Source organism: Centrocercus urophasianus, unplaced genomic scaffold (genome assembly GCF_019232065.1).
Source record: "Centrocercus urophasianus isolate 14NV4802_14NV808 unplaced genomic scaffold, USGS_Curo_1.0 seq_39, whole genome shotgun sequence".
Classification (NCBI taxonomy): domain Eukaryota; kingdom Metazoa; phylum Chordata; class Aves; order Galliformes; family Phasianidae; genus Centrocercus; species Centrocercus urophasianus.
The window spans coordinates 1,116,040-1,235,412 of record NW_024884966.1 but is presented as its reverse complement, the minus strand read 5'-3'; the positions used below and the strand labels follow the sequence as shown (position 1 = coordinate 1,235,412).

The 119,373-nt window shown below is 45.1% G+C and overlaps 1 protein-coding gene across 2 annotated transcripts; it reads right to left on the bottom strand.

Annotated features, from left to right (window-relative positions):
• Positions 1 to 46,595: 46,595 nt before the first annotated feature.
• CLIC5 (chloride intracellular channel 5) lies at positions 46,596 to 116,897 on the bottom strand. Of its 2 annotated transcripts, none has more exons than XM_042832593.1 (6): positions 116,300 to 116,897; positions 78,703 to 78,812; positions 78,237 to 78,362; positions 76,801 to 76,907; positions 57,554 to 57,735; positions 46,596 to 55,001 (listed from the first exon to the last, which is right to left on the bottom strand). In XM_042832593.1, the coding sequence occupies exons 1-6, from the start codon at positions 116,774 to 116,776 to the stop codon at positions 54,834 to 54,836; spliced, it is 1,170 nt and encodes a 389-aa protein (XP_042688527.1). In that variant the 5' UTR covers positions 116,777 to 116,897; the 3' UTR covers positions 46,596 to 54,833. The 2 variants fall into 2 exon arrangements, with proteins under 2 accessions (XP_042688527.1, XP_042688528.1); XM_042832594.1 differs by lacking the exon at positions 116,300 to 116,897 and adding an exon at positions 102,814 to 102,895 and having other exon boundaries at positions 46,831 to 55,001.
• Positions 116,898 to 119,373: the final 2,476 nt, after the last annotated feature.

Here is a 119,373-nt window from a genome sequence, read left to right as displayed (position 1 = left end):
ATGGAATGGAATGGAATGGAATGGAATGGAATGGAATGGAATGGAATAGGGTTGGCAGGTTGGAGGAAAAACTGAAAGGACAGATTTTAAAAGTTAATGAACTTGCAACAAATTCTGGAGTTATCTTCCATACATTTCTATATATTTTCTGCATATTTCTATTTGCACACAATGCCCAAGAGACTTGTTCTCCTTCTTACTTTTCAAAATATGCATGAATACAACTTCCTCTGAGCCTTCTCAGGGATGGTTCCCAGGTACCCATGAACGGTATCACTGGGACTCTCTGAATTTGGGATCAGCCTTATCTCAGGCCTTCAGACAGCTCCCAGCCTGTCAGCTAGCAGCCAGGAGCTCTCTGCAGCCAACTGCCTCACAGCTCCTGGATGAGGTGTTGGCTGTTCTCTGGGTGCTGTGTACAAAATAAATGGGGTTTAGGCATCAACATGCAGATGATTCTCCACTCCGTGGAGCAGTGTCTCCCCAGCTAAATTACCAGAACTGAACCTTGCCTGTAACTAAGATCGCAGCAAGGCTACTAGCTGTGAATGCAGACTCTCTGTCTATTCCGTTCCAAGAAACTGCAACTGCTCATCTTCAGGGCCATTAATTTAATGATAACAAAGCACACACTTTCCTAAAGAGGGCTGTGTAGACAGCAGAGCTGAAATTGCATCTGTGTGAGCACACAATGCTTGCACACCCAGGCTCTGCCTCGGGTGTAACATTTGAAGAAGATCAGCCATTGAGGCTAATTGGCTATGACTAGTATCCCCCTCATCCCCCGCTCCTCCCCCCCCCCCCCCCAAAAGAAAAAAAAAAAAAAGAAAAAAAAAAAAAAAAAAATTTTTTTAATTAAAAAAAAAAAAAAAAGAAAAAAAAAAAAGACTTCTGATGCTTCAGTCGCATCTCAGACAAAGCACAAAAATTATGAGCCATAAAGTTATTCCATCGAGGCATTCATTGGAAACACACACACACAAACACAGAGTAATACATACTTCGTGTGGATAAGACAAGCAAAAAAAGTTTATATTCTGACAATATTCGTTTGTGTAAATATTTCATTAACCAAGGAATTTTTGTTTTCTTCCATTATGGCTTTTTTTTTTTTTTTTTTTTTTTTAGTTATCCAAAATATTTTACCAAGAATTAAAAAAAAATTAATGAAATCACTGGAGATCTCTTCTTCAGTGCCATAAACTTCAAGCAAATCTAAGAATTTTCAAGGAAAATGCATGCCTTCATCTGCCCTCAGTACTCCTAGCTGCATTCACTGCACAAATAACTGCTTAAAGAGGTGACAGTCCAAATACACATGTGAACATACACTCCAAACTGAGTAAATTTTGGGTACTGCCATTTAAAAACTTATCTATGAACAACCAGTGATTTTGATATTTGAGAAGTAATTGTGAATTTGGAATAAATTCAAGGAAAATATGAAAGATCCAAATGAGGTGGTAGAATTTTCTGGTTACATTTTTAAATGAATTATTAAGCAGCAATCTGTAAGTAGCACAAGTTATGTAAATGATTTCTCCTAGAAAAGAAGTCTCAGAACATAAACTGCAATGAATCTTCTACCTTCTCAAACTTACATCTCCATGAGAACAATTCAATGACCTGGTTGGTTTCTGATTGTTGTTTTCTTGTATTTTTTTGTAAGTTGTATGGACAATCAGTTACAGTCGATTATTATTGAAGGGAAGATCTGTGAGACTTTGGGTGCCGTGTAGGTCTGCTCATCTAATAAACAGGCTATTAACATTCCTAACCCCACGATCACTAGGCAGTATCTCCAATGGCAAACTTCTATTTGAGGTGAAGGAACAATTGATCAAACCTCCAATTTGTTCTGATCACGATCAGCCCACATAATGAAGCCAAACCGCAACATGCTTTAAAAAAAAAACAACTGTTGAATGAATCATTGACAAAGAAAGAGAAAAAAAAGAATGAAGAGGAAATTTGGAGAGTGTGATGCCTGCCCTGAACTACTGTCTTGTCACAAATGTTTCAAAAATAGCTGTCAAGCCACCTTTGGGTAGATGTTTGTGCACACATGTATGCATGCATACATACACCTTTACATACACATACACACATCTTCATGCAGATCACAGAATCACAGAATTGTAGGGGTTGGAAGGGACCTCCAGAGATCATCGAGTCCAACCCCCTGCCAAAGCAGTTCCCTATAGCAGGTCGCACAGGTCGGCATCCAGGCAGGTCTTGAACATCTCCAGAGAAGGAGACTCCACCACCTCCCTGGGCAGCCTGTTCCAGTGATACATAAATAGATAAATACTGTTATGGTGGATGTCTTTAAACGTCTCACATTTCCACAGAATATCCAAGTCTTTTTCTTGCTGTGCAAGCAGATTTCCGTGCCAGTAAAGACCCACTGTCACACTGCTAGGAGTTTTTATTTGCTGGCTATTCGTTGACTGAAGATCATGAAATCTCAGGCACCAAGGGAACCCTGAGCCTGCCAGGAAAAATGAAGACTTTAAGGCACATTCAGGAGTTCTTAATAACTCCTTGAACCTGAACTTTAGTTGGTCTGGACTTCAGACTTCAGATTTTCTCTGGATTTGTGATTGGAGCCGCGTTCTGTGTTGAGACATCTTGGGAACAAATGACAAACACGATTGGAGGGATTGCTCTGCCCATTCTTGTAACCCCCTCTTTACAGGAGAGGTTCCAACATCTGAACAGAACAAGTTGTTATTTCTATGTAACCAGGTTTCTGATTTTTCACACTGCCTTAGTTAAAACGTGCATATATGCAATCTGCAGTGAACCACATGAGAAGAACATGGAGGAGGAAGGATTGCAATATCTGCCTGCTTTCTCAGAAAGCTTGCAGCTCAGCAAAAGGAATAGAAAGTGTTCAGATTAGAACACCACAGCTCTTTCTGATTCATTGCCTTGGAGAGGTAAGAGCAGCTTTGGCATGTGCTCCTGTTACAGTGTGCCAGCTATGGGAGAAGCCACACTAAGAAGCCTAGGGCAAAAATAAAATAAAGAATCCACCACAGTAATTGCTTCTCATTAGAGCAACTCAAATCCACAGACTGCGAAAGGTTAAGTTGCTGGTACAAAACCTTAACAGGATTTGTCACGTTGGTCCCATGTATGCACAGTGCTCTACAGTGGGGTTTGTTTGATCTCCCCTTGCCAGTGCCTGGCCCTCTGCAGATGGTGGAGCATGGTGGAAGTGCTTTGGTGCCAACTGATTGCAGAAGCAGCCATCAATTTGGCTTTGGATATTTTCTGTTGTTGTTCTGATTTTGGGGTTGGTTTTGTCTTTGGTGGGGTGTTTCTGTAGATTTTTGCCTCTCCAACAGAATTTTGCTTGCTCACAAAACGTGGCCGCCTTCCAAGGAAAAGGTCAGCTGTTCAGGACACGACAGCCACCAGGTCTGCCTACAACAGTGACACACTCATTTCCAGAGCATACCCCAAAGAGTCCAGCACTGCCCGAGCCTTGTCAAAGAAAGCCAATTTTTCAAGTGCTGCTGATGCTTTTGGAAACACCTTTATGTGTCATTAACTTGGGGAGCTCTGCATCACAAGGTAGAATTGAAACCAAGGTTATAGCAATATCCAAAATACAGCTGCTGAAGCACATCGCTGAAATTACCTTAGCCAGCATAAAAATAACTCTTTGAAAGGGTAGATAATGGCAATACAAGGGGAAATGATCTTAAGTTGAAGGAGTGAAGATTTAGGTTGGCTATCAGGTGGAAGTTCTGTGCTATGAGAGTGGTGAGGTGCTGGAACAGCTGCCCAGAGAGGCTGTGATGCCCCGTCCATCCCTGGAGGTGTTCAAGGCCAGGTTGGATGGGGCCCTGGGCAGCCTGGGCTGCTGTGAAGTGTGGAGGTTGTTGGCTCTGCATGGCACAGGGGGGTTGGAGCTTTGTGATTCTTGAGGTCTCTTCCAACCCAAACCATTCTGTGATTCTATGATTTTAAGTGCATGGGGACAACAGCACTGAATTTGCATGCATAAAGGACAAATATCTGCTATCTACACTCATTAACAGACTTCCTTAAAAGGCAGTGAAATGGTTAACCCAGGCTACAGCTCCCTCTGAAACTGTGCATAACAGTGTAAAAATGTTGTTTTCTTTCTCTGTATCAGCTTGTGTCCTGATGAACTGCTATAAATTGTCCTGCAGTACTGATTCCAAGCAGTACAGTTAAGCTCATCCCAGATAAGAAGGCTCGTTGTTTGCAAAGATGTCATGGTTATAGCCACAGCAGTAATGTATACCAAGATGTGGGGATCTGAGCCTGCTCGTGTGAATCCTCGTGACTGCCACAGTGGGAAAACATCAGAGTGAAAGACGGGTCAGAAGACGTTCAGTTTGGAGTTAGGGATCTGAGTCTCCTCAGCTGACCTCCTGAAACCATCGCACCAAACTCCGAGGTGAAACAAAAGCTCATCTCCAGCCATTTGGGCACAACCTGCACTGTGCTTCTCACGTTTTGTAGTAATGGCTGCAAATATATGGGGCATTTCTTTAAAAGGCTTTAAGTGGATTCCATTTCCCATTGACAATTGGCTTTTCATTTCAGGGGACACAAAAACAAACCGGGAGCGAGGGCGATCTTTGAAAGCAATTGCTCTGCTAATGATGAAGACAAGAATTTCACAGATCTTTTTAATTAGAAGTATAAAAAGCTGAATACAACTAATAATGGCAATTGTGCTCCCACAAAATGGTATAAAGTGAGTTCCTCTTCTTTAAAGGAAGCCGTTTAAAGAAATTTGTTCACTTGTTCTGTTCTCTTGCATGAAGCTGTTAAATTTTCAGTTACACCGATTTAAGACTGTAATCCAATTTTACATGAAAGAAAGGAAAGAAGAAAATCAGTTAGATGGTTTGCTCTGACTTTGGAGCCTGGGTCATCACTGCTTCCTAGATCCTGATTCTAGAACAAATCACAAACAATTACATTAAAAATCCTTTCATGAACCTCAGAGATAACTCGAGTCTCATTTATAGTGCTTTTTACAAAGGTGCATCTCCCAGACAAACAGACTCCGTTTCATTAGCCAAGCCAATACTCTCTCTAGCATCTCTGGCTGGTCTCTGGTTGTGGGTTGTGCCCACACTTCCCCCTCCTGACCTCACCTCTTGTCCCTTCCCTGTGTCAGGTTCCCACGTGTGGGGTGACCCCTAGCTGCTTCTGGCTGATTTCCCTCTTACCCAGAGCAACCTTTACACAGCCAGGGATATTTTTGTTCCTCCTCTACCTTTGATTACCTACCCCACACAATGTGTTCCTTCATTCCTCTGATCATTTTTTTCACTGTATTTTCACTCTTACAGTGGTTTTCTCTTTCATACTACACCTTATAGCATTGTTCTCCCATTGCACCACCAAATTCACCAGCCAAATGAAGGGTGATGGCACACTTTGGCTGCTGGTTGTTCTGCTGAGCAGAGCTGCCTCTTTCTCTTGCCACCATGACCTGCAGCCTTTGCCTCACACCTACTGCTTTGGTACAAGATCATCACATGGAGAGCCACCAGGACCCACCGAGTCACCGGGGTGGCCCATGTGGAAGATGATAGCCCTTGGCAGACATAGGGTAAGCCAGCATAAGTTGTAGCTTTATTAACGCAAGGACTGTATTTATACGTTTCCTTGTTGACCCTAGAGTTCAGGTCTCCCAGGGCTAAGATACTATGACTAATAATAACACTAATCCCACGAATATCAGCAAGGGAATGTTTTTGATTACAATGCAGATGCTGGTGCTCACACACAGGGCTTTAAAATCTGCTTGCATTGTAATTTAAAAGAAATCGTTGTGCTGTGGAAGGCCCTTTGACCCATCTGCAGTTGCCCCCAAAGTGATGTGAAATCCATCCCCTGCAGAAGAGCAGTGCAATGAGCCAATTAAACCCCCCAAGACCTACAAAGGGTGAGTTATGCCCAAAGAGCGCCTGCATGTTATAAAAGCACATTGCTGCACAAAAGTACCTAACTGTGTAACAGTCTCTTTGAACACAATATAAATGCTACTGTGGACCACAGGGGTTAATCCATTACAACAAGGCAATTAGATTTAGTGACTGTTTGGAAGATAAAAGCAGCAAGTCATAATCAATCCTGAGAACCCAGACATGATAAATTTCTATAATTTCCTCTTACTTCATAGATCTGAGTATGACAAAGCGAGTTAGGGTGGAGTGGTTACAGTCCCATGTCAGAAATGCAAGAGGAATTTTATTTTTATTAAACAAGTTACTTGCGAAAAAGGAGTCTTTCTCTCGCTGTCTTTCTGGAAATCCTATTCCAGATGGTGATACATTTAGCCCTCAAACATTTTGTAGATGCCTCTTGTCAAGCTTTCACAGTCAGGTTCCAGGGAGATGGGAAACAATTTTTTTCCCAATTTTTCTACAGTCTCTGCAGCAGTGTGACAAACCATTTGATAGGGCTGGAGGAGAATCATGGCTCTCTGATGACATCCTCCAGCAACCTGTGTGTTGGCACAAGTGGGACACTTGAGGACGGATGCCTGCTTGTCGTGACTCCACTGATCTCACTGTGTGGTGCTACGCCTACAGAGTAAAGATCTTGTTCTCAAAGGATACGTATGTCATAGGATGAGAGGGAATGGCTTTCAGTTGTGCCAGGGGAGGTTCAGGATGGATATTAGGAGAAATTTCTTCTCAGAAGGAATGGTGATGCACAGCTGCACAGGAAGGTGGTGGGGTCACCATCCCTGGAGGTGTCCCAGAGCAGAGGGGATGTAGCACTGAAGGATGTGATCAGTGGGCATGATAGGACGGGTTGGGGAAGGACTTGGTGATATGAGAGGTCTTTTCCAACCTAAATGACTCTAGGATTTGATAATCCTATGACTACAATCAAGGCAATGCCTTCAACATGCTGATCTCTGTGCGGTCACTCCTCAAATTTGGCCTGGAGACTCAGCTAAGAGAAATGTCAACCCCAGCTGCAAGGCAATGCCCGTCTCCCAGTTGGAAGGAAAAGATCAGGGCAGGATTAAGGTCATGAATAGAGAGAGATCACCAAGGGCTAAAATATCCCTTCATAGGTTAAACAAGGGAATCACTCTTCAAGTGCTGCTAAACAAATAGAGAACAAAGAATTTGTTTAGAAAATATACTTAACATTTAGAAAGCTGAAGTTAGGTGAGGTGAATCATTAAATCTGGTGGAAGTAATACAAGTTCAAGTGCTAGGAATGCTGTGGTACCCCCATCATCTCACTGGTGTTGTGCTCCTCTGTTTTCACACAACCAGAAGAAAGCCTGGAAGCGAATAGGCTTGGGCAGCATCCAGGCAGCAGCCCTTCACACATGTGTAAGTTCTGAAACACCGCATAGGAGTTCTCAGGAATAAAGCTCAGATTTCACTGGCTGGTCAATTCTGTGTCTTCCTAGAAGAATCTGACAAGTTTCTTTTTCAGTGAGCGCCCAACTCTGCACTGCAGCAGAGCGCTAACCAAAGAGGTGACACAACTCGTAGAGTAAACTGACCCCCTCTGCTCCCTGCCTGCCCACCAGGTCCATTGAGGTGTGTCTGCTGGTAGCACTTGGGCCAGGAGAGCTGTGCTGGGACAACTCGTTGGCTGGGTGTTAATTCAGCACCTTGAGGGACACAGAACCCCCTGTGTGCCAGCTGGCCCGCGTATCTGCGGTGATGCGACCAGCTGACTTCAGTGCAGGCATTCCTCTTCTGCCTGCAATTTATCGAGGCTTTCAGCATTTTTTCTTGTTAGTATAAGAATATGCAAGGAGGAGGAACATGGTAGCAATTAAGTGCAGCCATGAATTTTATGAACAGTTTGCTGGAAACCACATTAATGACTTCATCAAGGCTATATGCACACATCAGCCCAGCAATATTTATTTTTTAAAATAAATTCAGTGTGCAGGAAGGATTCCCAGCTGACAGTCCCGAGAGCTGAAGCCCTCTCCTAACCACAGAAAAGATACAGTGAAAGCAGTGGTGGGACATACCTCACCACACTGCCATGCACGTATGGGCTTCAAGCCTATTTCGGAGGAGTCACCTCTAAACTGGCAGAAGAACTCGTAATAGTACATCCTTTGCTGCTTATCTGGATCTGGAAGAGGTTCCAGTTCACGCCAGTATTAATAGTATTCTTAGTGCTACAGTAACCAGAGACTGATTTGGCTCTGGGCAGCCCAGTTGGGTGGCTGGTGACCCTGCTCACAGCAGGGGGGGTTGATCCTTTTCAACCCCGGCCATTCTATGATTCTATGATGATTCTATGATTCTCTTCCAAACTGCAGAGGAAGAAATCGAATGACAGCTCCCCAAGACTCATCACCATTTTGATGACGTTTGGAAGAAATTTTCCATCAATATCTCTACATTTATTCTACTGTCACGTCTCTCCTTTGCCACGTTTTCTTTCCAAAGACGACCAAGCTGAAAAAGAAGTTCTTGAAAAAAATATCTCAATCTGAATCCAATTCCCTGTAGAGAAGCAATAGCTCAGTCTTTCACTCCATGGTATCTGTTGACTCTCTCTCACCCGTCTGGTGGCTCACGGTCAGCTCCAACCACCTGGATGATTTATGGCAGCCCTCAGCCACCAGACACCTCCTGCTGCACCGGGACACCTGAGAGGTGGGCAGTGCCAGACTGCTCTGATGAATAGTTGGCATTTGAGTGCAGAAAGGCTGCATGGCTCTGGCACAGACTTTTGGCTTTTTAATGGAAGAAGCCACTTTTAATGGAGTCTATGCAGAAAACACAGTAAGGTCCAGGTCTCCTGCAACAACAACAACAACAGTTTCAGACAACCCAACCACAAAATTCATATCCAATTCAGGATTTGAACAGCCATAAATTTTGCTCCTTGTTATGAAATTCAGGTCAGATTCTCATTGCAAATGATTTCTAGGGCCAGATTCATAACTGGACGCAGGCCATTCTCTGCTAGGAACTGAATCGCTGCACATAGAAAACTGGAAAATTCTCAAATGAAAAGAAAAATGCTGAAAAAAAGTTAATTGAGAAGCCTTGCAGCAAAAGGCCATTACCTGGGTGCTCTTGTTCATAGCACTTAAGGCTGCTGCAGTTTGTCACACTTTTATATACCAGTGGTGGTGAAATTAAGCATGTACTGCTTTTGTATGTCTGTTACTTCATGTGAAGCCATTATAGATAAAAGACAAAAACAAGTTTTCCTTTCTCCTTCCTCATGCCATCGACCACAGCGTTTCAAGGCTGACAAAGAAAATGGCAAGGAGGCTATTTCAAACCTGAAAGGAAAGAGCATGTTAACAGTCTGAATGCTGAGCCTGAAATTCACCACTTTTAGATAAGATTAACAAATGTACTTGAGAACCTGAACTAATTGATTTGTGAGCATTCATCACTGCATGGTGAAAAAGTTATTTCTGTTTAAGTAGACTTTGCTGTATTTCATTTTGCCTTCCTGCCTTTCCTTCTTTCACTGGGTTCCACTGAGATGAGCCTTGCTCCATCTTCTTTTCCCCTCCAGTCAGGCATTTCCACACACTGATAAGACCACCCTGTGCCTTCTTTCCACCAGACCAAACAACCCCAGGTCTCCACATTATGTCCATGTCCTGCACCGGCCCCAGATCTCCAGCTATGCCTCATCAGTGCTGCGCAGAGACGAAGGATCACGTTGACTGACCTCCTAGCAACACTTCTCCTAATGCAGCCAGGATTTCCACAAGAGAACACTGCTTGCTCATAGTCAGTTTCATGGCCACCACCCCTGGTCTCTCTTCTGCAAAGACATTTTTAAGACAGTTGGCCCCCTGCCTATATCAGTGCTTTGGGCTGTTCCAAGGGCCACACTTGGCATTTCCCTTTGCTGAACTCAGTGAGGTTCCTGCCATCCCATTTTTCCAGCCTTTTGAGGTTCCTCTAACTGGCAGCACATCCATCTGGTCCATCAACACCACGTGCTTTTGTATAATCTGCAAATTTTATAAGGGTCCACTCTGTCTCATCATCCATATCATTATCATAGAATCATTAGGGTTGGGATAGATCTCCAAGATCTCCAAGCCCAACCCACCATGCCCACTGCCCACGTCCCCCAGTGCTACATCTCCATGGTTCTGGGACACCTCCATTGGCGGGACCCACACCACACTTTGGGCAGCTGTGCCAGTGCCTGACCACTCTTTCTGACAAGAAATTGTTCCTAATTCCAATACTGGTGCAACGTAAGGCCATTACTTCTCATCCTTCATATTAACGTAGATATTAAATGCCACGGCTCCCAATGTAAACCTCCAAGCCACCACTGACTAGCATCCAAATGGATGTCGAGCCACTGATGACAGCATTTCAAGCCTAACATATTACACACATAGTATTCTTTTCTCACCTGGATTCTCTACTTTGTGCTCCTTTAAACATTTACACATATACGTAAGTGACTGGCATCAAAACTGTATATAGTTGCAATCATTTTGTGTGTGTGAACCTGTACAGGATCCGAACACTGAGGAGAACCTCCTTGGATCTAAACAAGAAATGTACATCTAACCTCAGAATGCTGAGCATCTCACAAACATAGCTGAGAATTATGGACTTCAGGAAACTTTATGGGGAGAAAGATCAGGAATGGAAACTATGAATATTTCAGTGTGTCCTTGTTGTTTCTTTAATGTAAATTTCACTGAGGCCAATCTCTTTGGTCCGTGCTTTTTTTAAACATTTCCATACCTCCCGAAGTATCCATGGTATGTTAATAGCCAGCTTTTATGCAGCGCAAGCAAAACTACGCCCATTAAAGTTATCGGAATTCCTGCTTTGCAAAAACTGTCACCTTACCAAGGTTTTGCACTTAGTTTTATTGAGAAACAAGGTTTCTTTCTGCATCTTTTCTGAATTAAGAAAGGAAGGGCAAAGGTGGGCAATGAAACGTGCTGTGAAACATAGTTATATATGAGGAACCATGCATGTAATGTGTATTTTCATAATGTTCTCAGCAGCAGCTGAACTTCCACTTCATAAGAGCTTTCACATTTCTTTTTTTTTCTATGGAAGGGAAGATTTCCAGCACTTCAGTGTTAAGTTTCCATATCATGCTTTTGCTGGAAATGTCCTCTTTCCATACAGTACCTCTGAGTCATGCCTCAATGGGAACGCTGACTATAATCTCCTCTTGACATTAAGATGTTGCTGAGCGACTGGAGGATATTTCAAGCACTGGAATTCATGTTCAGCCACATGTTTGGGCTGACAACCAGTCAAACCTTGCTAGAGCAATATTTTTCTATGTCGTTAGTTTTTATACCAAACAAGGTCTGTAGTAACTGGATGCCTCGATTGAGCAAAACTGTTTACAAGAAATAAATCATTCCTGGCATTAAGAAAACACAAGGCCTGTGATTCGCAAGCACAGCATCATTCAGATCTTTATTTCTCATAAACCTAACCCCTAAGCATGTGTATTCTCATACACTGTGACTTACGCTTGGAGTTGTGGTCAGTGCATTTCCACAACCCCTTATTATCCTTCTTACCTAATCTTGTAGCCATATTTAGCTGCAAATGCAAAAGCAATATATCACCTCTCTCTCTCTCTCTCTCTCTCAAAAAAAAAAAAGGGGGGGTGGGGGGGTAGGATTGGGAGGAAGGGAAAAAAATTTCAGCTGAAGACCTGGCTCAAGGTAGGCATTTTATTTGCTTAACACTAAACCTTAATTCTAATGCAAAACTCCCAGTGACACCTGAGGACCAAACTTTGGCTCTGAGAATTGCATTTGGCTTGTGCAAACCATGGGTGAGATGGAGTTTCAGGTCCTCTTTCTACTGACCTGCAGAGGATATGAGCTATTACAGCTTTAGCCTGGCTTTCCACTCTGCAGGTCCCAGAGTTGCACCATGACGTGTCAGGTAGGCAGAGGCACGTCCACCTCTGGGCTCGTCAACCCTTGCTGAGCAGAGGAGGTGTGCAGTCCCTCGTGGCTAGAAACTTGGGTTTTCAGACACATTTCAGAAAACATGGTGGTCTTTCCATTGCATTTATGGAGCAGCAGCCTGTTTTGCAAGCCCTAAAAGGCATCTGCCAAAGGCAGAGAGCCGTGAGCAAACCATTTGGAAACAGAAAAGGAAATGGGCCCCAGCACCTTGCCTGCTTCCCTCTCTGGTGCAGAAACATTTAAGTAGAGTGCCGGACCAGAACTGGCTGTCTGCTTCAAAGCCACAAGATGATGTCTCTGTTCTGTCCATTTTTGCATCAAATTGTCCAAACTACAGTGACTGCATACAGATGCAAGGCCATGCTCATCCCCCTGCCCTGCAAGGAAGGATCAGACCCTCCTGGAGAGGCTTCACAGATTGATACTCTTTGGAATAGATTATTTCTTTTCTAGATGTAAGTTTCTTATCTTATCTCAAATAAAACTGATATTCAGCTCCCTGTATGATGCATGTAGAAGTTAGTTCCTCTTTTGTAACATAAAGAAAACAGCACTTGCATTTTAATGCCTGTAATCTCATCTCTCCAGACAGCTATCTCATAGCACCAGAACCTACTTCTTCCTCTCTTTCTGTACAACATGTAGCTTCAGAAGACCTTGATTTTTGACTCAGACATCTCATTTCCTCACCATAGTAAAAAACAAAAGTTATTTTGAGAGCTTAAGTTCCCACGCTTCAGAATTTCACATTTTTTTTCTCATTTAGGTAGCAGCAAATGGTGTCAGAAGCAGAAAGTTACTGCTCAAATATGAAGTGTCTTACTTAAACTGTGTTTGTTATTCAGTCCACTGTCTTATGTGCTCTGCCTCTGTATTGATACAGGCCACCAAACATCTTAGAGGTCCTCAGTCCATTTTACTTACACCATAGATGCTTTTTGTAATCAACAGAGATTTTTTCCTATCTTTTGATTGAAATTATTATGAAAACCTTTCTGCAGACAAAAGAACATTTGTCAGTCAACTTCACAAACATACAGGGAGAAATTTTAATCACTGTAGGGACAGTGACCAACTAGATTTTAAACTGGGATACTTTTGGTTCTAAAAGCACTACTTATATCAGACACTAGAACTATATTCTACCATTTTTGGTTACATAGTAATTTTAATCCATTTGCTATTCTTGCTCTCCTGGCAATTGTTATTTAAAGATCTAAGTTACCAGAGATGTCAAGGGAACCCAGTCATAGAATCACAGGCAGGTTGGGTTAGAAGGGACCGTAGGGCACCCAGCCTTCACCTGCTGTGAGCTGGGTGCCCCCAGCTCAGGCTGCCCAGGGCCCATCCATGGCCTCAGGCACCTCCAGAAATGGGGCACCACAGCTCTGGGCAGCAGTGCCATGGTCTCATCACTTCTGAGTACAGAATTTATTCCCAGTGTCTGACCTAAATCTCCATTCATTTAGTCTAAAGCCATTCCATGCTGTCCTATCACTATCAGACTGTAAAACATCACTCCCCCTCCTGCTGATGAGCTCCTCATCACTGGAAGGCCGCAGTGAGGTCTCCCCACAGCCTTCCCTTCTCCAGGCTGAACACCCCCAGCTCCTCAGCCTTTCTCCAGAGAGAGCTGCTCTCAGCATCCTCCTGGCACCCCTCTGGCCCTGCTCCCACAGCCCCACATCCCTCCTGTGCTGGGAGCCCCAGGCCTGGATGCAGCACTGCAGCCTGACAAGGGGCAGAGCACAGGGGACAGCCCCCCCTGTTGTCCCCCCACCCACTGCCACCCCTCTGCCGATGCAGCCCAGGGTGCAGTTGTCCTTCTGAGCTGCAAGGTCACAATGCTGTCACATGTGCAAATTATCACCCACCAGAAGCCCCAGAACAGCAACATTTATAAAAAGCAATTAAATTGGGTGAGGCCCCTTTTGCTGGTCCTGGGCAAACGGCACAAATTATGTCTATATCTTCTTCCTCGTTCCCAAAGACCCTCAGAAGTCCTGCTTTGCTTATCAGGAACACCATGCAGTAGCTGGACACTCCAAACACTCCAGGTGAGGATCTGGGCATCCATGCCAACCACTTTGGTGAACACTTCTGACTGTACAGTCATAGACCAGGCAGTTAACAACTTCATTTTCTCATCTTTATTATTTAGGAGGAAGTTTTTCCCCCAGAGGGCGGTGAGGCACTGGCACAGGTTGCCCAAGGAGGCTGTGGATGCCCCATCCCTGCAGGCATTCAAGGCCAGGCTGGATGTGGCTCTGGGCAGCCTGGGCTGCTGGTTGGCGACCTGCACACAGCAGGGGTTGGAGCTGGAGGAGCGCTGTGGGCCTTTGCAACCCAGGCCATTCTGTGATTCCATGGTCTTCATGAATGCTCTTTATGGATGGAATCTCAAGAAAGAGGTCCATAATAGTTCCACAAAGCTGTGCTTATACATTTTCCAAAACGTTGTTTAAGAGAGTTGACCACATGATCTAATATCTGTGGCTTGATGCATCTGACAAGGCTGAGTTTGCATGCAAATATGTAGCAGCATTTAATTTTTAGCTTTGGGGAACTAGTTCTTAGCTATGCTATTAAATAAAATATAAGCTTTTTATATATTAAGAAAGCTAACCCTATGGAAAGTCATATTCTGTATACTTCATGTTGACTATCCCTTGTGCATTGCTTTGTACAGACCCAGAATAATTCACTTTCGAGACAGTGGTGAACAATGCTATCCCAAATCCTCTTCCACAAACCCAGGAGCTGCACTCCCTGTGTAGGATTGCTTTTCATCTTGGTGGGCAGACTTCAAGGCTTGGTGGCAAGTACAGAAGCTGCATCTCATGGGACTCATGACAGAAAACTCTAGGCCTGCCAAGCGCTTTAAGATGTCTTTGAAGTCTCAGCTGTGAATAATCATAATTTTTCCACAAAATTGACATAAATTCTATGGTGATTATACTACATTCACCTTAACTGTGGATCCAGAGGTACAAAGCTGTGGCAGTGAGTGGCAAGTGCTCATGAAATTGGATAACTCACAGCATAATTTGTAAAATTGGAGAACATGTTTGGTCATTGGATGAAATCAGAACAGTTTAACTTCGGGTCATCAGTCCTAATAATGTTAATAACATTTTCTCCTAGATGGCCATTTTTGCCAATGATCTTCAAAGTGTTTTACAAAGCTGACAAGTGTAATTAAATCTAGTATGTAGGATAATGATCTGGGGCACAGTGAAGTGAAATATCACAGAATCACTTGAGGTGGAAGGAACCCTTAAAGGCCACCAGTCCCACTCCCTGCAATGCACAGAATAGAATAGAATAGAATAGAATAGAATAGAATAGAATAGAATAGAATAGAATAGAATACCCACAGATCCATCAGTGCACAGAACTCCATCTCCTGATCTTGGGTGTCACCAGCAGTGGGGCACCCACCATCCCTTTTAGCAACCTGTGCCAGTGCCTCACTAATCTTATTATAAAAAATAAAAATACATATTTCTTATATCTAAATATCCCTCCTTTCATCTGAAACCATTTTCCCTTGTCCTGTCACAGCAGACCCTGCTAAAGAGTCTGTGTCCTTCCTTCTTCTACCCCCCCTTCAGATACTGAAGGCCACGATCAAGTCTTCCCTGAGCCTTCTTCAGGCTGAAGAATCCCAACTCTCTCAGCTTCTCCACATAGAAGCATTCCATTCCTCAGATCATTTTTGCAGCTCTCCCCTGGACACACTGCAGCAGGTCCATGTCTCTCCTGTACTGAGGACCCCACATCTGGATGCAGTGCTCCAGGTGAGGCCTCACCAGTGCAGAGCAGAGAGGCAGGGTCACCTCCCTCACACTGCTGGCCACGTTGCTTTGGATGCAGTCCAGGATATGTTTGGCTTCCTGGTCTGCAAGGGCACAGTGCTGGCTCCCATCTGGTTTCCCATCCATCACTATTCACAGGTCTTTTTCAGCAGAGCTCCTTTCATCCCCCAGCTTGTATTGGTAGTGGATGTTGGCTTGACCCAGGTGCAGATCTTGCACTTGGATTTGTTGAACCTCATGAGGTTCACCTGGGCCCACTGCTCAGCCTGTCTAGGTCTCTCTCAATGGCATGCCATCTCTCAGGCATGTCAACTGCACCATACAGCCTGGTGTCATCTGCAGACTGCTGAGGGTGAACTCAAGCCCACATTGTTGATGTCACTAATGAAGATGTTGAAAAGCACACGTTCTAGTACTGACCCTTGAGGGACACCCCTTAATCTCCATTCAGTCATCGAGCTGTTGACCACCATTCTCTAGATATGACATTGTAACCTGTGCTCATCTGTTGAATGGTCCACACAAACTATATCTTACACATTTAGAAAGAAGAATGTTATGGCCGTCTGTTTCAAAGGCCTTGCTGAAGTCTAGATAACATCACTGCTCTTTTCTTTCCAGTGACATAGTCACATCATCATATAAAGGCACTAGTTTGGTCAGGCAGGACCTGCCCTTGGTGAGCCATGCTGGTTGTCTTCTATCACCTCTGTCTTCCACGCGCCTTAGCACAGCTTCCAGGAAGATCTATACCATGAACTTTGCCAGCACAGAAGTGAGGCTAACATCGCTTCCCATTCCTACCTTGTAGACCATCTGCTCAAGGGCTGCGTGAAGACTGAGGCAAAAAAAGTAATTGAGTACAACAGCCTTCTCCTCATCTGTTGTTACCAGACTGCCCGTATTGCTCACTGGAAGGAAAGTACTCTCAGACTTTGTTTTTCTGGTTTACTTACCTGAAGAATCTGTTCTGTTCTTCCTTGCACCCTTTGCAGAGTCCAGTTTCAGCTGTGCCTTGGCCTTGCTGGCTCTGTTCCTACACAGCCCAGCAGCATGCCTATACTTTTCTGCCTGCAATATCGCATGTCAGGACTCACAATCACAGTTCTGCACATCACCATGTACACCAGACTGCTTTCTCTGTCGTGCAATTCCTGATTACATTAAATTCACATTCTGGAGCAACAAATTCTGAATTCTTACCTTGTTTTTGTTTTGATTTTTACCCCAAGTCCCTTTTAATATTGTATGTACAATAACTATTCATTAAATACATGCTGTTACTGCAAAAATAATTTGCCACTATTGAATTATTATTATTATTTTTTTACTTCTAAAATCTTTTGAGAAAGTCATTTTCGGGTGATTCAGATGAAGACGAAGCAGGATGTAGCAATATCATTTGTGATGTCAATTTGTCTTTACTGAACTTTCAATCGTCTAACGAACTGCTGCTCTTTATAGATAATCAAATAAGAGAACCCAACACATTTGCAAAAAAAAAAAAAAATCAAAAAAAGGAAAAAAAACCCTTCGATAAACAAATTAGCAAAAGCAATTAGCAGGTACTAATCATTCAACCAACTCTACTGTTTCCCCCAAGTTCAAGAGTTGCTTTCACCCCCTCACGTCGCTGCAAGTAGGAACAGAGCCAGATACACTGCATTTAAACACACAAAGTTTCTCTCCTCCCTTTCCCAACAAGGAGACACACAGAACAGTTCCAAAGCAAATTATAATAGAACCAACCACAGGAACGTCCTGCCATTTCACAGTGGCTTATACCCAGCCAGTCTCATTGTTTTCCCAATGGAGCACAGCAGAAGAGTCCCAACACATTGCACTCCAACCTCAACCCTGTCAGCCCTTTCTAGCCTCAGGAATCTCAGGGTAATTTATGGCCAGCTGCCTCCGCCTCTGTGGCCATCTAGGTAATTAGCAGTGTACTGGAGGGGTCTTGCTGAAGGGTGACAGCTGTGAACTTTGGATTACCCTTGATTGCTGACACACAAATCTCTTGGCATGCTTGCTACCCAATTTCTGAGTGGGAACGTCCTCCATCTTAGAAACACATTTCTGGAAATCCAGGTGGAGTACGCTGGCATCTGTTCTTCCTTTTTGATGGCCTGGTTTTCTCTAGAGCTTTTAAGACCATTCTCTTGGTATTATTAAAAGTGGTTTCCATCTCAAAATGTCCCATCTTTAACAATATCCTTCATTCAGCTCACCTGCACTGCACACCTGTTGGGGATTAGTAGAGATCAGAAGGGAAAGGCAAGAGCCAAGGAAGATCTTGGGTACTGAAACTGTCCTCACTACCCCTCTAGGACCCTGTGAAATCCAAATCTGTGCTTTGCCTACTGCCTAACGTTACAGATGGCTTCAAAGCTATTTTCCCTAAATTTGCCCAAACTCTTAGCTCCTGCCACTGTTGAGAAGCAAAGAGTCTAACCCATGCATCACCCTTTTAATCTCCTTTTAAGTGTATTCAGGCTAGGTATATAGTATGTACCTGTAAGTATATGCCTCTACCCAGAATATGCTTATCAGAGAAGATTAAGGAAACTGTAGCCCTCCTTCTACACCACACATATGCTCTCTGTCAGCACTGTGAAGCTGGCAGGAGCATAAACCCTCACCTGGAGAGGAACTCTGTGAGCCCATAGATCTGTACTGTTATTTACAGGGCATTCTCCAATAGCCTATTCATGGTTTTCATACACTTGCCTGCAGTAAAGGAAGCCGGTACTTCCTCCCACTATGACACTCTTTTTATATCTCTTCATAACTTGTCAATTTAACCAAATTTTATAAACATTGTTCACTTGTTCCCAAAACAGAGCCCAAGTAAAAAAATCCATTGTTGTACAGTAAAAAACACAACAAAACCTGAATAGGTGTTTCATTAAAAGTTTCTACTATCCCCCTTCTCTGGAGCAGAGATTTGGAATTCAGTAAGGGGCTTACCCTAATGTCAGAGACATGCCTTTTCCTGAGAAAAACCTTCCCTGGTGAAATTACCCAGTGAAATTATCCTATGAAATGAGCTTTTGGGAACTCTGAGGTCACACACACTCCACAGAGACTTTTTTTTTTTTTTTTTTTTTTTTCAAGTTTAACAGCTTTGGAGTTTCCTCCAGCCCTGAGCCAAAAAAAGAGTTTCCAGCTAATTTGCTGCTCTTGGCTGTCGAAGGTGAGCTGGTAGTGCTGGGAGATGGGAGACACGCTTCTGGTGTGCTCCCATTGCTCCTCCTGCTGGAGCTGGGCTGTATGAGGGAGGCTGGGCAGGTGGGAGTGGGTGAGAGCCAAGGCAAAGCAAAAGCTCACTGCAGCATTCCAGTACCTAAAGGGAGCCTACAAACAGGAGGGGAATCAACTCTTTGAAAGGGTTGATAGCTGCAGGACAAGGGGAAATGGTTTGAAGTTGAAGGAGGGCAGATTGAGGTTGGATGTCAGGGGAAGTTGTGTGCTATGAGAGTGGTGAGGTGCTGGAACAGCTGCCCAGAGAGGCTGTGATGCCCCATCCATCCCTGGAGGTGTTCAAGGCCAGGTTGGATGGGGCCCTGGGCAGCCTGGGCTGCTGTGAAATGGGGAGGTTGGTGGCCCTGCATGGCACAGGGGGGTTGGAGCTTCGTGATCCTTGGAGTCCCTTCCAACCCTGGCCGTTCTGTGATTCTGTGAAAATCCAGCCCCTGGAGCATGTGTCAGACGGGGTCATTACCACGGGGTCACATATTAATGGTTTCCTCACTGTTACAGGAGTTGTCAAATGAAATAGTTTTTAAACAAGAAATGAACATTCTGTGCTGGCTTTGCAGCTGAAAGAGAAGAAATAATCGGAAGATCAGGGATATAAGCACAGGTATCAAAAGTGGGAATCACAGCCAGAAAGCAAATGCAGCCTGTTACACCTCTGCTGCCTCCTCCTCCTCCCCTCGTCCCGGCACGCGGACCCCGATGAGAGTCTGCCCTTCTCTCATACAGCCCTGCAGGCACCGCAGGCCGCTCTCAGCTCTCCCCGCTCCTGCTCTCCAGCAGCACAGCCCGGCTCTCAGCCCAGCTCTCAGCCCGCCCTCGCAGGGAGCTGCTCCATCCCTCAGGCCATTTCTGTGGCCCTCCTCAGGGCATGTAGCACATCCTCACACGACGCAAGCTACTGCCATGCAACAGATCCCGGCTCCATACATTTCTCATTCACCCCCGGGACTGATCAACCTGAGCACTCAACAAGATCCAGATCGTGTGGAGCAGAGATATGAACACTTTATTCCAGGCATTATAGTGAACCTTCATTGAATCATAGAACCATCGAGTGGCTTGGATTGGAAGGGACCTCGAAGATCATCAAGTTCCAACCCCCCTGCCAGGCTGGTCTTTCTGTACATGGAAAGAAAAGTGAGGTTGCAAAGGCCATTAAACTTTTCCTAATTTCTCACTTGGCATTGTGACCTAAAGTTTTGGAAGCACAGGGGCTGTATGTGCACGCTTATGTATGTAATAAATGGTTTTTTTTTTCTCCAGCTAATTTGTGTCTGGGTTAACACAGACATCAAACTGTCTAGTGTGAAGACACACAACATATTAGATTAAAATTCAGTCAGAAACTGCTATTTTTTCTACCACAAATAGGAAAACAAGGCGAGTTTCATGAATTTGGTTGCTCAATGACCTAATAGAGATTTTTCAAACCTCAGTGGTGGATTCCTGTCTCCAGGCTCCCTTGTGGTCAGGGAAGTGTGAGGAGCCACAAATGACAGCGTGTTCTTGTTAGCAGTGTGCCAGCTTTGCAAGTACTACAGGACTCTGGTACTTCAGGTCCTCTTTCATAGAATGAATCACACAATGGCTTAGATTAGAAAGGACCTCGAAGCCCACCAGTCCCACCTCTGCCGTGGGCTCTGTATCCCCAGCTCAGGCTGCCCAGGGCCCATCCATGGCCTCAGGCACCTCCAGAAATGGGGCACCACAGCTCTGGGCAGCAGTGCCATCGTCTCATCACTTCTGAGTACAGAATTTATTCCTAATGTCTGACCTAAATCTCCATTCTTTTAGTCTAAAGCCATTCCATGCTGTCCTATCACTATCAGACTGTAAAATGTCACTCCCCCTCCTGCTGATGAGCCCTTCATCACTGGAAGGCCGCAGTGAGGTCTCCCCACAGCCTTCCCTTCTCCAGGCTGAACACCCCCAGCTCCCTCAGCCTTTCTCCAGAGAGAGCTGCTCTCAGCATCCTCCTGGCCCCCCTCTGGCCCTGCTCCCACAGCCCCACATCCCTCCTGTGCTGGGGCCCCAGGCCTGGATGCAGCACTGCAGCCTGACAAGGGGCAGAGCACAGGGGACAGCCCTCCCCGTTGTCCCCCCAACCTGATGCCACCCTCTGCTGATGCAGCCCAGGACAACAACAGCATTCTGAGCTGCAAGGTCACACTGCTGGCTCACGCTCAGCTTTTTTATCCATCAAGACCCCCAAGTCCTTCTCTGCAGTGCTGCTCTCTGTGAGTTCTCTCAGTCTGTACTTGCATCTGTGATTCTCAACCCCAGTCCCTTAGATTCTCTTGTGATCACTTTTAGAGCATCTCCAGGTCCCTCTGGATGACATCCCTCCCTTCTTTTGTGTCAGCTGCACTACTCAATTTGGTATCATCAATAAACTTGCTGAGGAAACACTCCCACTGTCTCTGTCATTGACAGAGAAGTTGAATACAAGTCCCAAAACAGACTTGGGAGGGGAGACTGCTCATCAGTGGCCTCCACCTGGACATAGAGCCATTAACAACAGCCCTTGGCTATTACCATTGAACCAACTCCTTATCCACTTATTAGTCTACAGTTCAAACCCATATTTCTCAATTTAGAGTTAAGGATGTGGTGTGCGATACTGTCAAAGCTCTTGCAGAAATACAAGTAGGTGACAGCAGTTGTCCTTCCTTTGTCCATCCATGTCATCATTTTCTCATAGAAGGCCACCAGAGTGGTCAGACACAATCTGCTCTTGAAAAAGCCATGCTGACTGTCTCAGATCACCTCCTCATCTCACACATGCCTTAATATTTCTCCCAGGAGGATCCACTCCATGATCTGCCCAGGCACTTCCCCAAGTCTTCCTTTCTTCCTTTCTTGACTATGGGAGTGATATTTCCCCTTTTCCATTCACTGGGGACCTCGCCTGACAGCCATGATTTTTTAAATGTGACAGAAAACAGCAGCCACATCAGCCAGTTTCTTCAGCACCCTGGGATATATATCGTCTGGCCCCATATACTCATCCGTATTCAGCCTCATGAGGTGACCTTGGACTCGCTCCTCTCTTACACTGGCAGGAATTTTGCTTCCCTGACACCCACTCAGAAGTTCAGGGACATGAATGGGAAATACAACTGTCTAAGAAGACCAAGGCAAAAAAAACTCATTAAGAACCTCAGCCTTCTCCACGTCTGAGGGGATCAGCTCTCCCTTTTCGTTAATCAGAGGGGTACACTCTCCTTTGTCTGCCTCTTCTGCCCAATGTATCTGTAGAATCCCTTCTTGTTTTTCACATTCTCTGCCAAGTTCAATTCCATCCGCGCCTTGACTTCCCTGACTCCACCCCTGTATATCCAGACAGCATCCCTATGTTCTTCCTAGGTCACCCATTCCTACTTTCACTGCTTACACTTTTCCATTTTTAACCTCGGTCTGACCAGCAGGTGATAACTAAAGACTCTGTAAATGCCAAAAGAAAATGTTTTGAATCTGAATGACATCCTTAATTTTAGCGTTTATCAGCTTCTAAGTGCTTGATTCCACAGCTATAAAACAGTGGGATTTTCCAGGTTAGTTGGGATCATTTATTTATTCTTAAATGTAATCCCCTGGGTCTCAAAAAATACATAACAGGCTACAAACTACCTCCACTGGCATTGTCTCCATGGTCCATCTGGCATCACCACGCTGACATCCACCTGGGTCAAGGGAAGAACTGGGTTCTTTTGGTGCAGGCTGAACCAGCCACCGTTAAAAACAGGAGAGAAGCCAGCAGTGGGAATGGACTGCCATCTTCAACTGGAGCTAGGCTGAGGTGAGAAAACTCCACCAGTCATTTTCACAGACATTTACTGACTTCAAAGGAATAATGAACTGGGAGCCATCCAGACCATAGAACTTGCTGCAGTGAACACAGATCCAGGGTTGATTCCTTCTTTCCCATCTTCTCTAATTTCTCTCCTATTTCTGACACTCTAACTCCATTCTTCTCACCTAGACAGTCTTTAATATAAATGCTCCACACAACAGAAATATCATCTTACTTTTGTGAGCATTTTATAACTTACTGGGTGGACAGAATGAAGAACATAACAGACAAATAGATACATTCTTCAATAGATGGACAGACACACATACTGAGTTGTGTTTCTTTGACCTGCTAAAACCCCGGTAACAAATTTCATATTCACACTGTGTTCAAAAGCTGCAGAGAAAAAAAAAAAATATTTCAGGACATTTTATACTGAATTCACAGAAGCTGGAGTCAGCACTTGTTCACACACATCAAAGCCCTGTATAAACATGGGCACATTTGACTCTACAGTAGAGATGCTAATGACTTTTTTCTGTAGAGGTTTTCTTTTTGGTCACTCATGCGGTGGAACAGATAATTTTCAAGAAGCACAGTAAGGAAATTCAGTAAGGTCCAAGGAAGTGGGTATTGTCATCTGCTAACTGGCATGTTGTGCTTTGAAGTTAGGAGAAGCCGCAGTGCTCACCACACCACCACGGTCAATTTTTGAGTGGTAATATCTTCCTCCAGCTGTCATTATGTCAACCACTGTAATAATGTGCTCTCTCTCTAGCTTTGAAGGTTTTTTCCGATCAGTGTCTAGGATTTTATCGGAAGAGTCAAGGACCTTAGGGGAATGGCTGCCAAAAACTCACTGTTAAAGTTTGCAGGATCAGATTACTGCGGCGGAGAGAGGGTGAGAGTCCAAGACAACTTTAGACAAATCTGTCTAACTCAGTTTATTTGATACAGGTTGTCTGATTGCACAAAGCCTTATTTTCCTGTCAATAAGAAAATATTGCCACTTAATAACAAGGAAATTATACGGCTGTATTCAGGCTCAACAGAATGGACCTTATGGCAAAATCATCTTAACCCCTTGTGATAGTCATTTTCTATTTATCTTAAGGTATATAGAAAAAAAAAAAGAAAAAGAAAAAAAGAGAAAAAGCCTTGGTAAGAGTGATGTTCTATGAGAGACTAAATTTACATCAGCTATTTATTGTGCAGATACCGAGTACTGAAAAGACATCACAGATTACGCTATAATGCTTTTTATCCTTTATCTCTTTAACCACTCTGTCCTCTCAATAGCTCCCTTTCTTTGGAAAGAAAGGCTCTGTCAGGTCTGTTACGGTCATGGAACGCAAATTAGCTCACTTAGATCCTCATTATCTTAGCTAAAATATGATCCAGATCTAGCCAAAGACCCCGTGTAACATCTATTGCTACATTATCCTTACGGTGCTGCTTACCACGGTTGAACAGAAGACTATGAGATTGCCAGTTTATGAATTCCATGCCCAACTCCAGTGCTTGACCACAACAGCACCCTTCTCTTCAATCAGTCACATGTGCTTTTTCACTTTTCCAAAATCTCATTGAAGAGGTTTTGCATAATTAACATGGTGCCAGTATGGGGCTGAAAGTAGCATTCAGATGGACTGTTCCAATCCCAGTGACTTCTGTGGGTTTTAGTTAGTATTAATGAGAGGAGGATTTGCACTGGCATTATTTTCTCCAAAAAATAATGGATTTCAGCAATCATTGCTGAGGAGGATGGACAAAGATAGAAAGGCAGTGAAAGTATGGATTTATGCAAGTCCATGTCTTGGTCATTATGCTTAGTTTCTTTCAGGTGATAAAATCTTGTGGTCAGTCATTTCTTGAATACAGTGATTTTGAATGAACTTTTTCCAGAAGCATTGCATATCATAAACAGAAAATCATGCGTATTTATATGTTTCAGCCAAAGTTTGCCTGAAGCCCATATAAAGAGAATCTCCTTGAGCTCTGGTGGCAGTGTTCTGTATCTAGACAAATTTTCACTTCCAGACCAACTGATTTAAGGAAACATGAACTTACAATGTCTGAGGACAATTTTTAATTCCACAAATATTGGTGATCAGCATCTAATTACTACAGGAAAAAAAATTGGCAAGCTATACCTATAACTATTTTTAATACCTTTAGAAGGTCAGGAGAATTCCAGAAGATGAGATCAAGACTTATGTTACAGAATCACAGAATGGTTTGGGTTGGAAGGGACCTCAAGGATCACGAAGCTCCAGCCCCCCTGTGCCATGCAGGGCCACCAACCTCCCCATTTCACAGCAGCCCAGGCTGCCCAGGGCCCCATCCAACCTGGCCTTGAACACCTCCAGGGATGGAGCATAATGTGCACATCTTCAAGACAAAACTGTGAGATGATGCAAATAGTTGATCAGAAAACTAAGAATAATCTCACTTCAAGTTATGGCAAAATGAAAAAAAGTGATTTAGTAAGTAAAGAATTAAGGAATAAGGTGTAATTAGTGCCACTCAGTAAGTTCAAATTAACCCAATTCTTGTTTGAAATAACGCACTTGAACTATAGCAATATCTGCCAGGATATATGACATATATATGTTCCTGTAAGGTCAATTGACTGTGCCATTATTCTCTTTCAATCATGAGCACTGCACAGTCTCAATAGCACATATGTTAAATGGATTAAGAAATGATTAGCTAGCAGATCCCAGAAATAGGAATGTCAACAGGAAATTAGTTTTGAATACAGTACATCCACTGGGATCCTGCAGGGATTGGTATAATATGCCATGTCATTCAGTGCTTTAATCATTGTTCTGAAAACAAGTATAAAAATTGCTGCTCATAAAATTTTCGTATTACACAAAGTTTTCCAAGTGAATAATAAATGAAGACAGAGCCACAATACAGATTACTCAGTAACTTCATCTGAGTCGAACTAAAGACAGTTTTAGAAGATCCAAATGCAAGTCCATTTCTAGCAGGAAGTAGTACAGACTACACACAAGATCCTCAAACCAACAGTAGATAACCTTTCTGGAAAATATGAGTAGTTGCATGAAAGTTATGTTTGGGCAAGGCAAGACATGGCCCAGAACAGGCGTAGCAGAGTGAACTGTGATGGTCTATCATTCACCAATCACATCACATCATTTCAGGTTTTCAGTTTTAGACCATGGGGACCAACCTCACATGTCTGTAGGTAGAAACCTGCACAGAGCTAGCCACTCTGGACTCCCTTTATAGCCAAATAGGAGAGAAGCATTTCAAAGTCATGATATGTCTCTTCCAGAGACACATGGCAAAAGTAAACAAGATGAAATAACCCCTCAAGAGATGCTATTTCTGTCCTTTGATTACAAAAGATACCAGGGTGACTAAGTTAGATGTAAATATCCCAAGTGTAGATTTCTGAAGTTATATGAGATCCTACTGCAAGTGACAACAAAGGAAGTACTTTCCCTTGAAGTCAGGAGGCATTAATGTATCTCGTTATACCTTCAGAACAGTGTAAATCAGCAATAATTCTATACATAGCTAAATAATCTCAAATTCAACTACCAACTTATTTTGTAAGATAGTCTGGGACATGATAAAAGGGCCTGTTTTTCACAGGATATCCCAATTTCATGATTCGCTTTTTGAATCATAGTCTGTCTACCCCTTGGCTGAGGGTTATTTTATCACTAGCCACCTCCAAAATCTCCTATGTCATTTCTGTCTTGATATTGCAGACTGCATGTAATGGTGTTTTCATAGCATTAAGGCCATTAGTTTTCTCTTAAAATCCATTCTTCAAAGTGAAATTCAACAGTAATATCAATGTATTTTGATTGGTGGGGACTTCAGGGTGTCTTTGCCATAAACTCAAACACAGCAGTCTCTCAAGCAGATCTACTGACATTTCCAATGATGGGGAAGGGAGAATGGCAGGCTTGTTCACCCCGCGTGTCTGGCTTACATCCTTGGCTTGACATCATTGCTCACGCCATTCTCCAGCATAATCGAGCAGGTCAGTGGTTATCCCAAGCTTCACCCATTCCAGATTCCACCCTTAACCCTCCAAAATGAGTCTTTTATAGTTAAATGATTCACTTATTAGGTAAAATAAACATGAAAATAATGGCAAGTTAAAATAAAGCAAAGTAACATGGAGTTAAATTCAGACTGACACTGAGCAAACAGTCTGGCTGGAATCATTATATCCTTTTGGAAACAGGCACGGATATCAGAGCATGGATCCAATTATTTCAACTGGGAGGACCCTTCCCGTTCCTTGCTCCCTGAAGCTTTAATCTCACAGTTTGGATGCTACATCAGAATTAAGGACAATTCTCACGTAGTTGTCATCTATAGGAACTTAAGAAACCTCCAAACTGAGACCAGGAAAATGAATGAAAAGTATTTAAAACTATCCAATTTATCATTTGCAAAGATCTTGAAGACCTCAGTCACATAAATGCTCAACAGGCCTTGGCTTCTCTGAAAGCATGGAGAGACGGCCAAACCCAAGCCAGGTTCACCAAGTACAAAAGCTGGTCTTCATATTTGGAGCCAACAGACGGGCCAACGTATACAAAAGAAAAATGAATGGAAAGTGATGTGCAAGAGCTCTTTGACTTAAAAGGGAGAGCTAGACTGTTCTTCCTCACTTACTTTTATTAATTAGGCTCCACCAGTGATTTTGTCAGACTCACTGCTAGACCACTGCCTTGACAACCCATTGGCTTTCCTGGTACTGCTCCTTACCTCACGCAGCAGATGTGAAGTGATACACGGGGTGGGAGGCAAGAGCAGATAAACAGCATAGAGTAAGCATTTGGTTCTAGACAACTTTCTTCATTAGATTCGCTTTAGATTAGCATTTAGTTCTCACATTAAAGCTGTGTTACCATGTAGGGAAGACAGAGTCCAGTTGGACACAGGATCTGTCACTGGGCAAAGGTTCTAGTGGTGCCACCCAAATACTGACTTGAGAAAGAGAGGAAAAGCGTATCTTCAGTTAAGACAGCCTTGGCCAAGTTCATCAAGAAGACTTCTCAAAGGCTTACTTGGTACAATTCACAGCAGCACTTGCTGAACTACTATTGTAACCATGTCTAGGTGAGGATAATCCCTACCTGTCTGCAAGCATCTCACTGTGCTGAACGCTAGCAATTCTCAGCTGTACAACCAGGAATGACATTCTGATTCCCAGCAGAACTCAGTACCATCTCAATAGTTGCATAAGACGAGGGAACCATGAGAAACAAATCACAGATCAGCTCTGGGTAATGTTTTTGCATGCAGTGAGAATTCAAGAAGAGTTTCGGGATGTTATTTCAAATACTTGGTCCTTTACTTATTTTGGGGGGAAAAAATACGACCATTAAATACACTTCTCCTTCAGTTTCTTTGAACAGTCTTAATGCAAATGGATTCACAGTATTTCTGCTACTTTTCTGAATACTGTGGATTTGTAACTGTACTTAATGGCAGGCAATTTTCATTTCTTTCTCTCTGTTAACACCTTAAATCATCAAAGCACATAAGGGTATTGTGCAGCATACATTTAAATTCCCTTTTGGCCCCATGAAAACCATATTTTTAATTACAAAAACATTGGCTTTGAAAATTGGGCAACAGTGATTTTAACAAAAGTCTAAGCTGATATCGCTATCTCTGCCAACTGAGAGTGATCCAATCAAAACTTGGCATAATCAAGTGGTACGAATTCTTCCAAGCATTCATTTCAATCTATAAAACAATTCTTTTCATCCAAAGGGCTGATAGGGCATCAGTCATCACTCGAAGAAACCATTAATAAAATAGGTAAAAGAAAAGTCAAAAGCAAGGACCTCTTACTAAAAATCATGCAGATGAGGAAAGGAATGTCTCAACTTTGTTTTTATTACACTTCTTAAATGTGACAGCCCACATTGCCTCCTTTTGAACATCAACTGAATAGGTTAAGTATTGTCTGGATGGAAACATCAGCTTTCTGCACAACACTACATCCTGGCAGCGTGTCACAGGGCTGTGGCCACACACAGTGAAGACCATGACTACATTATTCTGAAGAAAATAAAGTCAAAATGGCATCTTGGGAAATTTTCTCCCTTACTGCTCTGGGAGATGCTAAAGATCTCTGCCAGCATCTGGTAGCTCCAAGCCAAATCCACAAGAACAAACAAAAAGAAGGTGGAAGTTTTCTTTGGCTGGTAACAGCCTCGGCAGCCTCCACCACTATGAGGGAAGGGTGTCCTCAGTACCAGGCCCGCGCTTCCAGTACCCACTCTCAAGAAGACATAACGACATCATCACTCTGTTGGACTATTTCTACTTTGGAAAAGTTGCCAATAAACCAGCAGATAATGCCCACAAGTGTACGACAAGAAAACAATGACAGGTTTATGGACACAAATGTTGTGTTCATCTCACTAGGAAAGAGATGGCTTGGAGTCATCTACAGGCTCCTGAACCACTGCTGTTGTTGACTAACGTCAAAACATTCCATTGAAGCCTGTCCTCTGAGTCTGGTTTGATCAACTCGTACCTCCAACATCAGAAAGCAAAGAAGAATTAGAGGCCTGCTGCTGCTTGATGATTGCTCTACCCTATTCACACTCCTGGTCACCTGAATGAAACCTACAGAGTCTGAACTTCTGAAACCTGATGAGAATAACCGTGTTCTCCTACATGACCTGTGTCTTCCAAGTAAGTTGACAGTATACAAACACTACTGGGAATAGTGACCAGCATCCCTGGTTAGTCTGGAGCAAGGGGAGGAAGTACAACTCCTCACCAGTATTTTGTTTTCTTTGGGACTATAAATCCTTTTGTGACTCCCTTATATTTACCCTTATAAATACAGAAGAGAGGCTGCAAAGAGCACATTGCTTTTACCACTATGCAAGAGATTGTAGAGTTTTGTGTGAACTGGTTGGCACAAGAAAGTGGTATTGTAGTGCAGACGAAGTATCACAGAGTAGTAGTAGATAGTGCTGCCTCCAAAATCTATCAGCAGCTTTCAGACAGCAATCTGAACTCTGCGGGTGTGAAGTACGAAGTAATAACTCCTTGCAGAAAAGATCAGAATTTAAAAGAAAGCATTTACTGATAGCTAGCCTAATGCCACAATTGTATTGTATTTTTGGCAAGAAACTCGGGAATGTTGTATGGAGCAGCAGGTTCAGCAAAAGATTAAAATCCTACTGAAAGGACACTGTTAGCCAGAAGGCGTTTAGCAATGAAATAAGTGAAGACTGATGTGATTGTCTTCCTGGTTCCTTAATGCTACATAGTCTAAAGACATTCTTCCAAGGAGCTGATGGTGAAGGCTGTAATCTGGCCCCTACCCTCCCAGACGTGTATTCTTGTAAGCAAATCAATACTCCTATGCATGATTCCATTCTTCCAGTTTTATCTCACAACACTGGAACAACCTCAGAGTCTACTTCATTTTATTCTGCACAAACGTTGCCAATCACTATTTCATACAATACAGTTTTGAAACTGTTTTAGTAGTAGGAACGTTCTTATAATTAAACACAGAAAACATTTTTCCTGTGTCAATATACTGCAAACTAGTTGAGCAGATGCTACAGAAGTAAATGATCATTCTCCCACTGACCTCATAGAAATCAGAGAAAGGCTACTAAGAAACATGTCCAGAAAGATTGTTTTGAAGAGACCCATGGAGAACAATTGCTTGTCTTGTTCTCAGGAATTCATTTCCATGACTTCCCCTGATGCAAGGCAGAAGGCACAACTCACAGCACCTCCTGACGTCTGCTTTACAAGAGATTTTGGCAACTCTGGCTCCTTGAATTTTATAAACACTGCAGTCACAGCACACTGGCTACTGTTTTGTATATTAAATTGTTGGGATGGGGAGTGGTATCAATAAACAGCTGCACAGTCAAATTAGTACTGTTTACTGACAATTTAGCAATGGAAGCGATACTTTCTGCTCTTTGTTTATAACTCTGCACAGTTGGCCCCGGCACCAGAAAGCCCAAATGAGAAAGGACAGCTCCCGATGGTAGATGCTCTCCTCGATCAAACAGAAGGGAAATTTTGTTTGTCTTATAAAGTAAACAGTATCTTTTCAGGTTCATGTGCTCAGAATAACAGCCATTCAGTTGCACCAGCTGTTTTGTATTTCACAGCTAATTGTATGTCTCATTCCTCAACCGTCTTGCAGGTCATTGTTTGCTTGGGGAAAGGGTGCTGGAGACCAGCAGACACGTGTGTGTGAGGGAGTAGAGTGGGGAGATCTTTAAATCCTGGATGGAAGCTGCATGTCTGTAGGCCTGTGGAGTACTGAGCTTCAGGAGACAAGCCCTGGCTTTTCAGCACTCCCCCTGAATTTGGGTCTTGTGTAATAGTATAAATGGGAGACCAAACATTGGCTTGCAACAGTTATATAGTGCTGCAACCATATTCACTTTTTTTTTCCCCCAAACAGAATGCTCCAAAATTCTGCAGACTTTGAGTCTAGAAAAATCTTCTGAGGTCTTCAGACAAAATACAAATTCTGAACAGAGCTGAATCACTGCTTTTTTTTAAATGTCTACGGAAGGGAAAACTTAATTTGTTCCAAATGATCCTCACTTTTATGCCAGTGTTTTAGGTGTGGTCTAGGCTACTTGCATCAGGAAAACATTATCTCTGCACACTGTACTTCTTGCAATTCACTTACTCTCCTGACTTTCTTCCTACATCTCTCTATTCATTAAAATCTCCCTTATTTCACTTATTTTCTATATCCCATGCTTTCACAGAGAAATGTAGAAAAAGTGTTGCCACACAGCAGAATAAAAAACTTCATTCACTCAGACTGTGCCCAACCTTTGGTTATGATGGAATTCCCCCTAATTTCACACTATTTGCATTATAGTCACTTTATGGCAGGTTTTCCCAAGACATTTCATGTTAGTTTATCTTTCCCCTTAAATTCAATACTGCATTTGTTTAGGTGTGTGTGGAAAGCTTTCTTATTAGAGAAAAGTGAAAATAGAAGAAAGTGAATACACAGACTTCCATAGTTAACCACTTTATGTTCTTTGTTGAATGCACAGAAGCTGTATGAATGAGAGTGTCATAAATAAACATTGGGATGGATTACAAGCAAAAGTGGATAGGAAGTTTGGGATGCTGTAAGTAAGCAGATAAGAACACAGGGAGAAAAGAAAAAAGAAAAAAAGAAAAACAAGAAAGAAAAAAAGAAAAAAAAAAGAAAAGAGGAAAAAGAAAAAAGGATGATTTCTTTTTTTCTTGATAGAAAATAGCACTGTGTAATAAGAAATGATAAGTTCATTTTGTGCTAGTATTTTTTTGATGCACAAGTGCTAACTTGCCACAAAGCAAGATATCAAACCCAGATTCCACCAGGTGAAATTCTCCTTGTGCTTTCTATTAATTAATTGATTTAATTCTGACCTAAACCACTTCTGAATTCTTATTCTTTCAGTATGGCACATCACAAAAGACTAAACTTCAAATATAAGTGATTTCTGTACTCTTCTGGACATCTGCTAGCTGAGGAGAATTACATCAGAGCAACACAACAGCAAAAGGTGCCCAAGTAGCTTCCAGGATGGTTATGCTGAACTAGCAGAGTGACTGTTTTTCTCTAACACCACTGCTGTTGTGAGATGCCAGCTAACAACAGGGCAACTCTCAGGCCAAAGAGAGTAAAAGAAAACTTCTTTTTTTTTTGCAAAACTTTGCCTTAGCTTTAAAAAAAGACAACTAGGAATGCTGCAAGAGTGATCAAAGGCAAAAGAGCCTGCCAGCCTTTATTTGCTCTTTACTCCCTGTCTGTTCAGAACTGACATTTTTTATATTTTTATTTCTTTTTTTAAAAACAATAGTTTAGACAAATGTGTCTAGACTGATGGTAGAGCAAATGTGACATTAATTATGGATTCCTATGCAGTGGCTCCATGGATGTGGGCAGTTGCCAGTTCCCAGGGAAACAAAACTTGCCAGGCTGCCAAACTGGAAATGGCTGCTCATCTCAACACGATCACAGCTCTGAGGGCAACTGCTGTCAGGTGCTATAGAAGACATTGCTGGCATGTTCAAATGGACATCAGCAGAGCAACCACGCCAGAAAGACGCTGCTGTGTTACCACCAAACGATATCAATAGAGCAGAGCCAGCCATGGCTGAATCCACCTTTCTAGAAAATGGGTGCCCAGAAAGTATGCAAGATCAAAGATCTTATACAGCAGTGGTAAAACACGGTCCTTCCTGGGAATGGCTTCCATCCTGGGAAGACGTCCATGTTATTGTAGTTTCATCATGTGGGTGGCTCAGAATCACGTGCTATCTGATGATCAACCAATGCTTTCCCCATCTCAGTTGCTTCCAGTTCATGCCTTAGATATTCTAGTAAAAATTCTCATTACTTCTAAAGCAAAATTCTATTCCTGCTTTTCTCACCCTCAGGACATCAGTTCTCACTGCACAATAGCTGCCTCCCTCTCGTTGTGTCATCAGCAAATCTCATCAGCCCTTTGTACTAAAACAACTACAGACCATATAAAATAAGCTCATTGTTGCGAAGAAGTTAATGACAAGAGCAATTCTTGAAAAACTGATCTAGCAACCTCCTTCCAGCCAAGAACATCCCTTCTTTCATCACAATCCTTCTTGCTTTCTGCTGAGCTAATTCCTTACACATCTTCCAGTTAATCCCTGTTTGATCAGTGGTGGGCTATGACACGCCACGGTTGTCCCCCTCTGCTCTGTCCTCACGAGGCCCCATCTGCAGTGCTGCATCCAGGCCTGAGGGCCCCCAGCACAGGAGGGATGTGGGGTGTGGAATTGGGACCAGAGGAGGGCCAGGAGGATGCTGAGAGGGCTGGAGCACTTCTCTATGGAGAAAGGCTGAGGGAGCTGGTGGTGTTCAGCCTGGACAAGGAAAGGCAGCGGACTTCCAGTGATGAGGAGCTCACAAGCAGGAGGGGGAGTGACTTTTTACATGGTCTGATAGTGATAATACAGCATGGAATGGCTTTAAACTAAATGAATGGAGATTTAGGTCAGATATTCGGAGGAAATCCTTCACTCAGAGGGCAGTGAGTTGCTGGCACTGCCCAGAGCTGTGGTGCCCCATCCCTGGAGGTACCCGAGGCCACGGATGGGCCCTGGGCAGCCTGAGCTGGGGGCACCCAGCCCATGGCAATGGGGGATTGGGGCTGTGAGGACCCCTCCAATTCATTGCATGATTCTATGATTTATTTTGATATCTTGTGGGACTGTGTAGAACACAGCAAGAAATAAATATGTTGTAAAATGATGGCGATGTCACATAGGGTAGAACATACTGCTGAACGACCCCTTCCCAGTTCACATATGAAGCCTTTATTGTGTTGCCGTCCAAGAATGAGCTTTCAGCTTCTGTACGAGATTTTAGGTAATGCTTTTAACAAGAAAAACACTTTTAAATATTTTGACCCTTGTATGAAATTTTTAAAATTTAAAATATATATATATATTTTTTAATGGAAAGTACATTTTTGTCTTTTAACCAGGACTCAGAAGTATAAATTTCAGAACTTCACAGTGAAACATCCTGGTTTGTCCATATTAAAAACTTCCTGGTTTTATTCTTAATTAAAAATAGCTCTGCCTGGCAAAAGGGCTGAGGGCTGCAACCTTCTGGTTATCCACAGAACGAGAATAACAAGGGCAGCAGGGCAGCTCTCCGTGCCCTGAGTGCCTCACAGCACTTTCTCCTTTTCCCCCGAGGATCTAACTCTTCTCACTTGGCCCAGGCCTGTTTTGCTGAGTCTGACACCGAAACCGTGGGGCTGAATTTCCTGTAGGGGTGCCAACGACAAAGCCAGAGTCAATGTGCAGCCGCAAAAAGTCCCTTAAAACTTAAGACTCAGAAAAATGACTCAGACTGACTGAGGAAGCCAATCCACACAGAGAAGTGCTCTCTGTAGCACTCGGGCTAGGGTGAAAGAGGTGGGTGAAAACTGCCCTGTTATTAAAACAGCAATTTCCCTGAATTCTCCCTGAAATGAATTCTCCATTGCCTTGAGTGACCTGCTGGTGAAAGCGTGGCAGTCAGCTCTGCTGCTGCCAGAACCACATGCAGTGTGATGGTAGAGCATCGTGCTCTCGCTCAAGAGGCAACGCGCCTCCCAAACTTGTTAGTTCCCCCTTCTTCTGAGGGGCTGAATTACAGAACTGCTGAATGGAGGGAACACTGAGTTTCTTTGCCACACCTGATCCATCAGAGATATGAGACTTACACTGTGGCAGCTATGTTAATTGCTTTAGCAACCTATTTAATGGCCAAGAGACAATCAGCACTCTTGCACATAGTGCATCCCTGTTCTCATGGGCATGTTTTGACAATTCTACTGGCGCAAGTGGGTGAGGTAGGTAGAAAGCTGGACAGCTAGGACTCAGATGTAATGCGATGGCTGTAGGCAATGCCTCCTGCTGTGGTCTGTATCTATCAGCTCTCGCCTGAGCCTTCACCTCAATGACAGCAAGCAATGACTTCCTGCCTCCTCAACACTCTTACATCCCCATGTATGAATTGATGGAAGTAAATCTGCACGAAGCCAACCAATTGTGATCCCCACAATTGGATGGCAATCCACAACAGAGAAACATGGTAGGCATCCAGGATCAGCTGCACCCTGGCCCACTGCTGCAGAAGCTAGCAGCGCTGCTCCCAGCAAAGAGAAACCTTTACAGATATGACACAGGAAACTGGAAAGACCTTGATATTTTGTGAGAAGAAGGGGTTTCTAAGGAACAATTTAAATTGAGGGCTCATTTTACCCCCAAACAATCCAAGCATTCCAAGCAAGTAAGGTGACCACTGTCAGGAACAGCACCAGGAGCAGTGAGCAGGAGATAACATACAGGGCAGGACAAGCATTCCCATCATGAACATCAATTCACTAGTTTTGTTCTCTCAAAAAATATACAGAGAAAACCAATTTGTGAAATCTTCCTTCGGACTATCCTTGGTGTAAAGGCATGAACTTCATGGAAGGTGTTTATTCTGTGAAAATCACGCAGATGTGCCTGGTGCAGTAGCAACTATCAGCGTGGGTAGAGTAAAACCAACCAAGCAGTAGTGAAAGACTGAACGATATTTTGGGCTTCTAAAGTCATCGAGTGCCCTTAAGCAGTTTCTCCACGCTTGGACTGGCTAACGTATTTATCATTGTCCACAATTCAGCTTTTTAAAAAATGTCGTGAAGTACATTTGCTTTACATTAAAACTCAGACAAAGGACAACACTTCTTTTGCGACTGAATCCATAAGTGATAATGCATAGGTTGTGGAAACTCACTGTTTCTCTGTTCCTGCTGTGCGCCACTGCATTAGTTTGACTCATTCAGCTTCTGCCAGTAGTCAAATCCTGAGCACAACTGCACAATAGCAGAACAGTGACTTGCTACCTACTTCCCTTCCCATGAGGATCTTTAAACACAGATTAAATTTAAGCAGCTAGCAGTGCCCCATTGATGACTCATTAGGGAAGAAGCAGGAGATCTACTGCAGATATTCCAAATTCTGTTACTTACCTTATTAATGTGTCTCTATGCCTCAAGTCTCTTACCCTTGAAAGATCTTTAAAATAACCTAGAATACTAAGGACATAAGATAGCACAGTAAAACTAGCCAGTCCATTTATTTCATATAAAACAAAAGCAATGTACAATATCAGTAAACAGCTAGTAAGTCTAATTTTAGTTTTTACAAATGCTCCAAAAGAATAATGTTTTGCACAATTTTTGACTGGGGGTTCCTCAAAAAAACAATTATTTCTTCCTTTTTCCTTGATTTTTAACCATCTCTCTCCAAACCTTCCTAATTTTCTAGTAATTTTCCCATTTTTGTTCATTCCTTTTTCTTTGTTGTTGCTGAATTGTGACAAAACAAACAAGATACGTTGGTTTATTGTCTCTTTCTAGTATTTTTCGGTTGAACTGGTAACATCTCATGGGGGGAGTTCATATTTTCCAGTAAGATAAGCAATGGCCATGAAACTAAAACTTGTTTTCTTCTTGTGGGCTGGCCTGAGGCTGTTACGATGATTTATGTTTCCACCGTCCAGAGATGTTGAACATTCACTGCCAGATGCCAGGAGATACTATTAGTGGTGAACTTTGATCTCCTCCCTGCCCCATATGTGAAAGTGTTTCTGGCACAGAATGGACATAAGCATCACCCTTGGCACGAGCAGTATCAGTGTAAGACTGCCATTCATGAAACACACATGCATTCCCCATGAACACACGGGCTAAGATACAACAGGGAAATGAGACGAGAGACGAGAATGCTTCTTAAGCTGGGGGAGGAATGAGAAGAAGCAACGCAATGAGATGGACCTCTAGAATGGGAAATCCCAGGTAAGGATGGCATATAAACTGTGTGCAGGATCTCACTAGCCTCAAATGCCTACCCTTGGACCAGGCACGAGGCCCACTCAGGCTCTTGGAGATTCCTCTCATTACATTCCCAGATCCTAAGTCCAGTGTTCTCCTCTGGCCTTGCCACAGGCTGCATTCTTTGATCCTTTTCTGAGCCAAGACAGCTCATTATAGTGAAAAAGATTTATCCAACAAAGAAATGTGGAAATACACCATTTGCTGCCATTTAACTGGGCTGATTCAGTTCACACAGGGCTGAAACAAACAGAGTCAGCACAGTGGAGGTATAAGAGGTAGGATTTCAGTGCCCTAATTGTTCACTGTGGATACATACTTACACATTTTGCTTAATTTTGACCATACACACACAGTCTGCATGTGTAATAGTATGTTGAACAGGGAAGCAGCCCTTACCTGGCTGTCCATGTCCACTCAGCCAAACACCTTCAGCTCCCCAAACTGGGGAAGAATTCTACTGGGAATGGTACCCAGCTTCTGCTCACTCCCAGGTCACAACTGGAGGGAAGAAAGCAGGAAAAAAAATCAGGCAATTTAATAGCAAAGGCACCCAGGAGGCTGTATCTGAATATGCTTCGTAGTGCAGTTTAGTCCATCAGCATAGGTCAAGGCACCGAGTCCCTATTTTAATGAAATACAAAATAAAAGCAAACACACAAACAAAATAGCCAGTAGCAACAACAACTTGAGGACACAGCCCAACCAAAACAGTCAAAACCACTACTGCTCTCCCAAGGCACTGCTTTCTCCATTCATATGCTGCCTTCAGAGTACCCCTAAGATGTTTTGAGTCAACAGGACTTGCACTTATTTATGCCATGGTTGACTAACCACTATTTTGCTAACTTCCTTCCTTTCCTGAATGTTCCCCCTGCTTCTCTGTCTTGGACGATGACCTTATCATGTAAACATTTCCCAAATGCCATCAGGACCTCAACTTGACACTTCAGAGTAGTATCAGTATTTTAGAGTAGTATTTTAGAGTAGTACTTATTGGTAAGCCTACACTATTTCATGTTGATGGGGCTTTTTCTTCACAGCCCTCATCCTGCTGATGTCCAGCAAAGTCAGTGAGAGCTTTTCCCTCAGTTCTTGTGGGGGATGTCTGTGGCTCCTGCCTGCTTTTCTTCCTAATAAATAATCACATTTTGCTGGCAGCCATCTCTACAATTCAAGTGTGGCACTGTATTGAAAGGACCCGTTTTAGGGTAGAAACAGAATTTGTCCCTTTCAAAGGAGGGGTTTAGTGAATCACAGGATGGTTTGGGTTGGAAAGGGCCAGAAAGATCATCTGCTTATCTGCAGACAATACAGGGTGCAGCTGCTAAGCTTGCCTTGCTAAGATTGCCCTGATCCATCAAAGCGTGCAAAGCCAGTGCTTCACCCCTGTAGCCCCTCCACCTGAGATTATTCTCACCTGGTTTCAGCCATTCTGTATCTAGATACCTAATCTGAGCAGTCCTCTGGAAGGGGAAGTGGTTCTTCACATCCCAAGAGAGGCAGCCAAAGCTCTGGGCGGTGCTCATCTCACACCACTGATGGCAGAGGCACCTCACTCTGAGGAAGCCAACAGCTGGTGTGGCTGGATGGACCTACCTGAGGTTGCCAATGGTTGGTGAAGCTGGACCTACCTGAAGGGCTTGGGTGAGTACCTGGCTCGTCAGGCTCATGCCAAGGTGCAATGGGCTCTGCATTTAGCCCTGCTAAATGTTCTGCAGCAATTCCTGAGATAAATTTAAAAAAAAATTTCTCCTCTCCCTCATCACCATCAATTATTTGATCCTCGTGGTTCAAATTAAGATGAATGAGCAGACCTGTGACTCAGCAGCCAGCTTTCTGTGAGGGTTTAGCATCCTTCTAAATGAAGGTTTCTGTGGTAAGGCTACCAGTGTGCTGGTGGGATTTACCTGAATTTGTGGCTGAATTTATGGTTGAATTCATTGGAAAATCTGGCCCAGCCTGTACATATAGAATGGGAAGATGTCTGGCTCTTTAGTAAGCCTGATCCCTTGCATTTCAACTGGTTTCTTGTCTACCCTTTCTGCAGCTGTTACCTCTTGCTGTCCTACAAGGAGAGAAACAACTCAGTGCTTGAAACACAAAGAAAGAGAGAGGAAAAAAAAGAGAGAGAATTGTACAGAGGCCTGGTTTCCAGCACTCATCTTCACAGGCATGTGGGCACGATGTGAATTTGCAGCTCTATGGGACCAAACGCTTTGCATTCACACAGGCAGGACAACTACTTGATCCCCTACTGAGACATGAATCCCTGGGCTCAGGCTGACATCACCCCTGGTTTGTACAGCTTTGGGCTGCCAGTGTGTGAGAAGCCAGTCATCTTCCTACAGCAATGGGATGGCAAACGACAGGATGGGTCTGGCCATCCAGTGGAACTGTCACCTAGCCCGGCTTGGCTGGACGAATGGCTGCAGGAAGATGGCTTCACCTCTGTAGGGTTTGGACACACAAATCTGCTCTGAGCTGGGACTTCAGTGTCACTGCCTGGAGAGTGTGAAGTGGGCACCACATTGGGTGACCAAGCAGATGCTTCAAATGAGGAGAAAATGTCATCTGCCTTCCATGCCCACAGTTATGCATGCACAAATATGTCAAGGGCATCAAGAATTTTATAATGATACTCCCTCAGCCATGGTTCCAGTTTAAACCGCTGTAATAAACAAAATACACAGAGCACATCGTTGGCACCAGAAGGTATAATTTTCTCTGAGTAGAAATATTACCAAAAAAAAAAAAAAAAAAAGTAGGATTTCATCCAACTTAGGAAGAAATCTATGCAGATCTTTCCTTTCATTAAATTTCTCAACTATTATTAAAGGCAAGTGAGTAGCCAGAAATTCTTTGATGATGACATTGAATCATTTGATGATAGAGTACTTTGGAAAGGGCTGCAGATGCTGGTAAAAACCTTGGGTCTCAGGAAGAATTATCTTTCAAATGTTACAATACTTTCCCTTTTGGGGGAATACTTTTAACTCTCTTTTTCAAGTGAGCTCTACATTTTCTCTCAAATACTTTGGGCTTGCAGCTATGAGAAGAGCGATATATAAGGCGTTTTCTTCTGGAGCTGCTGAGGGGCTGGAGAGATGGAAAGAGAAAGAAAGTACCACGGCAAGAGACCCTGGCACTGTAGGAAGTGAACCACACAGCCCTCAATAATAACAGAAGTGTTTACTTTCCTACTGTTTAAGACAATCCAGAAAACCATCAGGAAAACACAAGTTACATAGGGAACAGTTCAGCACTGTGTAACTTAGGGAACAGGTTGCCCAAGGAGCATCCTCCATCCCTGCAGGCATTCAAGGCCAGGCTGGATGTGGTTCTGGGCAGCCTGGGCTGCTGGTTGGCGACCTGCACACAGCAGGGGTTGGGACTGGAGGAGCGCTGTGGGCCTTTGAACCCAGGCCACTCTGTGATGCTACAATTCTATGAACTCCTCCTTATTAGAAATTCTATTATCTACACATCTTTACAGCAATTCCTAGCTATTTAGATTGTATTACTGGGGACACTTCAAAGAAGACATGATTTGCCAAGGTGGTCCTCAGAGGATGGACTATTTCAAGGTGCTTCTCTTGCCATGTCACTCCCATCTGGTGGCATTAATCTTCTCCCAAATCTCATCTTTCTGGTTGTTGTTTTTTTTGAAGTCAGTGTAAATGCCTTCATTCTGTAAACAAAATGAACTTGTCCTCAAGCACACATAAAATTCCATCACAGATCAACAGACTAAGTAATCCCACTGACTTCAAGCCTTTACTGACTTTAGGGATAAGTATGTGACTATGAGGTTTGTCAAGTGGGAGTCAAAGAATCAGAAGACCCAATGCAAGTGGTACCTGGCCAGCTTTGGAGGACAACAAAAATGAGACAGAGGGTTCTTGTGAGTTCACCTGAGAAACGGAAGCAGAAATCATTTCTTCCTCCTCTTCATCATACAATCACAGAATGGCTTGGGTTGGAAGGGACCTCAGGGATCACGAAGCTCCAACCCCCCTGTGCCATGCAGGGCCACCAACCTCCCCATTTCACAGCAGCCCAGGCTGCCCAGGGCCCCATCCAACCTGGCCTTGAACACCTCCAGGGATGGACGGGGCATCACAGCCTCTCTGGGCAGCTGTTCCAGCACCTCACCACTCTCACAGCACACAACTTCCCTCTGACATCCAAATTTCCCCCTGACATCCAATAAATCCATCCATAAATGAGACAGGTCAAGAGCAAACGTGGCACAGGACAGGCACAGATGGCAAACAGCACAAGGAATGAAATAGCACTGACATTGTCATGGTCATTCTCTCTCTAATGTCCTACCTGGTCCCAGAAGCCAGTGGAAACAGAGACACTCAAACACCCAGAGAAGAACTTTTCAGAGAAGGCTTTTGTACTTCTTCCATGTTCCTACACTTCTCCATGGAACCAGCATGTCTCCTTGACTCTTGCTTTCTCTCCCAAGCCCACAGTCTCTGGGTTTCTCTTGTAACTTACCAGCACTGTATTCTTTCTTTACTTACCCTGGTTGGTCCTTCCCCTTCCAGATGAAGTAGGGTTGTGCCTTAAAGCAAACCACAGCATCCCATTAAAATGTGACTTGATGAGGCCGAGCAAGAGCCCAAAGCTGCCCAAGCAGCTGCTTTTCCCACTGCCTTTCTGAGCACCAGCTGGAATGGATAACACCTTCATTGTTCTTTCCCCTTTCAAGAGCTCCATGGGGATGGGTGCATCGAGAGCTGCCCCAGTCCCAAAGGTGGCCACGAGAGCCTTGTGCAAAGTGGATGTTAGAGCAGAAGTGGAGAAAATGTTTTTATCAGGTTTTACATCAGCAAAAGTCACATCAACTAATTTCCTTGCTGCCTCTGCACCTTCCCAGCCCAGGTCCCCCCTGAAGAGGTTCAGACCTGCCTCATTTCTCTGTGCACAGCACTCACAGCTGGGGGATTTGGCTGCCAGTGGAGCCCCAGAACCAGGCTGGTGGCTGTTGGGAACAATGGCATTGTTGCCACAGGAATAAACATCCTGGTGGCTCGTTGGTGTTTATCTGTATCCCCATTCTCTGCTGATTAACCCAGCCAAGCGAGGTCTTCATGTGGTAATTACAGCACAGCTCATTTGTGTGTGTTTTACAATGGTGTTGATATAATCCCACTAGAGCACCCCAACCATGTGCAAGGAGTTCCCACCAGAAATCCAAATAACGCCCCAGTGCTGCTGACAGCTTAATAACATGACAAAGTTCAGTCCCGCTGGATGTCAGGGACAGGAATGCGGCTCAGGCTGCTCTGACCTGCAGCTTTCCAAACACCGTACAGTTGGGGCTGAGCGTTTGACAAATAACCTTTTCTTTGCCTGCTCATATCCATCAGGCGTTACCAGGTGCCACAGAGAGGCCACATGCCACTGTTAAAATGTTAAATTGAGTGGCACGGCCATCAGAAGCTCTGGGGAGGGACATTTATCTTTATTATTATTGTTATTAATAATGCAGATATTGCTGCACGTCGCATTCCAAGGTATTTTTGCAGCACTAAATCATCCAAATGCCCATTGACGGCCCTGATAAATCACACAATAAACCAAAATTCAATACAGCTGTCAGCCCAGGCCCCGAGCAAATCGCAGGGAGCTCAATTGTGAAGTTTAAGCAGGGACTGTGTGCAGTGGGACGGGAGCAGTGTGGCATGCACTGATGGCATTGGGAAAGGGATGGCTGCTCATGATGGCATTTCTCATTGTTTTCCTCTTTCTGCTTACTTTTTTTCTTTTTTTTCCACTGTTTCCTTACTTCTTCCTTAAACCTTTTCTCCCTGTCCGCATCGCTTCTTCTTCTGCTCCTCTCCTTCCCTCCCATCCCGTCTCTGTCCTCCACCACTTGACTTCCAACTCACCATCCCCTTTCTCTCTCTCTCTCTCTTCTGCCCCTCCCCATCAAAGAAAGGAAACCGTAACCCAAAGGAAGAACAAGAATTGAACCGATGCCAATGCAATGGGCCAAGAGGCTACATATGGAACCAGCAAATCACAGAGCCATGAAGGATGTTAGTGATTTAAAGTTATGTATATTGAAGTCTGGATCTTAAAATGAATCCATAATGGTAGAGGTAACTAATGGGGAGACTTAACTGACAGCAAGCAGAATTTTTTCTTTAACGTCGTTACGTTCCCACAAACTCCTCTTTTCCGGTCCCCACCCTTCCCGTGCTCCCCTTTCTGATTAGTTCAATGCTGACAGTGAAAAGCTAAAGCTGCTGCTTGATGAATAAAGAACTGAAGCCCATACACCGTAAATAGGAGTGCTCCCTGGGCTGCATGCAGAGAGGGGCATCCCATGGGCCGTTCTGGGGAGCTGTACCCTGTGGCAAGGGATGACTGATGTTCCTGCCTGAATGAATACAGCAGCATGAGTCCCGCTGTGATACGAGGTACCTCCCCCCCAGGATGAGTGGCAAGAAGCAGCTGGTCCCCCTCACACACCAAATGCACCAGTTGTCTGTGAGCACTGCAGATATCCTGAGTTAAAATGCTGCTCTGAGCTACGTGTGTGGATAGATGCACGTTTGGGTACATGTGCATACAAAATATTATATATTGGAAAAAAAACCAAACAAACTACACACGACATTCACCATAGTTGCAAAGTCAAACACTCCAATGATGGGAAAGGGGAAATATTGTTCATTTGACCTGAATTTGCTACTTTATATAGATGAGCATCCTGGTGGCCCCACGACATGAGGTGGCACCATGCACAGTGCAGAGGCACTGAGCACCCCCTGCTGCACCTGAAGGCAGTGGGAACTGCCAAATACTTGCCTCTGCTACTTAGTGTATATTCATACACACCCTTCCAAGCTCATCTGTGCCCACTCATCCAGAGATTGTTCCTTACAAGCAGCCATCCAGTTTAAGAAGGAGCACCCACAGCTCTGGGCAGCAGTGCCAGGGCTTCCCATTAGGATTTCTCCCTAATGTCTAATCTAAACCTGTCCACCCGTCTTCTTCATTTAAAACCCTTGCCCAGTGTAAGTGAAGCACTTGCCAACAATGCTGCTGTAGAAAACACGACTCCAGGACTGTTTGGAAGATCTTCTGGGCTGAGTGTTAAGGGATAAAGAAGGTTCAGGACCACACATTGCCAAGCAAAGAAATGGCATTGCAGTTTTCCTATGCTGGGGGAACTAGAACTATTAGAACTACCCCCTCATTCTCTCTGCTTTTATTTTTTTTTCTTTTTTTTCTTTTTTTTCAATATAGGGCTTTCCACACTACTGCACCTTCTTCCCTATGGCACGAAATTCCCTTTTGCTTTCCGCACTGCTTATCTAAAGCAATGCTTAAACAGATGAAAGACCCCGCAGTGTGGATACATTGCAGGGCTGTGTCTCCCTCCAGCTGCAGAAGAGCAGAGTGGGAACGTCTCAGGACGCAGAGAAAACCAGCCTGGAAACATCACCACGCTGCAGGGTTTTCCTTTTCCTCCATGCTTCCCTGGGGAAAGCCTAGATGCTGTTAGCGGTGTCTGAATACTGGCCAGATTATGGGGCATGTGGGTAGAGCCTATATTTATTTTTTTAGAAGTATATATTTGTTTGATGTTTTGCAAGCATCTGCTTAAGATTTCTGTGCTTATCTAACGGGAGGAAAGAGCCCATTCTTCCCAAAGCCAATTCAGTGCAAGAAAAAGTCGTAACGCCGCTGGGCCCCTTTGTTTCATCCTTCGCCAGAGGGACTCCATGATTCCTTTGCTGCTCCTCGGAGAGCCAAGAGCGGTGGCTGGCGATTAAAGGCATCTGCGGGGCTCACGAGAGGGAAGGCATGCAGGAGATGAAGAATGGATGGCACCTGAAAGGCCTAAACACTTGGCTGGCGCAGTCTGGGCTGATAGCAGCACGTCTGATGGGATGTGCAGGGTAGTACAGCAGGTATGGAGGTGAAATAAAGAGAAAACAAATGAACTGCTTGCTGACAAAGCTCCCTCCAGCCCTCCCCTGGGGGAAGAGGTGCCAGCAGCTCCGTGGAGCCACTAAGGAGGGATTAGTTGGGTAAGGAGCAACTCAACGACTGAATGACCAAAAAATGACCAGTAGAACGGTGAGGCTGCTGGGGAAATAGAGGAAGCTTCAGTTTGTGCAGAGGAGATGCATAAGGAATGAAATGAATAAGACAGGAAAAGTAAAGAGTGGACAAGCTTTTGTGCCTGCTCAGTACGACAGACCCCAGGAGCCTCATCAGCCTTCGGTGCTGGTCATCCTCAGAGATGAACTCTTTGTGCAAACGCAATGAGCCGAGGAGCAACATCACACCAACACTCACGAGCGTGGGCTTGGAAATACGTTCTCATTTTCATATCACTGCAAGAGAGATGTGGCCAACAGGGTCTGATGCCTAGGAAAAAACGTTGAAATATCAACCAGGAGGAATCCAACACATTCCCTTCTCATTTTAGCTGCTGCATTATGAGCCCTTGTTGTTTCAGGCGGATGGTGACTGCCTGCTGCTTGCTCCGGGAGACTCAGATGTCTCTAATGCCTCTCTGGAAGTGGTTTGCTTTGGGGAAGCTAAATTCAAAACGCTGTGCTGCAATAAAATTTGTAATACTACACATTTGTGCATCACACCACCAGACCGGCAGTCTGGAGCTGCGCCACCCAGCCCTTCCTCGGCTGTGTCCAACCTCTCACAGCAAGAGCAACAGAAGCAATATAAGAAGCAACATATGAGATAAGGCAAGTGAAAACACACTCCATCATCTGGGCTCCGTCCCAGCCCAGGTATTTAGGAACGTCTTAACCTGAGGATTCCACCCAAACTATCATGTTTAACAACTTTAATGGTCTGTTTTTCAGAACGTTATCGTATCCCTATTTGAACCCCACGTTCATTCTGCTCTGCAAAGTTTCTGCTGCTAAAGGGCTCCAAAGCTCAATTGCACTTTGAAAATGGTATTTCTCCTTGTTTGCTTTAGACTTGCTGCAGGATTACTTCATCAGGAAACCCTACCCTATGAAATGAGAAAAACTGAGCAATAACGGCCCATCTCACTCCCTCCTCTATTTGACAGAGCTGTATTATAACCCCATCAGCTCTCAGACCTGCTGTGCTGTGCTTGGGCACTGCCCCGGAGCTGTACAATCCGCATGGCACCCATGCTCATACCTGCTCCTACTTCTGCTGACATCCCTCCAGCTCACTGTCCTTCCTTTCTACTCCACCCAAGTTCCACAGGTGAGTACAGCTGTGGGCACGCTTTCTCTCTGCAGCCACTCCTAGAGCCAACAGAACGTTTCTGGTTAATAAAACCAACAGTTAACAATTTAAACAAAAGCCCAGGAATAACCCAATGAGAAAATAAACCACTTTTATTCAAATTACCAAGTGTTAATCACTCCCGGAATATCGGACTATAAACAGCTCCAATTCAGGAAGGTGGATTTCTGCAATTAACACGTACTCATTTGAAGGCTACAAAAGAAATATTTGCTTGTTTAGGCTTACAATGAAATAATAAGCAGATACTTTTCAATTTAATCTTAAAAATTAAACAGTTTCTTCAATAATAAAATATACTCCCTATGATACAAAAAGGACATTGACTTTATTCACAGGTGACAGTGCAGCCACGCAATCATTATGCTAAAGGCAATCTCAATGACATTTTAATTACATTATTCCTATGATATGTTCTGAGTGTTAGAGCAGCACACGAAGCCTCTAATCAGACCCCTGCCACGCTAGGAGCCGTACATACGGAGAGGAAATGCAGAGTTCTACTGCACAGGGTACAGTCTGATCTAAAATTCTCCCTTAGGAGTGCCTCTGTGGAAAAGGAGGGGTATGAGAAGGGATGGATTACCTGCCTGACCTGATGGAGACCCTCACATGCACAGTCACTTTCCACAGCCAACCACTATCAAAGAGTTGTTTACAAACAGATGACTTTGAAGCTCACCAGATCCGACTTAAGAATCAGTCTTTAGGAGCCCCTGATTTTGCTTTCCCCCAGCAGACTGGCAGACCCAACAACAATGAGGTGTTTCTGAGACTAATGGCATTTTGGTGGAAGAAATCCAGCCCTTAAGATGGGTCTGGGCTGATAGCTAAGAATTGGAGTGTCTTTGAGTTACTTTTTGTCTGTGCTGTGTCCTGAGGGTGTTATTCCATCCCGACTTCAGCTTTTTAATATCACTGATGTTTTTAAGCAGCTCTGGGGCAGTTTGGGACCACTCATGTCCCTGCATAGACTGATTTCACACACAGGAGTGAAAACTTATCCATACACCTCTTAGGACTCCCAGACTGGTTCCTCCTCCTCCATCACTGGAGGGACAGCATCATGTGCAGTGGGCTCCTCTTCCTCTCCTTCAGCCTCAGATCCCCCTCACTAACCAGGATTGGAGTCAGGATTTGGAACTGAGTGGATTCTGAGGAAAAACAAAACAGCATTTCTGCTCACCCTCAGATCTCACTACACATCTTGGTTTTGATCTTCAGGCTTTGGAATTGGAAACAGTCAGACAAGGAAGATAAATCTGTCAATCGGTGGATCAGAACTTGCCAGGCAGTATAGAGCAGGACTGTTAAAAAAATAAAATTTACAGAGAAAAAGGGATAGGATGATTGCTGAAGGATTTGTACAGATGAGGACCTGTTCCCCAGAAAGCAAAGCAAGCAGCTATTGGGAACGGCTTCACAAGCTCTGAAAACACAGCCATGTACAGAAGCAGTCAGCATTGCACAAGGAAGGAGGGTTGGGGCCAGGTTTTTTTCACCCCTATTTCCCAGTGCTGACAAAGCCCCATTCCTGGCAGCACGGGATGCAGGTCAGCAGCTCCTGCCTCTGCACAGCCCATGGCACTGCTTGTGTTCACTGCACAGGGAACAAACCCAAGTGCTCAGCCAACAACAGCACCATTTCAGGAGCAGTTCACCTTGTGCTGCCTTCCATCCCAACACACTCTTACAGAGCTGGTGAATTAAGTAATGCCATTACATAATAGAATCACTGAATATAGAATGGCTTGGTTGGAAGGGATCTTCACGACCATCCAGTTCCAACCTCCTGCTGTAGGGAAGGACTCCTCCCTCTAGACCAGGCTGCTCACAGCGCCATCCAGCCTGGCCTTGAGTGCTTCCAGGGAGGGGGCATTCCTCATAACAAATGCCTGTACATAGAACAGATGCTGTTTCTGGGAGTAGGACTCAAGGATCCTTACAGGTCTCTTCCAGATTGGGATATTCCATGATTCTGTGATTCTAAGCAAAGTGTTGTACAGAAAGTAATCCCAAAAAGAACACCAAAACAACCAACAAAAAACTGAGACTTGAACCAGACTTTAAGTTTTTACTGCAAAGCGTGGATTATTCTGCTTGCTCAGTCCTAAGCAGACTCTTCAAAATGAATTGTATGCTGCCTTGCTTACTCCATTCGGTCAGAATCAGACTCCTATATATGTTTTATAGTACAGTTTATTCCCAAAGATGGTGATAACCTCTCATTACCCCAAAGCTCTTAAAAAATTCCTTAATGAAAAAGTTGAGAAATCTGCTGTTTGGAAACGCTCCTTACCTACCATATATATCTGAACTAAAAGGATTGATTTGAGGGGGAAAGAAAGGGGGAAAAGATGAATGTGGTGCCCATACCTATTTCCCAATATTTTCAGATTATAGACATAGAGAGATAGGGAATTAGCAACAGTGCAGGAGAATGGGCTGCAATGATGCTGCAAAACATAAGCAGGAATTGAGGGCTGTTCACTCCTGCTATGCTTCTACACTGCACACTGCTTTCAGGGCTCCCAGTAGTACCTATCAGCAGCAGCCAAGCTTTTCTGTTTTAATTTAATTTCATTTAATTTCTACCAACAAATTCTACCCTGTGGTGAGAACTGACAGCATCATGTGGAGAACCACTAAGGACGCTTTGGATTGCTTTTACAATGTGAGTATATACATTACGACAAAATAAATCCCCCACCCTCCTCGGCTTTCGTTAGACAAGCCATATCAGAATAGGAGTGGGGCAGGCAGCTCACTGCCTGTGGGTGGGAGATGCAGCAGAACATGCCTTTGCATCACGCTGCCAGCAGGGCTCTGCCCCAAGACCCCGGGGCTCCACCACCATGGTTCTGGCAGCATTGGTGGCGTCCCCCAGTTAGAACTGGGACAGAATGAGATCTTTAGTGCTGCTTCTGTAGTGAGACTACTGTGGCTGGTTCCATGCTTCTCTGACTGCTTGCAGTTCTCCAAGAACATCACACCTCAAACAGCTTCATCGTGGTGTAGACTTGGGCTCTACTGGGAACTCCTACTGGGAATTTCCCCGCTGGGAATTCTGCCATGGATTTCAAAGGAAACAGGATGATAACATCCTTCATTGATAGAGGCTTTCCTGCCACAACTTTCAGGCCCCAGTCCTGCAAGTGCAAGCGCAGGCAAGCACTCGTTCAGCACTAAACACTAAGGTCCTTCAGAGCATTGAGCTGGGGCAGCAAGCGGTGGCACAGACAGCTCTGCTTGTGGAGCAGCGCCGCTGGCTGAGAGCATCACAGTGCTGATATCAGCATTTCCTACCAAATGCTACCTACTGCATTACCTGCTAATTTCCTACCAAATCTTCCTACTGCAACACCAGTGGGGGGCTGCTGGGCAGGGGTGGCCATCCCCCAGCAGTGCAGCCATCACCTGCTGGGCTGGACCAATGGCATCCCTCAGAACTGCTCAGCTGGCACGCATCCTCCGGGACACTGCCAGTGTTGGCATCTCTCTGATAAATGTTGAAAGGGGATGGTTTGGGCCAAGAGGGGAACAAGGGGCTGCAAGACTGCTGTGGGCTATGAAATGCTGCCTGGTGAGGGATGTGGGGGTCTTCAGATTCTGGATACCAATGTTGGGCAGGGCCCTGCGTTCCCTTGGAGCTGGAGTGTTGCTTGGACAAGGAAGTAAAACAGGTCACTGCTCTTTTCTTTCCCTGCCCAGAAGAGGAGAGGAGGTGGTAGGAACTGTTTTCACTGCCCAGCACAAAGTTGATGGAGTGTGGTAATTCAGCACCAATATAGACCAGAAGATCCGGACCAAGGGAATGGGCCATTTTGTGATCAAGAGTGAACATCCTATGTATCTGGGGGAAATCCCTCAGCAAAGCCATCTTGAACACGGTGACTGTTCCAGGTCCCTGCTGAAAATCACAGCCCAGACTAAACAGACCATCACTTCTGGTTAAAGTATCCCAGATGAAAAGATAGATTGTTAAAAAAAATGCTTTGAACACTGTTTTCTCCAAAAAATCATTACCTCCTTCAACTTCTCAACAAGTATGAGCCTCCCAGCTTTCCTGCCTCCTCTGGAATCATTTGGTCATCGCAGACATCAAAACTAATGAAGAGTTGAAAGACTGAGTAGAAAGGCAAAATCTTACTGGAAAATATTTCTTAATATGAAAAGCTATTCAAGAATATATCTAGCAGAATAATAAACAACTGCAAGCTTCCCAGTGCCTAGAAGAACACAAGTGAAGGAGGGCAATGGGCTTTGGGTTTACTTCCCTGTTTAAAACACCAATTCATTTTACAAAGTGTGTGCTTCCATGTGCCCTCCAGGTTTCAAATGAGTGAGATTTCCAACCCCTACATTTTAGCAATGCCCCAAACTCAGCGGTGAGCCAAACGTGGCCACTTCAGAAAGAGGGACTCTCTTTGCTTCTCACTTTTTCTGCTGGGACAATGGTGGGATCCCTGCTGCAAGCAATGACCTTTGCTTGCCATCCCCCCAGGTGGATGGGCTGCCTTAAGATGCCCTTCTGTGTGCCCACCCATGGGCACTCTGCTGAACTGGCACTGAAAGATGGAAGAATGGTTATGGGTAACCTGGAGCTGACTTTCTATGAATACAAGGGATGAGAAAAGCTGTCTGGGGGTCAAAATAAAATAAATACACACTCAAAATTACTGCTCTGCACAACATAGCAGGAAACAAAGATGTCTAGCTTCTTTGCAATACAGACCATAATTCCTCCCTGGTGGTGGTTTTCAGCTGATGCAAACATAGGAGAAGAGCTTGTAACCCATAGCTCAATAGTCCACAACACTCCTGATAAAGAAATACCTTTACAAGAGTCTTTCTGGTGGAAAAACTGTTTGTCAGAAGCTTTCTTTTAAGCAGTCCCAAAACAGATGCTCCCTTGATCTTACCTTCATAGGTATGCATAGGATGACCTCTTGGCAACTGAAAAAGTCTAACAAAAAACAAAAGTAACTTGTATATGGGATCCTTTAACACTCCCGTATCGCTGGTAATAGAAGAGAAATCAATATTAGTTCCAATATGAATGGAGTGTTGGATTGACTGAACAGGGAGCTTTGAAATAAATATCTAAGAAATGTTTGGATGAAATGGACATCTTTACAGACATTTGGTCTGCATTTCTGAAATGCAGATGATTAAATCCATATTGTTGGCTTCTTCCCCCTCTGCACTATGTCTTTCTTTACATCTTGCAAAAAATTTATGAACAAAGTTATTGTAAATCTGCAATGTCTGTCTTGTCACTTAGATTCTTTTCAGAAATGCTGCCTTGCCAATGTAGACATACAATCCTGTATGATTAATATTTATTACTTATAATTCTAAATACAATGGAAGGTCACTGAAAATACCCTGCCTAAAGGAGTCTGGAGCCCCTTAAAATCTTGATGGTGATGGATCCCGAGTCAGGAGTACTGAGCTCAAATTCAGTATGTGTAGGACTCAAACTTTTCTATATAGGATTTCCAGTGTTTCCTGCTTCTGCCTATGGCACAAAGCACAAAGGTGAGCAGAAGTTACAGACCTGGCAGCATGAACCTGCAAACCCAATGGTCAGGCAATGCTCGAACCTGTCCATGATCCTGGATCAGCCTATAACAAAGCGACGAACACAGTGCACAGTTAGGATGCAGAGCCAGACGTGGATTCCCCCAGAATGGGCATTACAGCTGGTGGAAAACCAGTTTCATTTCTTACCTCTTATTCCTTCTCATATCTATCAATACATTTTGTCCAATTTTTTTTTTTTTTCTCTTTGCAGTGTTGCTGAGAAAGTGAAAATATTTTGATTTGGCATTGCCAATTAAAATTGAGGTAGTGAGGGGGCTTTCAGTTTCCTAATCAAATCGAAAAAGGATTTTAAGAACATCTAACCAAAAACTCATTGCACCAACAGCTCATTTTCCTTCTGCTATGAGCCCACCCATTTCTAAACATCATTTTTTAAAAAGCAGATGCAACTTGAGGCGTGCTGAGACTAAATGATGGTGATTTGGCCCTCTTCTAGCAAAACCAAAGTCAGACAGGTAGAACGTTTCAGAAGCATAGGATTCAGGAATGAAGGTTCAGAGATGGCCAAAATCAGGGCAGATGCTGGCTGCCTCACTCACCCTACTCAGCTGCAGGTGAGCACTGCCTTCTGTAAGGAGCTTACCACAGTGAGCACAGAACAAGAGCTGCGTCTGACCCTGCGCCTTCATCCCAACATCACTGCCACTATGCCACCAGCTGCGTGCAAACCTGGCCAACAGCAACTGCAAAAAGCTGCTCCTGGCCAAGGGGTGCTGCCAGCCAAAATCCAGCCCAGAGGCTGTTCATCACACAGCAGCTTCTCCCTAACAAATGAGATCACACGGTGCTGATAACACCACCCTGAGCGGCGCGCTGAGCGCAAACCAAAAGCAAGAGGCGGGCAGAAAGGACCGAGTGGATCAGAATAAATAAATAAATAGTCGCCTCAATCTAGAACTAAAAAAATAAAGTAAAATCACAAGTAATTCCAAACTCGTGAAGAAGTGTTGCTTTTTTGTTTGTTTGTTTGTTTTTAACGAGCCACATGTGCCTGTGCAGACACTGCTAAGCTCCTGAGGCTTTGCTGGCTGCTATCAGCACTGTCTGAGCCAGCTGATTTTGTGCAGCCTTTGCCCCCCAATCCAGCCACTTCTAACATAGCCCCTTTCAGGGGAAGGCCTGGGAGTTCTGAGGTTTTGGAAAGCTCAAAACAAACTGATCACTGCGTGCAAAACAATAGTCAGCAACAAGCAAACTGCATCCTGCTCCCAGCTGGGTGAGCGTGAAAAGGGGAAAAATCTCATCAGATATTCATCACTGTCATGCAGCGATGGCTGTGGATCCATCTCTTGGCTCTCAGGCTGCAGACAGCTCACTGCAGGGTTCCCCTGGCCTCAGCCCACCACCCCCAGGCTCCCCTCAGTCAGGGCTCAGCCCTGAACACAAGGAGAGCTATGCCAGCCAAGAGCTCAGCTTTTGTTTGTCTTCAAATAGTCCCAAACTGAAATGTTTCATGTTCACCATCATACATGTGAGTTTTATGCAAAAGGGCTGTCGTTCTGGATTTACTAAAGTAATGTGCACGTAATCACTACTTTAAAGCAAATTGTGTCAGGCAGATGTTCCAGATTGAATGCAATAATCGCTTTCAGAAAACAATCCTGAATCATTTAACCTGGACTGGTGAACCTTGGAGGAGCAGGACTAAGGCAGCATGCAGGCTTCCTCCTCGCCTGCTCACCAGCTTTCAGGCTGGAAATGGGTCTCTCTGTCCCCTTTTCAGAGCACGCTGCTCCCTGGGCTGGATGATGGCTGCTTGAAGGCAACCCATCTGGAGCCCAAAGCTTGTTCCTGCCTAGCCACGCTTCCCAAGATAGCAGCAGAAAGGAACTGGCAGCCACAGAGCCAGGATGACAATGTTCTGCATGGTTTGGTCAGCTGAGCCAGTTTGGGCTGTGGGCTTGACTCAATGTATTGCCCCATCACTGCTGTCTCTCCCAAATGTCAGATCCACTGGCCATTTTGACATCAGCCTCTTCCAAGGCTTCCTGCTCAACTGCCCATTCGATCTCTTTTGCTTTGCACCTCTAGATCCAGCGGCATCATACAAATTTCATGCAAAGCAGCATCTGCAAGTCTGACATTTGCTTAGGCTTTCCCCTCTTGTGCCAAGTTAAAAATAAATGTCCTACAAACTCTTGGGTCTTCTAAGGCAGAAAAATGCTTTCAGAGAAGTTTAAAAATATAACTGCTAAGAGCGTTACTCCTCTAGGGTCAAACTCTTTCCTTTTGCCTCTCTCACAAATTTTGTTCCTTCCTCACAGGTTTCAATAGCAATGGGAAAACAAAGTGCCCTTGAAATAATCAGCAGATTATATAGAAGCAGTTCTATGTGTTCCTGACTGACTTGCTTGAAATTTAAGCTAACATACTACTGTTAAAACTCCAAAGAAAACAGGTGGTGATATACCCCAACACAAAACAAGAAACTAATACAGTGGAGTCATTTCCAATACTGATTATGAGTAATACTAGTTGTGTCAGATCGTAGGTTCAGATTTCAAAGGGTCTCCACTCCCTACACTAGAGCTACCTTCTCCTTCCTCCAGGGAGAAGCACGTTTGTCCCTGACCACTACTCTTGAACAGGTGAAATCATAGGGATGCCAGCCAGATAGATAACGATAAGGTATATCTTAAGGCAACAAGGAGAAGAGTCTGCAAAACAGGAATCTGTCAGGGATGCTGAGCCACTGCTGGGGTCAGTTAGGGCTTGCTGAGCCGTTTGGCCACATCTGCATAGGCTTGCTCAATTTCTTTGTCTGCTGCACAGGTGTTAGTGAACTCATCCCTGGCGTACGCGTTCTTCAGGTACCGCCACAGCCCCGTCATCTCTGTTGGGAACTCGAAGTTGCGGTACTTCTTAGCAACAATCTAAACCAAAGAGAAAAGAGGAAAACAAAGAAAGCATCTGTTGGTGATACATCTCCTGATGGCGTTTCAGAGAGCTTCTTACTCTTTCTTGTAGTGTAATTAACAGCAAAGGAGACGAACAGGTGATCGGACACCAGAACAGGTTGTCCAGAGGAGCTGTGTGTTCCATCATTTGAAGTATTGGGTTGGACAGGGCTTTGAGTAACCTGATCTAGTGGAATATGTCTCTGCCCACAATCTTTAATCATCCCTTCCAACCCAAACCATTCTGTAATTCTATTTTCTTTTAAATTCTTGGGGACACTTGGACTTAGAATAGAACATCTTGAAAGGGCCCACTGGTGATCCCACGCCTTGCAAGGACACCATCTGGCCTAAGGGCACTTCAATACAATTGCCTGGCAACTATCACCAAATTGTGCATTTTAAGGCACATAAAGTTCATTAATTTTACTACTATTTTCTGGTGTTTTCCACCAGTCCTATGCATATCACTTCTTAACAGTGAGATGCCAAATAAGAGATCTTATAGCTGAATCAAAAATATATAGATTTAGGGGAAAGGCATTAGTAACAGTTAATATGTAATGCATTTTAAAACTGAGTACCATATTCAACATATTACATTAGGTATTTACTATTTTTTTTTTTTTTTAACATATGTAATATATTTTATTTGGCCAACAAAGTCAGAAGACATAACTGCCTACAGCTGTTGGAAGGCTGTGTCCTTGTTCTCACAAAGGAAAGATTTGGCACGGTATGGGTACCACGATCGAGGAACCAAGACGATTTAGCAGACATTAGAAACAGGACTATTAGCATAAGCTGGAGAAAGAAAATGGTTATTTCAAGAGTTGTTAGACTCGGAAATTGTCCATCAAGGGAAATTCTCAATTTCTAAAAATTTCAGGCCCTTATTCAGCAAAATATTTAAGTGCATACTTAATTTTAAGCACCTGTATGGTCCCATTGAAGTCCAAGGGACTAATCTGTGTTTAAAGCTAGCTGGTTGGTTAAGCAGCTTGCTGGATTGGGATATTTCAGTTTCCCTGTAAGAACACACCATACAGAATAATCCTGTGGTGACAGAATGAACTAGCTGATAGGAAGGGACGGATTAGCTGATTTGATGAGTGCTTCCAATCTCTAATTTTTCTGACAGTATAAAATTGTTCCTGAGCATAAATTACATACATATGTGGCACAGAGTTCCCCTTTATTTTAAAAGCACATGGTAGAGCTGTTTTCCATCTCAGCTTTTGCAGGACAGTCATGTTCTCAGAAATGACTATGACTTGATTTGCTTTTATTACCAGGATCCACTTGGTATATGTAACGCCTCATCCTGTCTTAAACTGCATTCAATTAAGCATTCTTGCTTTCAATGATGTTTCACACACACATGGGGAAGATAAAACCTGCTGGGCAACTCAAGTCAAGATTTTCACAATTTCCAGCACACATCTTTCATCAAGTGAAAAACTCCTGATAATTTACCCTTTTCTTACATCTGTAAAATGCTTTTCAGATAATATCCTGTGGTTACGCCTGTCTGAGAAATATTTTAGTTCTCGTTTGACTTCTTTCATTTTGTCACAGTGAAACAGGAACCATTTGATTTTGCATTGTGTGAATCCAGAGTCACCAATCAAGACGAGCCAAAGAAGGAGCTAAAGTTGTGAGGATGTTATTGCAGTTCTCACCTGGTGACTTACACACTTGTATCTATCTTACTGCATGTGTGCCTTCAGCTCCTAGGCTCAGTTTATGTTTTGGCTCACAGAGCCAAATTAGATGCATGTCTTGGTTTTAATTACTAGTTTTCTTGCTTGCCAAGGTCTGCCAGGTACTTGCTTTATCCTAAAGAAAGATGCAGTCCGATAAATGAAATAAATGAAACATTTAGAAGGCAAGATGATGCACATCACTTGCGCTGTACCAGCAACTACTGTGTATCTTACATCCTGGACCTCAGCTGTGACATTGATTTGTTAATTTCTCTGTGTGAAACACCAGCTGGAACAAATACTGCCCCCAAAGACAGACTGTCTCTCTTAAGTCACAAGTGGGTGGGAACTGACTGAAGTTTTGACATCTCTCTTAAGAATAATGGGAAGTAATTAATATGAAAGATGACTTTTACCAGCAGCAGTGTAAAAGCAAAGAAAAAGGACACCCAAATCTCAACGCTGTCTTTGCTACTGGTGGGACAATTTTCCCACGTACCAAATACAAAATGGTTTAAGTTAACTTACAGGAAATTCTGAGAAGAATATGTGTCAAACCCTGTTTCCTTAGCACTTAAGATACCTCTGCTGAAAAGCCTGTTGGCTTGACACTTGGCTGCTGGACCAATGGAAGGGACTTCACTCTGTGCATTTCATATATCACTCACTTGCTTATCCATGAGAGGGAGTGTGTGAATACTGTAAATAGTGTGTAAATACATATGTGTTAGCCTACCATGTAGCACAAACACTCAAAATGTTTGAACCAGAGCACTTCCCTATCAAATAAGTCTTCTTTGTCCATCACATGACATCTTTTACCTTGACAACATGGAGTTTGGGCAGAAGGTTGCAGTCAGCAAGGGTGAGGTCATCTCCATCCAGAAACTTGCGTTTGGACACCTTCTCTTCTTCAGTGCTGTTTGCATCAATCTCCTCTGGCAGAGGGGTTCTCAGATAGTCATCCAGCTTCTTCAGAGCCTTCACCAAACCTCTTTCAAGGGCTGTGCCAAAATGTAAAGAGTGAGTGGCCAGAAAGAATTTAGAAACATTCACTGTCAATGGCTATTAAACAAAAGCAATGTAACAAAATCAAAAATCAAAGCTACTCAAAACAGGCGAGATATTCAGGGACTGTTAAGATTCTTCTTACTTCAGGTTCATTTAGGTGCAGATTCTCATTCTGATATGTCTCAGATGGAGTGCCACAGTGGAGATAAGTCTTGGGCCTTCAACTGTGAAAGACCTTGTCCCACACTGCTGCTGGCTTCAAGGAACTGAAGATGTAAAATTCCGCTTAGATATGACGCAAAGCAAAGAGCAAAGTTTTTACTTGAAAACATCGACCTGGGGCACAGACTTTGCGTTCTTACACTTTACCTGCAGGTTAGTAGAAAAATGTGATTCCAACAATGTACTTATAGAAAACTGGATGACTGTGCACACATTTGCATGTTATTTGAACTGCAGAGCCTCCAGGGCAAGAAGGATCTTTTGCATCTCTGAAGGGGGACAAGCACGATGTGGTCCCGGCCCCTGACAAGTGCCTCACAGTGCTAAAGCAATATAAATAAGAAACAGCGAGAATTTACAATGTGAAAAAATAACAACATGACTCACGGGCTGCGGGCCAGAATTTCAGCTGGTGAAAATTACCTGCAGTGATTTATACCTGCTGCAGATCTGGCCTGGAGTCAGCGTTTAAGGCCTAATCCTGTAAGATCTTTTATCTCTGAGTAACTTATTGCCATTTAACTTCAGGGAGACTGCTCAGTGCGTCAGGTGACTCACGTGGCGTGGCACTACACTACAAAGCCTCGGGAGATAAATGCATTCATGGAGCACAGCTTGAGCTTCAACAGGCAGCAGCGATCATCCAGGACAGCTCTGGCACCTGCAGCTCTGCTGGCTCTGCTGTGCTGCTGGCAGGGAGGGATGGGCGGTGTGCACAGGGCCACGGAAAGAGCAGGAGCCGAGCTCCACGGAACGTGACTTCTCTGCAGCCCTGACATCCACTAAGCCTTGTGCCAGTGGTGGAGGACGGATTAAGCCACCTGATGCCTCGCTCCCTCTGAAGCCTCTTAGCCAAGCACCAGGGAACCGTAGCAGCTCTGTTGTGGCTGACTCTCAGACACAGTGGCAAATCCTGGCTTAATTGATTGACTGGAGGAGTGACTGCGATCCAACTGAAAACATCCCAGCAAACGGAGCGGGGAGGGAAAGAATTTTATTTCTGAAAGCAGAGCAACTAAAGCGACTGAAGTGCTGCCATCCATAAAACAAAAGCGTTGCCATCCCTTATTTAATCAATTTAAATTGAATTTTGACACTGACTTTCTGCTGTCAGATCCCGGCAGTGGTGCCTTTAATCATCTGCAGCTGTGCTCTGCCACACGGCTTCTGCCGAAGGGCGGTGATTTCCTGCTGCGCAATGCTACCCCACGTGGCAACGCTTGGAAGGTTAGCAATCTCTCCTTGGTTTGACCCATCACACCTGCTGAATGGAGAGCTCTCTGTCTCTCGGTCAGCCCCACGCTATATCCTCTTGCAACGAATTCATTTAGAGACAATGGAATCAAATTACTGTGATTTAATCCAATTTTGCCCATTTGGATTTTAGAAAATTGGCTTAACGCTGACTATTTTCCAGCATCCCATTTACCCAGTGAGACCTACAGCTCTTTGAGGGATCCGTGCAATGTTCCCGGTGGAAGCGCGACACGAGCTGCCCTGCGCCATCCCATGGCTCAGCTGCACGTGTTTACAAAGCCAGGAGCAGCAGGTGACACGCATTTATGTAAGTTTTTCTGGAACTTATTAGGGATGTGTTGTTTTCTTTTCTCACTGATACACCAAAGTGCGTCATGGTTGTCTCAAAAACAATGCCTGGAGTGGAGCCTGTGTGTGACAGTGGGAAAAACATCTATCTGAATTCATTTGGCGCTTGCATGCAACTGCTTTAGGCCAGAAATAAGCATATGTGCAGGGTTCAACATGTCTGAGACCTAACTCCAGGCTCTGTTGGGCCCATGGGATCCCAAGATCTCCCACTGAAGTCACTATAAGGTGGGACCACCTCAGACTCTGATCATCAGTTCAGACCCTGATTAATTAATACTCCTCCGGTACTGGTGAAGCTCCCAGAACAACTAGGAAAGAGAGGAGCAGTGAATAAGGGAGAGCTGTCTTTCTTCCAATTGGTCAGTGATGGAATTCTGAAAAGTCAAGAGAACGAACAACCTAAAATTATAATTTCATATAGAGCTTAGGTGTACAAGGCCTACATCTTTTAAAATCATGTTTAGAAAAATAAATAAGTGGGAGAAGAATTGTACTTTTAACAACGTTGTAGGGAGACAATTTTTATGGGAAGTGGAAGGCTGAGCTTCAAATGCCTTTTCGAGGTGATCAAACCAGGTCTCCCAGATAAAATCCCACCAGTGGAGCACAGAGTAATCTGTATGGCTTTCCTATTGGACTATTTCCCTTTTCATAAATAATTTTAGCAGATCACCACAGAAAGCTGAAACCATGGGTAAACACCTTAAAAAATTAGCTCTCATTTGCTCTCTTATCTGTTCAATGTTTAAGAAAATCCATTAACAGTAAAAAAAGTATGAGCAGAGACTGAGAAACAACATTCTTAGAAAAACCTACATCTCTGAAGGTTCTGGAACCCTTGCTGAGTGACCTGTTGTCTGGGTTCATATTGAGATCAAACCAAGCAGAAGAAGCTCTTCACAAAACTATGAATGGCTTGGGTTGGAGAGGACCTTAAAAGATCACGCAGTCCCACCCCCTGCCATGGGCTGGGTGCCCCCAGCTCAGGCTGCCCAGGGTCCATCCATGGCCTCAGGCACCTCCAGAAATGGGGCACCACAGCTCTGGGCATCAATGAGGCTCACCACCCTCTCAGTAAAAAATTTCTGTCTAATGTGTCCTAAATTTCTCCCTTGTATAGTTTTTTAGTCTAAAGCCATTCCATGCTGTCCTATCACTATCAGACTGTAAAACATCACTCCCCCTCCTGCTGATGAGCTCCTCATCACTGGAAGGCCGCAGTGAGGTCTCCCCACAGCCTTCCCTTCTCCAGGCTGAACACCCCCAGCTCCCTCAGCCTTTCTCCATACAGAGCTGCTCTCAGCACCCTCCTGGCCCCCCTCTGGCCCTGCTCCCACAGCCCCACATCCCTCCTGTGCTGGGAGCCCCAGGCCTGGATGCAGCACTGCAGCCTGACAAGGGGCAGAGCACAGGGGACAGCCCTCCCCGTTGTCCCCCCAACCTGATGCCACCCTCTGCTGATGCAGCCCAGGACAACAACAGCATTCTGAGCTGCAAGGTCACACTGCTGGCTCACGCTCAGCTTTTTTATCCATCAAGACCCCCAAGTCCTTCTCTGCAGTGCTGCTCTCTATGAGTTCTTCTCAGTCTGTACTTGCATCTGTGATTCTCAACCCCAGTCCCTTAGATTCTCTTGTGATCACTTTTAGAGCATCTCCAGGTCCCTCTGGATGACATCCCTCCCTTCTTTTGTGTCAGCTGCTCCACTGAATTTGGTGTCATCAAGGAAGTTGCTGAAAGTACACTCAATCCCACTGTCTATGTCACTGATAAAGATGTTGAAGACTACTGGTCCCAAGGCAGACTCCTTGGGGACACTGATCATCACCAGCCTCCACCTGGACATAGAGCCATTGACAGCAGCTCTCTGGCTACAAACATTCAATCAATTCTTTATCCACTGAACAGTCCATCTTTCAAATCCGTCTCTCTCCAATTTAGAGATAAAGATGTGGTGCAGGATCACACCCAAAGCCTTGCACAAGTCCACATAGATGACAGCGTCCTCCCTTTATCCACTGATGTCATCACTTCAACACAGAAGGCCATCAGACTGGTCAAGTACAGTCTCCTTGGTGAAGCCATGGTCTTGAAGCTGCAGTGAAGCTGTGCTGGCTGTCACAGATCACCACCTCGTATCACCTCTGAACCTCCCACAGCATGGCTATTTTGTGAAAATCTGGATGACTTGGCATGTTGCCTCTGTTGAGAACACAGGGAGCAGCAGGCTCTCACTGGGACATTGTGAATACCACACACAACAACAGACTGAAGGAAGACATTTAAAAAGATGCGACCTACTAAAAGGTGCAATTTTCCTTTTGCCAATATAGTACACATAATAAAGTTTGAAAGTTGCTACACAGCTATTGCCCTTTATAACTTATCCTCATGGTAACATCATTAAATAACAGGTTTGTTGATACGAGCAGGAGCTCAACTGCACGTCAGTCACTGGGATTAATCTTCCCTACAGTGTATAAATTAAATGAACTGTTTTGAATTAAACACACTGAGCTTCCTCTGTATCCAGAGGTATCTTCTCTACTGCACTTGGTTTGCATGACCTGAAGTCAGTTGTATGGAGAACTTTTCCTGAAGCATCTAATAGCCTCGCATTGTGCTGGTAATGTCAGGGTGGAGTATTCAGTATTACAACACCAAGTGGAACTATGCCTGAGAATGTTGCTCTGTGCTGCTTTTGAAATTTCCACCTCCAATTGCTTTCCCACCCTGCAGACTTGCAGTATGAACTTAGAGAACCCAAATGTGGCCCAGCCCTGTATGAGGACTGCTGTCATCAGGTTTTCAATGCAAGATCTGCAGAAGTCTGAACTCACACAAACTGTCCAGAGAAATCACTGAGCACAAATGCACCAGAACTATTTTGCCTCCCTCCATACTGATATATTTAATATAAAGATAACCTCAAATTCCAACAAGTTCTATCCATATATATTTAAAATCCATGGTGCAATCATCTCTCTCAGGCTTCACAGCTGTGTCCTGGGCTATTTAGGCAAAGACAACTTACATCAATCACAGCCTGTTGTGTCCCCCCACCAACAATGAACAAATAATATCAGTAAAAATAACTCACAAGTTCTTTGTGACATCCCTTCCCTACTCAAAACTATACCTTTATACAACTTTCCTTAAGAATTCTGAGTTAGAAGCCAAAAAAATAACACTTTCCAATCACAAAGCAACCACAGGACACTTAATGAATGTATTACCATCTGTCAATTGCATGGGGTGAGGCTCAGTTTAGCCAGTGTTACCTAATTCATAGTGACGCTCTGTTTTCAGCATAAGGTTACTTGATGTTGAACAATGAGATTAACAAATCGTGACATGCACAGAAATACAAATAATGTAACAAAAGCTAATGATCGGCAAAATGGTGCTCTCAGCTACGCTGACATAAAAGAGGAGTAACTCCACATTGTCAGCAAGCTATTCCATATTTACTCCAGTTCAACCAAGACAAGATTTTGGCTCTGTTATTCAACTCTTCAAGCAAAAACTTCCTTAAACTATTAGCCTGAGCCACTATTTCCCAGGGACAAAGAGAAATCATTCTGTCTTGAAACATTTATACCACAACAGAACAAAACATTGGAAAATGTAATGCATGGAGAGACCCTGCAAGTCAAGGGCCAGATTCTAAGATTCATTAGTAGGTATTTAGAGTGAAATTCTGGCCATACTGAAGTTATGCTGTTGACTTCAGTGGGGTTAGGATTTCTCCAGAAGCTTTTAAAGCCAAAATCAGTTCATCTGACCTCCTGCATAATACTGGCCATAAAACTCCCAGCATTGGAGGTCGTTTCCATCTGTTTCCTATGGGTCAAATAAGGCTGAAGCAAAGTGGAAAGTAACTAGAAAGTAGTAAAAGAAAAATGGTTTGGAAAAAGTAAAACTGATTCAGACTGTCCACACCCACAGCGTTTACAGAGGTCAGACAAGGACTCTTCTTCCCCTTCCTTGAACTCAAATATTTCCTTCCTTGTTTCACACTGGGATGAGCAGACACAGCAAAGCAAACAAAGCACATAAACACCAATCTCTGTGGCCTGAAAGAGACACCGGAAGGCAGACCGTTCCATCCTAAAATAGTACCCTAGGAAAAGCTGAACTACCAGAGGAGCCTCACTTTTTTTTGAGAAGACTCCTTAGAGACTAGGCAAACTGGCTACTCAGATCTTAAATACCTAAAGCAAGTTGAGATTCATCCTGTTCTATGTGTCTGAGTGGCACCATCTGCAGGATGAGGACTGTTCTTGATGTAAGAAGAGGTGCCCACCCAGAGGGTGGTGAGGCACTGGCACAGGCTGCCCAAGGAGGCTGTGGATGCCCCATCCCTGCAGGCATTCAAGGCCAGGCTGGATGTGGCTCTGGGCAGCCTGGGCTGCTGGTTGGCGACCTGCACACAGCAGGGGTTGGGACTGGAGGAGCGCTGTGGGCCTTTGATACTCAGGCCATGCTGGGATTCTATGCAAAGCATGGAGCGCATAATAAAAGCAATAGGAGTAATTGATTCCTTGGTCAAATTGTGTTTTAAAACTATTTAAGATAAAAGAGAACAAAAATGTTTACATCTTTAGAACTACCCTAAAGCAAAATAACATAAACTTTCCAAACAAACATATAAGAAAAGAAGTGTTTAGGTTACTTGGTTAAGTCACACTTAAGATACTCAACCGTTCAGGGCCATGATTTAGCAGAGGGCTGTTAGAATTAGGGTAGGATGGTTGGGCTGTGGTTGTGGTTGCACTCGATGATCTTGAAGGTCTTTTCCAACCTGACCTATTCTGTGATTCTGTGATTCTGTTTTCACACGACTTTTAAAATTTTGATAACCCTTGAAATTTGCCCATCATTCAGGACACCCCTGCTATTTTTTTCTCACGTCAACATTTTATCACAAAACATTTTTCCAAGCCAAAGGAAGATAGATACAGCCCTCTTCAAGCATGTGGCAAGAATCTAAAGTCACCAAAGTGCAGCAACACAATGGCTTTGGTGTACCAACTGAAACCACTGTCTGACCTCAGTATCACACACACAATTAGTAGGACCGCTCGTTTCTGAATCATCAAGCCCAGCAAGTTCAACCAACAGCAATCCATGCACAAAACCAAGCAACAGTTGCTACTGCTGCCCTAGACAGCTAACGGCTGCTTTCCCTTTTTACTGCTTTCTTCCATTGCCCTCCAGTAAGATTTATCCCATAACACACGCAAATGAACTTGGTGAAATATGCAATGAGGGAAGAGGGGGAACAGTACATAAATATTCGCAGTCTCACACAAACAATCTGAGATTTATTTCCACTTTAGAAAAACAAACCACCTTTCCTGATCACTTCCAGATTCACAGAGTTTGATATTATATGAGACCCAATACTGTTTTCTGGTAGAAGGAAACCAGCTAAGAAACTGCAATTTAAGGTAAGAAAATAATGTCATTCTAGTAGTCTGCCAGTCTGATTAAAGACCAAGGATCCATATTTTCACTCTGTTTTTCTACATCCTGCTCACTTTTTTAAGCAGGCTCAACAGAGTACCATAACTTTAATCTGAATAGATTAATCCTTCTCATGCAGCAGAGCTGTAACTGCAGTACGTGTTACTGCCCCTGTATTACATACTGACCCATTCGTGATTTTGATACAACCCTTGAGACCAGAGTGCTGCCTTGAATGCCTCTGCTCAGCCATTTAAAAGACAGGTGTCTTTTCTCTGCTGGTTGTATGGGCTTCTCCTGCTCAGAGACACTGAGCATCTCAGGAAGGCAGCTCCTTCTCACTGCCAGAGACCCCCAATGGAAGCTGGCTGCACACGTGCCCTTCCCACAGCATGAACTATAGGTGAAACCAAAAGGACAAGCTCAGGCTAGACACCTACCAGTCAGGAAGGTGAAGTCAGGAGAGATGAACCCCACCCTTTAAATATATCTCCACAGTTCACCTAAGTGATGTAGGGTAACATTCCCCCTTTTTTATTAGATACTCAGGCTTCACACCCCAAAGGTGTGAAAGTATATTGCCAATTGCAGCAGTGCAACATCCAACTTCCAGGCGTATTTCTGCCTTGTAAGATCCCCGGCTCTAAGGAGAGTCTGTATGGAGGGGCAAATGATGGTTAGTCCCTACAAAAAGAAGGGAGGTGTGGCTCCCATGCATCCAACCATTCAGATACCCAACTCCAAGCCAAAGGGAGTTCTGGAGTGAATCACCTCTGCTATTAAAGATTAATTAAAGATAAATTATTCAATATTCACTTGAACAGAGACCTGATTGTGCTTTCACAATAAAGGTAAATGCTTATGCAACAACACTGAAAAGCTGCAATCTGTCTGCTTTCACTGACTGAATGAATCTCTAGTTGTGTACACAGAGAATAACCAAACATAAATAAGCATATATTTTCAAGAAACATTGGTGCATATGCTCTGTGCATTTTCACAGAGAGAAAAGGAGTTGCTAAACCCCTCGAGCACTGCAGCCAGTTCTCAGAGGGACATACAGCAGTTAGATAACCAAAGCAATCTCAGCAGACACACTGAAAATCTATCAAGTTACTTACAAGGAGGACTCATCCTGTCTAACTTTGGCTATTTAAATGTTAGGTATCTAGTCCAACCTGGTTGTCCAAGGCTCCATTATAGATATTGATAAAAGATGGGCAACTCTAAGGGAAGTTCTTCCAGTTTCAGTTTGTACTTTAAGGTAAATAAAACTTTCCTTTGGAGGTAGATTTACGTACCTTTTCATAGATCAGAGAACAGGGCGAGAAAATTGAATGACCTATGTGCAACTTTTAGACAAACAGACTTAGGTGATATGTTCCCCTTCCCCTTCCCTTCCCTTCCCTTCCCTTCCCCACTGTTTACAAAAGCTCAGTCATGTGGATTGACCAAATAGAGCTTGGTCCCAAACTCTGGGATACTTTGACAGACCTGTCAAATTTCATCCCAGAGAGACTGAGCCAAAAACTTTGATAAGGTTTGATCGGTAAGGTTTCCTCCAGCCCAAGCCATTCTGGGATTCCTCAGGTAACTTTCCCTCACTCAAACACAATGATCCACAGGTCTGGGGTCACCTGGGTTTAGGAGATGCAAGTCCAATTCTTTTCTTCCCAAGATAATTCTACTTGACCTTCCATAAATGATTTAAATGCTCTGTCAACTTCCTACAGGCAAAATAGGGATGACAGATAGTTTACATTGGTAGAAGCAGTAATGTGCCAGCCATGGGCATTTGTTTCAGGTCAGAGGGAAATTGTCTGTTACAAAAAGAGGTATCCTATTTTGTGATATCATCTATCCAACTCCCAAATCAAACCTAGTGAAACAGGTGTATCTATAATGACTTTAAGAAGAAAATTAAACCATTCATAGCATCTAGAAAGTTTGTTTTGATTTGGTTCTAATTTCAGGCTAAATAACAATTTTCTTCCTTCCTTCTTTGTCTGTTTTTTAGTGGAGGCAAGAAATAAATGCAATACTTGTAACTTCATCACAAAGAGTGAAACTGAAACACCCTCAAATGCAGTTCTCTAAGAAGAAAACCCAGGTGTCAGAATGACACCAAATGCAAGGCTTATTTCCAACTCTCCTAGGAGCCACAGTGACCTGAGGGCAGGAAGCAACCGAATGTAAAACTAGTGGCCTACCAGTGCCCCAGCACTTTGCCTGCATTTCACAAATCATCGGAACTCTGCAGCAGCACACAGGTGACAGACGTCTTTTCTCTGTCCTTAGGGGCCTCATCTTGACCACTACTGCTCTAGTCTAGCGCAGATGTCCCTGACACAACCGCAGACAAACAGCAGCTGATTTGCATCAAAACCCTGAAAAAAAATGTAATAATAATAAAAAAAAATGAAAGCCCTGCACAATATTAAGCCGTACCATTGGAGTGTGAGATTAGCATTCCTGTATCTCCATTGCCAAGCTGCTACATGTTTACTCCGCGTGTACGGTTTTGTTTTATTTGCAAAGAACAAACTGATGATTTGGGGACTGACAAAGCAAAACAAACTGCATGCTTCTGCTTTGAAATAAGAGCAAAGTTAGCACACGGTGAGTGCCACTGGGCTCAGAGACAGTGCGGTGGGGACCCCTGGTGTTCTGTGCCTGAGCAAAGAGAAACAGTTAACACCAATTCATTCCAACGCTAGACATCATCACGGAAATGAAGTCAGCTTTTCAGACAACAGAATCATCCCAATTGCACTCTATTGACTTCAAGTTCTTCCACTTAAACGGCAAGTGAAGACATGGGAGGGAATTAAAAATCAAAAAAAAAAAAAAAAAAGAAGAAACAATGAGATTTACAAATGACCTAAGTTGTAATTGTTATCCACTGTTTCTCTGCCTTTGAGATTTTTGGTTTTAAGCCGCATCAAATGACTTAGGGATCATCGTAATTATGCCTTGACTTCAGCATTCTAATAGAAGCATCAGCCAAAAGGGTTATAATTATGTTTGGATGCATTAAAAAACCCAAGCAGTAGCAGGAAGGTCATACTTCCTCTGTTGCAATAGCCCTGATGTGACGATACATTAAGAACATTTCTCCCAGTTCTGGAGTCCCCTGTTAAAAAAGGCTTTGGAAATTCCCAAGAGAGAGGCCAAAGGAGAACAATAATGTCGTGCTCAAGGGCCGGGAAACAAGCCTCAGAATATCAGGCTTGAAAAGTTTATTTGTTCAGTTTATGGGAGAGAAGGCTAAGAGGCTCATGTGTGCAGCTCCTCACCTATGGATAAAACATCTGCAAGGTGTGAGGAGCAATTCAGCCTTGATGACAAAGGCATGGAGAGGTCCAAATGCTGGAAGCTGGACAAATTGCAGTTTCCACATTGCCAAAGCAATGGAGCGTTCAGAGAACAAACAAGGAGGGAGAGGGGCATGCTTGCTTCTTAGGATATTTATAAAGGGACCAGGAAAAGGTAAATTTTAATACAGTTCTGGCAGAACTGTCAGAAACTGAGCCAAGGGGGGATACAGCTGCAAGGACAGGTCGCAGCCCATGTGCTTTTCAATCCCCGGTATCGCCTCTGATGATTTGGAAAAGGAATGAGGTGCACTGCCAATACTACCCTCAACAACACAGAAAGTTTGCTGAGACAGTAACTGTAATTAAACCACATATCTCAAGACCTGACACGTTTGCAGAGATCACAATATCTCTTCCCACAACATAAAACAAATCGGTAGGGGCTTATCCATAGCTGTCCATAGCTTATCCATTGCTGTCTGGTCTTTCTCTGCTAGAACAGTTGGATTAGGCAGGCCAATGGCTTGAAGTAGTGCAGAAAGCACTGCTGACCAGATGCCTTCCTGAAATTTTCAGGGCATCTTGACTCAATGTTAACATGCAGTTTCTTTCAGTTTTGATTGGCTGTGTCAGTAAGGATCCTCCTTCTGCAGTGCAGAATACAGACCGGCTATTGCCATCAGCTGAGCCCCTCTCACTCAATACATTCCCTCCTTAGAGGGGCACTGGGCAGTAAAAGACATTTCAGTTTCTCCTGTTCTCTGCTTAAATGCAAAAGAACTCACCCTCTACAGGACTAAAAGAGTAACTTACCCTCTACAGGACTAAAACAGTAGCATATTTGCTGAATAAGTAAAGCTGACAGGGCTGTGCTTTGCACCCAAAGCTTCTTGCAGACTCAAGCTCTCTGAAATTTTGATATTTTTTTCTGCAATCAGCAAAATTGGGAGATTTAGAAAATAATTGTGTCTCTAATTCTCGTTGTCACCTTTTTCCCAGCACTGTTTTCAAGCTAACTGTCAATTATTTAAGATCCTCTCTAATAAAGAAAATTAGCAGCACTGGTTTTCAGTTATGTCTCATTCTTCTCTTCCCAATTATTTTATTAAGAACATTTGCATGGATAAAACAAAAAAATGTGTTTTGGGAAAAACAGATTCTGGACAAATGCTTTGCCCTTTGAAGTCTCTCTGTTTTGAAAATGGACTTCAGTGCAAATAAAGAGCCAGTCCCTGGGCTGTGCCATGGGATAGCTCACTCTACCAGTGCTAAATAGAAGAAGGGGACAGCCTTCTTGGGACAGTAGGACCCCTTGGGTGCTTAAATCAAAGAATCTTTTCAGGTGCCCGGGACATTCAAAGGCCACCTAGTTCAGCTGCCCTGCAGTTTGCTCATGTAAGATCCGGATGTTCCACTGAGTTAGGCCTTAACATCATCAGTCCTGACACGCGCTTAAGATGCACCAAGTGTGTTGCAACCAGTGGAGTTACCCACCCATGCGAAACAGCAGAGCAACAAAGTTAAAACCAAATCCTAAGTAATAATGTCATTTAGGCCTCCCATCCCAGCAGCAAGGCGCTTAATTCCTCCCAGGACTGCTGCTGCCAGCTTGCTCTAATCCACTTCCAGCTGTGCTACTGCTCCTGTGTGTGAGCGAGAGCTGGGCTGGGAAGCAGAACAAAGCATCCCAGGGAAGCCAGCAGCACTTGGAGGAGTCTTCAAACACACAGGGGAAATCGTTCCTTCTTCAAGGAGAGCGTCTGCCAACTTCTGTTCCCCTTGCAAGGATTTCAGCCTAGGCCTGGCCTGTGTGCGTAGGCCCTGGTTCAGCAAAGGCCTCAGACGGTGCCCTTGTTTGAGAGCATCGTTACAGTCACTGACTCGAGAGCATGGTGTCAACTGGTTTTTAGGGCTTTGCATATTCTGTCTATAAATATACATTTCTATTTTTTTTTCCTCCCCCCGTATGGCATGCTATGGTTCCAAAGCAACACTGGCTTGCAGACACAGACTTGTCAGAGTTATGACTGTGGGTGCATTGATGGTGAATATGCACTGTTCCTGGAGCAGCTGCACCTCAGCGTGCCGCGCAGGAGCACCACGTGCTGCCTTGGAGCTCCTGCAGTCTGACCACATCCGGACTTACAGAGAGCTTGCATGTTCTACTGATTTCAATTAGTATTTTTCACACTTCCATCAGCAAATCTTCGTGCCTTAATTAGCAAAATTAAGTTACAAGGCCTGAGAAGGAAAAAAAAAATAAAAAAAAAACCTAAACAATGGGAAAGTTCAGAAATTTCCCTAGTAAGGTACATACTTCTGAGGTTAAGACAATGGTTATCATCATTTTAGAAAAGAATTAATAGAATCATAGAATCACCAAGGTTGGAAAAGACCTAAAAGCTCATCCAGTCCAACCGTTCACCTATTCCCAATAGCTCCCACTAAACCATGTCCCTCAACACAGCATCCAGTCTTTCCTTGAACACCCCCAGGCTCGGTGACTCCACCACCTCCCTGGGCATCCATTCCAGTGCCTGACCACCCTTTCTGAAAAGTAATACTTCCTCATATCCAGCCTGAATCTCCCCTGCCGTTTTTCTCTCCAATGGCATACAATTCCAGCTCCTGGCTGTGGCAGGTCAGAAGATATCAGCCCTGAAACCTGTCCCTGGCACCAGGCAGAAGATGGATGGGTCTGGGCCTCCAGCCAGAAACATTCTGAGGGAGGTTTTCAAAAAGTTATTTCTCTGCAAACTTGTGCAAAATGCTGTTTCTGAGCATTTTAGAGCATTTTAGGTCTTTAATTATGGGGCAAAGTGGCGATGAAGCAACTGAGGGTGGACGATGAGTACAGCTCCCTGCTCTGCTTAACAAGTTCGCACACAGCTATCACCATTTTTTGAGTGAACCTTATATGTGTGTTTTTATAAATAGAGTGGAGAGCAGTTTTATTAACATATCATGAGTGAGTTATATGGGTCATCCCAAATGAGTGGCAATAAAATCTTTATATCATGCTCGACAACACGTATTTGGTGTTTTATGTGCCACAAATGTTGCAGAAAACCTATCTTACATATGTTCTAAGACTAGGTATTTTTTATATTAGGCCTGGTTTTGTAAAGCTGCCAGGCACTTCAGCTGCCATGAGCCCGACAGTACTCGGCTCTGAGGGAGCCATAAAGACTTGTTTAAAATGCTCTAAAATAGCTTTTTTGTGTTTCAAAATGCCACAGTTGAAGATCTGTCATCCCAAGACACTCCGCAGCTAGAAAGCCCATCACAAAGCAACTCCTTTTCTTCAAAATGATTTTTACAGCTATTTCTAGTCCTTCCTGGTTGCACGGCAGAGAAAACTTAATGTTATCTCAGTATGGGACAAATTATGGCTCATGCTGGGTTTGGACAGGTGTGGGGTTTTGTGGTGGAAAAGGGAAATTCTGCAACTAAAGAGGAAGAAGGAAAAAACTGAATGGCAATTTGATACACAGACACGACACGCATTTATACCTATATATTTCTGTGGCACCTTGGAAAACTATGCAAAAATCGTAAAGCATTAACATTGCTCCTGAATTAGAGTCCAATCCCGAATTCCTGTCAAAGGAAACTCCTCATCCATTCAGTGCATTCACACTGCTTTTTAACTTTGCTCCACTAAAGCCAACAGGAGCTGTGCCAAGAGCTTTGCTGAGCAGAGGGCGAAGCTTTTAGGCCCAGAAAGAGACGGGAGGATTTTAGGGTTGGGATAAGCTGTGTCATGGTTCCAGTCTGACCTCTCCCACTGAGCAAGAGGAAGCTTCGGGGAAAGCTGTTTTCTCCCCTCTGGATGTGGATGTTGAGTAGAGCAGTCTGTGCTCATTGGGATGACCGCAGCATCAAGGACCCATGAAACCACACCAAGGATCTGAGCACATCAGCTCCAATTCCACAAAGGACCTGCACCACAGATCTATTACTGCAGCATCCTTTATCCTACGTAGATTTTTTTAACCTGCTGTTTTCCTGCTAATTTCAGCATGGTTTCCAGGTACACCTCGATGGGTGCACGTACCCAGACTGTGGGCCTGGCTCTCTGCTCAGCAGGAGGAATCCTGTATAGTCAGAGCAGCTTCACAGTGGTGAAGACCAGCTTCAATCCCAGCCTGCCCATGGGTGCATACCTGCTGCACACACACAGATGCAGTGCATGGAGAGGTACTTCCCATCTCACGCGCCGAACCGCAGCGTGATGCGGCTACTGAAAGAGGTGAACAGCGTTTAATCACGTGTAAGTTAATGATTTAAATGCTCTTGATGTAAATCCAAACCAGACAAGCGGAGGCCTCTGGTCAGACGTTGGAAATTCCTGCGCGTGGGACCGTGCTGGTGGTCTCCAGGCCTCGTGCCTTCTGAAGAGCCCTACAGAGAAACCTCCTTCCATGCCGCTAATGAATGCGCCCACCCACACGGGGCTGGTGCCTCCTAAGAACTCCATTCAAGAACAACTTTTTAAACTCATAAATGAAATCAAAGGGCTCATTCTGCGAGCCAGAGAACTTAGGGTTTTAGGCGGAACGGTGAAGGGGTGGTGGCTATGGGCTGTCCCCTTGGTTTGCAGTACGCAGCAAAAGAAGTCACGAGCGGGTACTGAATTTGTACGCAGCATTCCGATCAATTGAAATGCATCCTCCTCCAATGAATAGATAAACTGTTACTGCTCTGGTTTTGATACAGAGCTGGAGTGCTTTGCTCAGCATCAACAAAAGGAACCAAAGTAAACTCCCAGGGCTCTGGTTTCCATCCTTGTGCCCAGTCAAGGTCTTTGAGATATTAAGCACAAAGCAACCCAAAACTCTCAGCTGAGTCCCACAAGCCTGAGCAACCTAAACCTGTGGATGAGGATCCAGGAGATCACCAAAGAGGACTGTCACTGCTTTGTTCCAAGGGCTCTTTGCGGCAGCCATGAGGTGCATAAGAACTTCTCAGTGTTCCAAGCAGCAAAGTCTGGTGCTGGGGTTGGAGGGCCGAATAACCCGGTTGTGCTATCTAAGCCAGATGTGGATCTATGCCTACGATGAGACCGTCGCTCCTTCAGAGAGGCCTGTTATAAAATTATCGAGTGACATGGGGGGTGGAAGGAATCAAGCCAGTTGTAATTGAAGTGACTTGAAATAATAAATGCACGCACTTTTTTTAAACACAGCTTGCCACATCCTGAGGATCTGGAATCAATTCATTCCCTTTCAAGAAGCTTAAAAGTGGTGGGACTTTGATATGGCATGAGCATGTTTGCTTCTGGGCTTACAGCCCTAGCCAGCCCGTTCCAAACCTTTCAACGTTTTTATATTATAAGGCAGAAATGTGAGCAAAACAAAGATGGAAAAAAAGCATCAGAAATTCAGGGAACTATTAAAACAGGGCAGCCTGGCTGCCAAATACCTTCAGTAAGTAAACGGAACGTGATCAATACCATATTGCCATGCAGACTTACCCAAGAAGGTTATCACCTGCTTCTGTGCCAGGTATGAAACATAATGGCATGTGGCTAATTAAGTACTTCACGAATCCAACAAAAAAAAAAAATGCACTGTTATTCTCATAATGCTGAAGAATTCTAAATAATTTTACCTCATCCAGAAAAAACACAAAACTTTCCATGAAAACATTGTCAAAATCAATAGATTACTCTGAATGCTTCTCTTTTGACAATAGTGCACTTGAAAGAGAAAAGCACCTGGTCAGAAGGAAAGCTATTTTGTCCAGGGGATGTCTCAGCTTTGACTGCAAAGCTTCTTGCTTTAAGTATTCATATACTTGCCAGCAGAGGGTATCACAATCTTAGAAACAAACGGATGTGTGAATCATTGTGTTTGCTCACTTACACGCCAGAATTCAAAAAACTAAACAAAGGTATTACAAATCTTGGGTTTTTTTCATAACATTTCTACTTTCAGGGGAAAAAAAGTCATTCCAGTACTTAAAGGATACAGACTCTACAGCCAGTGCCTCCTCACCACCCCACTGCCATAACTCAGCCAAGGGACAGTGCTACTTGGTGTCTGATCTGCTGCATGACTGCAGCTGTAAACCCTTCTAGGAGAAACACCATTTGGGGGGTATCTTGGATGTGCACTGGGCTGCCATTAACTCTCACATCCAGTGTTCTTCCACTGCATAAATCTCATTAATGATTCCAACCAGTTCACAACATTTTTCCACAATAGCTCATGTTACATAGACCTAATGACCTCTCCTAACCCAGTGTGCCATGAGGAACACAACTACAGCTAACACGAGTTCTCACAGCTAGAGATCGCTGGATGCTACAAATTCCCAGCCTGATATCCCACACTGGTGAATCCACCTCCCTGACCTCCAGGTTCACAGAATATCATTTAAACAACCTGACGCTTTGTGACTCAGGCAACTTGGTATCCAGCACCCTCCTACTCCCAAGCAAAAGCAACGACATTTACTTTGGATGCAATGATAAAGGTTCCCCATTCCGTTTTGGTTCTGTGAACAAGTGTTTTTCTGTTCTTGTACTTCGATCCTTTGCAACTGATGACCCGGATAGAGGTGTGAATTTCCAGCTTAACCCAAGAGCTTGAGTCACCTGCAGCTTGGGCTCAACATAGAGCACGGCTGTGAGGCATGTGCCACCACCTTGAACTGAGAGCTGGTGTGTATAGGAAATGCATGATAGCTACAAGCAGCAATCTGTTCCTTTTAGACCTTAACTACTCACATGGAGATAAGGAAAGGGGCATTCTCCAAAGAAGGATCAGAGGAACTGATCCTTCAATGAAAACGTCCCCAAGGTAAGACAAACACTATTCTCACCCAGCTCTTGAAAACTGAAAGTCAAAGACCTTACTATAGCTGAGGTCTGATTCCCCCATGTTGTAAGTGTTCTCACAGCCCCAAGCTCCCTGAGGCCCGTGGTGCTACAAAGAATAGGGCAGTACTCTGCTCATCTTTGCTCTGTCCTGGTGCTCTGGCACTTCAGCTGAAGGAAATGAAGCATTTCTCCACTTCAAAGAGGAAAGCTGAGCTCAGAGATGTCCCGGTGTCACAGCCATTAAATACCAGTGGGAGCTGCCAGCCTACATCGGAGCAGGATCTGCACATCGCAGAGCCACTGAGAACCACCATGCCAGGATTCTACATGTGGGCAAACACCCATGACAGTTTTCGAGTGCAAAGAACAGAGCAGCTGAATTGAAGACTTACGGTTGCACCGCAGATCATAAAGATTCCTTTTGGATGGCCAAGATATTTTATTTTCAGTGTAGCATCAATTTAGGCTGACTCTTAATTTATCTTCTTTTTACAAGCCTTCCTACAGTGGTTAGCTGAGCATCCCATTGGTGTTAGACACACACACACATAAAAAAAGCTTTTAGCATCTCTAAGAAGTGAAGTGTTATAATTACTTTCTTTGTTAATACCAAAAAAATATTAAGGAGCAGATTGTAATCTGGCATAAATCACCCGTTCCCCATCTTCATCTCACGAGGCAGCCCCAGGCAATGAAATATAAGTGCACAAATGAAAGCTGGGGCAGAGCTGGAACCTGCAAATCTACTCCTCTCTGAATGGTAATTAGCATGCCTTAGGTCTCTGTGAAATTAGTAAAACGAGGTGAGATGAACAGTGAGTGGCTGCAAGTATCCGGCTAGACTATCTCCAGGGATATGACTGTGTCAATCCATTCTCTGTCATGGAGCAATGGGAACTGAGACTGGCTGAAGTTGTGCCTCTGAGGAGAAAGGAATGTGGAGAAGAAAAGCAATTTCATTAAGAAGCGAGTGTAGGATGCGTGTAAATATGCATGGCATCCAGCTTCCGTGGTTATTTCTTTTGACGCAGATGTGAGGAAAGTCAGGAGCATGCAGAGTGCAATTACATTTCTCAAAGCCACTTCTTTCATTCAATTACATTCTGTTTATATGAGCAAATTAGCTACACTACCATAACATCACCGAATGCGGGATGAGAATCTGGTGTCAATGGCTACATCTACGAAATCATGCAGGTCAAGAGGCACGGCTTGCTCTCTCCTTTCATTCCTGAGTCACTGGTTGCTAAGCTTTTAGTACTGTCTCTTGCAGCACCATGGGCCAACCAACTAGCATCCTGAACAGTGCCTGGATAGAGTAGAGAAGGTAGTACAAGTCACCAGACCCATCCAGAATGGAATACAGGATTACTGGTGCAGCTTGGCTGCTACAGGCAGGAGCTGTGCCTGACCTATTTTATTTACTAGTGTAGATGTAGTTAATCCAACTGTGGACATGTGAGTTGAGTCCATTGAATTTACCACCTGAGACTGACCAGCAGCAGCACTTGAAGTCGTATGAACACAGCTTACAATAAAACAAGGGGTAAATAGTAAAATTATTCATCTTTTAAACAGTAAATCTTCCTGGCGCATTTGGTAACAATCCTACTCACCAGCATTGTCCTGCTGCTTGGTATTTTTGATGTAAGCAGAAAATTTGGAGAAGATATCAATTCCAGCAGTGTTTGATTCCCGGTGCTTAGCAGCCAGCTTGGGATACCTGAAAGGAGAAACATCTTATTACCAGCAGCATCGTGATGATTACAAATTCTACTTACAGGAAGAAAGGAAAAAAAAGAAGAAAAAAAAAGCCCTGCAATTAACACTATCATTTATCTCAAAACAACAGCCTGGCAAGACCTTCTTCGCAGTATCTGTGTCTGTCAAGGCAGAGGTTTGGATAGCTGCACAGGGATGGCTTCATGACAGAAGTAGTTACACTGATGCTTTACGTGACCACGATCCAACATATAGTGGCCTTGAATCAAAAGGAAGCATAAATTTCCAGAAAAGTGCAGGGGAGGTTGGCAACCAGCTCTCTCTGTTATGAGCAGCAGTCATGTCTAACTCCCTGCACAGAAAATGCATGCCAGGATGTAACAGCAAGGCGTGTTAACATCACCCATGTGAAGGAACATAATGTTTTCAGTCTCTGAGTTGTTATTTTGTGGTGCAAAGGAATACACTGATCTGAAAGATCAATGCAAACTAACGACTCCTACTGGTTTTGGTGATCTTGGACTAGCATATAGAAAATTAAATACCTGGTTGCTTGCCTCAGGACTGGCCCACAGATGCTGGTTCAGTCAGAGGTAAAACACTCCGTAAGGAACTGAGCCAATTTTCATTGATTCATAGATCTTAAGGTCCAAAACACAAGCCAACAATCTTTTTCTACACCATCCTTGTATGAAGTCGAAACGCTTGACTAACTGAGGCGTGTCTGGTGAATCCAATCCGACACTTTCCCCAGTAGTTTGTTCCAGTGGTTATTCATTCATACCGAAATATCTGTGCCCTGTTTCTAATCTGAATTAGTATGGTTATAACTTCTAGTCATGGGTTCTTGTCATTTCTTGATGAGACTAATGAGCACTTCTCTGCCTCCAGAGCTCCTCGTGTTCTGTGATCCGTTCCTCTTCCAACCTTTTTGTTGGAAGAGCTCAGAACCCTTCAGTTTTTCACAGCAAAATGCTTTTCCTGGCACAGATTTTGTGTGTGGCAATGTTCTGCATCCAGTCCAAGTTATTTTTAGCTCTATAAAATGTGGACACCAGACCCCTATGATTTTTTTTTTTTCGTATTCATCTCCTTAATTCTGTATACAATGGCATCCTGAAATGTGTTCAGAGAAAACATTCTGCAGTTATTAGTCACACAAGCAACTTTCACACATGGAAGTCATCTCACAGAAGCCAACAAGTTTCATAAATAAATATTACTCCTGTAAGTAAAGGTTGCAGGACCGAGTGCTTTTTAGGAACTCCTCTTTGGACAACTTTCATTCCTAGGAAATGGAATATTGACTGAAAAACCCTCAAGTTCTTACTTTGGAGGTGCAAGAATCTCTTCCAAGAATTCCTCAATCTTGTTAACATCTGTCTTGACTTCTCCATTAAAAGTTAAGAAAGGTGGGTGAGTTCCGGGAGCCAGGTTGTGTAGATCAGCTGGCTTTCTGCACAGAGAAGAAAGGTCACGAATTCCTTAATCTCTATGGTCAGGCAGCCACACAGATATTCACAGTTCATGCAAAATCATGCAAAATCAGTTGCTTGCCCTTCTTTTTCTTCAGCAGTTTGTGGTGAGGATGCTTTTAAAATACCCCAGAACACTCTGTTTAATATAAAAACATTCCACAAGTGAAAAAAGGAATAACAAACCTGAATCCCAACTATTTTGTTGTGCACCACAAACTCTCTAGGCCAGATATCAATCTGATTGAACTTACTGGGGCCTTTCTATCGGGAAAACATGGGATCATGTAACTATTTTCAATAAAACCAAGCAATTTTTACCTTTTCAGGTCAACAGTGGTGACGTTGAACACAACTCCTTTGAGCCAGAGGATCATGAAGAGACGCTGGGAGAACGGGCAGTTCCCAATGCTTTCCCCATCTATACCGGCCTGAGGGAAAGAGAGAGAGGAAAAATACTGTCCAAACATGTTCACTGCTCATCTCTCTCAAGATGGAAAATCGGGTATTGGAAAAGAAGTAACTTGCTCAAAACTAATGTACAGTGCCTGTTATTTTATGTAGTTCATCTTCAGGTCAATGGCAGAGTTACTCCGGGACTCCACCTTTATCTGGAGCTTGAGAAAGTAACCTGGTGCTTCTCCTGGGGGCAGAAGTTGTGACCCTTGCTTATGGCGAGCAACAGAAGACTGCATTTTTCTTTGCACTGTATGTCGAACGTACCTTCACTTACTTTCATCCTACAGGACTGCCTGCTGCATGCTAGGGAACTCAGGGTAGGTCTTCTGCTTAAGTCTGTGGACTGCACATCAATGCAGGAGACTTCTGGAACTGGATTTAAATCCCAACACTCCTAACATTTGATCGTTCTTGTTCACGTCCAGTAAAGCAAGAGCCTCAGACACAAACAACTGGATCCAGACAGAAATCTGTGTCTGAATCCTTCCAAAGTTCAAGGCAGACTTCAGCCACCGCATTCAGTCTGTTCCTATCTCTAGACCTAATGAGCTGCCTACAAACCACTACAAAACAATAAAAAACTGCTAGTGTTAGCACTGAGGAAATAGCCTGTTTCTTGCCTCTAAAAATTTATGGTCCTTAGCCATGCAAGCTCTGACTTTGAGCCATAGAGGGCTACAAATAACACTAGCAGAACTGCGCCAAAGCTGTGTCCAAGGACAACATCCCTCTGCAGTAATTACACTTGTGGCCAAAGCTTTCAGGACGATAATGGTTTTGATAGATTTCCGTTTTAATTTGTGGTACCATTGTGTTTGAGAGATTCTTATGATCCTGGTGAAGCAACCAACCTCCCTTTGTTGACCCATGTGGGTTGCATAACTGCACTTTATGTACACAGTGTGTGTCTGAAAATGGCTGATGAAACAGGCAGAAAAACACATGGCCTTTTCCTCTGGAGAAAATATCACATTACTCTGTTTGCTTTCACAAATTTTATCTTTTTAATATTCAAGCTGTGAGGTAGCATTTCTCAGTCTTACAGAAGGAATCACTTCTAATTACCACAGTTTATTGAAATACAGCACAACAAGAAACACTTTGGGATGTGTCCATTTGCTACAACTTGCATATGAAAAGTTCAGCTGAAAGATTTTCTGGCAGGCATCGTGCATCTTCCTCACATCTTCAACACAGCTTCTGATAATCCTGTGTTTAAAAACAAATTCCAAATTTCCCATCTACCAAACTGTGGAGATGGTGTGGATTCAAGTCTTGGAGATAGCTCCTGGTGGGGTTCCAGGCTAGGTAAAGAGCTTTTCTCTGGGTTCAGATTCAGTTCCTAGCTGTCCAACTCTAGAGATACGTGGCTCAGCTACACTTCTACCTGACGTTGTGGACTGGCCATATGCCTGGCACACAGCATATGCAGGAACGTGCAAACTCCATGGGTGAAGGTACAGTGTGAAGCTGAGCAAGGGAAGATGCATTTTCTTGTCTGCCTGGGGTGCGAGTAGATTTGTTTTGTGTAACTTAGTCAAATAGCTGGCTCTGATCTCCAGGCTTCATGGCAAAACAATGGCAATGCTACCATGGGAATACCAGGCACCACAGTGTTGCATGCAATAATTACTGTAAAATTACATTTATTGATTTGGCTTTGGCTTAATAAAACCTCGCCAAGAAGTTGTCACTTCTTACCCTCCTGAAAAGAGGCAAATGCTATAGGGGAAAACAGTGATACGACACCAAATTTCCCCTTGGCTTTTTCACCACCTCATTCTACCGATATCCTCCACAATGGAGTCAGTCAACAGAGCCTACAAACAACATACTACGAACCTTACATCTGAAGAAAAACGGATTGACCACTGAATTAGAGAGCAAAACAGGGCAGACAGAAGGGCTGACTCTCAACTTACCTTCTCTGGATTTACTTTGGCTTGTGTCTGATTCACTCCTCACCTGACTCCATTTGAAGGAATCAGAAACTCTGGCTTGCCAAGTCCTGCAAACACCTCATGAGCAAAGGGGTCTTTTATCACCTAACTCAAAGGTCTCCCATCCTGAACAGAGAAACTGCACTGCTTGTCCTCAGCGCCGTTTTCCTGTGCTACAAGTATCACCTTTTCAGGAAGGAGCCTCAGGAAGAGTGTTTCCCTGCTCTCTCCAATTACATACTCCCACAGAAAGGTTAAGGATTACCCAGGTCTGTGCCTTTTTGCACTCTCCCAGCCATGAAAGGCAATGCTGAAAAACCCTCTCCAGACTGAAGAGGGGACACAGAGCGGTTGGACGGCGGTGATGGGTTGTGTGAGGCTGAGGGATGGAGGACACTGGGGACAGGGCAAAGACGTGGAGTCTGGAAGAAATAAGATGCATTTGGAGATCAAAAGCAAAACTAATTGTGTCAGTCAAACGAGGCTTCCAGCAACACCAAATGGTCAGAATACACCCCCAGCACTTCCAAAAGAGTAGAAAACATTAATTGCTGGAGAAACGCTGGGAATACATGGAGGAAATTCCAGAAAGGAAAGATAAACTAAAGACACAGTACAGTACGATCTCTTTTCAAAGCTCCTGGATCTGGAAGCCAGGCTCATGATTTGGGTGGAGTCTGACTCATGGGTTTCGATCTCATGTGACGGGCACAGCTGAAAACGCTGCCACAAATCACAAGGCAAACTGGTGACAGAGGAGGGAACAGAGTCAAAATCTCCCCAGCAACACAATTTATCCATTAAATTCAGCTCCAGTCTGCAGAAATTGGAGGCAAGGCTCTGTCTGTTTTGTGAATCCTTTCTCACTGCTTCCAACAGCCGTCAGCAACTCACCGCTCAGTGCTCAGACAGAGCAAAAACTCCCCGGGTAATAACTTGAAAGGCATATCAGCATGCCTCCAGATTACCTGTGAAGTCTGCTCCCTACCAGGAGGAGAGGAGGAGGAACAGAGCACCGCTCAGGCTGAGTCGCTTTCAGCTTCACAGAAGATCAGCTTGCTGAAAGCACCCCGCTAGTGCTCAAACACAGGGCCATTATGCCTGGCTCAGCACAGGGGCGCAGAAAAGTAGGAATTAAATAATGCCTTAATCAAGATCAAGAACTCCAACAGTGGGCAGAAAAGAAAAGAACACGTAATTGACAAGCTGGAGAAACACCATTACTCCTGCTGCTAGTCTCAAACGACCACAAAATCTTTCTGTTGCGGCTCCTGTGAGATATAGTTGAATAGCTTAGTGGTAGTGATGGTGATGGGAGGATGGTTGGACTAGAAGATCTGGACTAGAAGATTTCTGGAGAAGAGGAGGCTCAGGGGAGACCTCACTGCACTCTGCAACCTCCTGAAGGGAGGTTGTGGTGAAGAGGGATTTGGCCTCTTCTCCCAGGCAACGAGCAGGACATGGGGTAATGGCTGCAAGTTGTACCAGAGGAGGTTTAGGTTGGACATAAGGAAGAACTTTTTCTCTCAGTGGTCAGGCACTGGAATGGCTGCCCAGAGAGGTGGTGGAGTCACCGTCCCTGGCAGTGTTCAAGAGGCACCTGGATGAGGAGCTGCATGGTGTGGTTTAGTGCTGGTGGTGGCAATGGTGATGAGGAGACGGTTGGACTGGATGATCTTGTAGGTCCTTTCCAACCTTGTGATTCTATGATTCTATGATCTTGTAGGTCCTTTCCAACCTTGTGATTCTATCTATGATTCCCTGGGGCACAGCCACGTACCAAAAGGAGCAAGCTGGAGATGCCAGCAGTGTTGCATATTGCTGGTATAATTATTGCAGCTGGGACAGATTTATGGGCACTAGGATCACTGAAGAAGTTTTTGAGATGTGCGCTGTGCACCAGAGCTGTGAAAGAGCTTCAGAGCTCCTTCCTCCCTGCAGATGAGCACTCCCTCCATTTCCCCATGGAGAAGAACCTCAGCCTGGAGTGACCCTGGGAGAGTAAAACAGATTCTAGGATTTGCTGACCGAGACTGCCTGGCCAGCATTCATCACACTGAAGTTTAATGGGGGATGCCCAAAGGAAGGTCTCTCATGCAGACGAGGCAGCAAAGCACATCCAGAACAAGAACCTGCCTGCTCTTCTCTTTGACTGAACCCAGCAAGTGCCTGAACTGAAGCGGGACACATGTGGACACCAGCAGCTGTAAAGCCTGGAGCTTGTGAAGGCAGAACTGTTGGAGAATTGCTTTGTTCCATCCTGGAAACATCACTTTCTGCTCCTGTTGCTTCTCTCAAACCTTCATCTATCAGTTCAGCTGCTGAATGAGATGTTTTCCCATTGGCCTCTGGACATCTAGGTAGCACCACCAAGCGATACAGGACCCTGCCCTGGGACTCAGTACAGCCACATTGGGACACCCCGTCACCAGGGCAGCTGCTTGCTCAAATCTGAGCAATGACAAGAATGAGCAAGATGTTCTCCTTCGTTATTTATAAAGCACTCCTCAAATACTTCTGCTGTTTTTAGGGAATCAATTCAACCTTAAAGATGTGCACAAGCAGGGGAGCACTGACACACACCCAAGGAATAAAATTAAGGAGGCCGTAGGGGAAGAAAAAAAGTCTCAGTCATTTTATGAGCTCGTGCCAAATCCCTCTGTAAGGCAGCAGTAATATCCAGAGCCTGCAGCACTGCACAGCATGGCCGGACAATGTGAACAGGGAGCTATTCTCAAGTTCAAGTTACTGCTTGCTTTGAATGATATAACTGGAATAAACTTCCACACTTGTTCCAAAAATACTGAGAGTGGTGCATGCAGAGAGCCTGCAGTGTACACAGGGAACTGCACATTATTGTAATTAACCTTAAGGTAGGGAAGAAGCAAAGTTGCACTTGCAGTTGTTCCCAAAATAGAGCAGCTTTATAGGAGCGTGCTGTCATCAGTAATGACTAAGCATCTAGCTTAAAAATGGCTGTGTTGGAAAGAGTTGTGCATTGCAAAGCGCTGTGTTCTCCGGTATCAGACTGTACGTGGTTTTATCTATTTTCATTTTGTTGTCATTTTGCATTGCTTTGAGACCACTCTGAACGAGGGCCCAGCGCTCCCTTGGACTCACGGCAAAGCACACGGATATTTTTGATGACACTAAATAGACGTTTCTCATTCAAAGGGATTTTAACATGTCAGCAACAGCAGGCAGGCTAATTCACCCAAATGTTCCCGACTGAGAATTAAGGAGAGGTTTGATTTCATCATCCTTACAATCAAAATCTAGATGCACGTTCCACATGGCTGCACTCTCTCTGTTAGAGCTGGGAAGGCGCCTGCCTTTTGACACTTACTCTCCTTACACTCAGGACCCAAAGGGGAACTGAAAATCTTATTTGAAATGCAGAGCAAGCCAGGAAATATCCTATTTGCTGTGCCATTAAAAAAAAAATCTGTCTTCGTAATTAAACCGCAATATGCATATAGCACAATATGCACAACAGCACAAATCTCCATCGTAAGGAAAAATCATTGGGCGCAACGTGAGATCAGACAAGCCAAGGTATTGTTTTAGCAAGGATCTTTTTCTCTTTCTTTTTTCCTACTTTCTGGTCTCCTTTCACAAGTTCTCGTCCAACTGCAGAAGCCAGTAAGCTCTTTGGAGTACCACCAACAGAGCAAAGAAGTGTATGCTCCTAGAGCAGCACTGCTGTGTCCCAGGCAAGGAGTAAATCTTACAGCACGAGTCCTGTGCATCACAGGATGCTCTTGTTGACTGTGGCTCTGGTTCAGGAAAGCATTTAAGCATGTGCTGAAATACATCCCAATTCAGAGGAAGTATACGCTTGACTTTAAGCATGTTCTTAAGTCTTGATGCTTTCAATGGGACTTAAGCACATACTTAAGTATTTTCCTGAATGGGAGCCTGTAATAACAATAATAAATTTGCTATGCAGCATTTTAATTCCACTGGACTTTTTCCGAAATTTCATTTTGCTAAGAGAAACTCCTAACAGCAGCCTTCCAAAGGAGGGCAAGCTAGAGAAGAAATACACTCCGAAGCACACACACATGGAAATGGACCATGTGCATATATGTCGAACAAAAATAGAGCATTTGCTAGAAAGACTGTCAGGGTAGTAACAAGACAAAAAGGAAGCGGTGAATATCTTCAGCCAGCTCTCCAAAAGCCAGCCAAAATGTTCTCCAAGTCTGGCATCCATACAGATGCACGTTATAGATGCACATAAGCTCAACTGGGTTTGCACTGCTGGCCAGTTTGCAGGGAGTTGGTGTGTTCCACACTGCCCACACTGGCTGAGCAGCTTGTCAGGAGAGCTGAGGACCTCCAAGGAGCTGCCAATGCCCAGAGCCACATCCAGCCTGGCCTTGAATGCCTGCAGGGATGGGGCATCCACAGCCTCCTCGTACCGTTCCATCACCTCTCCTCCTTTCTTTTGAAACACTACAGGCCCACAGCTTGGCACACAGCATCAGAACAGCAAAGCACAGACAGGTCCAGTACCCTGGGCCAATATAGGATTTTGTTCTCAGTTATATTTTTAGATCCCTTCCCTATCACTGCATGCATTCAACTTAATGAGAAATTGATGGTAAATAATCAAAGGGAGGAGGAGCTACAACAAAACTTCCTATAGCAAAATGTATACTGCAGTTTATGAAATAGGGCTGGATCTAACATACTTCGTTTTTTTCTAGACCGTGTTCCAGCATGCTGTGCTCTGGGCTAACCCTAACCCCAGAGCTAACATCTGACGTCCACATGGTGGTATATCAGGGGAAATCCCAGAATAGGGGCAGCCATGAAGTAACACAGGCTCAGATACAAAGTGCATACGGTGACATCTCCCACTGATCAGCATTCTTTCGGCACCAGCTAAGGGGTGTGTGGTGTTCTGGATGTTGTGGGACGATTTGAAGGAGACAGCTTCTCGCACGTGTCACTTCCCCACACACGGAAACTAGGGCCAAGAGCCACTCAGAAGGAATAGCTGCTTTTCTAAGTATTACTAACAGTTTTCTAGATCTGCTTTGGGAATTTTCCCCTCTGTGAGCTTCTTGAGCAACTAGGCAAAAAAAACCAATATGGGAATGTTGAAAACCACATCTGTTGAAATGCTGTTCTTTGGAGGAGGACACCTGGAACTTCACAGATACCTGGTGGAGCTGTGCAACAGCTTTGGCCATAACAGTGTGCCCCAGTGTCCCAGTGCAGACACCCATGCCCTTCTGCAGGGCAGGCAGGGTGCTGGGACCATGCAAACCCAAAGGCCGAGAGCTCCTGGCTTCCCATCAGCCGAAAGCGCCTTTCAGAATCACTGAGGCTATTTCATTCTCCCTCCCCTCAGAAAACCCACAGCTTCTGTTCAATAAAGCTGTGGGTATTTTAAAATGTGTTTTTCAGTCTTTGGGCGATTTAGAGCAAAATCTTGACATTCTTCAAAAACTCAAACTGCCATTCTCGCCAAGCTCTGGCCAGCGGATCATGCACAGAGTCTCTGTGCACGTGGATGAAGTGGGCTGGATATATATGTGCCCAGACAGAAAGATAAAATAAAAATCATCCTTTAACACTTCTTGAGCTGTTCCAACCCAATGAACTGTGCTCCCACCACTCCCTGGGATCGTGGCAGAGATCCCATACACCCACAGCGGGCACTGGATGTAACTACAGAAAACGGCTTCTAAAATCTTTGCTTTTTGTTTTGGAGGGGAATTCAACTGTTCGCTAATAATGGGATACCAGAAAAGGTGCAGAAGGAGAACTCAAAGGATGACAAATGTATAAGCTTTCAGATTTACATTCATCAAATAGAACCACAGAACGGCCTGGGTTCAAAGGCCCACAGCGCTCCTCCAGCTCCAACCCCTGCTGTGTGCAGGTCGCCAACCAGCAGCCCAGGCTGCCCAGAGCCACATCCAGCCTGGCCTTGAATGCCTGCAGGGATGGGGCATCCACAGCCTCCTTGGGCAACCTGTGCCAGTGCCTCACCACCCTCTGCATGAAAAACTCCCTCCTCATATCCAACCCAAACCTCCCCCGTCTCACTTTAAAACCATTCCCCTTGTCCCATCACCACCCACCCTCATAGGGGTGGGATATATAAATGGGGAACCAGGAACTGTACATAGCCTCTGCAGAGCACATCTTTGAAGTAGTAATAATCAAGTTTTCTGTTACTCTAGAAACACACAACAACCAGGAGTACCATAAAGGTCTGCAATAAGATGAGTCATAGTTCATGCCTCCAACAGCAAAATGAAGGAAGGAACTGAGAGAACCCTACAACACTCCAATAGCAACAAGCACAGGAGAGGAGCAGGCTGCAAACCCACACAGAGAAGTCAGAACAAAGTGTCTGAAGTCGCTTAAATGGAATTTAGAGAAGTAAAGCACAAGGTCTGACAAGGGGAACAACAGGTACAAGAGCAGGACGGGGAAGTGTGAAGGAGGCTGTATGGAAGATCCAAGCAGTACAAACCATCAGTGTGTGAACCCTCAGACGAGCACAGCAAGGTGATGCAATTGGTGTGTGGGTTCCTAGGAGCAGCTTCAGGCAATGCTGCAGTCCTCCAGCTCATAAAAGACTGTTTACAAAGAGGATGATGGGTTATTGTTCATTTCCACAGAGAATAGCATTATTATTTTGCTTAATTTGCAACAACGAAGCGTTAGGAGAAAAAAGAAATCCAGTGTAATTATATGAAAGACAAAAGACAAAGCAGGCTTTCTAAGGAGGTTGTGAAATCTGCACCAGTGGAGGCTTTGAAGGAATCAAAAGGCAGAAGAAGTTGAGAAAGCCAGTCTGAGTGCACCCCATCCTGCAGCAATGTGGGGCAGCCAAGTGGGTGCCCCCACGTCCCAGCAGCAGCACACAGCGATGCTCTAACAGCAAAGCAGAGCCAGTGGGACCAGGCTCTGCTCCCCTAAGCTGCGCAGGATGCGGCCGTGCCCTGCTGCAGGCAATGGGGACTATGGCAATGGATGTGATGGTACTGGCCTTACACTGGTGGGTCTAACAGCCAAAAGGTGCAATCATAACAATCGTCCCCGGCTTTTCGTATCACACAAACCACAGGTTTCCCTCTGCTTGTGGCTAACGCCTGGTGGCTGAAGCAGAGCACAGGCTCCGAGAGGTCTGTCAGGAGCGACGGGCATAGAGCGGTAGCGAGGTCCCCTCTCGTGGTGCGTGCCGGCGCTGCAGGGAGATGCACTCATCACATCCGTCTGCTCGTCCCACATTCTGGAGCCCTGCGTCTACAAAACATTCTGATTTCGGCCTTTCAGCGATGGGTGAATGGAATACAACAGACTTACTCTAATTCTGCTCTCATCATAGCCACTATTCGTGGAGCTGCTCAGGTTGGAAAAGCCCTTACAGATCATCACGTCCAACCACAACCTAACCATACCACCCTAACTCTAACAGCCCTCCGCTGAATCATGGCCCTGACATACAAGCTGTTCCCACTAAAGATCCACCAGTGAGAGCAGAATTGTAATTCTGATTCACCATTTTCTTTCTAATAAGTGGTCAAAACCAGAAGTGACTTTATGGGCTCTGGACAAAGGAACTGGGAGTGAATCCTTTGAGGTACCTGCAGGCCACCAACCATGATTGCTTCTCATGATTCTATATCCTCAGAGCTGAACGGACATGTAAAAAAAAAAAAAAAAAAAAAAGTATTCCCTCGGGGAAAATGTAGAAAATAAAATGAGAGTCAAAAGGTGGCACAGGCAGTGCAAATTATGGTGCAATTACCGGCGCTTCTGGTAGAGGGCAGGTGCCAATAGAGGAGTCATCGCTTTGCAGGAAGCTCTGTGCTGAGACCTCCACTCCCAGGACAGAGCCCTGCATGCTGCTGTTCTTGTAAGAATTCAATCTCTGCATATCTGGCATTTGAATGTCTGTTAAAAATCTCTGAGCCCAGGATGGTAATCTGGCCATAGAGGATATTCTGCAAATGCTGGTGAATTGCAGCCAAATTTCCATGCCTCTAAGCAGCGTATCAGACTAACAAATAATAACAGCAGCCAGGTGCTGAAAGTTAATGCTGAACCTGAAATCAGATCCGGGCCTGAATTATTTATTGAAATTCCAGGACTTTCTGTGCACTGTTAGAAGAGAGAGGCACTCGCAGCCCTGCAAACACATGGCTGAATGGAGGGCTGCCTCTGAGGAGGGCACTCACCACCAAAGCAGTCAGTGGCCGTGACCTGCCCTCAGTGGTCTCATTTTGTATCTTATTTACCACATAACTATGCTCACTCGTGGCTTCCATTGATCTGAATGGGATGCAAGAGCCACCCGGAGCTCTGCAGAGCTCTTCTGCAGTTTGCAGGATGTTGCCCTTTCTCCTTTGGCATCTCCAGAGCTGTGGTGCTGCAATCTGAGGCAGCCTCATCCCAGATGTGAGCCATGCTCATTGCTTTCCAGAAAGCAGCTCAAGTTGCACAGCAAAGGAGGAGAGCATCACTAGCAGACACCAGCTAGAATTTGGTTTCATGCTTGCATCTCAGCATGAATTCCCAACGGAAGCCCCAGTAACTTCAGTAAAATATTTACTGGTTCAATTATGATATCCATGGAATCATGGAGTCATTCAGGATGGAAAGGATCCCTGAGATCCCCAAGCCCAATCCCAGCCCACCCCACCTGCCTGCTGCCCACATCTCCCAGTATCACATCTCCAAGGTCCTTGGACCTCTATGGGAATGGAGCCCCCAGCACTCCGTGTGCAGCTGTGCCACTGCCCCACTGCTCCTTCTGAGATCCAACTGATAGCCAGCAGAACCTGGACCAAACCTTACTGCTGTGAGGGTACAAATGCAGTAGATGGAAACTGAAATTCTGGTTCCCAGCTATTCGCAGAGAAATCATAGAATAGCTTGGGTTGGAAAAGACCTTAAAGATCATCCAGTCCAAACACAACCCAGCCATCCCACCCTAACTCTAACAGCCCTCTGCTAAATCAGGTCCCTGAGCACAGGATCGTAACGTGGTTTCCTACGCAGGGGACATCTCTTCACCTTGAATATTTTCTTGCACACCAAAACCACCATATCTGCTCATCTGACCTCTTACACACAGTCAAGTTTGCCCACCAAGATGGTGTGACTCCACAGGCAGCTTTTCTGAGAGCCATCTGCAAAGGAGGGGAACACAACGCAGCCTGAATACTTCATTAAACCAGAGACAGAGAGCAAGTTCTGTATTTGTAAATGTAAATACTTGCAAGGAAAACGAGAGCGTAAGGAAGGCACACACCTCAACAACCAACAAATGCACCTTGTTACTCATCTAAAAGCAAAACAATTTGTGTTTTCAAGATCAAACACTCAAGAAAATAACAGTGACGCTTTCCAAAACCACTGGGGAAACTTGAATAAGTGCATGCACGATGAGAAGAGTTATTTGCAAATACTGTACGGAATTGTGAAGCAAATGCCTGATGGATGCTGCAAGTAGGGAAATGCTGCTGGAGCAGTGAGCAGGGTTAGGATCTCGTCAGCATGCAGGACAATTTCTTCTCAAAACACACTTTGACTTGACACTCAAACTGAATTCCCTCTAATTTCTTTTTATCCTATATCCAGTATTAAAAAAAAACCATTAGCTAATCAAATTTAATGCTATTAATTAAAACCTTACGTCATTCTTTCCTTTCTTCCCTTTGTACAAAATCTCCCCTACTGATGCCACTGCAGTTTTCCTGGCAGCTTCTCCTCTCTGGTCTCTCCTCCTTCGATCTCGTCTCAGTGCATCCAGTGCAATCCCAACCACCTCTACAGATGGACTGAATCTTACCCTGCTCCATCTCAGAAGTTTCTGCAGCAGCTTTTTGTTTTATCCTGAGCCCTCTGATCCAGCAGTTTGCATTTCACTGTGATTTGCAGAATGCCATTTGAGCACCAAGCATCTAACATGAAAAGTTCACTGGAACATCCGAGTTGAGATAATTGAGAAACCAGCATTTGCCAGGAGAATTGCTTCCAAATCCCTCTGAAAAAGATGTCTTTCTGAATGTGAAAAATTATAAACCCAGATGAATTCTACACATTTCCACTTGCACTGAATAACCAAACATCAGCACAAAAGGCTCTTTCTGACAACAGGGCACAACATGATTGCTACTAATTGTATCCACTCTCAAACATCCTGGGTATGGTTCGTTTCTTTAAATGTTCCCATAAATCCCTGGAGCAAAGTGTGAAAGATGCCCAGAGGCTAAATAGGAAAAAAAGACTCCTGCCCTTGCAAGCTGCAGGAAGATGCTGACAGGAGTGCATGACAGGACTGGGGATGTTGGCCAAGGACAGGGACAAGAGGCAGTTCCTTCCACTGGAAAAGAAAATGACCATCCCAAGGTTACATCCCCCGCTCTGTGTCCTTCCCATGATCACACAGGCTGGACCTGGTAGCTGTGTGCAATCAGCACTTTTTTATTACTATTATTATTCTTGCAGCACCATCTCTTTTGAGATAAACACAGCAACCTTCAGGTACAGGCCCTGCTCGCCTCGGAGGACAGGAGGTCTTCCAGAGATGCATGCCACAGAGATGCTGGTTTCATCAGTCCCAGGTGGACAAGTAGGCAATTCCAACTCCAGAACAAGTCCTCCTGCAGCCATGCTCAGCTGCCTTCTGTATGGAGTGAACAGTGAGAAACTACTTCTCATTATGGTTTTCCAATTCTTGAAGGGAGCATATAAACAGGAGGGGGAACGGCTGTTTGTGAGGGTGGGTGGTGATGGGACAAGGGGAATGGTTTTAAAGTGAGACAGGGGAGGTTTAGGTTGGATATGAGGAGGAAGTTTTTCCCCCAGAGGGTGGTGAGGCACTGGCACAGGTTGCCCAAGGAGGCTGTGGATGCCCCATCCCTGCAGGCATTCAAGGCCAGGCTGGATGTGGCTCTGGGCAGCCTGGGCTGCTGGTTGGCGACCTGCACACAGCAGGGGTTGGAGCTGGAGGAGCGCTGTGGGCCTTTGCAACCCAGGCCGTGCTGGGATTCTGTGATTCTATGAAGTGTTTGGAGAAAAGCATAGCTAGAGATGAACTAAACCCAAAAGCTCACATTCATGCATGTTCAGGAAGGGCTCTGGGCTCCGTCTAATCATGGAATCACAGAACATCCATCCCACGTTGGGATACTGACCCATAAGGATCACTGAGTCCAACCCTTGAAAAGGGGCAAGTGGTTTTGAACCTCATGCAAGACCCAGATCTAAAACTGGATCACAGCTAAACTGGGGATAGAAATTAACTGGCATTAAAAGCAAAACAAAACCAAAAATCCAAATCTAGGGTTCCTCAGCTCAAGGAAGGACAGCTCAGTAAATTAAGGCAAAATGCCATTTGTTTGATATTGCACTGTGAGTCAGTGGTCAGAGAAGAAAGTGAAAAGGATGCAAGAGCTGGAGGAAGTCTGAAACAAGGCTTTGCACAGAGCGAGCTGGAGATCTGGGTCCTGTCCTCCTGTCCTGAAAAACTGATACAAGTGGGAACAGAACAACTGCAACTGCCATTATGACAGTCCCTACAGCCTGCAAGAACATTCCATGGTTCAACCCCTCTTCATCCAGACAGCTTTAAAAAAACACTACCAGTAAAACAAACGGAGCAAACAACAGCAACATTGGCTCATCACAAAACACTAGGCACTGAAAGAAAGTCGTTTCCTCCCATGATATGCATTTGTATCTGTTTGAAGTAAGCTGCCCATTCAGCAGCTAGAAGCAAAAGGAAAGCAGAACACAACGTGCCTGTTGACCCACACAAATCGAATCACAGTCTAGAAAAACAACAGCAACAATAGCAGTGAGCCATCAGGGGACCGCTTGTTTTGGACAATACACAGGTACAGATGTGCACCAGCACCCAAAATGACAACAGCTGTACATGGTGGCTGGTGATGTTCAGGGTGATTATTTGGGTGCTGAGATGCGATGAGGTGGAGAGATTTGACACTTAGTCCAGGGAGAGACACCTGTCCGACCTGAGAACTGATTCAGTGTTTTGTGAGGATCACAGAACCATAAAGCCCCAGCAGCTTTTGCAGTCTTTACGTAAAGAGAAAAGGTTTTAGCTCTGCCTCAGCCACAGGGTGGGATCCCTCCTGGCACAGGAGCCTGGAGCCCCAGCACACCTGCATCAGCCACCCCATCTTTGAAGGCCTTCCCGATGGCTGCCACCTGCATACCAACAAATAAGCAAACCCTCAACCAGGCCTGAACTGATCCCATGCCATTACTGCACCCTTGACACCAAGAAATATTTTAAGACATGCAAGTGGCCTCTGAACATTGTTTCTATCAGAGTAGCTTTGATCAAATTTGTGCCACATTTCAATGACACAGAAGAAGAAAGCTCTCTTCTGTGCTTGAATCAATCCCTACTCTGCTGTACCAATATATCACTCCTGCAGGCATTCAAGGCCAGGCTGGATGTGGCTCTGGGCAGCCTGGGCTGCTGGTTGGCGACCTGCACACAGCAGGGGTTGGAGCTGGAGGAGCGCTGTGGGCCTTTGCAACCCAGGCCATGCTGGGATTCTGTGATTCTTTGATCCTACCTGGATTGCAGATTTTATGGCACTTTTATTCCTCTATCAACTCTATCTGCACATTTCTCTCAAGTATGTCCAGTCTTGATCTGAATCAGAAGAAGGAAGTCTTCATTGGCTCATTCCAGTGGTTAGTGACTTTTACAGTTATTACTGAACTCATTTCCAATTCCACTAGAAATCCCATTAGAAATGAAATGATGTTCCATTACAGCTGACCTTAACTAATCGTTAATAGCACTTGTTGCACTTGTTAGCCCTATATTTAAAAGCCCAGTACAGATACACTTAATATTGCAGTCAAATGACTCCTGCTGTTTAACATGAATGAAAAAGACCATCTTAAAAACAGCAATCTTCACTACTTTGTAAATGTTAAAATTATTCTTCTCTTTCCCATTCTCTTTCTCTTTACAAGCAGCACAAGTTAGAAAATGCTACATGGATTTTGGCACCTTCACTGTTAACAGAAAGGGAAACTAAAGCAATACTTAAATCAGGCAGACTTCCTTTTGCTTCCCAGCAGCATCACGAGCAGGTATGACTTGCAAAATATTGGGGAATGGAGAATCGAGCCACGATATTTTTCTTAGTCTCAAAGAAATCAACATAAGTAAGAGAATCAATAAGAACAATGTAATGTTATTATGACTATTCCCATATATAATCTCTGCAAGTTTTATACGTATGAAGCTCAAATTTTACAGAATTTGAAGTAAAAGAGAATCCAATCAGTCTTGAATATTAAGCTTTGACCATTCTTGCTACATTTTGCATCAAGTAAGCACAAGTCAACGCCATGGTCTTCTGTCATCTGCCCCATACCAGGGACTATCAGGCTGCGTATTTAGAAGAGCAAATGATCACTATCTAGGCATCTTCATCCTTATGTGACACTATTTTTACCAAAGTAGCTACAGCAGGGATAGGTTCAAACCCTGCTGTCCCACGGGTGCACTAGTTAGCCATCACAACACAACTCTCCTGCAATGTGTTTCAATTAGTGCTTTACCTGAGCTTTACTCGTGGTGGCCAGAAATACATACAAAGGAGCTATTTCCACCTCGTGGCAATTAAGTACATGGCAGACAGCTGGAGAAGAACCCGAACTCCAGATGTACTCAGTTCTCTGGTAGAAGAAACAGGAGTCCCAAAGGACCAACATGAAATCGTGACAACTGAGATGCTGATTCATCTGAACTGATGAGTCTGAGTGCCCTGAGAACAGGCGGACAAAACAGCTGGAAAAAAGTCATTGCAGGAGATGCAAAACCCTGAGAAGGAAAAAGAGAAGACTGGAAGAAGAGGATGGGAAAGGAGCTTTGGCTCAGCTCTGCCTGTTCCCAAAAGCAGTCAAACGTCCAGTTCTGCTTGGTCAGATTTCTTTTATGCCCAAGAAATCAAGATTTTCAGTACTTCATTGGGAGACAGCTGTTCAGCAGAGACCCATCCTACATTTCTACTCTAAATGGCAGTTAGAATGCCCTTCTGGGGATAGGGGTGAAGAACACTCCTTGCTCCCCCAGTGTCTGCACATCTGCTTGAGGATTACATTCAGCATGATGTACAGGAGGAAGTAAGCCCAGCACAGCCTGGCAAGCTTGCCACGGCCACTAAGGAGGCAGAAGAGCAGAAGAGTAACCAGGAGTCTGGGTGGTAGGCTAGGGGTATGACAAGGTCACGTTGCAGAGTGTGTGTGGCAGGATCTTTTCAGATTTCAACTAGAATGGGATCAAAATAGAAACAAAAATCAGAGTTTCAACCTGGTGGGAACTGCTGCTGTTGCTCTGTATTAAGATAAAGAGCAGAAACAGGGATCTGTTCACTGCATGGAAAGTCAAAAATAGCAACATGGCAAAACTCTGCAGTAGCTCCATGCAGAACTCGCTCTTAGCTTTGGGTTCTCTGTGCCTCGGTTTTGTTTCTGAGCACACCTTGTCTTATGACGGTGTAGCCACACAATTTCCATAGTGCACCAGGGAAGTTAAACAAAAGAGGAATCCTATGTCATAGAAGAGCTGCATCAGCCAAAGAACATTGCCATTAAATAGCAATATGCACAGTGGAGTAAAATCACAGACTCTGAAAAAGATTTAGGTTATCAAATGGGAGATGGACTGCATTCTGAGTAAGTTTGCAGGTGATCCCAAGCCAGACAAGACCATTTATCTACTCGAGGGTAGGAAAGCTCTGCAGAGGGATAGGCCAGATCAATAGGCTGCTGCCAGTTGCATGGCATTCAACAGGGATAAGTGCCAGATGCTTCACTCGAGTCACAACAACTCAACACAGTGCAAAAGTTTGGGGGCTGAGTGGCTGAAAATCTGCCCAGCAGAAAAGGGCCCGGAGGTGCAGGGCAACAGCTGCTGAGCATCAGCCAGCAGAGCACCCAGGGGGCCAAGAAGGCCAATGGCCTCCTGGCTTGTATCAGAAATAATGTGGCCAGCACTAAGGGAGAAGTCACAGAGAGACTTTTTCCAAGGGTAGTTTGTGACAGGACAAGGGAGAATGGTTCTTAATTAAAAGAAGAAAGATTTAGGTCAGATGTTAGCAGGAAATGCTTCACTGTGAGGCCCTGGCACTGCTGCACAAAGCTGAGGATGCCCCATCCGTGAAGGTGCCTGAGGAAGGGGTTGGAACTGGATGGGTTTTAAGGTCCTTTCCAACATAAGCCAACCTATGATACTAAAATCATGCTAGAAATATGTGATGCTGATTAAATTCATCAGATCTACACAAGAAAAAAAAAAAGAAAAAAGAAAAGAAAAAAAAGATATCTTCACTCCCAGCTCCAGGTGTATGTAAACGGCACAGTTATAACACCTAGATGAGTCTTACTGCAAACACAGAAGTACAAACAAATGGGTGGAGCAAGAGGCGAGGAAGGAAAGGGAATGAAAATCTCTTTTGGACATTATCAGTGATAAATTCCGTTGTGCCAAACAAAGCCCTTGAAGCTATTTTCAGTCTGGTGCTTCAGGCACCCACTCTGATTTCCTGTTTCAAGGAACACAGATGGACTCTTCAGTACACAAACTCAGGACCCTCCTTATGCCAACAGGTTCTTCCTATGGCCTTGGAGAAGCCTGTGCTGGAAATAACATCAATCACAGCTGGGATTAATTTACTGCTACCTTCCAGATAATGAAGAATTAGGTGTCATAGAAGCACTAAGTAATACAGTTGCCCAAATGATGACATCATTACTCCAAACGACCTTTACACAGCCTCCTTCCAAAGCCTGTTTGACACAGGCAGGTGAGTCGGTGCTCACATTTAAGCACAGCCGCATTTCCTACCGGCCTTCCTGGAAAAGATCCCTGTGTATTTTTGGGATGCTGTGTCAGCCGATCCCTGTGACATTTGCCATGCGTTCAGAGCAGCAGCAGAGCCATGTGCTGCCCATAGAAGTTTCCTGGGCACACTTACAGGAGCATCACGGGGCCGTGACACACGGACCTGGAGTGCGATGGGATGCCAGGGATGGGCAGTGAGCTGCCTGCTGCTAAGCACGGAGCACACAGATACCCACAGCTCCTTCTGAGCAGCAGTTATAACAATGTGGAACATCACCAGCTCCTTGTGGAGGAGTTAAAACCCTCTATTACCTGATTTGACGGCGCAGATCAAAAAAGCAGACGGAATGGAGGAGCTGGTAGGCAGAGCTCACCCAAAATCTCAGAAATCCTCAGGGTGAGGTTTCTCCAAAGACACAGCAGCCCAAGGTGGCAGGGAGAGCTACTGTGCTCCTGCCAAGTCCTTTCACATATTGACCTCCTGCACCGCTCGCTGGCTGCCCCTGCATTCCCACCAATGAGACTCTTGTCTTGGCACAAGACAAAACCTGCAGGCGCTCAGAGAGAAAGCAGACAGACATACAGGCTCTGCTTGTGTAACTCAGGCAAGAGCTTCTTTAGGGCATCGTTTTTCTTCCACACAAGGAAAAATAACCCACTTGTACTGTTAAAACATTCTTGAAGCAGCTCCTTAATTAACTGAATAATGCTTTTTCAGTAATAACAGGTTAAAGCAAAATTAGACCTTGCCATAGTGGATGGTTTGTTTTTTTTCCCTTAACTCTGTTCTTTTTATTATTTTATGGAAAATGCTGAATGAAAAGACCAGAGAAGCAAGCCTTGGTCCACTTCACTGTGTCTACAGTGGGTTGCTATTAGCTTGCTTGCTTCAATAGTATGATTCAAATTCAGGCAGCCTGACTCTCCTGTGCCCATTTTGTACATGTGCAAACACCACAGTCTTCAATGGGGTTAATCCTGAGTTGAAAAGAAGAGAGCAAAATAGGAACTGAGCAAAAACTACATTGAAATCCTTGCAATCTCTTGCATGAAGCTCATAAAAGAAACGCAATCAATATTTTTTAAAAAAATTTCCCCCCACTACATATGGTGCTGATGTCTGCACCAGTAGTGAACCTGGCCTAGTTCTGTTACCTTGATAACAATGCACAAGGCCAGCATGTGAGAAAGGGGGAGATCACAGAATCACAGAATGGCCTGGGTTCAAAGGCCCACAGCGCTCCTCCAGCTCCAAGCCCTGCTGTGTGCAGGTCGCCAACCAGCAGCCCAGGCTGCCCAGAGCCACATCCAGCCTGGCCTTGAATGCCTGCAGGGATGGGGCATCCACAGCCTCCTTGGGCAACCTGTGCCAGTGCCTCACCACCCTCTGGGGAAAAACTTCCTCCTCAGATCCAACCCAAACCTCCCCTGTCTCACTTTAAAACCATTCCCCTTGTCCCATCACCACCCACCCTTGTGAACAGTCATTCCCCTCCTGTTTATATGCTCCCTTCAAGCACTGGAAGACCACAGTGAAGTCTCCCCAGATCCTTCTCTTCTCCAGCCTAAACAAGCCCACTTCCCTCAGCCTTTCCTCATAAGAGAGCTGCTCCAGCCCTCTGATCATCTTAGTGCCTCCTCTGGACCCACTCCAAGAGCTCTGCATCTTTCTTGTACTGCAGAGATGTCCCTGAACTTTGGAAGGGATGTGAACTGTGGTGCCCAGCACCTGCTCAAGCAGCTCAGAAGGAATAACTGCATGATCCTTAACAGCACAGATGTGTTCGTATCAGCCTGCGGGGCGATAGATGAGAGCTGGAGAGGAGCACAAGCACGGTGCGTATCTGTTCTGCAGGGGTCTGCTTCTCTCTTGGAAGAAAAAAGGCTTGGCAAGTCACTTGACCAAAGTAACCAAAAATACACTGCTGTTCATCGTGGAGCACCAGGTGGGCTGAGCCAGTGTTCCAGTACCACTATTACTCCTTGTTTGCTTTTCTCTATTACTTCCTCCTTACCTAGAGAGTTTTGCTAAATGTAGTAGCAAATTTGTATGGGAGCCAAAGGTGACTTCATAACAGCCAATAAAATACTCGCAGTTTTTAACAAATAGAAATGAACTTTGTGCCTTGCAGACCTGCTTGTGATTTCCAGAACGCATCTCAATGGCCACATAAATCACAGAACCTGCACTGTCCCAATGGTTAAAAGGGTCCTGACAACTTCTTTCTCCCTCCCAGTTAGGAAGACCAGCATGAGCTTTATAAACCCCAAAATTTGAAACTAAAATCAGTTCCCTTATCACAATGAATCTCTAACCTCAAAAAAACACAAAACCCTCAATAGTGGGGAATGGCTGTATTGGGAGTCACCTTTTTATCTGTGCCTGCCTTTAAAGATACATCACAGCCATTCACCAAAATCCTAACCTGGGTTCCTTTGCAATCAATCTGTGGCAGAGATAATTAAAAAAATAACCACGGGATCCCAGAACATCCCAAGTTGGAAGAGACCCCAAAAGGATCCAAAGTCCAACCAAGGACCAACCTCTTATCTTTATAACAACCCTCTAGTGAGGAATGACTCCTTACAAACACACAGCCTCAGTCCATCGCTGAGCCAGGCTGGGAGTGTTCCCCTGCATCCCACAGGCAGCCTCAAGCACAGCTCCTGGAGCCACTGCCCTCTGCTCCCAATGCGTGGGACAGGCTGAGTCCTGGGCGTGCTTTATGGAGGGATGGCCTCGCTTAGCAGAGCCAAAGGTTGACTCCAGGTTCAAGGTCTTGAGAAGCCTCCTTGCTCTGAACCTCCCTACGTTCTGTGCATGGGTTTGGGCCGTGCCTGCAGCTCTGCGAAGAGAAGCCCTGCAGCTCTCGAGCAAAAACTGTTGCAAAGCAGCACTGATGAACCTCTCTGGGATATGGACTGCAACCCCACAGCAAGGACCGACCGCTGTGAGGGCACTACCACCTTCTGACCATCAGAAATGCGGGTCATTATGTGTCGTGCTGCAGAGCATTTCTAAAGCAGGAAGATTTATTTAGCAGAACGCACTTTGGACCGTTTGTGTGGCTTGTTTGCTTTCTAGACTGCACTCATCCTGAGCAATGCAAACAGACAGCTGTACTTTTGAGGCCTGGTTCTATCCTTTGTTTTCCATGTATACAACATCTCTGCCACCAAATTAACTTTCCAGAAATTTATCAGTACTCTAATACTTGAAATGCAAGGAACATACATCCAAAACCAGAGTGAATGAAGAGAAACCAGAAGAGTTCTCTGCTCTTCCCCTGTGTGGTGTAATGTTCTGTCTCAGTGCACATCTTTCCAAGGAGGGAGGCTGTGGATGCCCCATCCCTGCAGGCATTCAAGGCCAGGCTGGATGTGGCTCTGGGCAGCCTGGGCTGCTGGTTGGCGACCTGCACACAGCAGGGGTTGGGACTGGAGGAGCGCTGTGGGCCTTTGAACCCAGGCCGTGCTGGGATTCTGTGATTCTTTCCAAAGAGCACCATTACACCCCAGTGTACAGGTGTGGGACTGCCAAAAGAAGCAGAGCACACCTTCCATAGGGTGTCACTTGCACTGGGCACATTGCTCCGCAGCACACCGGAGCAGCAGCCAGCCTAAGCAGTGCCAGCATCCCTCTTTGCCACACACCCCAGCCAGCTGCCACCCCCACCCCGCTTTATCCCAGCCCAGCTTTGGGGGTTTCACTCTCAGTCAAGCAGAAACAGCAAAGCATCTCATGCAGTTCAGGCTACAGAAGCACAGGAGGACAAACAGGGATGCAAGCAGTGAGGTGAGACTGCAGCTGGATCCTGCAACACACAGCCTCACTGCACCGCCCTACTCTGCTCCCTGCCTCTGTACACACAGCTCCTGTTTGCTGCATGATAAAAAGGAAATAGAGCAATTGTGTAACACCTCTTCTTTTTTCTTTCCTCTTTAACCTGAGACACAAACTGCTTTTGTGAGAGGCTCTGAAAAACAGCCCTGCTCTGGTTTATTTGCGCTCGGCTAAGACCCACTTTTCTCCTGGCTGTACGCACTGCCTCACACCTCCCCAGCCTCTGTGCTCCTGGCCATGGGAGCACTGGGATGCTGCTCTCACATAGGGCTGGGGGTGCTGCATGGGGCTGGGCACAGAGAGCCCAGTGGGTCCCTTCCTTCTCAGGACGTTCTGTGATTCTATGACTCCATAACCCTCAGCTCCGCTCGTTCCAACAATCCTTACTTCTTTTTCAGCTTCTGAGCTGTATGCTGTAAGGCTCTGCTCACACGCTTTGCTATTCGGCTTTTTAGACTTTTAATTAAATTAATGGCACCTTTCCAAAATGTCCAGAACTGCCATTTTTCAATCTAAATGGAAAGCCTCCAGAAAGACACCAATTAATTCTTCTGCTGCAGCTCAGCAAAGTGTGGGCTTTACGTGAGTCTCAATGCATTCCCCAGCATGCATTATGCAGGAAGTCCCATTACTGGAAATGTTCTCTCTGTGCTCATAAATCCTCAGGTGATGGCTCAGTTGGCTGCAGTGACAACTGCATGGACCCAGAGCTTCACCCATAGCACTGGGACATGGCCTGGACCTTAACAGCACAGGGACACAGTGGGCACGCAGGGGTGGATGGGGGTGGACTTGGGGATCTTAGCAATCTTTTCCAACCCAGATGACCTTGTGATGCCAGCCAAAGAACCTCAGCAAGCTATCAGTGAGCACACAAAGCTCACTTCAGGAGGAACAGCTTGGAGAGGAAAGGTATCAGGGCGGATGGAACCACACAGGGCCTTTTTAATACATGAAGCTCCACGCAATTATGAACCAGGAATTCCTGTCAAATCCCTGTTCGCTAAGGAAAAAAAAAACCCACTTCTGTTCTGCCCAGGTCAGAAAGGCTGCACCTGAGCTGACACATTCTGGAGGATGCATGAAAGGGCCATGCATACATGTGTGGTATGCAGCTGACACTTCAACTCATCACCCAAGCCATCCATCAGGAGTGCAAAGCAATTAAGTACCCTTAGCTTGACAGAAGGGAGGAGCTGGAATTTGCTTTCCCAATCAGCCTGTGCTGTTTGCAAAGGGCTCCACACAACTCCCACCTGCTAATCACAGCCCCATCAAAGCAGGGATGCCCAGCCAGCACCTGGTTTGACACAGGCATATCTCAGCCCTAACAGAGGCTTTGGAACACCTTTTGAGCACCCAAAAATCCAAACTCTTCACTCAGAGTTTGCATGAAGTTCACTATTCATAACGTTGCATACACCACTATTGTAGTGGGACGTTCTTCATGCAATGGCCTGGGTTGCAAAGGCCCACAGTGCTCCTCCAGCTCCAACCCCTGCTGTGTGCAGGTCGCCAACCAGCAGCCCAGGCTGCCCAGAGCCACATCCAGCCTGGCCTTGAATGCCTGCAGGGATGGGGCATCCACAGCCTCCTTGGGCAACCTGTGCCAGTGCCTCACCACCCTCTGCATGAAAAACTTCCTCCTCATATCCAATCTAAACCTCCCCTGTCTCAGTTTAAGACCATTCCCCCTTGTCCCATCACCATCCACCCTTGTGAACAGTCATTCCCCCTCCTGCTTATACACTCCCTTCAAGTATAACCCAAGAGCAACAGATGTACACAAACTGAAATATTCTGTGGTCCTGTCACATCCCAGGCACACCCACTTGTCTATGTTTGCATTGAATCGGGTTCTGTTCCCAGTTACCCATATAAAAAATCAGAATGGGCTTTGAGAACCGAGGGCAAAAACTGATTTATTACCCGGTTTTTTTGGTGGTTTTCTTTTTCCACCGAGGGGAGGAAGTAAGTGCTGCAGGCACTGAGCAGAGTAGTGCCCGCTGAGCTCAGCCCTGTGTGCTGGGAGCCCGGGGTGCCCGCAGCCCTCACTGGGTCGCTCCGCTCCGCGCTCCGTTCCCATAAATGGAGCAGCACGTCAGGCTGGCCGTGAGAACCCCGCCGGGCTAAGAATAACAGGGCACGCTCCCGAGGAGAGAAGCGACAACAAAATCAAGGAGCTCTGCCTCTCCCTCGGCAACGTGACCTAATTGGAACACCACGAAGAAGAAAGCGACGCGTGTTTGAGGGAGATAAGAGGTCGGGAATGGAAGTTGGACGGGCCGTAGGAGCCCCGCCGCCCGCCCGCAGCTCACCTTCACGAAGAGCTCGATGTCGGGCTCCTTCCCGTCCCCGTTGGCAGCGGAGGGCTCTGACATCTCTCACCGCGGGGCCGAACTCCCGACGGGGACAGCCGTGCTCCGGGAGGGTTTCCCTTCTAAAACATCTTCTGTGGGGAGCGGGACTCGAAAGCAACGCAGCGGGAGAGCCGGCAGGTGAGCGATGGAGGAGCGAACGGAGGAGCGGAGCGGAGCGCTGCCGCGGGGCTGCGGGGCGGCGGCCGCTGAGCGCAACAAGTGCGGCAGCGTGAGCGCATCTGTCTGAGAGCGGCTCGCAGCCCGAAATAGTCCCAGCGTGAAGCGGAGGGTGGGGTTTGGGCTCGGGGAGGAGACAGGCCGTGGTACCTCCGGCCCTGCTCTACGCCTCGCCCCGCAGCGCGATGGGAGCGGGTTCGGAGGGTGCGGGGTGGGAGTGCGGGAAGCTGGGGTGGGGTTTTGTCCCTTCTTTTTCTGATGGGTGTTTCGCCGTTCAAAACCTCAGTATTGCTATTGTTGTTATTGCTGATTGTCCCGGTGCAGAGGGGCAGCACTGTGTGCGTGCAGCAAGCCCTATCCATAGAGGTATAGAGACATGGAGAAGCCCGGCTGATAACCGCATGTGGGAAGAGCAGCCCGGTGCTGCTGCTTCTGGGAGAGCTGAGTGGGGAGTGGGAATGGGGTTATGCAGGGGCACAAAGAGCTGCGGGGGGAACAGCGTGAGGGTGCCCCATGCCTTGGTTCGGCCCTCGGGCACAGTGTGGGGACAGCAGGGTGGTGGCACAAATGGGAGGAAACTTCTTTTGTAGATGCCCCATCCCTGAAGGCATTCAAGGCCAGGCTGGATGTGGCCCTGGGCAGCCTGGGCTGCTGGTTGGTGACTCTGCACACAGCAGGGGGTTGGAATGAGTTGTGGGCCTTTGCAACCCAGGACATTCTAGGATTCTAGAATTCTATGCTTCTTTAAGTTTCAGCTTCTGACTGACACGCTGCCCATCACCTGGTGTGACTCTGAGGGCACTGTGGTGACACAAATGACACAGGCACCCAGAGCAGGAGGTGACACTGTGGGGTGACACAAGCAGAAGGGCACAGCAGGGCTGAGTGGCACCTCCTGCTCACTGCTGTCACACCCTCACAGTGTCCCTTGGGTCACAGCTCCTCGCCCTGTCCCCTCTCTGCTTTGGAACAAATGCAGCACAGGAAAACCCACTCCTATGGAATACAGCATGCAGCAGGCTCACCTTCCTTGCCTGACACCTAGAAAGCTTTTAGGAACGTTCTGCCACGACCAGCAGGCTGTGGTTGCTCAAAGTGCCCCCAGCTGTGAGCTCCATGCTCAGCCCTCACTGCCCTGTGACCCCCGGTGCCACCCAGCACCTCTGCAGCACTGCAGGTGACGGCAATGGGGGTTCCAGCTGTGCGTCCCTGCGGCACAAAATGATTAACCAGGCAGTCTCGTTATGCTGCTGCAACTGTAATTACAACACAATCAACAGGGTAATTAGCGTAAAAGTGTGCTTATGGTTTGTAGATCTAATTAGCTCTCATTCAAATAACTGGAAGGTTAACTGTAAGAGAATTAAGTGTTATTAGCCCTTTGATTTCAAATGCTTACATGTAATTCTTGGACTACGTACATTAATTACCAAACATTTATGGTGTAATTATTCTTATGCCCACAGGCAAACTTCCCAGGACATGGGCTGAGCACACTTACATGCAGCAAGAAGAATCACTGCACTATCATTATGGATTGCAGCTCTGAACAGCAGCCAATGCTGTAAGCACAGTCACTGCATCTCTAAAACATACCCCTAAGTCCCTCCTGTGGTCTGCACAAGAAGGAGCTTTGCTGAGCAAAGGATGCTCCATCCCTGGAGGTGTTCAAGGCCAGGTTGGATGGGGCCCTGGGCAGCCTGGGCTGCTGTGAAATGGGGAGGTTGGTGGCCCTGCATGGCACAGGGGGGTTGGAGCTTCGTGATCCTTGAGGTCCCTTCCAACCCAAGGCATTCTGTATGTGTTTGTGTTTGAGCAGGAAGGCCACTGGTGCCAGCCCTGCAGTGCACAGGGACACCACATCGCTGTCAGAGCTCAGAGCCCCGTCCCCTGGCCTTGGCTGTGTGCAGGGATGGGGACATTCAATAAGAAGGTGACATCCAAGAACAACCTGGCTCACCTCAAAAAGCTGGAGCCCTTCTTTGTACAAACGCTGTGTCCTTGACACAGATTCTGAATTCTTGATCTAAAGTAAACACACCAGGAAGCAGAGTAAGAGGAAATACATACACGTGTAACACCTTGGGAATCCATTCACGCATTTTCTGTTTTGCTGCCATCTAAGATGGACTTATCACTTACATCTGGGTGCAACCTTTTTGACTAGAATGGTTATCACTGTCTGCACGGCTCTGTTCTGTGCTACGAAATCAGCTCTTTCTTCCATCAAATTGAGGCTAAGACACTGATAAATAATTCGTACACTCTCATTTTACTGCAAAGAATGAGCCGCTCCGCTTGGCCTATCGCTTTCTTGCAAGTCAGAGGCAGTGCAGGCTTTGAGTTACCCACAAGAACATGATGTATGAATTCTGAGCTCTCCATAGGCCAGGTCATTATAGTTTGAGGCTTATGAGCAATATAAATATGAGCACATCACGGCATGAATAAATGAGGACAGCTTCAGAAAAGGAGCCGTCACCTCCCCACGTAAGACCTCTATTGTAGGCGCCCCGACGCACTATCAGCTTTCACTGCCCTGATCCAGCCTCACTTCCAGCAAAGATTTGTCCCCAGGGGGTGATGCAGAGGCCAAGCATCCCTGTAACTCTATCGTGGAGCTCTCACTGAGAGGTATGGGTGGATCAGGTCTGAATTATGGTCACTTGCAACTGCGTCCATTGTGTGTGGCTATCTTTGACGCAGCAGTCGTTTAACAAATGGGAGCGACTTCGAAGCCAAAACTAAAAGGGATTAATTGAATAATTTTGATTTTCTTTTGAATTATATATAGCTGTCAAGCTCTTGCTTGACCTTCAGAGACATCCAGAAGGATTTGTTTCAGATATTTGGGGTCAGTGTGTGTTCCCCTTGCTGCCCAAGACATGCAGGGATGTATGAAAACATGGAGGATGTATGAAGCACTTCTTAGCCTCAAGCCAGAGCTGGCTGAGCAGACATTTCCCCCAGCCCAGGGATGCACAACGCCTCAACACTTGTTGGTTTGGCAGAATGAGGAGGGCAGTGATTTTGTTCCCTCTTCTACGTCGTGCCATGCATAAGGACATAGAATCATAGAGACATTCTGGTTGGAAGGGACCTCTGAGATCCCCAAGCCCAACTCCAGCCCACCCCACTGCCCACATCCCCCAGTGCCACATCTCTAAGGTCCTGGGATCCCTATGGGGATGGTGCTCCCAGCACTCTCTGTGCAGCTGTGCCATTGCCCCATTGCTCCTTCTGAGAACAAATTGCTCCTGATATCCAACATGGAACAGAAGGCAGCGATACAACAGCTGTGCAGCCTGAGTGTCCCAAGAAGTGGGCAAAATCATGGACAGAAAAACTTGGCAGCCCTCTTAAAAGTCAACGATCAGATCTCTGACCATGCATCCACCCCCCAGGCACTAAAATCCTTTGTAGCCACAGGCTGCAGCAGCTCTCCTTTTACCAGATGATGAAGATGCATGAGTGCAGCTCCAATGGCTGCTGGATGAACTGCACTGTTCACCAGAAAGGCAGATGCTTCACCACTTTGCTTTGCAGAGCAAGTTCTAGGCCAGGAGCACCACGTCATTTTTCTTTATAATTGCATTTTCACATGGATTCAGTATCAAACCTCTCTGCAACACCAATAAATGTTAACAGTTTCGAGAGAAAAACTCACTGCTGTTCAGTGTGAGGAGGGATTTCATTAAGGATAATTATCTCAGCACTTGCATTCAGGCAGCCGCAGCGAACCACTCGTAGGGAAGGAGCTCTTAAAATGTACAAAACCACCTCCTAACGCTGCATTCAGTAAAAAGGCTTCAAGGGCACAGAGGTCTCTGCATTTTCTATCAGCCCCTGAACCACTGTTTCAATTCAAACCAGGAGATTCTTCTGAATGGGACTGGGAGACCTCTGCAAGGGGCACTGCAGGGGATGCAGTGGAGAGCATCACAGAATGCCCACAACTGTGGGATTTGTGTAACACAGCAGATGAAAGGAATGGAGACATCCTTGGCCCCTGTTTTTCAAAATGAATCCTCTTAATATTACTGCTGTGGAGAGAAACAGCACCAGGTAAGCCATGTACCCACTGCTCACTGATGTCGCTGAATGAAAACTACGTGATTTTACTTACAGCTGCAGCGGAGCAAACAGCACATATCTCTGCCTTCATTTCCAAGTGTTCAAGTGTGTATATGGTAAATAAGCATTTAGGTTCTTTCTGCTCACTTCTTGGTGTGCTTCTTGTCAGAAATTACATCTAAATTAACTATAATGTGAAGCAGATCCATGCAGCCAGGATGAAATCCGCCAAAGCGAAAGATTGGCACACAGCACTGCTCCAATCCCAATTAATGCATTATTCGTGCAGAGAAAAGGTTCAAAATGCCACATACACACACATCTCAGGCTGGGTTTCTGCTCCTCCCGGTAAACAAGTCTCAAAGATGGCACAATTGCTGCTGGAGATGTTTGTGCCTCGCTCTGATGTTTAGTGAACAATTTGGCTGAGAGCAAAAATTGCCTTCTGTGTCGATGCACATTATTTCTGCAAGGCGAGGCCTCTGCACCTTGCTTTGAGATTGTCCATGACTCAGAGCAGCTCCCGTGTTTGGAAAACTGCTGTTAGAGGCATTCAGCTGCACCAGCCAAACCCAATGTGCTCCCTTTGTGCACCATCAGGCCGAAGAGCAGGGCTTGTGGCTGTTGGCTCCGTGCTAAAGCCATCCCAGTGAACAGTATGGGCAGATTCACAGCTCTGTAGCAGCAAATGTAAGCAGAGGCAGAGCCATACGCTGACCTTGAGCCTTGCAGCACAGTCTGCAACCCTCTCGTCCTCCTCAGGAAATTGCCCTCATTCATTTTTCATTTCACCTTTTGGTACTTCTGGGCTAAAGTTTCCATCAAGTTTGCCAGTGACCAAGCTCACTTACCTGGAGTCATTATTAAAAGAAGGGTGGTTTGGTTTTCGTTTCCTTCAGTGCAAGGGTTCAATCTCTTGAAGTACCTGATGTTGCCTTGGTTAGATCTCATTTTCATTTTTGCTTAAGGTGACATAAATGGAAGCAGTGTGGTCAGCTGGGCACAGACATGAACCCCTCTTCTGCAGCTGTGCTTACAGGTTGTTCACATTCCCTGGTGATAACTGCCACCATGCACAGGGCTTCTGAGGCCACATCTCTGCTGTGTGCAGGTCGCCAACCAGCAGCCCAGGCTGCCCAGAGCCACATCCAGCCTGGCCTTGAATGCCTGCAGGGATGGGGCATCCACAGCCTCCTTGGGCAACCTGTTCTGGTTCTGGTTCCTCACCACCTTCTGAGGGTCCCTGGATATTGCTGCAATAACTGGAAGCCACCCCATAGGTGACTGAATGGCCAAAGCCCAGAGCTGCCCTCACTGCTGTGGCCTCAGTGACAACTATCACAGAATCACAGGAACATAAGATTGGAAAATCTTATCTAATCCTCTAAGATCACCAAGTCCCACCCCAACCCATCCCTGCTGTGCCCACTAACCGTGTCCCTAAGTGCCACATCTACCCTTTTACTGCACACCTTCAGGGACAGCGGCTCCTGAGAGATCTACATTAGTTAGAAAAGTCTTAATGGGATATGGAGCCCTTTAGTTATTGTTAGCAATTTCAATCCATCCTTGGCCAAACTGCAAGTGAGAGCTTGATGCCGGACAAAATGTTCATGATGTGAGAAAGCCCAAGCTCCCTGGAGAGGATGGCATCAGTAAGAGGCTCTCAGGTTCTCCCTCGGATTCACACTAACACAGCCCTGTTGTGCTTAGAAAGGCAAAGAGTTCAGGAAATGAAGCCAGGTGTGCTGCAAAGAGGGATGGGATGGGAGCTCCCAGCAGCACAGCTCCTGCTGGCTCTCCTGACCACCACAGAAAATCTTTAATCTGTGCAATTACCAAACCAGCATCCTCTGCAATTATCCTGTTTGCTATGAGTATCGCTCAATTAAAAAATAAATTAAGTGCTAATTGAATGTTCTTATGAAAGGGAAAGTGGCCAAGCGTTTATAAGTGACCTTTTCAGATAATTAAGTGTATCAAATCAGAGCTGAAGGCAAGTCAGCCAGGTCATCTGCCAGTGCTGCAGGATATGACAAAGCTATTAGGTGCCAGAAAAAATAAAACAAAACCTATAATTACACTAAACAGGAATCCACCCAGCCAAATTCCATAGTACAAAGCTGCTCCAAATCAAAGAGGAGGACTCACAGCAACCGAAATGAATGCGTGAGGGAGTGGTTGCTGATAGGGCTGATACTGCCACCTATTTTTAGGGCTCACTAATGCTCTCCCTGATGACACTGCTTTCAGTTCCATGCAACTTCTGCCAGAAGTTAGGGGAGTTTTTCTTCTTTTTGCAGGGTGCTTCGGTCACTCACAGGTTTACCTCGCAAAGCATTCAGTGCTGAGAGAAGTGTTCCTGTCCCAGTGCCTGCAGCTTGGAACAAAAGGCAGCCAAAGCCAGAAAGGGAAGTGCAGGCACACCACCCCAGAGCCAGCAGCAGGACTAAGAGCAGAGTCCTGGATGCTGTACGAGAGCTCCATAAGGATGTTTGTTTCTCAGAGCACTCAGAATCCCACAGCCAGACTATGCTCTTGATGCATATGTGTACATCCTCACACACAAATCACACGGGCATCCTTCAGGCACGCTTCCAAAGACACACCAATGGCCACCTGCAGGACAACCTGCCCTTGGACGTGATTTGTTATTTTTAAAACCAGAACGTGGTTCCTTTCCCCTTGAGTCACGCCTCCCGATGTCCTTCTTTGACAAGTTAATTGTTAAGGGGAATTAAGCAGCAGAAAGAGCTCCTTGGCACTCAGGAGCAGCGTCTCCTCCCCAGCCACAGCAGCCCGGTGCTGCCTCTGCTTTTATATCCGACTATTTTTAGCTGTTATCAGCTGCAGAGCCCGGGGGCCAATCAGCACCCAGTGCCTCCAAGGAACTCCTCTTGGTCCAAACTTCATTCTCTGCAATCTCTCAGGGAGGAGCCCAATGGCCGTAAATTTGCTGCCCTGAACTTTTGCAGGGAGTCGCACGCCAGGCACCTGAGTTACAGGAGCCTGACCCAGCAGAGACGCACCCTGCCCACACTTGGTGCAAACAGCAAGAATTCGGCGTGCCTCGTTCAGCCCAGTGAGGTATGCAGCCCTGCAGCATGGCACAGAAATGAAACAGTCTCGGTGTGGTTTTTTTGGTGTTTCTTTTCAGCTGAGGTGCTCTTTGTTGTGTCATTTTGCAGCTATGCACAGCGTAACCAGGAACTGCTGCTTGCTGACTGCTAACAAACCATGCGGCCACGCTGGAGAAAGGCGAGTGCCTCCTCAGCACAGGCCTCTAATGGATTAGCTTAGTGCTGTTTTCCAGAAATAGGACACTGAAGTGACTTCAGGCTTTAAGAAACTTTTGGTGGGGTTATGCTGCTTCAACCATAAGGCACAGAACGGTTTGAGCAGGAAGGGACCCCGGAGGCCATCAGCGCAGGCCTGCAGCGCACAGCACACCGCAGCTCCTCAGTGCTCAGAGCCCCGTCCCCTGGCCTTGGCTGCGTGCAGGACGGGGCAGCAGCACCTCTGGGCACCCTGTGCAGCGCCTCACCGCCTCACCGCCAGCGGCTCCTTCCTTACATCCACCGAAATCTGCCCTCCTTGGCTCCGAACCCTTCGCCCTCGTCCCGGCACGCGGACCCCGATGAGAGTCTGCCCTTCTCTCATACAGCCCTGCAGGCACCGCAGGCCGCTCTCAGTTCTCCCTGCTCCTTCTCCTCGTGACCCCAGGGCCATGTTAGTCTGCCACTTAGTGGCTGATCTAGAAATCTCACATCACGAAATGATTAACTTAGAGAATGCCACTGAGACGATCCAGTCCAACCACCAACCCAACACCAGCACACCCACTTGTGAGGGACAAGGAAAAACACGTTCTGACTCTGTGGTATGCCTGGTATGTCTCCAACACCATTAAACCTAAGAGTGGGCAACTTCCCTAGGAAGCTGTGCTGTGTCCCAGGGCTAGCACCTGCCTTCTGTGCCCAAAGGACAATCACAGAATCACAAAATCACCAAGGTTGGAAAACACCTCCAAGATCATCCAGTCCAACCATCCGCCCATCACCAATGTTTCCCAGCAAAGCACGTCCCTCAGTACATCTTCATCTTCTGCCCCAACACGGAAACAACAGGGACAGTGAGCAGTTCAGATCGGCACTGAAGCAATTTTCTATCTGATAGGATCATTAAGAACACACTTCCATAACTTTATACGGATGAATCCCCAAATCGAAGCAATCTCCAAACCACACACATAGTGTACATGTCAAAGTATCTTAAATAATATCCTGTCCACACTGGTGTGGTTCAATACTTCTCACAGTTGCAGCATAGGTTCTCAAACTATTTTCTCCAGAGCTTATCTGGAAAGGCTCCTGCTAACAGATGTTAAAATCAAGAAGAAAAACAAGACCTTTTTAAGTTTAAATGATTTCACCTGCTATTCTTGTTTAACAAGGAGCTGGCAGCATGGTTGAGGCCAGCCACGTGCCATTCTGCCCAACAAAGACCTTCATGCAGGGAGGGGCACCCAAAGTATCAGAGCTACAGATAAGGATCCGCGTTTATGGAGTAGAACTGATCCATTCTGTGGGCCACAGATCAGTGCTCCTGGTGGCCAGGTTTTGGAACCAGATCCTTTTTTAAAAAATCCCAGAATGGCATCAGTGTGGGTGGACAGAGGTTAAATGTGCAGATATTCACAGGTACGATTCCGCTTCTGTTTTCTTCCCAAGCAATCCCTAAGCTACAGGGAGACAGCTGTAGGCGCCCGTGTGCAGAGCGAAGATCAACCTGAGTGCAATCATTCAGACAAGGGAACAACTGTATCTAAATTTCAGTTAGGGATCCAGATAGAAGCCCCTTGGACTTGAGAAAGTCAGAGCTCAGGACCAGTGAGTACACAACAGGACGGTGGAAATTAGAGTCACAGAATGACAGTGTCCTTAGCTGGAAGGGACCCACGAGGAACACTGAGTCCTGGTTCTGCACTGCACCACCCAAAATTCAAACCACATTTCTGAGAGTGTTAGGCCCTCTGCAGGCCGATGAGGAACCATTATAAAGATCTTAGGGAAAAAAGTATTGTTTCTGAAAGGAAAACAGGTGCCAGGATAAGTGAAAACTGGTGCAAGGAACCAAGAAATTAATGGATTTCTGACTAATTCTATTCTGTGTTTACATGGGAACATTTCATTTCAAACAGAATGATGTGTTTACTTAAATGATGGTAGGAATCTTAAGGAAGTTATTAAAAGAACCCTTTCTTGCTTCTTGTTTAGTCTGCCCACAGAAGCAGAAGCAATGGGGCACAGGATGCAGCTGTGAGAAGTGGCACCTTTCTGCAAAGAACGTGTGCAGAATGGATTTGCTCAGTTAGCCCAAAACCACCTCAGAAGGACTGAGCCTAAACTGACCCAAAAGTGCTGACTGAAGGAAGGAATGCTAGCAGGGCACGCTGGCACAAGAACAAGGACGTATGAGCTGCACACAAATAAGTATCATTTGGAAATTAGATTAAGATGTCAAACCACAGAGCAGTGTCACTCTGAAAAGCCTTCCAACCCAAGTAGCAACACAGATGGACCCTGTTCTGTGTATGAGTTATATCTGACACGGTGAGGCTGGCAGTGACAGCCAAGGATGCAATTTCATGCCCCCAGAAGGTCACCCCTAGATCCATGAGCTTCCCTTCGGTTACCAGGAGCCAACACAAATCCTCTTGGTGAACATGCAGATTTTCACCTTTCTGTGCCTCAATTGTACATACATATAATCAGGGAAGTAGTAATCTTTTCTTGGAGGACTTGCTCTGGAGATTTACTTCCTCAACACGTGTAGGTTGCTTGGATGTGGCTGCATGGAAGCTGCAACAGAAACCCAATTAACTCCTCAATGGATATTCTGCTTTTGGATTCTGCTTGCCTGTACTGAACCTAGACCAATTTCCTTCTTATCTGTTTCTAATTGTATCATACCATCTTCATCAAGGTCACCAGTGCTTAGCAACACTATCAGAGATGTACCAGCAGTAAAACATCAACAACAGTTGTATCACTTCTGATATGAAAAAGTTCACCCATAGGTTCAGCTATCAAAACCAGATAACGTGTCAATGACTCACACTGGAGTGATATACTTCCTCCTAATTTTTCTCCCACAGAAGGTAGTTCCATATAGGTTTGTAGTAAATTCAGCTGGCTTTTCTTTTCTACTCGAGTAGGATGGAAAGTATGAAACAAACATACATGGAAGTTGCTGTTAATAAAAAAAAAAAAGGATGAGTTGCCTACAGTTAAAAAGAAGAGTGCTGGTTCTTAGTGCTGGCTGTGAGCTCTTCTCTGCTCTCTGGCTGAGCTGCCCAACATCCCAAATCTGCTCACTGCTGCACTTCAGCTGCTGCTGAGTGCAGTCACTGCAAGAAGTGAGAAATGAAGTAGCCTGAAGAAATCAGCCTGGAGCTTGTTTCCAGGCTGACAAGGATGACAAATATCTCACCTAGGGGTACTTCTAATTTGTCATCCATGCTTTGTGTTTAAGCTGCTGCCGGTGGCATCCAGCCTCCTTGATTCCAGTGACCACCCACTGTATGCAGGGAAGTTTATGGCTTGGTCTGGGGGCCTGAGTCTAGATATCCAGAGCCACAAGAGAGGCCCCAGGATAGCTGAGAAATCCATAAAGAGATATGGGAGAGGATGCACAGGAGATCCGTGGCCTTTTGCACAGGAAGCTGGAGGTCAGGAAGGAAACCATAAGGCATCTCAACCTGTGGTTGGAAAGCCTGATGAGATTGCTGCCCAACACAACCAGTGGGGCCTATGGAACATCTAACCATATCCTGCAGCTCGTGCCTACACCTGCTCACACAGGTGGACACCCCACTGCTCCATTTCTTTCTGTTGCAAAAGGAGCTTAGCAGTCAGCAGCTTATAGACACCTGAAGTCAGCTAGAGCCCAACCCAGCCCTCTGTCTATGAAGAAAACAAGGAGCAAAGAGGAAAAGCAGCTTTCTTCTCATAGTTACCAAAATAATTTACACTTATCATCACCAGCTGCTCTGCAGGGACTGCATACTGCTTCATCATTTGAAAACACTGGTCTCAGCAGAGCCAGTTTTTAGGGATTTCTTCTGAAATAAACAATTGCAAATAATACAAATCCCTCCATCTTGGGCAGAAGTCATTCCATGGCTGGCAGTGCTGCTACACAGACGTCAGGGATAGTCTGAATACAACAGTAATCAATCTAAAATCAGTCTTCTCATGTGTAACAAAAGGAACCAAAATGGCTGGAAAGAATAAAATGGGCAGGGATGACAACCTCTATTTCTGGACACCTATGAGTGAGTCAAAAAAAGAGGGAAATACGCAGAAAAGAAGCAAGCATGTAAATCTCTTTTTAATTTTCCCCTAGTGTGACCCACAGATCTGCACTTATTTGCTCTTGCTGCAGTCACTGTGCAGTAAAGCTCCCAGTGTGGGTCCATACTCGGAGCTGCAGCTACATGGCTGTGCCAGCCCCATCAATCACCACGAGCCAGCCCACGGACCACAGATCAGTAGAGAGGAAGCATCGGTGGTAGTGTTTTTCACATGCATTTATAGCACAGTAATTCTCTGCCTGCAAAACCCTACTGTTCTCACTGCACCAGATCTCAACACTGAGAGAAACCTGATGCTCTCGAAGTCAGACAACAGGCACAGATGGGCAAAAGTGCTGCTCCATAGCTGTATGCAAACAGGAGAGTGCTAAGTGGCTGCTACAATCCACGCGAGAACAGCAGCAGATGAACATGGTAATCCTACGTGTTAGAGGACCAAGAAATATGCTAAGATATAGCACATAAAGCATCCTGGCTAGAGGCTTGGGTAAATGATAGATTAAAGAAGCACTTTCTGCACTCCTTTTTTTGACGCTGCTAAATACGTTGCCTATACCTGAAAACCAGAAGAAATGCATAGGAGCATGGGAGAGGGTCTGGAAGAGGTCAAAAAACAAACCAAAAAGCCCACAGCACACCAAATCACTCCAAGCCTACAAGTCATAACTTGAAGACAGGCTGAAGGAATTGCACTTCTTTTGCTTAGGAAAGAAAAAAAATGGAGGGAATTTGTTATGTTTTCTAATACATGGTAACCCATTTATTAAAAAAGAAAAATGGCATGACGGAGAACAAGGGAATTCTAACAAAGGAAAATATTTTCCCCTGCAAAAAAAATTAAGCATTCACATCATCACAGAAGGGTTGAGGTTGGAAGGGACCTCTGGGTCCATCTAATCCCAGTGCCCAGCACCGCAGCCAGGGGCTGTGGGAGATCCCCAGTGAGGACCCCCTCAGCTCCCCCCTCCCTGTGCCTTGGGCTTCACTCTGTGCCCCCTCCCAGCAGAGCTGCTCCAGGCCCTCCATGTTCCTCCCCAGTACGCTCCCCAGCACACTCATATCTCCAGTACTGGGAACACTGGCACAGACTGATCAGTGTAAGTGCTGAATCTGCATCTCTGAATGTTTTCGAAGTCCTAAAATCATCAGAGATTAGAGATATCAGCATTAGAGATAACCCAGATAAGACTGAAAACAGGAGGACATGTCTTACACCTCGATATGCTGTTCACATGCTTCATTGCACTTATAAACTTTTTTGCATTCATGAGACTATTTGCAGAGAAGAACATCCATTATTTTATTAAAAATAAAAAAGAAAGTATCACGGTAGGATACTGGACCTCCACAGTCACTTCCAGCGATGGCTCTATCAGCAGGAGCATGCTGCATCTTGATCTGTAAATGTGCCATAGGTGGAGAGCTCTGAAAATTGTTCTTGGACCACAAAAATACATTTGTCTAAATATTGAAAGCACTAAAAGGAAGATCTCTGTCAGAGATGAGCATATGAAGAAATTTTGTTGCCATCATTTGAACTATAGATGCCATTTTCTCTATAGCGTTAATAACCGTCGCATTTGCACTACTGGGTAATGAAATGTGGCAATAACTGAACCAGCCTAACTAAGCCAGGTCAAGTAGGAGAATAAAAGAATTGTGGCAACAACCACAACACCTTCAGCATTTTGTCCTCCCACTTGAGCTGGAAGAAATCCAAGCACCTCCACGCAAGTATTCTCTTTCTGTGCCTTGTGAGTTAGTGACATGAAGGATACATGGGTTGACCGGGGGTCTTAGAAGCACTCAGGCTCTTACCTTTACAAACATGAAAATCTCGTAATCTTCCTCAAAGTTGTTGTTTTCTCCTATGTTAGTGCCAAGTGGGAACTTGAGGGAGGTCGGAGAGGTGGAAGTGCTCTGGCTCCGACGCAAGTGGAAACCTGGAGGACAAAACCCGCAGTTCTCAAATGTCATGGGTTTGTCTTCGTGAGCGGGGCTCATCTGATCCATGTCCTGGTACGGGTGCTCATCTGCAGCACTGTGCTCAGAGGAGGAACTACTCTCCCCATCAGACCCGTGCTGAGAAGCCACAGAAGTGCTGCGGCTGCCCTCGTTGCAATCTTGACTGAGATCCATCATCTCCGGGATAGTAGTGGTGGAAGAGGGAGAAGCTGGATCTTCCGGGACGCGATAATAAAGATGATTTCCTTTGTCTTCCTTAGAGCCTGGCATCACATAGTTATTGGTGTTGTTAATGTTTTGGTTAATGTAAGTAGCGCTCTGATCTGCCATGACCACTGCCTGGCGAGTTCACCTTCCTTCTAGCACCTTAGAAGTCTGCAAGCTGAAGTGAGATGTTGACAGATATCTGTTCCTCAGGAGGAAGCAAGGTCTGTGCCACGCTTATTGAGTGTTCTGCTACACAACAGATCTCCAACAATCATTTACTAAGAGCTTTAAATCAACAACTACGCTTCCACTGAAGTAACAGATAAGGTTGTCTCACTTTAACTCCTTTTTCAATCCGGCTGCTGGTAACTCAGTCTTAGGGATTATCATCACCTTTTGTTCTTTCTGGTCAAGCACAGCGGAGAAAAAGCTGAAGCATCTAACCATATTAGAAAGCTATGGTAAAAAAATATTTATTCTTTCACTTGTGTAAAGAGATAGAAAGGCAGGCCTTACTCAGTTGCTCACCTTCTCAATACACAGAAGCCTAGAGTCAGAGAAGGGAAAACAGTCTGAGCAGTAGAAGCAGCCTGCAACATTTCAGTGGTTACTTACAGCATTATCAGTCAACCATGAGGGATCGTGATAAAAAAATACAAATTAAAAAAAAAGAAAAAGGCATTGTCCTTGAGCATCAAACTTTAATGTCGCATTACTTATGACTGTATTTATGTTATGAATCTCCACGTTGGCATGACATAGGGCCAAGCTTTCAAAGTGTGGTTAATTCCAGTTGAATTGAAACAGAGAGATGGGGACGTTCTCCTCGCCCATCGCAGCGAGACTGGGGTTCACTATTCATGTAATTCCCAAGCAGCTGCAGGTTGGATTGCTAAAGCAGCACAGAGTGGTCCTACGTACCTATGAGGACAGATCACAGCTCCAGTCATCTCCAAATGGAACGACCAGGGAACTCACCATGCTGCACGCCACCGAGTAGCAGCTGCTGCATGCCTGAAATTTATGGCTGCTGTTCATTGCCTCATTCTGACAGTGAACTTTTAAAATCGCTAATAAAGTTAAATATCAAAAGCAATATTATAACTGAGCTTGTTCAACTGAGATTCACCTGCTAAGGCTCTCAGATAATCTGAGAAGTGCTAAATCACACCCAGATTGATGTTTAATCACTATAACAGTGAGGAAAAACACTACAGCAAAATTTCAATTCCCTCCTGGGGCCACCAGCAAGGATATCAGACATTACTGAGATCTTCCTGCTCACGCCTGCACAAGTCCTAAACAAGAGATTGTGAAACACATGCTGGGTAATCGAGATTGCAAACCTCCAGCAGCTTTTACAACCATCCATTTAAATGACTGCTGTCACAGTGCTCAGTGCATCAGTGGATCTGGCAGATGTAACCATGCTATGCTGAGATGCCTCTAGCCACTTTATAGCCAGAAAGTGCTGCTTCAGCTAAAACAAAGGTTAAACTCTGGTTGCACTGAAGGATTCCTGATATTAACTGAAAACAAACTTAGCAGTGTTACGGACAGAACTGTTACAAAACTCTGTCTAAATGTTGCCTAGTTGAGGATTGTATGGGATTCCCTTCTTGCAAAGCTTGCAGAAGGAAGCTGGAGCCCTGAGAACCCTGCTACACACAAATCCTGTTCCCTTATCCAATATAGAAGGGCCTGCTGACAGTGGGTTAAGTGAAACTGTGCAACAGAAGGAATCACAGAATCACAGAACAGCCTGGGTTGCAAAGGCCCACAGCGCTCCTCCAGTCCCAACCCCCTGCTGTGTGCAGGTCGCCAACCAGCAGCCCAGGCTGCCCAGAGCCACATCCAGCCTGGCCTTGAATGCCTGCAGGGATGGGGCATCCACAGCCTCCTTGGGCAACCTGGAAGAGAAGGAAGAGCAATCCAGAGCAACAGAACTGCAGAGAAGAGCCCTTTGGGAACTCTGTGTAACAGGGAAGGAGTAAGTGCCTAAATGAGAGTCACTGAAAATTCTTCTGCCATAGAAGCTGCTCATGCACAGCAGACACACTGAACAGAACAAACATACACCTCCTGCCTCTTCTGCTTTTCTTACTGAGCCCTTTAATCCAGTGTTAGCATGCCAAGTTCAAGCTGTAACTTAGGGAAAGACACAGCAATGACAGACAGCTCTTCTAAATCACCAGCAAGGCACAAAACTTTAATAACAATTTCACACATTATTGAGCGCTAACATTTCTCATCTCACAATTCATAGCAGCACACCTTCATTTCTGCACCTTGCCAAGCACACAAGGTGCTACTTGATAAGTACCTTCCACTGACTTGCAGGCCTTTCTCCTACAGGCCATGCAGGCTTCAGTATTCTGGGATGAGCAAATTTTGCTTCTTTGTCACCCTGCTTGCAAGTCACCAAGGAGAAAAGGGATAAGGGCACTCTCATCTGTCCTTTGGAGCCAAGCAAAGAGCAAAGTATGGTTGTATAGCAGCGCATCAAATGACTTTTAATCCACAGAAACACTGCCAGGGTGCAGCAGCACCTGCTGGAGGGTACACAATATCACAGGTAAAATGCATCACAAAAGTGCAGCATGCAAGCATTATGGAAAATAAAGACACAGGAGTTGGTTTAATTAGTCAGAACTGTGAGTGAGCTGTGTTCCCTTTTCCCCCATGTCTCCACCAGGAGCACAGGGCCAGTGGTCATTCTG

Excerpts from the sequence above, each read along its gene's own strand:
- CLIC5 (XM_042832593.1), bottom strand. The coding sequence starts at position 116,776 with ATGGCAGATCAGAGCGCTACTTACATTAACCAAAACATTAACAACACC. Across the intron at positions 76,908-78,236 it reads GAGATTCTTGCACCTCCAAA|GTATCCCAAGCTGGCTGCTA; the intron begins GTAAGAACTTGA and ends TTCTCCTTTCAG. Across the intron at positions 57,736-76,800 it reads CAAGCAGCAGGACAATGCTG|CCCTTGAAAGAGGTTTGGTG; the intron begins GTGAGTAGGATT and ends ATTTTGGCACAG.